The sequence below is a fragment of the Panicum virgatum genome, chromosome 5N (genome assembly GCF_016808335.1).
Source record: "Panicum virgatum strain AP13 chromosome 5N, P.virgatum_v5, whole genome shotgun sequence".
Classification (NCBI taxonomy): Eukaryota; Viridiplantae; Streptophyta; class Magnoliopsida; order Poales; family Poaceae; genus Panicum; species Panicum virgatum.
In genome coordinates this window covers 10929126-11055185 of record NC_053149.1, presented here as the reverse complement: position 1 = coordinate 11055185, position 126060 = coordinate 10929126, and the positions used below count along the sequence as shown (strand labels likewise).

Here is a 126060-nt window from a genome sequence, read left to right as displayed (position 1 = left end):
ACCCACCAATGCCACAAAAATTGCAGCAACCTTAAGTTTAGCTTTCCTTCCAGGTACAAAATATAGTGCAAAACCTCAGTCTTTCTCCAGTTATGAACAAACTTAGGCATCTGGATCGCTGCCAAAAGCCAAAAGCATCATCAACATCATATCCAAATAAATAAAAGAAAAGAAAAGGAAGCATCATCAGTAAAATGAGGTTTAGAATAAGTGACTTTTAAGCAAATGGATAGTAAACTTGCTAAACAGCGAAGGCACATGACAGTCTTTACTCAGAAATAAATATTTGAGCTCAAAATATTTACCACAAGTCCAAGCTAAACCGAGGTTAATGAAGATTGAAGAAGAAGTCTTGGCCTATGGTTTGAGATTAAAGATGGGAAACAATTGAGATTTTGGGAGGACACTTGGGTGGGCCAAAGGTCAATCAAAGAACAGTATCCATCAATTTACAACATAGCTCGCCAACCACATGCATCAGTAGCGAGTGTGTTAAGTTGAGAACCCCTAAACATTTTGTTTAGAAGGGCATTGGTGGATGAAAAACTCTAAGAATGGCTTGATCTGGTAGCTAAGATAACCAACATCAATTTAGTGGAAGGAAGTGTACACTTTAGATGGAATTTACATAAATACGGGGTCTTTACTATTAGATCTATGTACCTCCACAAGATAAACCAAAATGTTCCCTTTCGCCACAAATTGATTTGGAAACTAAAAATTCCTCTCAAGATAAAGATTTTCTTTTGGTTTCTTCAAAGAGGAGTTATCCTAACAAAAGATAATCTGTCGAGGAAGAATTGGAAGGGGAGTTTGAAGTGTTGCTTCTGTAATTGTAATGAATCAATTACACATCTCCTCTTTGATTGGTACCATGCAAAGGAGATTTGTAAGATAGTCTATTTAGTTACAGGGTTAACCCCGCCAAGATCGATTTTCCATATACTAGGAAATTGGCTATCAAATTTTAATAACAACGAGAGGCGTGCTATTTTTGTAGGGGCAGCTGCATTGTGTTGGGATATTTGGAGATGCCATAATGATATTATTTTTAGCAAAACCACGTATTCATCATTTATGCATGCTGTTTTCAGGGGGGCTACTAGTTGCGCTGAAAGGATTTTGATCACACGATGTCGTAGCCTAGAGGGGGGTGAATAGGCTTTTCTTCAAATTTAGCACTTAATCCTGCTGTCAGCTGCCTGGACCGGTCAGACCGGTCTATGCAGCCAGATAGGCCAAATAGCAGGAACAAGTCCCCTCTCGAGCTTGAACCTATACAAAACATGTAGGATGTCTTCTGCAGGTTATTTATATCAGTAAAACTATTTCCCTGCACACAAATGAAGCACACCCAAGTAGATCGAGCGGAAGCACAATTCAAACTCAAAGACTATAATGCAAGGTAAGTAAATCAAACCGAAATGAAGATGATGCAAATGAGACGCGGTGATTTGTTTTACCGAAGTCTGGATTCACCCCATACATCCACGTGTGAATCCTACTCTCCGTTGAGGAAGCTTATGGCGACCCGAAAGTCAAGCTATCTCCTCTCTCCACTATATGACCATGCGCCCTCATGGCACACAATCGCTGATGTAACAAACTTGCCGCTGCTCACCACAACCTTGGGAGCTAGCCGGCGAAGCCTAGCCATCTAGGAGCCGATGTTCCAAGAGTAACAAATGCTTCAAACGAGTTGGCCGACGCAACCGCAAGTGCTCAAAAGCTAGGGCTCAGTCTCTCTTGCTCAAATGACTCTCAAGGATTGGATTCACTCAACCCAACTCAAGGATTCAACTTGAATCAAACAACTCTCACAAAGAGAGGTTGGGGAGGACTCTCCAAGTGCTCACAAGGCTCTCAAATGTGTTCTGAATGTAATGGCATCAGCACCCACGAATGGGTGAAGTCATGGGGTATAAATACCCCTTTCTCAAAAACTAGCTGTTGCCCCTGTCAGTGTTAGACCGGTCACTTTTGAAAACTAGCCGTTGGAGGCTCTGCCAGCTCAGACCGGTCAAACCGGTCCCTCTATGGTTTTTGCATTTTTAGCTCTCTTAGGCTTATCTCCCTAGGGACTATTTTGAGCACTTTTGGTGTTGTCTAAACCCATTGATATTGCATAACCCTTGATAGTACGACATACCTATACTCAAGTGCATAAATGAAATATACAACAATCACAACTCTCACTTGAGCTTCGCATTATGATTAAGCCGACCTTTCTTCAATCAATTCCGTGAGGGCATCAACATCTTCATTCTTTGAGCATATCCGCTTTGAGATAGTGACTTTGAATCTTCAACTTGCATAGGAATGAAATCCATCTTGATTCACAAGTCACCTTCTTTACTTGAATAATGACACTCTTCAACATAGAGCTCTCCACGACTCTAGGATCTCCGGCCTATGACCCATATCGGTTTCTTTGCTCTCCCCAAGCCGTCGCTTGCGTAGCCTCTTGAAACACGCCTCTCGGTCCTCTACCTTTATCCTAGCCGTCCATCTTGAACTCATATTGATTTGTGTCATGCATGAAATCTTCTTTATCAATTCGAATTCTCAATTTAATCACATATGCAAGTTTTCTATTTTGAGACATCATATATGCATAAGCTCATGTCTCATTCACTTTTGCCTTCCTTGCTTTTTTTGTCAATCACTATTTATCACAAATGACAAGTTCTTCCATATTTGAGACTATGCATAAGCATATCACGTCTCATTCACAAAATCTTTACTTGTCATTTTGAATCTCATTATAAATCGAACAAGCCTTCACAAATATTAGAGCCTTTATATCAACCATGAATACCTTGCTCTATCCTTTCTTTTCTAGTTTTGCTTGTCACATATATATTATGCCAATGGGATAAATACACTTGCTTGCCATATATAAGCCATCTCATTTCATACAAATTTCTCAATTAAATTCCTGCTCATAATCTCATGCAAACAAGTTAGTCCTTTAATCGTGTTGTCAATCAATACTCCAAAACCCACTAGGGGCCTAGATGCTTTCAATCTCCCCCTTTTTGGTGATTGATGACAACCCGATTAAAGCTTACAAAAGATATTCAATAAATTTTTTGAATTCTCAGATTTAGTTGAAGCTCCCCCTCAATATGTGCACATGAATGGAATTCATCACAAATTGGCCTCACATGCCAAATTACACATATTGAGCACAAATTAGACTCCCCCTAAATCTCAGCATCCGTGGGGTGCAACAAGTGCGTGTGAACATCATAAATATACCCGTTATGCAATATGACATGTAATCCAAGCAGATAAGCAACTATGCAGTGCTGCTTCCACAGACCAGTCAGACCGGTCACAACCTGACAGCACGGCACAAGGATTAGACTGGTCAGACTGGTCCCTCTGACCGGTCAGACCGGTCAGAGACAGCCACACACAGCCAAAGGCTGAAACAAAAGCATCACACTATATAAAAATTTCATACTACCACAAATGTATCTTAAGCATTTAAATTAAGATAAAAACACCCAGTAGCACTCAATACAAATGTTCTCAAGTCCACAAGACCTTAATGTGATAGAGATGGATATATTTTACAAGATGAGACAAGGATAACACAAACACATCCAAACATCATTTCTTCTCTCAAAGCACGACAAAGTACGACTCATCACAAGAATATCCGTACATGATAAGATCTAGATGATACAAGATGATCTCAATCACCTCACATCTACTCTCATCAACACAGCACACAAGATCTCTAAGCTTTAATCTGAACTTCTCCCCCTTTGTCATCCATCAACAAAAAGCGCACAAGAGGAGAAGAGTGTGCTGCCATCTAAAGTCACTGTCCACTAGAAGAGAAGCCACTAGAACTACCGGGATAAGCAAATATCGAGTCACTCCAGTTGGCCATGGTCGCCTCAACAGAGTCAGGAGCTGGAGAAGGTGAGGGTATTGTCCCTGCATATCCCATACCCGATGAAGACAAAGTCCCTCCAAGCCCAAAGTGAAGTGGAGGTGCAGAAGCTAAAGGAAATGTCGCTGACGATCCTGGAATTGTCGATGAACTGACGTGAGTCCCAAACTGAGCTCCTGCACTGAACGGTGGAATTGTGACGGAACCGCCAAATTAAAACTCTAATTAAGCGTAATGGCCATCATTTGAACACATCGGGCACATTAGCTTAACGGCTTAATTTGGCGATCCTTTCTCAACCCAAGTCCCGATCGAAACAACACCGGTAGTCCCATGCAAAGGCGGGCGCAGATGGTACAAGCACGACAAATATTTGAAAATACAACAACACGACATAAATACTACATAACTTTTACAAACTAAACTCCAACTACAATAGTTTTACAAAGTTTACATAAATAGAATAATTTACAACTTGCAATAGGATAGCCAAGTTTAGACGAAAAAGATCCCACAACACCTCTAGTGTTCAGCCTTTAGACAACCGGTCAGACCGGTTCGACCAACCGGTCAGACCGGTCTGCATGAAGCTCCCCACGTAGCCACCGGTCAGACCGGTCTGTGTGCCTCTAGCCCACGCATGCGCAACCCCTCATCCTCCTAACCTACTGGTCTCAGTCCATCACTTCCCACCCCTCTGCATCTCTGCGGACAAATTTGACGCAGCAGGGGCAGAAATCGACGTCTGGGTGCCCTGAAATAAAATATGGCGGCAACAAACCCTGAGCAACTAATACTCAGCAAGACTTACCCGACCAGTGGGTATAACTTAGCCCACATATCTAGACACGCGAGGCTTTTGGCTGGTGGTTATTTTGCAGAAAAATGACTAAAGTAATTCCGTACTTTCAGTATTTAGCCTCAAATTATATATGAATTTAATTAACTCTAATCTAACATTTGCAGGCATCAACTATAGCAAACATGGTGGTGCAATCCAAATATCTCAATGTGTCCAAGATTATATATATATACATAAATAACTTACATTCTAACATTTTGCTACGATGCAGTAAAGAGATCAAGGCCCTCATAACCGCGAGACACGGCGAATCGATTCGATTTAACCTTGCAAGGTGGACCTAACCAACACGGCACGCTAAAGCCCCAGTCGGACCCCACGCACCGACCTTTCCCCTCCCCGCCTCGAACTACAGGACCGCCCCACCATCATATGGTCAGCCGAGCTCAATGTGAGACCACCAAAAGTAATATATGCATCCCCGTTTCTCCACGACTACTCGACCGCCCCAGGAGGTGAGATGGAGTCCTGTACTTTCGAAGAAAGGCAGTACTCGGCTTACCGGTTTCGACTACCTCCTACTTCCGGCAAGCGGTTAGTACAATTCAATCCCCGATCAGCACTGCCGACAACGACCGGTCCTTAATCGACATAGACGGGACTAAGACACCCAGGAACCCTGTCATGTTGCCATTCCTATGTATCCTCATCATTTCCCGTCCGGTCTCAATTCTCCATTTAGTCCATGTCAAATTCAACATCTCATGTACTGGAGTATAATTATATCTCATATCTCGCGAGTAACCGAAAATTACTCGACTTCTAAACATCATATATCTCGCGAGTGCAAAAGATCACTCGTCTTCTACCGGAAAACCATTAAGCATAGCATTTCTATCGTCCTATACATACTAGTAAAACTCAGGGAATCCTAGGGATCATGCAACTAGGGTTCCAAACCATTCCTAAACCTAATGCACAAGTAATAGTTACGTATATAGGTGTCATAATTTAAAATAATAGGATGTGCATCGGGGCTTGCCTTGAGTCTGCGGCTCAGTGCTAGGGTGAGATGGGCCTTGGGCCGACTCCCCACGATTCTCCTGTTGCAGGGCTTGTCCCTGCGGCTCCTGTGGATCCGCAACCACCTCGTACACAATTTCCTATGTCGCGGCTGCTACACGTATGCATATGCATATGACATGAGAGAATGCATGCATGATTTATAAAAATTACAAGTAACTAATAACCAAATCAATTTCTATCTATATTCACCAACTAACCCAAATGGAACCCTCTCAGCTCTGCTAGCACCGGTCAGACCGGTATACTAAACCGGTCAGACCAGTCTAGCTTGTGTGCGACTCGAGACCAAAAATCCGGAGTTTCCGGGCCTAAACCCGGAATGTCTAAACCACCACAAACCCGGAGTATCCGAACCAATGGCCGGACTGTCCGGACCCCTACCGGTCAGACCGGTCCTGCCCAGATCAAAACCTAGAATCCTTGGCGCGGCAAAAATCGCCCACAAGTCCTTAAACCCTTCTAGGCACTAGTTCAGGGGTACATTTAGACATTTTGGACCAGAGGAAATCACCTAAGATCATCTAGAAAAGGAGATCGACTCACACGAGCCTTCATACCTTGAGTGAGCTCCTCCTTGCATGAAGAACTCGAATCCCAGGCACCCCAGGGAGGGAATCGAGGGGAAGATGAGCCACCATGCGGATTTGATCCTTTCCCCGGCCTTGGAATCAAAGGAAAAGGAAGGATTGAAAAACCTAGAGCTTGAGAAGGGGAGAGCTCGGGGAGAGTGAGTGAGAGAGCTGGTGAGGTCGAGTGCACAGGTGAGGAAGAGAGAAAGAGAGTGATTTAAATGTTGTGGGGGCCCAAAACAGTTGAAACCAGTTCAACTGGTCAGACCGGTTGCTCCGACCGGTCAGACCGGTCCCGCCTAGGCTGACAGGAGTAGTTTTGAATTGTTGCTTTGTCGCATAAGTTTGAATCTAATGACCATGATTAAGTTAACTACAGAGGATTAACACCTGTAGTGTTACAATCCTACCCCCTAAAAGAAATCTCGTCCCGAGATTTACGATGGGAATTCAACTTTGAAAAGGAAATTTGGGGGTTAATATGGGGTACCTTGGTGAGTAGCCAAAAACTCCGGATACTTGGATTTAAGGAATTCTTCGGTCTCCCATGTGGCTTCTCGCTCGGAATGATTGCTCCATTGCACCTCATAGAAATTACTCGTTTGAGTCCGAGTAACCTCGAGTCTTGTGATCCACAATTTTCACCGGATGCTCTGGGTAGACAAGATCGGGCTCCAGTTGCAATTTCTCTATGTCAACCACCTTTTCTGAAACACGGAGACATTTCCGGAGCTGAGAAATATGGAATATATTACGAACCCCTGATAATTGGGCAGGAAGTTCCAGGCGATACACTACCGGCCCACATTGCTCAATGATAAGAAAAGGCCCAACGTAGCGAGGAGCAAGTTTTCCTTTTACGCCGAATCGCTGAACCCCTTTCATTGGAGAGACCCGCAGGTAACATAATCTCCCGCCTGAAACATGGACAGATCGACGTTTCTTATCCGCGTAACTCTTTTGTCGGGATTTCGTCAATCTTTAAATTTTCATGAATAACTCGGACTTGTTCTTCAGCTTCGCAAACAATATCGGGTCCGAAAAAAGTTCCTTTCTCCGGCTTCTGACCAGTTCGAATGGGGTCCTATACCTTCGCCCATATAATGCCTCAAAAGGAGCCATTCTGATGCTCTCCTGATAACTATTGTTATAAGCAAACTCGGCTAAGGGTAGACATTCATCCCATTTCTGGCTATATGTGAGCGCACACGCTCTGAGCATATCCTCCAGAATCTGATTTATTCTCTCGGTCTAGCCATCTGTCTGAGGATGATAGGGTGAACTGCGGATTAGTTGTGTACCAAGAGCGGTGTGTAAGTGTTCCCAGAACCGGGCAATGAATTGAGTATCCCGGTCCGAAATGATTGTCTTTGGAACCCCGTGGAGACTCACAATACGGTCCATATACAATTGGGCATATTGTTTTGTCGTATGTGTTGTCTTTACCTGCAGAAAATGTACCGACTTGGTGAGACGATCCACAATAACCCATATTGAATCATAACCCTTGGAAGTTTTGGGTAAGCTGACAATAAAATCCATACTAATATCCTTCCACTTCCAGGATGGAATACTCAAGAGTTGTAAAAGGCCGGATGATCTCAAATGGCTCGCTTTAACCCTCTGACAAGTGTCGCACTCCGACACATATCTGGCGATTTCCCGCTTCATCCTTGTCCACCAGAAGCGCTGCTTCAAATCTTGGTACATTTTATTACTGCCTGGGTGGATTGAATACCTCGAGAGATGAGCTTCATCAACAATTCGCTTCCGTAGCTCTAAATCTTTAGGTATGACCAGGCGATTATCAAACGACAAAACACCCTCACTATCCTGGTGAAAACATGCAGCCCTAGGGTCATTTTCCATATGCCTTTGTATGATCTTCTCCATGCCTGCATTATTTTTCTGTGCATCAACAATCTGATCTCGTAGCGTAGGTGTGAGGGTGATATTGGCAAATGTGCCTTCAGATACAATAGCTAGATTTAATTTCTCCATTTCCTGACATAAAGTTGCACACACCATTGTGGCTGAGATGCAACTGCAACTGGCTTTGCCGACTTAAGGCATCGGCTACAACATTAGCCTTGCCCGGGTGATAATGAATCTCCAGATCATAGTCCTTAATCAATTACAACCACCGTCTCTGGCGCAAGTTCAGCTCATTCTGAGTAAAGATATACTTGAGACTCTTGTGGTCTGAGTATATATGCACTGGATTGCCCAGAAGATAATGGCGCCAGATCTTTAATGCATGCACCACTGCTGCCAGTTCCAAATCATGGGTGGCATAATTTTTCTCATGCCGGCGAAGTGCTCGGCAGGCATAAGCAATCACCCGCTGATCTTGCATAAGGATGCAGCCGAGGCCCGTACCTAATGCATTACACACAAATGTCAAGGCCAGAGTAATACCTGGCTAAGCCAAAGGCAGTAATGAGAATGTGGCGAAGACTCGTACCTAATGCATCACAATAAACATCGAAGGGTCGAGTGATATCTGGCTGAGCCAGAACAAGGGGCCGACATTAAAAGCTTTCTCAACGTCTGGAAAGCCTGATCACATTTGTCGTCCCAAACAAATTTCATCCCCTTTCTTAAGCAATTCTGTCATGGGCCTAGCAATTTTGGAGAAGTCCGGTACAAACCGGCGATAATATCCTGCTAGCCCAAGAAAACTTTGAATTTCCGGAACTGTCTCAGGGGTCTTCCAATCTAGCACATCTCAGATTTTGCTGGGGTCGACAGAAATACCGTCCTCCGAGATTACATGACCTAGAAATTGCACCTTTTTGAGCCAAAATTCGCACTTGCTGAATTTGGCATATAACTTGTGCTCCCTGAGACACTGAAGGACAATACGAAGATGCTCTGCATGCTCTTCTTTGTTCTTGGAAAATATAAAAATGTCGACGATGAAAACCACGACAAACTTATCCAGCTCGGGCATAAATACTGAGTTCATGAGATACATGAAATGTGCTGAGGCATTTGTTAACCCGAAGGACATCACCAGATATTCATAAAGTCCATATCTGGTAGAAAAAGCCGTCTTAGGAATATCTTCTGCTCGGATTTTGATCTGATGATAACCCGAGCGGAGATCAATCTTAGAAAATACTTTGGCCCCGAATAGCTAATCAAACAAAATATCAATCCGGGGAAGTGGATATTTATTCTTGATTGTGACGGCATTCAAAAGTCTATAGTCCACACACAACCTGAGGCTTTGATCCTTCTTTTTAACAAAAAGTGCTGGACAGCCCCAGGGCGAAGTGCTAGGATGAATATACCCTTTGTCGAGCAACTCTTGCAATTGCTTCTTTAATTCCACCAGTTCATTGGGTGGCATCCGATAAGGTCTTCGGGAAATTGGTGCCGTTCCCGATTGCAATTCAATTGCAAATTCAACATTGCGATCCGGTGGCATCCCGGGTAAATCCTCCGGAAAAACATTCGGGTACTCACACACCACTGGTATGTCAGCCAAAGCCTTGCCCTCAGTGTGATTCACAGTGGAAGTGGTTGACTCAAGGTTCTTTAAAGATAAGGTCATAGACCCATGGTCAGATGGTTTTATGTACACAGAATGTGCATTAGTGTCTAAAATAACTCCTTGTTCCTTCATCCAGTTCAAGCCAAGTATAATATCCACTCTTTGAGTTGGGAGTACTATAAGATGTGCTATAAATCCTTTTCCTTATAACTGGAGAGGCACTCGCCTGACAATTTGGTTGGTAACTAATTGGCCCCCCGGGCGAATGAATATTGTATAGGATTTGGCATGTTTTCTATTCTCAATCCCAGCCTAATGGCACACTCCTTCCTAATGAATGTATGAGATGCCCCAGAGTCAAACAATATGGTGACGGGATGATCGTTTACAGAAAACGTACACGCCATCACTGGAGCTCCCTCCGGGATACCCTCAAGGGTGGTGTAATGCACTTGTCCCGGTTTGAAGTGAGCGACTTTGCCTTTCTGATTCTACTGACTGGACGGCTGTCCCTGCTTCGGCGGCATGGGGCAATTACGTGCGAAGTGTCCAAGCTGTCCGCAGTTGTAGCATGGGAACAAATTTGGGCGCACCCCCTGCTGCGGCACCCAAATCTTCTGCTTCGCTCTATGGAGGAACAGGAGGCCTGACTGTCCCCTGTGGCTGAGTGTACTGAGGGGACCTGTATCCCCACTGCTGCGGTGGCTGGTGCTGGAAGGGGGCACGCTGTGGGCCCGACTGCACCAAGCGAAACCTCTGGGGAGTGCTGCTCGAAGACCCCGCCGCCGGCCCCTTTGTCTTCTTCTCTGCCTTGTGAGCCAAGTGGGCATCCTCTTGAATGATAGCACCGTTGACCAGCTCACTGAAGGTGTCAAACTTGACCATAGCCAGGCGATCTTGGAGCTTACTGCTGAGCCCCTGCCTGAAGCAAGCCTGCTTCTTCTCTTCTGTGTCCACGTGGTAGCCCGCATACTGCGATAAATTATTGAAGGCCTGGGCATACTGTAGGACACTGTGGTTACCCTGTTTCAGGGCCAAGAACTCTGTGAGCTTCCTACGAATGACCCCTGTAGGGATATGATGTGCCCTGAAAGCTTCCTTGAACTGTGCCCAGGTGAACCGAGTGCCCTCGGGAAACATGGCCACGTGATTGTCCCACCAAGTGCATGCGGGACCCCTGAGCTGCTGGGCTACAAATCCGGCCTTGTCCCCATCATTGTACGGGTGCAGGGTGAACTTGGACTCTATGGTCCGGAGCCAGCTATCTGCTTCCAGTGGCTCATCGGCTTTGTGAAACAGTGGCCGCTGGGTGCTTAGAAACTGCTCATATCCAGGGACAGCTGGCTGGTGGTGATGCTCAGGCCGCTGCGCTCTGCCCTGCTCCACAATCTCCCGGAGGTGTGCCGTCTGTTCGTCTCGTCCGGTGAGCATGGCCGCAATGACCTGGGCCAAATCAGGAGGGTTCGGTGGGCCTGCCATTCTGCATTCAATCATGATTGGATTCGTTACATTTTTCTGATTACATAAAAATAATCATCACTGCAACTAATATCCGAATCATGGAAGAAAGCACCAGAAATAAATTATTTAGCCACAACTTAGGGGCTTCTGTCTGCGCACAACCGGTCAGACTGGAGCAGGAGACCGGTTAGACCGGTCTGCATGGCCTGCATGACACTGCACGAGGACCAACCGGTCAGACCGGTGTCAAAGACCGGTCAGACCGGTCACACCCAGAACTAAAATTCTCGGTGTTAGACCCGGGTGACAACCCTTGACTTAAATTCATAAACACAATTGAAAATATTGAATGCCATGATGCATGACTTACAACAGGAACTTTCGATTGCAAAGGAAATACAATATCATGATGCATGAGCGTCCTACGTTAATCTCTCAACCAAACTGAACATCTACTCACGATTGTAACAACACTATACAGGGCTATTACGAGTAATCCCACTCATATCGTTAAACAACTTTTATCCTCAGTCAGAAATTCATTTTTAATTTGTAATATCTATAAATTAGTCATGCTCGAACCACCCCCAGTGTGTTTCGGCTCTGATACCAAGCTGTGACGGAACCGCCAAATTAAAACTCTAATTAAGCGTAATGGCCTGTCATTTGAACACATCAGGGCGCATTAGCCTTAACGGCTTAATTTGGCGATCCTTTCTCAACCCAAGTCCCGATCGAAACAACACCGGTAGTCCCACGCGAAGGCGAGCGCAGATGGTACAAGCACGACAAATATTTGAAAATACAACAACACGACATAAAGACTACATAACTTTTACAAACTAAACTCCAACTACAATAGTTTTACAAAGTTTACATAAATAGAATAATTTACAACTTACAATAGGATAGCCAAGTTTAGACGAAAAAGATCCCACAACACCTCTAGTTTTCCGCCTTTAGACAACCGGTCAGACCGGTTCGACCAACCGGTCAGACCGGTTCGACCAACCGGTCAGACCGGTCTGCATGAAGCTCCCCACGTAGCCACCGGTTAGACCGGTCAGACCGGTCCCACAAAACAGACAGGGTGCGCATCTAGCCCACGCATGCGCAACGCCTCAGCCTCCTAACCTACTGGTCTCGGTCCATCACTTCCCACCTCTCTGCATCTCTGCGGATAAATTTGACGCAGCAGGGGCAGAAATCGACGTCTTGGTGCCCTGAAATAAAATATGGCGGCAACAAACCCTGAGCAACTAATACTTAGCAAGACTTACCCGACCAGTGGGTATAACTTAGCCCACATATCTAGACACGCGAGGCTTTTGGCTGGTGGTTATTTTGTAGAAAAACGACTAAAGTAATTCCTTACTTTCAGTATTTTAGCCTTAAATTATATATGAATTTAATTAACTCTAATCTAACATTAGCAGGCATCAACTATAGCAAACATGGTGGTGCAATCCAAATATCTCAATGTGTCCAAGATTATATATATATACATAAATAACTTACATTCTAACATTTTGCTACGATGCAGCAAAGAGATCAAGGCCCTAATAACCGCGAGACACGGCGAATCGATTCGATTAACCTTGCAAGGTGGACCTAACCAACACTGCACGCTAAAGCCCCGTCGGACCCCACGCACCGACCTTTCCCCTCCCCGCCTCGAACTACAGGACCGCCCCTACCATCATATGGTCAGCCGAGCTCAACGTGAGACCACCAAAAGTAATATATGTATCCCCAGTTTCTCCGCGACTACTCGACCACCCCAGGAGGTGAGATGGAGTCCTGTACTTTCGAAGCAAGGCAGTACTCGGCTTACCGGTTTCGACTACCTCCTACTTCCGGCAAGCGGTTAGTACAATTCAATCCCCGATCAGCACTGCCGACAACGACCGGTCCTTAATCGACACAGACGGGACTAAGACACCCAGGAACCCTGTCATGTTGCCATTCCTATGTATCCTCATCATTTCCCGTCCGGTCTCAATTCTCCATTTAGTCCATGTCAAATTCAACATCTCATGTACTGGAGTATAATTATATCTCATATCTCGCGAGTAACCGGAAATTACTCGACTTCTAAACATCCTATATCTCGCGAGTGCAAGAGATCACTCGTCTTCTACCGGAAAACCATTAAGCATAGCACTTCTATCGTCCTATACATACTAGTAAAACTCAGAGAATCCTAGGGATCATGCAACTAGGGTTCCAAACCATTCCTAAACCTAATGCACAAGTAATAGTTACGTATATAGGTGTCATAATTTAAAATAATAGGATGTGCACCGGGGCTTGCCTTGAGTCTACGGCTCAGTGCTAGGGTGAGATGGGCCTTGGGCCGACTCCCCACTATCCTTCTGCTGCAGGGCTTGTCCCTGCGGTTCCTGTGGCTCCGCAACCACCTCATACACAATTTCCTCCGCCACAGCTGCTACACATATGCATATGCATATGACATGAGAGAATGCATGCATGATTTATAAAAATTACAAGTAACCAATAACCAAATCAATTTCTATCTATTTTCACCAACTAACCCTAATGGAACCCTCTCAGCTCTGCTAGCACCGGTCAGACCGGTATACCAAACCGGTTAGACCGGTCTGGCCTTTGTGCGACTCGAGACCAAAAATCTGGAGTATCCGGACACCTACTCGGAGTATCCGGACTCCCAAGTCCGGAATTTCCGGGCCTAAACCCGGAATGTCTAAACCACCACAAACCCGGAGTATCCGAACCAATGGCCGGACTGTCCGGATCCCTACCGGTCAGACCGGTCCTGCCCAGATCAAAACCTAGAATCCTTGGCGCGGCAAAAATCACCCACAAGTCCTTAAACCCTTCTAGGCACTAGTTCAGGGGTACATTTAGACATTTTTGACCAAAGGAAATCACCTAAGATCATCTAGAAAATCACCTTGAGTGAGCTCCTCCTTGCATGAAGAACTCGAATCCCAGGCACCCCAGGGAGGGAATCGAGGGGAAGATGAGCAACCAATTTGATCCTTTCTCCGGCCTTGGAATCAAAGGAAAAGGAAGGATTGAAAAACCTAGAGCTTGAGAAGGGGAGAGCTCGGGGAGAGTGAGTGAGAGAGCTTGTGAGGTCGAGTGCACAGGTGAGGAAGAGAGAGAGTGTGTGTGTGTGATTTAAATGTCGTGGGGCCCAAAACGGTTGAAACCAGTTCAACCGGTCAGACCGGTTGCTCCGACCGATCAGACCGGTCCCGCCTAGGCTGACAGGAGTAGTTTTGATTTGTTGCTTTGTCGCGTAAGTTTGAATCTAATGACCATGATTAAGTTAACTACAGAGGATTAACACCTGTAGTGTTACAATCCTACCTCCTAAAAGAAATCTCGTCCCGAGATTTACGATGGGAATTCAACTTTGAAAAGGAAATTTGGGGGTTAATATGGGGCACCTTGGTGAGTAGCCAAAAACTCCGGATACTTGGATTTAAGGAATTCTTCGGTCTCCCATGTGGCTTCTCGCTCGGAATGATTGCTCCATTGCACCTTATAGAAATTACTCGTTTGAGTCCGAGTAACCCGAGTCTTGTGATCCACAATTTTCACCGGATGCTCTGGGTAGACAAGATCGGGCTCCAGTTGCAATTTCTCTATGTCAACCACCTTTTCTGAAACACGGAGACATTTCCGGAGCTGAGAAACATGGAATATATTATGAACCGCGGATAATTGGGCAGGAAGTTCCAGGCGATACACTACCGGCCCACATTGCTCAATGATAAGAAAAGGCCCAACATAGCGAGGTGCAAGTTTTCCTTTTACGCCGAATCGCTGAACCCCTTTCATTGGAGAGACCCGCAGGTAAACATAATCTCCCGCCTGAAACAGGACATATCGACGTTTCTTATCCGCGTAACACTTTTGTCGGGATTTCGCAATCTTTAAATTTTCAAGAATAACTCGGACTTGTTCTTCAGCTTCGCAAACAATATCGGGTCCGAAAAAGTTCCTTTCTCCGGCTTCTGACCTGTTCAATGGGGTCCTACACCTTCGCCCATATAATGCCTCAAAAGGAGCCATTCTGATGCTCTCCTGATAACTATTGTTATAAGCAAACTCGGCTAAGGGTAGACATTCATCCCATTTCTGGCTATAGGTGAGCGCACACGCTCTGAGCATATCCTCCAGAATCTGATTTATTCTCTCGGTCTAGCCATCTGTCTGAGGATGATAGGCTGAACTGCGGATCAGTTGTGTACCAAGAGCGGTGTGAAAGTGTTCCCAGAACCGGGCAATGAATTGAGTATCCTGGTCCGAAATGATTGTCTTTGGAACCCCGTGGAGACTCACAATACGGTCCATATACAATTGGGCATATTGTTTTGCCGTATGTGTTGTCTTTACCGGCAGAAAATGTGCCGACTTGGTGAGACGATCCACAATAACCCATATTGAATCATAACCCTTGGAAGTTTTGGGAAACGTTGCTGACGATCCTGGAACTGTCGACGAACTGACGTGAGTCCCAAACTGAGCTCCTGCACTGAACGGTGGAATCTGCCCCACAAAGCTGGAAGTGAACGACGGGGGCCCTGAGTAAGGTCCAGCAAACTGAGTACCCACAAACTGTCCTACAAACATCTGTGCCAACCTAAGTTTTGTTAAACCATTGAAAAAAATGCATATACGAACTTGGGATGCGAAGCCATGCTCATGGTGGTGATTTTGCAAGGATGGCTCAGATATCAAGAGTAAATAAGCATCACTTCCATTCTTTCGTTATACAATTTGCTACAGTACAAGAAAGACCATGTATCCATTTTATCAAAAAGGTCTACTAAAAATCACCGGGGAGGGACGGAACCCTACCTTGTTGACGAAGACCAGGATCCGAGGCCTGGATCTCTTGAAACCTTGTCTTGGGAGTGCTTTCCAGATGGGGTTGAACCTCTGTAGCTTGCACTCATCAATGGTGTTTGAGGACTTTGCTGACTTTGAGATGGCATTCCGCACAAACTTCTATGCTGCACGTGAGAGGGTTCTGGGGCTGGCATTGTCTCTCCTCATAGGGGATGGTAATGGTGGCTTCTGGAAAATTTTAGAACGCTCCTTTATCTTCCTTTCTGCATCCCTTGCAAGTAGTTGTGCCTTCACATTGCGAGCAGGAGGCAGTGGGATCTTGAAATGTGATGTCTCACTACCCCAGAACCACTTGGTGTTTCATCAGGATCCAACCTTAGTGGTGTTCCATCAATCTCAGCCCATGTCATGAATGGCGACTCATCCACACCAGGTGCATGTGATGGTGTCCTCACAAATTATACCCATTGTTGGCCTTTTTGTCTGACTCAAAGGTAAAATGGATTCGACGTCTTCCTTAGATCCTCCAGATCATACTTTTGGCCTTGTCAGGATCATGGTATGCCATCCCTCCTGGAGTGGAGCCTGTAACTGGTGCATACAGTAATGTGGCCTCTTCCTATTTGGGCCTTGCATCATCAGCCATGGATCTCCCATGTAACCTTATGCTTGGTTTGTCAATCTCCTTGGCCATCCCCTTGATACTCTCTACACGCTCCTCCTTTGTGAGCGGTGCCTCTCCACGGTTTGCCAGGTGGTACATGAGCAGGTTCTTCATTTTGAACTTGGCACCTTCCAGCATGCTTGGTGGCTGCCCCAATGTGCCATGCCCATCTGTTATCCTGTCGCGGTTCGTGTCCTCCAACAATGCAGTGTTCTTCGACTCGGCAGGCTCTAGGAGGTGGGGGTAGCGCTCGCGGCGGCAATGGATGACCTTCTCGAGGATGCGGGAGAAGGACTCGTTGTCCTCGCTGGTGAAGTGGCAGAAGAAATCGTCGAGGGAGAGCGCAGCAGTGATGTCCTCATCCTCCTTCTCCTCCTCCCCTCCTTGGGGGCACCCGCGCCGCCGGCAACAGAGCCGGCTGGTGTGGTGAAGAAGGAGGGGAGCGGAGTGCGGTGGTGGTGGCCGGCGTCGGGGTGGGGACAGGCCCCATCCCCTGGGGCTGGAGGCGGCGGCGGCAGTCGAGGATCTTGAGCCACGTGTCGCAGAGGATGAGCGGGTCGCGGGAACGCACCGCCTAGAGCCAGTCGAGGCGGTCCCGGAGGCACGAGAGGTCCGGGAAGAAGTCCCGCCAGATGATACGCTCGATTGCCACGATGTAGTTGTGCTCGTCGAGTACCTCTGGGCGGCGACGCTTCAAGGAAGCGGCGGCGGCGGCGGCGGCGGTGGCGGCTAGGGTGGAGGCCGAGGAGGTTGTCAGGAAGGGAGGCGTAGGGGACGGTGACGGCGAAAGGTTGTGGGGCGAGTGGAGCATTACGACATCGGTGGTGACTGCTATGGCATGGGGGCTAGGGGTAGGGATTTGGGTGGTCAGTTAATTGAGGATCGGAGAGGGGAAGGAGACGGGTTGTGTTTTGCTTGGGAGTTTTGGGAAATTCAGTGAGCTGTGACAGTAGTAGGGAAAAATCCAAACTGCACATCCATTTCTGCTTCCAGGCTTGTTCACAGTTTGCGAGAAAATTGCAATTTTGGGATTCGAAGTAACGCGCTTCGCAATTTTGCCATTTATAATATTGACATAGTAGAAATATGACTCCAAACATCAACACCTTGATTGTTCTGCCATTTAGTGTATTTTCCCTCTTTTCTATTTCATTTTTACCCGCTCATCATTTTTTTCCACCCCACGTCGGTTCGCTTGGCGCTAGGCGCTGAGGCAGGTGCCGCCGCAGTCTGGCTGGACGTCGCTGGCTGGGCGCTCCTATCACTGGGGCATACGCTAGGGCACCAGCTGGGGTGCGAGCCCGGAGCCCGTCTCGACGTCGAAGCACAAGTTTCAGCCAGAGGAGCAGGGGCTTCGATAAGAGGAGCTTCGAGTCCCTCTTCCAGAAACTGCCGATGAAGTGCAGGTGAGCTCCCTCTGACATGTGATGAACATGAAACGAAACGTTTCTGATCATGGATGCATTGGCTTCATAGCTTTGGATGATAGCTCTGATTGTGTCACAATTGCGAATCTCCGTAGTATGACGATGCGGCCGGCAGTTGGGAGATGCGTGAGTTCTCAATCCTAGGACGTAGACGCCGGTGTTCTTCGAATCCATCGATCACCGCGACGACAGCGCCTGTGGGGACAGCGCGTGCACGACGCTGGTTGTGGTGCTCTATGCTCACCGCAGCGCTCCATGCCAACCACCCGACGATGCCCACACGACCGGAGTTGGACGCGCTCATCCAGGTCAGCTCGTCGGAGTGGAGGAAGCTTTGCGATGACCAGGCCACCGCCGCCCTCGGGCAGGTCGGGCGCAGCCATGGCGACGGCGCCCTCAGCCGAGGCAGGCGCGGCCACGCCAGACGTGTAGCCAGGCTGCCGCCGCCCTCGGGCAGGCCGGGCGCAACCATGGCAGGCGCGTGTCAAGGGCGGGGCGAGGCAGCGCGCAACGGTGGTGGATGTTGGTATTTCGCAACGTCTACTACACATACAGGTTATCCAGCCTGATCTCGGTAACAGCACTAGAGATGTCTTGATATCTCTTAGAGTAGTTACCGGAAACAAAGCTATCATGAACCACGAATCATTCCGCAAACGGATGGAATTACAGGTGCAACATTTTACCCATAAAGTATTTTGGGTGTCATTTATATTTCCGTAGGGAAGATAGCGATTAATTTGTGTTGGTAGACGGAATAAACTAATTGCAATAGAATATTCAATTGCATAAACATGGGTAAGATAAATATTGATTGGCAGGTAGTATGACATACAAGTGAACTCAGCTCAGATAAAGATAAAAGGAGGCAGGGAGCTAGGTAGAAGTTAGTCAATCATGTCTCTAATGTGTACTTGTAGAATTTATACAATTTTACTAGCACTTTATGCTTCGCACATGGTTAGGCTCTATCTAGTTATTTCTAATACAAGGGAGAATTATGCTAATGGCAGAAATATATGACTGTCTAGCCATCAAAGCATTTTATAACCCTCTTACTCCCTAACAGAACATGGAGGATTACCTGCATGCTACCTCTTCGGAAAGGACGACATCCAGCAACACTTATTTAACTCAGATACCATGTCTACATTAATAAGCGATACTATAGTATTCCGCGCGCTGCCCACACCCTCCGAATGGACAGACATCATACTATGGCAAGCATACGAATACTGGAGCATGTAAAAGTTAACTTGAACTAGTTTTCTAACCATGCAAAACATATAGTAATAAATCAAACTAATCATAAACTTTATATCTAACACTGCAGGACATAAATCATGCAAATATAAAAAGTTGTAAGATAAGTTTATTACAAACGACCGAACATTACAAAGAAGAACTAGTAGCAAACCCATACCTATTCTCCGAAGCACATCCGAGGATCCGACAACTACTTCATCTAAGTTCCACTAGCATAGAACTACACAAGAGAGGAATTGAGCTTGAGCTTCAACTTGGAGATTTGTCTATATTCTTACCCCTGTCTCATATTTATAAAGGGTGCAAAGGGGGTGTCTTCAGCCGAGTTGCACCTGCCCGGGCATGTTGAACCGACTTAAGTAATGTGGAAGGAAGCTTCCTAGTGAAGGTTGGAGGTCGGTGGCACCATGGGCCAGTCGGCCGACCAGGCCGACAGCCCACTGGGCTCCACCGCCTCAAGGTTGCTCTGGTGGCCTCTCACGTGTCCTCTTGTCATTGTTCCACGTGTCTAGACTTTAGTTATGTCGGTTTGGTAGTGCATGTGGTTCCTTCGATCCATGTGAACTTGAATTCTACGTTTTGATTGGTCGATAATTTTTCTTCTTGGATCATAAGGTACTTTCAACCTACATTTTAGCTTTATTTCCAACATTGCATAATTTCTAAGAACATAGTAGACTTATACATTATTTTAAATATATTAATAAATATATTTAAAAACATTTAAATTCTCATAATTTTCTAATTAAATTGACTCTAGAAATAGGTCTCTCACAAGCATAAGAGAAGTGGGGGCGGTGGCCGGCGGTCGAATGATGGAAGGGTCGTCGCGATCGGAGAGGAGGAGAAAGATGCATCCTGTGCAGTCCAACCGACAAGCCCCATACAATACAAAGGGGCAAAAGGGTCTTTCACTTGCAAAATACATTAAAAAGAAAAAAGGAAAAAGGTGGAATTATACCAAATGGTAGAAAAATCATGATGTTGATATTTAAAGTTATATTTCTACAATGTTAATGTTACAAATGGCAAAATTGAGAAATACGTTGTTTAGGTTATGTTTAGTTCCCAAACTTTTTCTGCGCTACGGTAACTTCGATTATTTGACCACTAATTAGGAGTATTAAATATCGATAACCGACAAAATCTATTCCATAACCCCGGGTGTAATTCTCGTTTTCACTAGTCAATTTGATGTGATCACCCCTTTGGAACCTATTTCATAACCCCGAGTGAAATCACGAGACGAATCTAATGAATCTAACTATGCAATTATTAGACAATATCGTGCTACAGTAAACAACCTCTAATGATAAATTAATTAGACTTAATAGATTCGTCTCGTGATTTCCCGTCCATCCGTATATACTCCTAATTAGTGTCGTAAATATTCCCAAAAATTTTTGCTCAAATTTTTTTTGAACTAAATGCGCTCTTAGAGCAGGTACAACAATGAGCTTAAAGCCAAATTAGTCAGTATTTTTGCTGATGTGAAGGAGAGAAAGGAGAAAAGAGAAGAGAGTTTGGCTCTTGTTCTAGAGCCAAATTTGGCACGGAAGCATAGACATTTGTGAGCTCAAATAAAAATACATGTGAGGAAGATTAGGAAAGAGAAAGTAAGACATGACATTACATAATAATAAAAAAAGTTTTTAAAGACAAATATGAGACAATTATTGTATGACTTAGCTCTTATCACTTGACTTATAGCCAAGCACTTCTATGCTATTAACCATACTCTTAGAGTCCTAAAATTGCAATTTTTCTCGCAGTTTGCAGTGGATCGGGTCGGCATTTTGGGCATTAGAAATTCCCAACCTGGGCCCCTAATCCGGTCGGACGCAAGCAAACCGCCCCTTCACCCTCTCCACATCACCTCGCCGCCCATATCCATCCGAGAGCCCGTTTAATAGAGAGCAGCGAGGAGAGCGAGCGCACCAACGGGATCTGCCCCTGCCGCCTGCGCTAGGGTTTCCTCCTCCAAGCACCGCCTCGCATCCCTAGCCTCCCCCGCTCGCTGCGCCCCGGGATCCCGCGGCGGCCATGGCGGCTGAAGCGCCACCGTCGGCGGCGTCTGCCTCCTCCGTGTCGGCCCCGCGGCCGCCGGCCGCGTCCGGCTCCGGTGGCGGGGCGGCGGCGTCCCCGGAGTCGTACATCGGGAGCCTCATCAGCCTGACCTCCAAGAGCGAGATCAGGTACGAGGGCGTCCTCTACAACATCAACACCGAAGAGTCCAGCATCGGCCTGCGCAACGGTAATTGGTCTCCCCTCCTCGGACGCCCTCACTCCGCGACCCCGCTGCTGTCGCTATCCTCAGATGCGCCTGGTTTAGCCCTAGATTTGGTGCGCCCGGCTTGTCGAATCCAGGCCCCGTTTGCTAGTTCTGTGCTGGGGATTGAGGGGAATTCGAAGCTTCCGAATGCTATGTTCGCCCACCACACTAATCCCCGAGACTTGATTTGTTAGCACTTAGCAGTTACTATTCCATATGTATGTCGTCTCATGTCCGAATCATTTGAGCTTCAATTTTCAAACTGCTGTTTGACCACCTATGTTTGCCCACTTTACTAATCCCCGAAACTTGGTTTGTTAGCTGTTATTATTCCATCTGTTATGTCCTCTCATGTCCGAATCATTCGAGCCTCAATTTTCAAGCTGAGATGCGCGCCATAGGCCTTAGCTATTGCTTTACTTCAGGTGCTGCTGTTGTGATCTACACGTGTCCATTCCTTGTTTTGTAGTGCGGTCATTTGGGACTGAAGGCAGGAAGAAAGATGGAATGCAGATTCCTGCTAGCGACAAAGTTTATGAGTACATCCTCTTTCGGGGAAGTGATATCAAGGTATATTGGAAACACCAACGGGGCTCCTGATGTTACTTTCAGTTGTGAGAATTGCGTGTTTCATTATTGCCGCTACCATTTCTGGTGCACGGTTTTGTTTAACGCATACTTTGATGGTTACTTCACATTGTTGAAGCCTTGGCTCTACTTTAAGTACAAGATGTAGATTGGGTATATTGTGTTGTATCACACGTGTTGGCTCATGAGTGTGAAGGTCCAAGGGGCACAAAAGCACGGACAGAATTATTCCTTGCCACATTTAGCCAAATCCGCACGTGTTCGTCATGCTTCACAGTTGCACTCCTGTATTTGCTTCCTTTTTAGAGTGTATATATCATTAGAATGTAAGATTGCTGTTAAGTCGCTAAAGACATGTTAGAACTGTGTTTACCTACAGTAAGATTGCCCACAGGGTACTACACAGCCTAGTGTATGTTTTAGTCTTTAATATGCATACCCTAGCCTGTACAACGTGCCAAAACCATGGCCTAGAGCTACTGTGTGTTATGTCCTCTTTACTGCGTCTCCTGTAAGTTTTTCGTCTAACCTACCTGAACTTTGCTTGCTTGGGAAGACTCTGTAATTGTTCTTTATGTTTCATAGTGTCCAATTTAGTAGAATCAGCAGACTATCAGCTACGCAGTAGTCAGTTGTGTATATTTTAATTTGATATGTGTGCAATCCATAAATGCACATGTACCGTGTTCTCAATGTACTTATTTAAAAATTTTATTCTGAAGTTTCCTTATCTAAACTGTATGCCATCCATTGATTATTTGGCCTTATATCTTTTGATGCATGAATGCATTTATGTTACGCTTCCAATGCAAGCATTATAAATTCTATACTTTATCTTTTACATTGCCTGCTACCCATTTGATATATTTAGCATCGTAATTTATCTGGGTTCAAATAATTTTCTTATGTAGGATCTGCAAGTTAAGTCATCTCCACCACCACCACCGCCACCACAAGCAGCTTCCCTGCACAACGATCCTGCCATAATCCAGGTACCACTGTGCCAGTGTGAAATGGGAACTTGTTCTTTAACCCGTTAGGGCTGCTTAGCTAATGCAGTTATGTTCAGCAGTCACATTATTCCCAACCAGCATCAACTTCAAGTTTGCCTTCAGCTGGGGGTACAGTTGTACCAGACCTCAGCTCCCAGGCAGCTCAATATGGGCTTCAGAGGCCAAGTTTTCAGAGTATTCTTCCGCTGTATCAACCAGGGAACACTCCATGGGGATCTTCAGTGGCGCCTCAGGCAGGAAATGCTTCCACACTTTCAGTTCCCTCAATGTATTGGCAAGGATACTATGGGCATTCAAGTGGACTGCCACCTCATTTGCAGCCACCTCCTTTTCTTCAGCCCACACCAGGATTGTCGGTTCCTCAGAATCTCCAATATCCTTCTTTGCCATCTGGGCTGCAAAAGCTGTCGGAACTCCAACCCTCATTGATGCCACCTGTTACTAGTCAAGGTTCTTCATCAGGTATCCTGCCTGCTACAACAGCTCCTGCTTCTGCTACCTTATTAGCTCCAGAAAGTTCAAAGCCTCTTCTGCCGAACATGGGATCGTTGTTTGCTCCTCCTGTGACATCTCTTGGTGCCACTTTTCCTTTTCCAAGCCAGCCAACTTCCACGGCTGAAACTAGTGCAATGTCACAGAACTTAAATTCTTTGGGTAGCAGCAAGGCTGCTGTTCTTCCAGGCTCAACACTGGCATACCAAACTGTATCTCAGTCTGTTTCTTCGACTGTTGCCCCATCTAGCTCGTCCCAAGTGGAGATGCCTGTGCCTTTGTTAGCACCATCAGGTCAGCTATTGCAGAACACTGCATCCATGCTTTCATCCTCGCACTCCATGCAGACACCTTTACAGATGGGCAGCAAAGAATCAAAGCCAGTTGAGCCTAAGGCAAAAGTTGCAGAACCACTGCTACCTGACCCTTTGCTACCTGATCCACCATCACGTGCTCTGCCTGAAAATAAGGAGCCTATATTACCATTGCCGAAACAAACGCCTCAAAAGGTATGTATATTTCTATTCCTGTCTTTGTGCTTATGGAGGCAAACAGGTCTCCTTTTTTTAATAAAATATGGAGATCCATTTGAGTGTGTAATCTTATGCTGATGTTTTAGTACATTTTTTGTGTTTTATTTATCTGAGTTCACCATGACCTGATAAACCTATAAGCATAATCTTGCTCGTTTTAAATGTCTGAACTGAGAAAATTAGTATTTTAGCTCTTCTCTTCCTTTTTTCCTACCTTCTATTCTAATGAAAGCAAACTGCAATAATTTTAACCAATGATCATACTGTCAACTGCTATAATCCACTAGATAAGATGATGTGGCAATTTTCAAAAAAATTAGGCAAGGTTGCATGGATTATGATTATTGGTAATTCGGCATACATCTCACTACTAATCATGCTTCTTAATGCATGGTGATGAATTCCATTGCTGACCTGCGCATCTCGTCTTACATTAACTTGCTTTTAAAATACCGTGATGAAACTGACGCTGCATGTTTTCTTTCAAGGGATTTCTTGTTTATATCATGTATGTTTATATACTTATATATTTATTATTATCAGAAGTCTATGATACTATTGAATAGTGCCTCACTTTTTTTTCAGTACAACGGATCTGGTTCACACAACCACCACAACTTCAGGGGCCGTGGAAGGGGTAGAGGAAGTGCGGTATGTTGATATAATCCAAATCCTGTTTTGAATCAAACTTATTTCTAAAGGAAGCTATTGTTAATCCTGAATATTGTTTGACACATTTGTAATACTCACATTGTGGTGCCTGTGGCTTTCCATTCTCTATTTTCTACCCATCTAAATCGAGTCATTATATGTATATTCAGCTTATTGATGTTTTTTTTGCCATCTATGAGACTATGAAGCATGAAATTTGCTATTAGCACGAGTAATTTAGGTGTGCTGGACATGTACATCGTTCGATTTTCTTTCAACAAAACTTCCTGAATTAGTTTCCTAGCTTCACTTTATTGGTTGCTAGTGAGTCGCCTGCACATGTTGCAACGTACAATCCAAGTGCACATCAAAAATGTTTTTTCGGGTAAGCTATGGGGAAATTGCGTCGTTGGGAGTTGGGAACCCCTGAGTCATTATACATATGCCCCTATAGCAAGTTTTTAGGAGCAGTAGGAGGGGGTTTTGAAGGCATAATTTGTGCACCCCTTTGTTCTTGGCTGTTGTGTGATAAGTCATTGGCTGAAGTTGACGCTTCATTAAAGAGCGGTGTGTTCTCATGAATTATGATAACTCCAAGAACAAGCAATACAGACCTTTTGAGTGTACTTCCATATATTTATTTGCAAGGGCCTTGTGGACCATACCTTGATTTTTTTTAATACCTTGGAAAATGATTCTCTGATTGAAAAATGGTTTGTCAGATTTGTTCATGTTTGTATGGTCTTTCTTTGCAGTTTTCACAGTCTGTGACAGCATTTACTGAAGAATTTGATTTCACGGCCATGAATGAGAAGTTCAACAAAGACGAAGTCTGGGGTCATCTTGGTAAGAAATCCCAGTCAAGGGATAAGGATGGTGAGATGGGAGGTGATGTTTTTGATGAAGATTTGGAGGTTGTGGAAACAGAAAACCCAGAGTTGGCTGTCAAGGTTTGATGCTCTTTTAGAGTTGTGCAAGATATGCTGATGGTTTCTTCTTTGCTGCAGGGAACCTGACCTGTTTTGAACTTTATGCAGCCTGTTTATGTCAAGGACGACTTTTTCGATTCCCTCTCTAGTGGAACATTTGGACGTGGAGGAGGGCCAAATGGAAGGGGCAAGTTTTCAGAAAGGCGGAGAGTTGACACAGAGGTACAGTAACCACTTATACTCGACTTTCCACTGTTACTGCATTACTCATTGTCATTGCTGTGCAGACGTTTGGTGAGTTTCCAAGGCATCGGCAGCCCTATCGTGGTGGTGCCCGTGGTTACCGTGGTGGTGGCCGTTCCCGTGGTGGGTACTATGGTGGCAGAGGCTACGGGAACATTGGGCAGGGTGGCTATGGAAACATGGGCACAGGTGGCCCTGGAAATTCGTATCCTCACCGTGGTGGGGCGTATGGGAGAGATTGATTGTAGCAGATGTGCATCCAACCATACTTGCGGCTGGTGTAGTCTTTTACCATATGCATGATGCATCTCGTACTGTTCAACAAATAAATGGAACTTACCACCATGTCACTTGGGCGTGCCTTGTGCAGACAAGGCCTGTAGCTTCTGGTCATTAATGTGTTTTATACCGTGTTCTGTAGGAAGAGTTGCCAGTAGATGAGCAGCTGATGCTTGATAGGGTAAGCTTGTGGCCCTTGGTGTGCGTACCAAGCGCTTGAGATGTAGTTGTATAGGCCGATCTCAATCCAGGTATGCAAAGCTGGGCCTAGCTCCGTAACCTTTTTTTAATTTATTTCAGATTAGCTGTGTTGTCTGTTTTGTATTGGTGGTAGTGAAACCTTGAATTTCCCTGCTGTCAGAAGTCTTCAATTATATAATGAACTGAATTACCCCAGTTGTTGCAGTTAATCAATCTTTTTAGCTTGTGAAGTGCTGTGTGGTATTGGTTTTCAATGCAGTCGTTTCTTTGGGAGGGTTTAATGCCTAGCTGAATGTAACAGAGGTGGTGCATGAAATTTGTGGCCATAGGCCAGTTGTGGTTTCCGATTTTGTTGTAGGTTGGGCATCAGTTTGGTTGATTGCAGTGGTGTGATTAGGGGTGGTAATGGGCCATGGCCCTAATGATCTCTTCACAGCCCAATAAAGCCCTTAAAATTTTTAGTTCAAAAATATATATATTTAGAGCCCGGCCCTTTTAGGGCCCGATCCTTAGATTTTCTAGTTCAAAATGTTGGGCCCTTTACCACCCCTAGGTGTGATGAGTTGGTTCATCAATGGTGTAGGGTGTGCCAGCCCAGGTCGCCATGAATGGATTATGGATGCTATTTGCCTGCCTCCTGCCTGCCCTATTGGATAAGGCAGCTGGATCTGGATGAATGCCACAACAGGTTATAGCATTCTGCAAGCGGATGAGAGTGAGGGAGCTAAACACTCCATGAATCGTCCTCTGGCTTGGGCCGTCCCGTCGAAGCATATTGCACACGCTGGGGGTAGTGTATGCTTCTGCCTAATGTCGGCGCTTCCGGCCAACTTTTGCCGTCACCGAAAGGGAGATGGTTCACGTGCACCAGACACTGGACACGAGAAAGCAACCCAAATTGGTTTTTCCTAGATTTATAGATTTTGCTATAGTCTAGACAATTAACTCAAATTTGTTTGCTATAGACTAGTTATTTTTTAAACTACATTTAATGTTTTATGCATATGTTCAAAAATTTGATGTGACGAAATTTTTTTAAAAAAATTGGGAACTAAATTGGGCCAGAGGTAGGGATGGATCTAAACATCCGAATTCTTAGAACAAATTTGATATTTTAAAATAGATATGCTTAAAATTTTATGCTAATCTTTTTTTATATTATCAAACATATTATTACACATAAGAATAAAATTTTGTATAAATTTTTTTATGTATTATTTGCTCCCTACAATTAAAAAGGTGAAAAAAGATTCGTATCCGATCCGTATTCGAATTTTTATATCTATTATTTGAGAATATATATGATAAATTTGAGGTTTAGTTTTTATGAATCTTTACAAGATCAATGTTAAATACAAGGCTATGAATTTATATAGTAAATTCTATATCTTATTTGTCCATAATCGAAGAAAAATGACCAAAAATCTGAGATTCGAATAGACATCCGAATCCATCCTTAGCCAGAGGAATCTTCCCGCAGGACCCAGCTCGGCCGGGTTGGTTGACGACTTGACGCAGCTGACAGCAGTGTTGGTCGCGGTGAGCACGCGCACGTGCGGAGCAGGACAGCAGCAGCAGCAAAAATAACGAAACGAGCGCCCTATGGCAAAAAAAAAAAAAAACTGTGCGCGCCATGGCCATGGCCATGGCCCCTCTTGCTCTTGGTTCTGGCCTTGTCGCTCTCTCCGCCATGTAGCGCGAGCGCGACTATGCGCATGCTCCGTGGGATTCTGAAATTATACGATCAATCAAGCTGGGCCGTTTAAACTACTAACGTGCTTGAGGCCACGATTCTTCGCAGATGAATCAATCTGTCTTGCAAAAAATTGAACAGTTTTAGACTAAGCGTATAAAATGTAGCAAATCATGATTTAACATCTCTAGCAGATTACTCACCCCTCTCCTTAATATTTAAAATCTATCATTTTAGTAATAGGAGCTGTTTCAGTAGACTACTAATTTCATTGTTAATACTAAATATTTTTTTGTAATCGTCAAAACACACCTTCCTCTTAATTAAATATAGGAAGATTTCTTCCTTCACCCTATCATTTGACTAAACTGCTATTGCCCTTGCTACTAAAAATACAAAAAGTATTATTAGTAATAGAAAGAGAAAATATATAGGACACGAGAGATAGATAATATGTTGGAGATGCTCTTGTGATCTACTGTAACTGAATGCACGAATACGGTTAATAAAAGTGAAAAGGACGAAATAGGAGTCCAAGAGAGAATCTTGCCTGCAAAATTTAGACCGTGTTTAGTTCTTTTTGCAAAAAAAAATTTGCAAAAGAATCTTGCCAATTTAAAGTACTAAATGAAGTCTATTTATAAAACTTTTTACATAGATGGGTTGTAAATCGCGAGACGAATCTAATGATAATAATTAATTCATAATTAGCGGATTGTTACTGTAGCATCACTGTTGCAATCATGGATTAAGTAGGCTCATTAGATTCGTCTCGCGATTTACAGCCCATCCATGCAAAAAGTTTTGTAAATAGACTTCATTTAGTACTTCAAATTAGCAAGATTCTTTCGCAAAATTTTGCGTTTTTGCGTTTACGGGGTGTGAACTAAATAGGACCTTAGTAGTACTAACCTACTGTTCCATGGTTCCATTTGCAGGCCACGGTAATACGGCATCGCTGACAGCACCACTACACCAGAAAGTACCTTAACCTGTCGTAATCGTATAGGCACGCGACGATGCCAGCTGTGGCATGCATGATGCGCCACACGTCTAATGGCTGCACAGTGGTCTTCGGTTGTTTGTTCGGCAAGGTCTTCACAGCACAGCCCAACCTAAAACAGTGCCAAATTTTTTTTTCCAAATCTTATCTGACGAAAGCTAGCTATTTTTTTTGAAATATTGCAAGATAGCTATTGAGAAGCAGAAATGCGAGCATAGACTGTGCGTATTTATATTCATATGTTGTAGCGTGACATGAGCCACTCCAGCCACCACCATCTACGCACATTTCTTTCGAGCGATTCCACCTAATGGGCCAACTGCTACACTAGCCAAGTCTACTGAAGTTCATTTATAAATTTGTAATTACCTACTACTATTGAGACGAAATGAAACCCGACCCTGTCTGGTCACTCTCATCTGACGCCGCCACACCCAAGTAATGTGTCCTGACCATTTCTTCCTGACCTGGCTTCCTTCCTGAAGACTGCACCAAAAAGATCTTCCATTTGCTACCTTTTTTTCCTTTCTTGAGAGAGAGAGAGAGAGAGAGAGAGAGAGAGAGAGAGAGAGAGAGAGAGAGAGCAAGGTTTGCTGTTGATAACATGATTCCTAAACGGATGCTGTAATCCGCTGCTGGCCTCCCCCGCGTGACCCCCAAACACCCCCCGTTTGAGGTCACACGCGCCGGCGGGTTGTTCAGGCAGCGGCGAGCCAAGAAAAAGGGGGACCATACGCGACGCATGGCTACACCGGACACAACAGTGCCACACACACACACAAAAGCGAATAATCCAACAGGGTTTAGCTTGCGGACAAGAAGCAAATTATGAACACCCAAACAGTAACCGCCAAGCAACAATTTTTTAAATGCACGATGAGATGATGCTCTGCTTGCCATGACACGCTGGCATGAAGTGCTTGCACGCACGCACACGGCACGCATTCAGGCCGCCATACAATTTCAACTTCAGTTTCAGTTCAAGCATAGTAGTTAGGATTAGGAGCCGTATGATACCATCAGTATGTTAACCAGACATTGATAAAAAAAGTATGTTAATGTAACACCTCAGGTATTAATCACCCATAATTAAGACTAAGCCCAGCCATTAGTTTTGAGAAAAATCTAAACGATAAAACTCACTGATCAAATTTCTTTGCTCAGATCAGTCGGACCGGTCAGACCGGTCGGGGCGACCGGTCTGACCGGTTGAACCTGTTTTGTGGGTTTTGGGCCCACATCATTTAAACCACTCTTCTCTCTCTCAACAACTCACTCATCCTCACCACGCTCTTGCCACTCTTTCCCCGAGCTCTCTCCCTCTCATTCCCTACCCAAGCCCTAAGCTCCTCAATCCTCCCTCTCCCTTGATTTCGAGGCCATGGGAGCTTCGGATTTGTGTAGGTGATCATCTCCTCCACGTGCTCCTTCGTGGGGTGCTATGGATTCCAAGTTCTTCGTGGGGAAGAAGCCATTCAAGGTAATCAAGCTTGGGTGGATTGATCTCCCTTTCTAGGTGGTTCTAATTGATTTCCTTTGGTCAAACGTGTCCACATACATCCCTGAACTAAAGCCTAGAAGGAATTTAGATTTGTTGGGCTAGATAACTCGTTTAAGGTAATTCACCTAGGGTTGGGTGAATCCACCTTTTTGGAAGGTTTTAGTCGATTTTCTTGGGTCAAGATCATCTATATGCTTCTCTGAATTAGGGCCTAGAAGGGATTTGAAAGTTGTGGGCTAGTTTAGCCGCGACTTAGATTCTAGTTTGTGGTCTGGGTAGGACCGGTCTGACCGGTCGGAGGGACCGGTCTGACCGGTGTGGCCCTGGCTGAGAGGAGGTGATGAGTGGGTGTTGGTGCAAATAGTTGGAATTTAATTTGGGTATTGGTTATTTATAATTTTTATAAATCATGCATGCATTCTGATATCATATGCATATGCACACGTGTAGAAGCCGCCGCGGAGGAGGTGATATACGAGGTGGTTGCGGAGCCACCGGAGCCGCTAGAGCAGGCCCAGCAGGAGGACAGGCGTGAGAACCAGGCCCAAGGCCCAACTCACTCCAGTTCTGAGCAGCAGCCCGAAGTCAAGCCCCGGTGCACAACCTATTAATTTAAATTATGACACCTATATATGTATCTATTATTTGTGCATTAAGTTGTAGGAGTTGTTTGGAACCTTAGTTGGATGATCCTTAGGTTTTCTTGGGCCTCTTACTAGTATGAATAGGTCGCTAGCACTGCTATGCTTAATAGGGCTCGATAGAAGTCGAGTGATAATTCTGTCACTCGCGTGATATAGGTTGTCTCTATATTACATTATATGAGCTACTATATCCAAGATGGAAGGTATGGGATGGGAGACCGGATGGGGAAGGTGTAGCCCTATCTGTGTTGATTAAGGACCGTTCCGTTGTCGGCTGTGCTGATCGGGGATTGAGTTGTACTAGCCGCATGCCAGGTGTAGCAGGTAGTCGAAACCGGTAAGCCGAGTACTGCTTTGCTTCGAAAGTACAGGAACCCGCACCCAACTCCTGGGGCGAGTCGAGTAGTCGCGGAGAATTGGGGATGCATATGTTTACTTTTGGTGGTCTCACGTTGAGCTCGGCTGACCATATGTCGTTGGGCTGGTTCCTGTAGTTCAAGGCGGGGAGCCGAAAGGTTGGTGTGTGGGGTTCGACGGGGCTTTTGCGTGCCGTGTTGGTTAGGTCCACCTTGCAAGGTTAAATCGAATCGATTCGCCGTGTCTCGCGGTTATGAGAGCCTTGATCTCTTGGTCACATCGTAGAAAGGAAAATGAGTAGAATGAGAAGAGATGAAATGTGGGCTAATGATATCTAATTAATGTTTTGATCACCTTGATTGTTGTAGTTTTGCCAATCATAGATGATTAGTAATTCTATTGATAGAAATGGGAGCTAAAACCTGTTAAATAAGGACTCACTTACAGTGTTGTTCTGCAAATTAACCACCAGCCAAAAGTCTTGCATGTCTAAATACGTGGGCTAAGTTATACCCACTGGTCGGGTAAGTCTTGCTGAGTATTAGTTGCTCAGAGTTTGTTGCCACCATACTTTTATTTCAGGGCACCCCGATGTGGATTTTTGCCCCTGCTGCGTCAAATTTGTCCGCCGGGATGCAGAGGGGTGGAAAGTCATGGATCGAGACCCCTAGGTTAGAGAGTTGTTGGGTTGCACACTTAAGGGCAGAGTTGCAGCCCCTCAGATTTTGTTGGACCGGTCTGACCGGTTAGTGGACCGGTATTCGCAGGATTTTCTTGCAGCCGGTCTGACCGGTTGTGCATAGGCAGAAGTGTAGAAGGGAATGTAGACCTTTCTCTTATTATTCGAACTCGTATCTCTGGAGTTGTAAAACATGTAAGTTATGTATGTATTTGAACCAGCTTTGTAAAACTGTTGTATTTAAACTCGTGTTGTAAAGATTGTGGTTTTTCCTTTTTCCGTCTTGTCGTATAATTTCAAGTATTTGTCATGTTTGTACCATCTGCGCCCACCTTCGCGTGGGACTACCGGTGTTGTTTTGATCGGACCGTGGGTTGAGAAAGGATCGCCAAATTAAACCATTAAACTAATGCACCCGATGTGTTCAAATGACTGTCATTACATTTAATTTGGAGTTTTAATTTGACGGTTCCGTCACAGTTAACCAGACGGGAGTGGGTTCTAGCAACATCCTCCTCTGCTTTCTCCATCACCGCCTTTTGTCTTCCTCCTCCTTTGGTCCCCTTGCCATGCCCACCTCATCATCCTCTCTTAACTCTAGCTAGCGAGCTACCGGCCTACAGGCCACAGCTCCTCTGCTCTGCTCTAATACTCCATCAGCTACTCGCCTACAGCCACACTCGCCATTAGTGCGTAGTTGTTTGTGTACACGCTTAGTTCATCCCTGTCCTGACAGTTGCGGAGCAACGAGGCCAAGAAAAGGCTAGAGCTTTTTGGTTTCCATGGAGACGAAATGGGTGTTCAGCCAGCTGAATTAGCTGTTGCCATCATCATCATCAGCAGCAGCAGCAGCTAGGGAGTTCTTGGCGGCCGGCTTCGATCAAGAGTCTTGAAGAGGGGGAGGGGCGGCGCCGCGTGCATGGAGAGCCAGCGCGTGGTGGTGGTCGTGGAGGACGCGGCCGCCGCCCGCGCCGCGCTGCAGTGGGCCGTCGGCAACTTCATCCGCGGCGGCGACTCCATCACGCTGCTCCACGTCTGCCCGCCCGCGCGCTCGCGCCGGAAGCGCCGCAGGCTCCGGCTTGGCGGCTTCCAGCTCGCGCTCGCCTTCAAGGACCTCTGCAACGGCATCGCCGAGGTGCGTGGCGGCCGGCGGCCCAGCTGGGTGGGTTGTGTTGAGTTGGTTGGCCGGTCGGTCGGGGCTCCGCACCGAACGCAATCAATCCACCGGCGGGACGCTGCTGTTGCGGCGTCAATCCCGGTCGCTGTCTCGGCGGCGATGGCTGACGGTCGAGTCGACGCTGCGATTGCAGGCCAAGGTGGAGATCGTGGTGACGGAGGGGGAGCTCGGGGAGACGGTGGTGGCCACGGTCAACCAGCTCGGCGCCACCACGCTCGTCGTCGGCCTCCACGACAAGAGCTTCCTCTATAGGTGAGCACGCGATCGCCGAATTCGATCGAAGCAGCAGTTCGTTCTGCGAATTTGATTTCATTTCACACCTGCATGCTGAATTTCTGAACTCTGAACATGGAACTGCAAGTCTGCAACTGCTTTACTTCTACTGAACATTTCGCTTCTTCCGGCGCAGGGCGCCGAGCCCGTACACGAGAGTGAGGAGCCTGGGGTGCAGGGTCCTCGCCGTCCGGCAGCACGCCACGGCGCGGGACGGCTTCTTGAACGCCGACCTCACCCAGATCGAGACCATAAGCTTGCAGTATCTCTCTCAACTCTGAAACTCTGAACATTGCAAATGGGGTCGTTCCGAGTACAGTAGTTTGTTGGTTTAGCCTCAGGTCGTTCAGAATAGAAAACCGAGGGCGACAAAAAAAAACTCAATGGGTTAGTTCAGCGGCTCTACATCCTTGGATTCCTGGGCTCTGTCCTCTGTTCGAGATTAGGAAAGTTGGACATCGTGCGAGGTTTGAATTTTATAATCAGTTGTGCTTAGGCGCTTCCAAAACGCAAATGGAGTTAGCCCGCTCTGAAAACTCGAATGCGTTGACTCGAGCAGCATTCTTCAGAAAACCTGCATCCCGTGCTACCTTTCTTATCATGTGAACAATTCAGTTCAGTCATTCAGCCCGGCTGCCTCCCGACGATCCGAACCTCTTCAGCATCGTTACGCTAGTATAATACTGCAAATGCCACAGCCTTTTGTGCTGGAAAATTGTTCATCCATCGAATTCAAACAGAAAGAGAGTAGGATGATAATAAAGAATTAAAGATACATATAGTACTACTAGAGCAGTTCAGTTCAGATTTTCTGGCTGTCTGATTGCGGTGGACTCGGTCAATAACCTTGTTCCTGGAACAATCTTGCAGCGTACCACCACCAAAGATCCCGTTCCCGATGTTCACGCTCCCGCTTGGCGTGATATGGAGGAGATCGAAGCGGAGAAAGTGATGCTGCGAGGAGGACGGAGCTCTTCTTCTGTCGGGGGAACAGCACGGCAGGCTGATGCAGTCTTAGCTGAGCTGAGCCTGACGGGTAGATACACAAACACACATGCATGAACACCTGACACCAGCAGTCAGCAGATTGACATAACTGTAACGACAGATGATTTACCAAAGTTATAGGGCTCGTTTTGTCTCTGAAAAAAAAACAGGGGGAAAATCAGGGGATTCGTCCCGATGGTTGTGTCTATACATACGGCTTTTGTCTTCTCTGAACTTTTCGTTTCGCCTCCTGGGTACGTCAAGCAGACCCCCCCCCCCCCCCCCCCCCCCCAAACTAGCCCTCACAGGGGCTTCGTCGTTGACGTGGATCGTCAGTGGTGGAAGCGTATGCTATGTCGACATGGGTAGCAGATGGGCCTGTCTCGTGATAGTTGCTGCTGCTTTTCATCCATTACGTCGTGTTTTGATCTGCGTTGGGCTGTTGGCAACACACAACAATGTCAAAGCTCAAGACTCCCGACTTCCTTTTCATGTCGAAAAAAAACCTTCCTTTTCATGTCAATGTTGCTGATGTGTTTGGTTTAATTTTGTAGAGATGATGGAGAGTACACGCATGGGCTCTGCAGGTTTCCATAATTGTTTTTTTTCCGAGAAAGGAACTGAGGAAGTAAAGCTAGGTTAATTCACATGACACCGCCCAGCCCAGCCCAGTCCAGCCCACGAAACCCATGAGGGGAGCCGGCTGCTGCTGGCTCGCGTCGCGTCGCGGCCGCCCATCGAGCCGCTCCGCCCCGTCCGATTGAAATCCGAGCGAGTCGGACTCCGACCCAATCACCCAACTCGCCAAACCCTAGCTCGCTCGCTCGCTCGGTCAGCGCCGTCGCCGGCTCGCCCCCCACCTCCCCCCTCCTCGGCTCCGACCTCCCTCCCGTCTCTGATCTCTCCCATCGAGAGCGGCGGCTCGGCTCCCCCGGCCCGCACCCCTCGCCGGCGCCGCTGCCTCCCGCCCGAGTCTCCCCAAGTCCTCCGGATCGGCTCGCTCCTCGCCTACCTCTCCCAAATCAATCTCGTCAGGTACCCCGCGCCCCGTCCCTGTCACTCGCCTCCCCTTCGTCGTCGCGAGTCGCTAAGCACTGGAACGAGAAATAGCTGGAAACTTTTTGCGATTTTGCCAGTTGGATGATTGCGAGTGTGCAACAGCAAGATAAATCTTTTGATTCTTCTCAGTCGCATCAATCTTGCTGACCTCGTCAAACTGATGTCGAAAAAAAAATCTCTTTTTGTCAACCGAAAATTAGCAGTTTCACAGTTCGATTCATCGTGCTCAATTCAGATTCTGAAGGATCCATGCTACGCGAGTTGTTGGACATGTCTAGAGTTTCGTTCGAAACTTGGACGTTCTCGTCGAATCTGATCCGACCATGGCCGCCCTGTGCTGAGTGCTGACATGGCTTTCGCTTGACTCTCCTTCCAGCGGCAGGCCAGCATGGGGAGCTCGACCCTCACCGATATGACGCTCCTGCCCGGCGTCGAGACGATCGTGGCGGGGCTGGCCGCCGGCTCCTCCTCCCCGGGTCCGGATGGCAAGGTCAAGAAGAAGCCCATGAAGTCCCTCTACCTCAAGTTCTTCGACACGGCGCCCGACGGCAAGTCCCGCATCTGCAGGCTCTGCAGGAAGAGCTACTGCATGACCACTGCCACGGGTAAGCGTTGGTGTTACCACAAAGCCTTGAAGGCTTCCCCTAGATGCTTTGACCTGCCCGAATGCCTTGAAGGCTTCACCTAGATGCTTTGACCTGCCCTGTGACCCGTTATATGACTGATTCAGTGCTGTTTAAAGTGATTTCAACTCTTAGTTGGGTGAGTATAAGGGAGGTGTGGAGAACTGTATTGCAGGGCATTGATGGTTTCGGTATTTGTAGGGTTCACTTCTGGGCACTTGGAGTTGGAGCATTTCTCGGTTGGTTATTTCTAGGAAAACATATAGGCCAAACAAAACATTTATACTTTATATGTTTGAGCATCAAACACGATTCTTAAAGTTACTGGTTGCCGTAAATGGGTAATCTGTAGATTTGCGCACTTCTCCTTTCCCAGTATAACAGGACTCAATTTTTTGTAGATGATATGAGCAAACCTGAAGTCCATTTATTGGACAAAGTCAGTTCTACTTGTTGGACATACTCTAATATGCACTCATGGCTGTATACAGGGAATTTGGGAAAGCATCTTAATAACCGCCACCCTGGTTATCACCAACTTCCTGAAGGCCCCAGCTTCACTGCTCAGAGTACCGTACAGACTACCATGGTTACTAGAAGCAAGAAACCTCATGTTCCGGTGCGAGCTCGGGCCCAAGCACAGCCTCAAGTTCAAAGTCAATCTCAAATTCAAGATCAACCTCAAGCTAAAGTTCATTCTCAACCTAAGATGAAACCAGCTGTTGATATTGACCATGTCAACTGGTTACTTCTTAGGTGGCTTATTGGCTCCTCCCTTCCACCTTCCACCCTCGAAGATAATATGCTTATTGACAGTTGCAAGTACCTGAGCTCGTCTGTCAGGCTTTGGCCAAAAGAAAAGGTTCAAGAAATTACCCTAGAGGTGTTCAGAAGTATGAAGGAGGATGTCAAGGCATCTCTGCAACGTATCAGTTCCCGGCTCTCTGTTACTCTGGACTTTTGGACTTCGTATGAGAATATCGTATACATGTCCGTCAAGTGCCATTGGATTGATGAAAACTGGGTCTTGCAGAAAGTTCTACTTGATGTGTGTCGTATCCCATACCCATACACTGGCCCCAAGATTTTTCAAGTTCTAATGGATGTCTTAGTGTCATATAACATTGATTCAAGAGTCCTTGCTTGCACACAAAATAACAGCCAAAATTCAATAAACACTTGTCATGAGCATGAGCTTGGACGGGAGCTTGAGTTCCGTAAGCTGCCCTTTTGTTACATTCCTTGTGCTGCCAGTACACTGAAGGTTATTATTGAAGCAGGCCTGGAAAATGTCAAACCAATTTTGTCCAGGATCCGTGAGTTTATTCTTCAGACCAATTCAAACCAGGAAATGATGGAGGATTTTAAGAACTGGACTGAAGTTTATCAAGAAGGCTCATGGAAACTCCCCTTTGACCATTCAGCACATTGGAGCAGCTATTATAATATGCTTGATGTGGTAAAGAAGGTACTGCATAGTTCATTTCTGTACATTTTATCATGTTTGTGCTCTACAGCTTTAACTCTTTAAGTTCTGTATATCTGTTTTCCTTTAGGCACCTAATGCAATGGATAACACCATCAAGAAGGTTGAAGAGATCTTCGGACCAAGGGGTTGGGTTCTGAGTACCGAAGAGAAGTCACTGGTCAATTCGTTGCATTCGTACCTTGAGCCTTTTTTCAAAACTACTACCAATCTTTGTAATTGCAAATTACCAACTGTTGGGCTGGTCTTCTTCTTCATGGACCATGTCATTGAGTTGATCAAAATGTGCCGTGACAGCAGCCACCAAGAATGGCTCAAGACCATTGCCAGTGACATGTCCGAGACAGCTCGTAAGTTCAAATCTGAAGCTTACAGCATCTACACCTTCAAAGCTGCAATTCTTGACCCAAGGATTAAAGGAGAGCTCATCCCTGAAAGCTTGAACTCTGAGAGTAACTTAGATGATGCAAGGAACCATTTTGTCAGGGACTACAGCAACACCTTCCAAGCTGTTGGAAATGGTCATGGCACTCAGGAAACCACAGAGGAAGCTGGCGCATTCTCCTTTGCTGAAGAGATTATTCGTAAACGACGTCGGGTGAGCATGACCACTGCTGCTGATGAGCTCTCTCAGTATCTTGCGGAGCCCCCTGCACCAATTTCCACTGATGCCCTTGAATGGTGGAGGGGGCATTCCTCCCGCTACCCACGGCTCTCCTTGATGGCCCGAGATTATTTGGCGATTCAGGGGACCTCAATGGATCCTGAAGAATTGTTCACAAGTAAAGGGGACAACATCCACAAACAGCGGTACTGCCTTCCCCTTAGTAGTATGCAGGCTACAATGTGCATAAAGTCATGGATGCAAAGTGGGTATCACTTCAATTTTCAGTCAACCATCATAGATTTCGAGAGTTTGGTCAAATCTGGAACTGCTTCTGGTGATATTGATGATTATAGCCTTCTTCATAACTAAATGGTCGGTGGTTAAGAATGTTAGTATGTTTTTTGGGGTTTTTTCCCCGTTTTAGGTGATCTTGTAAATAGATCTTGTGAATGTCGACTTCTATGGTGGGCCTCTTGCAAAATCCCAGAGTTAGAACCTAGAACCATGCGAGCAGCTTGTGCTTGCATAATTATGAAAAATCAGAATCTTTGTATTCGTTGCAATTATGAACAGCCCTGTACCTGCATAACTGTATTTGTTTCTCGTGAAGATGCCATGCATTGGTACCAAATGGTAATTCTGCTTTCCTAATGTTATCAGGGGATTAATTTGTCTAATCTTGATGCTTTTGTTTGCTGTACTCCTGTAGTTCGAGGAACCTTTTGCTGCTGCAGTACCAATGTGATGCTTTTAGGAGTTCAGTTCGGTTCAGTTCTAAATATTATCGTGTTAGCACTCTGGTCGCTGAGAGTAGCTGTAGCAGTTTACACAATCGATGCACCAAAGGGTGATGATGAATCTGTTCCGTAAATTTCTTTTGAGTTATTTTGCAGATCATTTGCTACCTCAACGCTCCAATACTTTTCTACTGGAAAAGGTGGGCCTCTGAGTCAAAGGACTAAAGATATGGCATGTTCACAAGTATGTGCATTAAATTCATGTGATTTTCTGAATTGTTTTCAATTGTAATTTGCAGACAAAGGAGAAAGCAATTGGAACTTTGGGAGGCAAGTAGTAGTGCTCCTCACGTCCTTGTTTAGTTTAATCCAATTTTCAATGACATGGAACGCCATTAATTCGTAGCCCTTGTTGGTTTTAGTTTAAGAGTTGTGTTCAAGAATCACATGGGATTGGAAGTGAACATTGAAAGTGCAATACAATACAATACTAGATGGCGTGGAAGAATACTTGGATTTTATTCTGCTGGAATGATGTCTCAGAGAACAGAGCGCAATGCTCACGCAAGTGCACATGGCAACACCCCATGTTTGCTGATTCCTTTTGGTTTCACCATTATCACATTAGCCATACAACCCTCACAAGATCACAGAAATTGATTTTTTTGATAAATAAAAGACTTGCTATTCGCCCGAATAACACCAATTTCCAGAACTGATCTTTGAAGATCCACAGCCATGATGTTTCAAGTTTCATGTGTATCTCGATCCTGAATTGTTTGACTTCTAAAATATGTCCCAATTTCCCATTGTACTCTCATTGTCAACAATTAAAGTATAATGAAATTTCCCAATGATCTAGTTCTGATGGGACTTTGGTTTTGTAGGACTGTAGCTATAAACTTGTAGATCTTAGGACCACATTATAAAATTTTTCTTTATTTTTACAAAGAATAATACTGCCTATGTGCTTTAAACGCCGACCATTTGCTTGGCACAGCTAAGATCTATCACATTTCCTGGCCATTATCTCATTATTAGGGGTTATTGTAGCATCTCAACAGCATTGATTATCATTTTCCCTTTAATGAGGATGCGAATGACAGTCAGTTCCACATGTCAAGCATCTGATGATGGTATTATCATGCGGTGTGATGATGGTCAGCTATTTTCTTTTTTTTTCCCCTGAAAACACATCCCTGGAGTACCCCATTTAACATCCCGTTCTCAGATGGGAGCCTCTTCACTTTTCTCTCATGTTCCCCTGCTGAGACCTCCAGGAAAGATTTTTCTTCGTTCAACATTTAATTTTTTTTGGACCTGCTTCTACATGATGGAGAATAGACAAAATAGGGAAAAGCAGATTGAGCAAGTCACACTGCATTTTTACGTCCTTGTTTTTGACAAATTCTTACACTTAATAAGGTGTCAATTTGACCACATGAACTTCCAACCCATATCTTGTGGTGGGCTGGTGGCGCAATTTGATCAGCAAGTGGACTAACTCTTTGGAACAACATTGTGTCATCACTCAGGGTTATCACCGAGAATTCAGTTTCTGAATAGGAACTTGGGCTCATTGTACTGATAATATGTTCAATCAGTCCTCAAGAGCAAGGAAGCTGTTCTCCATCATTGAGCACCAGCGGCATCTCCGTCCTCTGGTCACTCGCAAATCGCCATCCCAGTTGCATTACAGAATTGTTTGACCTGGAGAAAACACCAGTTCTTGGACGATGATGACCCAAAATCATGTGCCACACTATCAATGTTTTGTCGCAGAAAACAACTAGTGGCAGAGTACAGGGTCTTGTAATCTATATATATGACGCCCCTCAATTAAGACATCTGACAGGCAGTCGTGGAGCCATGCTGTATTTTTACAAGCTCTCCATCAGTTCGTGCAGATCAGGTAGAGGTCGATTAATCTGGATCTCACTCCGTGCGGAAAGAATCCTTACTTGCAATGCCATCGTCCGTGCTTCTCTGACCGACCAAATGACAAAACAATGCTGCATTTCTTTTTTCCATCTACCTCAGAAGCTTCTCGTCTCATCCATTGGGATTTGGGCTTGATATTATGCTCCTGTCAAGAAGTTACTAGCTTACATTACTTGCACACGATCATGGCATTTAGATTAATTAGTTATTTTTTCGCATCTCCGATCCAGTGCCTCCGTTCTTCTAATGTCCAAATGTCCATCCTTCTTAACCTAAAAGCATGATTCAGCCGGAATAACTAGGATGGTGATTCATGTACGAAAGTTTTGAGATGACTGTTTGATGAACAAAGGGCATGTTTGATGGTGGCCACAACTAAACTAACCACATGATAAGTTGGTGATCTACCACAGTTTCTTATGCCAGTATATGGGTTCCTTGTACCATACTTGTAACTTGCCGCACTTTTTCAACTACGCGTCCCGCAAATTACAGACTCATTTACTTGTCAAACTTTTCCTATGGCGTGTGGTGAACAAAATGTTGGCTACACTTCAGCAAAATTTGGCAACCGAAACATATATCGACACCATCCAAGGAGGCCTACAGTTATTCACTACAAATCTATTTAAAATTTATCTCATGTATATCTTATCACGACATGGACGAATTTATCTCTTCACTACATCTTTCTCATCATCTATCAAACACCATCGTCTTCTATGGTTCTTGCTTGGATTGTGGTAATCAGATTGAACTTTCAGGTGCTAACAATTTGACCAGCAAAGAGCTGACAATTGCGTACTACATATCCTTGCTAGTTAAGTGCTGGAATTCAAAAAAAATGAAACTGTGATACTATCAAAGGAATTCCTTTGTAAGCATTAATGAGACAGGAAGAAATGATCTTGTAAAAAGAGTGTAAAGAAACAAGATCCGTATATGGCTGAACTCCAAAACGCTAGACTCCAGAGATATCTCAACCATTCCATTTTTCAGAGCTTGTTTGTGCTCTAGCTACTACTTTGCCTTGTTCTTCTTCGTCAGCGCGCGATACATGCGTAGATCTCCTAACATCCTCACGATCTTAGCCTTCTAGAAGAAACTAAAACATCTCCTAACATCTTCACCATCTTAGCCTTCTAGAAGAAACTAAAACACGAGTGCATGGCCTCATTTGTGAGGGTACTGCTGGGACGACAGGATGGCGTCCAAGGCGTCCTTCACTTGAGAGAGATCCGGTGCCTTCCCTCCTTGTGCAGGCCAGAACTCATCGGCAGCCAACACCTGCAGCATACATCATATATACATGTCTGAATCAGGATGATGACTGCTGAAACTGCACTTTTATCACATACAAGAAACAAAGATCAGACTAGAATTAGTTGAGTCGACACAACCCTATGGTATCATCATCAAGTACCTTTACTTGCAGCTGGAGGAACTTGACATAGGTGATTGCCTTCTCAAGCATGGTGACCAAATCCACCTGTACACGAGTCATTTACGTTACTACGTTAGTATATGGTTAACGACTACTAGAAACTTCGATCCACTTAGTTATCAAGGGAAGGCAAGGAAAATACACGAGAACTACTAGATCGAGTGAATGATCGTCGATGCATGTACCTTGGTGCCATTAGGCACGAGATCTTGCAGGACTTTGAGCTTCTCAGCAATCCTCTCTCTTCGAACCTACACATGCATATGCAGGACATGTAGCTTGTGTCAATCCAATCCGATCGTGATAGAAATCGATCCACGATTATGTGTCGTCTCCCAAGAACAATGACGATTCTCAAGAAGAAAAGGGCAGAGGAAATGTTATGGCACCTTTGCAGCTACGCTTTGAGGGTCCTTGGTAGGAGCAGGAGCAGCCTTGGCCTTGCTCTTCCTGCCGCCGCCGCACTGCTTCTTCGCCGCGGCAGCTGCTTGCACTTCACCATCCTGATTCACGTGCACGCACAACACCATCATGTTATAAGTAGCTTAAATCTTGAATTGTATGACCACTTTTGATGCGATCCTTAGTTCCTCACAACTAACCATGAATGAAATTCATCTTGATTGTTGGCGATGAATTAATAATTACTGTAGATAGTAAATTATTACCGGTCTTGCGCGCTTGTTCGTGGCCTTGGCCGGCGGCTGGTCGGAGCCCAGTCCCTGGATGTGCAGGCCACCGGCATCATCATCAGCCGAGCTGCCTGGGCTCACGAGCCCGAACCTGCAGGCGGATCCGTGCTGATGCGGCGGCGGATGCTCGACCATGCCCGCGGCGGCCACATCCATCCACAGCGCGCACCCATCATCGCCCAGGTGGTGGTGGTGCCCGCCGCTGCCGGCCTGCTCGAAGCTGAGCACCGACGAGCTGGAGCTGGAGCTGGCGCCCGAGCCGCCGTACCCGGCCCAGCTGCTGTAGTAGTCGCCGCCGGCCGAGGCGGCGCCGTGCTTGAAGCTGTCGTCGTCGAAGGCGAGCTGCAGCGAGAGCGCCGCCGCGGCAGAGCCGCCCTCGCCCTCGTCGCCGTCCACGACGACGCCGCCGTGGTAGCCGAAGAGCTCGAGGGACATGGAGGAAGGCTCGTCGCCGTACATCACCGGCCGGAGCTGCGGCTGCTGCATCGCACTCCGCTTGCTTGCCTGAGCCATCTAGTCGATCTATCACTCGACGAGACTGATTAACTAGCTAGCTAGCTTTGTGTCACTAGAAGGCGAGACTGGTACGCGATCGTGCCGTGCCTAGATGGACACAGCTACTAGGGTTTCTGTTCTTGGTAGCTAGCTAGCTATGCATGGAACGTGTAGGCCGGCCGGCAGCTACTTTTATAGAGAGGGTTTCTGACTCCCTCCCTTGTTAAATATATGGCATTATTGATTTTTTTTTCTTCGTTTGACTATTCGTCTTTTCTATAAATATTTATGCAAATAGTCAAATCTTCAAGTTGAATTCAAAAGACTCTTGATAATAGACGTAAAGATACTCATTTCACTTCATTTAACTAACTGACTAATTAAATAATATTGGTCAAAATTGAAAAAAAAATCAATAGTGTTATATAAAAAAGAACGGAGGGAGTAGCTGCCTGCTGGGCTCTGGAGCTTAAGGCAGCAGCAAGTTGGTGTAAAATACTCTTAACTAGAGACTAGAGAGGTGTCTTGTCTTGATGATATGATGAAGCTGGCACATGCACGGCGGAGTAAACACTGGTGTGTTAGCTTCTAGGAGGCCAGCCAGCCATGGATGGCAATGGCATGACGCATGCTGCTGGGCTTAGGGTTACAAACCTACAAATAATTATCTGCTTAGCTCAGCTGATTAAGGCAAGTAGTAGCAGTAATTAATTATTAGTGACGCGCAAAGCTTGAGAGCCGCCGCGGCATACGGGAGTCCACATGTTCCGGTGGAAGAGGCAATTGATCCACACATATCGATCGATCCGCTTCACGTGGCATTCAAGGCCACTTCGTGCTTGTGTGCATTTGCATTAAATCAAGGCAGCAGGAGGATCGAGCTCAGAGCGAGCTGGCTAAGCTAGGTGATGACTAGTTTCAAAACAAAAACAAAAAAAACTAGGTGACGACATGGTTTTTTTTAATAAAATTATGAAGCTACGCACGAAGTATTAACAGCAAACATTTTATATCCCCATTAGATAATGAGCCATGCATGTGCAGTACACGAAAAATATAGGGGATCATATTTTCATCAACATTTCTGTAAAACGGTAAAACCCTTCTTTTGGGGAAAAACGGAGGCGGGGACTCTCTCTCCCTCCAAAATTGTTCGGGAAAAGACTAACAACATTTCCCGACGGTTTCCTTCAAAGTGGCCGGTGATTCGGAGTTAATTTTGGTTTTAGTATAAGCATGGTTGTGTAATTGATTGGCTGCTAATATATTGTTGGTAATTTGGTACCCTCAAAGTAAAGCTCACCTGCTGTTCAAGAGAAAAAAAACCCAGAGTGCTAGAACTGACACTAAAAGAACTACTAATCTTGTTTCCAAACACATTGTGTGATCAATTCTAGTACCACTATTAATCTAAAAAAAAGTTTCCAAACAGCTCAAATTGCTACATAAAATTCGTTCAAAAAAGACAATTTTTGTTCGTTCAAAAAAAATTGCTACATAAAAGTGGGAATCTTCTTGCATCATCATCTTCTGCATCTTTACTTAGGACAAAATTACATACCTAAAATTTATTAGTACCAGTAGACTTGCATCCAGCTAAACAGGACTGGCTGTATGTACATTGGGCAGCTATACTACACATCGACCAAGTTAGTTAACCGTACGTACCTTAAACAATACAAGCTGTACTGCTACGTACAGGGAAGAAAACCCTTCATGAATATCTTACCAAGGCAGGCCTTCATGCATGGGCATCTTGTCAAGGCGGCAGAATGGCGGATCGGCATCCGTATCCGCTCCAGCTTCGTCGTGCCCCCACGTTTCGAGTTTCAATGGGTAAGCCATGGAGCATGCACGGTGCAAATGAACCGAGCTTGATTGCACTTCAAAGCTTCACATGGCCTCACCAGCAGCGCCCCCACGCTGCACCAAAAAACTATGTTCGGCGCAAGTGTCACACTTGCTGGGGAGGACGCTTAAACTATGTGCCCTCCGGCCGCTCCAGAGTCAGCCAGCTTCAGCCCTCAGCAGCCGTGATAAACCTGGACCCTGCAATCCCTTCAGAGAGGAGATCCATCAGACAAGCGGACGTGCGAACCAGTCGTGCCGCACGTAGGCGCCCCGCCCACCACACCAACCTACTCGACTCCGTGCATCTGCAATACAAAAATCTGAAAGCTCTGATGCAAAGTCTCATAAGTATAATGCACCAGCAGTATTATACGGCATGAAGGCAGTCTCTGAAGACCAGAGCTGACGTACTCGGCTGCTTGGAGTAAACAACAGCTAGTGCATGCCTGGACTATATATTCTGTGCTGATCAGATGCTTTGGGGATAATTGCCCAACAAATCGGATAGTCTTGGATATCATTAATTCTAAGCGTGGTTTTGTGCCTCGGTTGAGTTGGGTGCTCCGATATAATGGCTGTACAACTATGTGTTGCTGTGATACGAGCGGTTTGTGCTGACACCCAGCACGCGCAACCACCCACCGGTTTCAGCTTCTCAGGATCAGGTGGCTGCCACTGCGATACCACTCGACTGACGTTGAAATGAGCAACAGGTCAGGGCATAACAAATTTTGAGAGACCGCCAAGTCATTACTGCCTATCAGTTCTCACTACAATCTAGTAGTTACTGACTAACGCAGTCCAATTTCACTATAAACATGGAGATGTGTGGCAGGAGGACAACAGTATGACTATTATTAATTCACTTAAAATGCTTCCCAGATTAGAGACAGTGAATTACCTCTAGAACCATCACAACAAGCCTCTGAATCTGTACTGTTACGTGTTACCTTCTCATTACAACTATCATCTCTGCTTCAAGTTCCAGCCTGCGATATAAAACAAAAACTTAGGCCTATCAAGAAGAAGATACAGTAATCAGGTACTTAATCATTAAGACAGCATTAGGTCGACCTTGTCATATAACCCAGGTCATGATCTAGGGTATTCGATTGATTTTGTTTACTCAATTGTCACCACTCACCAGCAGCAGGATACAGCTCGTAGTATCCTAAAATAAACAGATACTGAAGTGCTACGGAATACCCTAAAGAAGTCGGCATGGTAATAGATGGATAAGTAATAAGGTATCAGCTAGCACTGCGTCCAGAGACCTCAAATGATCGCTTGTCGTCTAGCAAGCCAGTCTTGCGATAGTCGACATTTCAGATAATGATAACAATAAGGTGTAACCAAAGCAATAAAATGCAGTGATCAAGCTGCTCTGTGAAGCTTCTAATGTTTTTACCCGCAAAAATATTTATCTTCCATTACATCACCATGTTTTCTGCTCAACACGATAAATTGATATCTGCGCAGTGTCCCAGACTCCAAGCCTATGGATTTCTCAAAAGGCACCCTGTTATACCTCGAGTTATTGGTACTAGAAGAAAATTCACAAAGTCTACACATCAAGTTACGTTCTCCAGCAAGTCTTGTTTAACACATTCAGTTAACTGGAATGAAAAGAGGTATGTTGTATTATCTGACACACCATAGTTCACAGAACATGGCATCTATGAATTTGGAAATAAATTATACCTATTGCAAGCCAGTATCCTATAGCTTTAGACTTACTAGTAAATATGTAATAAGCTTAAGTAGTTAACTTACGTCCAAATAGCTAACTAGACTAGAAGCGCACTACCAAATAGCGACAGGTGGGCCTCAGCTCAAGTATGCAGGGGTTCATGATCCATTTGCTTATACAGCTTCAGGGTTATTAATAAGACAGCATATTGTGTCTAAGCATGCGCCAGCATAACAGCTTATATACATTGTCATGTGGGGCTTACAGTATGCCCAATGCAAGAAGCAGAAGGGCCCGGATCGTGCACGAGACCAGGAGAGAGGTTCAAACATATCAGCTAAGAGATAGATTTAGTGATTGGTTTGAGTTAGTTTGGTTTGAAATTTAGTTTGGTTTGGTTTGATAATTAGTTTGGTTTTGTGGCTGGGCCCTAGCAATATATAAGCAGATCGAGACCCCACCAAGTCTAGGAAGGCATTAGATTGATATTCATCCTGTTCCTTACGCCCAGCCTCCGCGGTGCGGTGCTGGTCAGGGCTCCTCTGCGCCGTCAAGGTCCAGGACTACGTCCAAATACTTCATTCAAATATAATCTTCACTGCAATCCTTCCACAAATCGCCCTGCCTGCGACACACATTTTATCAAGAGGTCCTATGAACCATCATATTCAAAGAAAGTTCATCATGCAACCGATTGCTGAAATATGGTTTCAACAAAGTTAACTGAGTTCAATCTAGCATCTGATGAAACTGTGGGGGGGATGATAGTGTTATCAGAGTTTACAGCCTTAACCTCTCTAAGTCTTTAATATCTTGCATATCAATGTTTGCATACACATGGTTAGAAACCATCGCCTATACCATTACTGAGCATATCTATTTTTGGTTGGCCAACCAGAAGAGTTCCAAGCAGGGCTTTGCATGCACAAACTATAAATCAATTCCTATTCCATTATTGTGCATCACTATCTTTAGTTGGCCAACCTAAGCAGTAGGAGTCTAGTGTTCTAAGCTGGCTATGGTCTAATTCAGGCAATGATGTGTGATGTGTCATGTCAATGTCATGGGCGTGGTTTATTAGGAAGGGAGGAGGTGGCAGGTGATTTTGACTATTCAGTAAGTTAAATCTCCTTCACAACTACAGATAAACAAATCAGACTCAGTTACAAACCCACATGAGGTTCACAATATAAGTTAGCACGAAGAAACTAAAATTAGCTAGCAAGATGCTATTTGCTATCTCAATTCTCAACTGAAGTTTTCAGATGAACAGGTCGATATAAGGAGCAATTATAAACAAGTAAACAACAACGAAAGATGAGGGATATTCATTGCATCTGAGCAGAAGGCCAACAAATTTTCACTGCAAATACATTTCTTAAGATTCAAGTACTAACCATCAGCTCAACTAAACTAAAACGCATATTAGTTATGTTGGAGACTATAACTGAATAACCAATACATGACACGATGTGGCTATAATAGGTGATCTGCACTTACAGCCTAGCGCTATAAGAGTAACTGGAAATAAAGAACAGCATAGTGGCAGGAGACCGCATATCAATCTTAAGAAAAGCAGGTGACTGTAGTATGTGGCTGGTAAGAAAATCAGCAGATATCACTTTAAGTTGTGCACATACTGCATACTCCAAACATCTTTTTCTGAAACGCAATTATGAAGCACCATCTAGTGAGTTCATCTGTCTGTCGAGCTCTTCATCAGCCTTCTTCAGCAAAACATCCCAGCCACTCCCCTCCCCCCAATCCAGCATATCATATGGCACTGCTGTCATCAATCCTGGCCTCACTGCACCCTGCTGCATGACCATTCTAAACTCCAGCTCATGCTCTCTTCCCTCCTCTTCAAGCTCCTCCCAAGTAAACAGCAGCGGCAAGGTATAACCACCCCATGGATTGAAATCTATCAGCTTGACTCGCCCATCAGTTGTCACATACACATCAAATGTATAATTGTTTGAACCAAACTGTGGCTCAATAACTTCCTCAAAGAAAACCTCAATCTTCGGTTGCACCTCAGAACTCCATCCAGGCAGTGATGGGTAGTAAGCTGATGCATCTCTCTGGGACACAGCAACCAGCTTCCGGTCCCGTACGAAGCATCTGAACTCTGACTCAGGACGGAGGCCTGGGTACCACTTGCGGAGGGCGAGATAGTATTGGAACCCATCGTCCACCCAAGCATCCCCATTACTTTCTTCTTCCTGGGCATCTTCCGCATCACAATCCACAGCATTTGTCTGGTCCTCCACATCACTTGGAGCTTCACCAGTGCTGCTGCTGCCGCCAATCACATTGACATTTGATGTAGCAGCTTCCTCGGCACTAGCACTAACTTTCCGGGCATTCCGTCGAGCACCCTCCGGGCGCACAAAATCCTCACACGATTGGCGCGCCGAGGCGAGGTCGTGGGCCACACAATCGGAGGCGCGGAGCAGCATGGCAACCTCGGCGAAGCACGTGCACCGGGTCGTGCCATCCGCGGACATGAAGGTGGCGTCCTTGGGCGCGCTCCAGTTGAGCTTGGGGAGCGCGGCGCCGCCGAGCTCCGCGATGGCGGCGTCGACGGCCGCCTCCAGCTCCGGGAACTCCGGCCGGTGCGGGTGGTCGGCGTCGGGGTCGTAGACGTCCTCGGTGCTGGATCCGAAGAAGAGCTCCGAGTTGAGGAGGGAGTCCGGGTCGGGGTGGTGGGCGTGGATGGGCGCGAAGGGCTGGCGGCCGGAGGTTATCGCGGGGAGGAGGAACGGGAGCGGCTCCTCGTCGGCGCCGGATCCGGCGTCGGGGTCGGGGTAGGCCTCTTGGCCGGCGAGGTAGCGGAGGAAGGCGGCGGGGAGCGGGATGATGACGGTGGGGATCGAGTGGCGGCGGAAGGCCGGGTACCACTCTTGGATCTGGCAGCGGAGCAGCTCCTCGAGAAGCATCTCCTCCGCCGATCCTCCGGGATTCGCCGCTTCTCTGGGGCCGCCGTGGGTGTGCTTTCCGAGGCTCCGCTCTCGTCGACGGCGGCGGTGGCTTCGACCTGGGTTAGACCCTCGCCGCCGTGCCGTACGCCGTGGTCGACTCTTTTTCGGGTCCTCTTTTCCCTCTCTAGCTGGGCCGGGCTAGGGTCTAATTTGGTCCCGGATGTTAACAGATTAGACTTCTTTCTTCAAATGGACCGTGGAAATTACCTGTCGAGCGGCCTAGGAGGGCCCAATAGTTATCAAGCGTCAGCCAGCCCAGCCGGTGAGAATTACTCTATCGGAAAAAGTCTAGTTTACCTCCTCCAATTTTCACGAAAATCTGATTTTCCTCCTCTAACTATAAAACTGGGTATATTTACTCCTTGAACTATCCAAACCAGTACAAATGTCCTCCCTGACAGGTTTTGACCCCGGTTTCATACTTAAAAAATCATATTAAATTATAAAAAAATCATAAAAGGGACAATCCAATTTTGTTGGACCCCATATAAGTAGATCTATACAGTGAACATATAATATAGTATACTTTAGTATAAAGTTTTTGCTGCAGCTTTAGATATATACTATTCTGTAATTAATTCATAGCTACAATTATGTGGTCCAATTATGTTAAAAATTTTATGGTGGGCTAATCATTACATGCTTAAACTATACTAAAAATTTCATGCCCATTGGATCATATATTCCTGAGTTATAGATTTATCTAAGTTTATCTAGACAAATCTAAGATAAATCTATACAAATCTATAACTCAGGATAAACCTAGATAAATCTATAACTCAGGAATATATGATCCAATGAGCATGAAATTTTAGTACAGCTCAAGCATGTAATAATTAGCTTATCACAAAAATTTTACCATAATTAGACCAAGAAACTGTAGTTATGAATTAATTACAGAATATTATATATCTAAAGCTACAACAAAAATTTTGTACTAAAGTATACCATATCATATATTCACTGCATAGATCTACTCATGTGGAGTCCAACAAAATTGAATTTTCTATTTTCTATTTTTTATGATTTAATATAATTTTTAAAGATTCAGCCAAAATAAACATAAAAGAAAAGGAGAAAAACCACTATGTAATGATTAGCCCACCATAACTCAGGCATGAATGATCTAATAAGTATGAAATTTTTAGTACAGCTCAAGCATATAATGATTAGCCTACCATAAAAATTTCACCATAATTTGATCACGAAAACTGTAGTTATAAATTATTTTAAAAAGTATATATCTAAAGCTGCAGCAAAAATTTTGTACTAAAGTATATCATATTATATATTCACTGTATAGATCTACTTATGTGGGGTTCAACAAAATTGAATTTTCTATTTTATAATTTTTTTATAATTTACTATGATTTTTTAAGGATGAAACCGAGGTCAAAACCTGTTAGGGAGGACATTTGAACCGGTTTGGATAGTTCAAGGAGTAAATATACCCGATTTTATAGTTAGAGGAGGAAAATCAGATTTTTCGTGAAAGTTGGGAGGTAAATTAGACTTTTTCTTACTCTATTCATCATCACTGTTTTCTGAAGGGTAGATTCATTCATTCAATGTGGACACAGGGCGCACGTACACAACCCAGCTGCGTCCAGATCATCACGGCACACGTGTCGCTGCGGGCCGGCTTCCCAGGCTGGTACGTGGCGGCTGCGCGCTGCGTCGTGCCAATAATCCAAGTCCCATGACACCAAGACGAAGCCCACCGAGGCACTCAAAAAAAAAAAAAGACGAAGCCCACCGTTCTGTGCCGTCCTCGCTCGCTCTGCTGCTGCTGCTGCTGCTGTACATGCTGATCAGGCCAGCCCCCGTATCGGTGTGGCGTCGTCACGCGGCGGATCGGAACAAGTTACAAGTAGTTGGCACTGCGACGGCAGCAGGTCCTCCTCTCCCGGCCCGCCGTCGAAGCAAGCGCGCACGCACTCGCACACACACACTGAGACAGTGAGGAGGAGGAGGGAGGCCGCCGCCGGCCGGCCGGAGCTCTAGATCATAGCAGACGACGACGATGGCCCGGTTCGTGGACCCGCTGGTGGTGGGGCGGGTGATCGGCGAGGTGGTGGACCTGTTCGTGCCCTCCATCAACATGACCGTCGCGTACGGGTCCAAGGACATCAGCAACGGCTGCCTCCTCAAGCCCTCCGCCGCCGCCGCGCCGCCGCTCGTCCGCATCTCCGGCCGCCGCAACGACCTCTACACGCTGGTATGTGTAGGTCCATGCATGCATGCATCGATCTGCTTGCTAGCAGCTTGTTGCCCATGCACGCGCCGCGACATCCGATAGATTCATCGTATATAGCATGTGTTGCACTACAGATCATGACGGACCCGGATGCGCCGAGCCCCAGCGACCCCACCATGAGGGAGTATCTCCACTGGTACATACCCTTTTCAGTTATTCCACGTCCTACTTTGCTTTTGTTCTTGCTACCCGAACTACTGCATGAGCTCTCCTTGAGACATATTTGGGGCATGTGCAGGATAGTGACTAATATACCAGGGGGAACAGATGCATCAAAAGGTGAGTTTTGTAATTATTCTTCGGTTATATGTCTAGATATACAGCAAAATCTATATATATATATATATATATATATATATATATATATATATATCTTGATTTGCTAAAACGACCTACAATTTGGAACGGAATGTAGTAGTATGTCTCTAATAATTTTGACATGTCTATGCTTGTTTTAACTTGCTGATCAGTGGGTTCTTTTCTATGTCACTTTGCTAGACTTTATATTCTTTCAGGGGCATGCTTAGCCTGTGCGAATGCGCAGGTTGACGACTAGTTGCATTATTAATTTCGTTAAGCGAGTGTTACCTAGCATGGACTATTTCATATGTTTTCGTCAATTTCTTTTACTCCACTTCGCATAGTTGGTTAATTCTTTTGTACCAACTTAATTCAGCCAATATGCTTGCTTGCAGTTGCTGTATTTGCTAATTGCTGACAGAAATTTGTTCCCTGCTTAATTGGTCTCTTTTTGCTTTCAAAGACTCTTTGTAAATTCCATTTAGGATTATTACCCACGACCACAAATCCACAATATGAGTTAACTAGTATTTTTCATAATGAAAATGATTTAAGTTATATGTTAGGAGTACTTAAAACTCAGTGTACATTTGACAGGATAATATAAAGAATGTTAATTTTAGATTTTTTTCTGTAATTATTTCACGAGTCGTGCCAACAAATTTATTAGCCCTTGCCATTTTTCTCGAGCAGCCAATAATTTTTGCAAGTATATTTCTTATGTTTGAGGATAGTATTAACAAGTTGCCAATAACATCCTAACGAATGTATTATGCACGTTATTGTTGGCCGTCTCTAGAGAGAAATTGTTGGGAAAAAGTTTGCTGAGTATTTGTACCCCAAAAAAGTCTGGGAAATGGGAAGAAACATTTGAACCATGCGTCAATCATTTGTCACACCAGAATATACTTTCCTAGGCTACGCATGCAATGCTAGTTCGATCAAAGAAGCCTAGCTAGGATGTGTGATCTTTCCTATGTCATGGCTCATGGGCGCCATGCACGCACGGATGTGTGATCTTTCCGTTTTTAGAAACGGAAAACTACAAAACCAACAGATATGTGTGACCTTTAATTTCTTGCACGCACTGATGGGCCGGGGTCATGTCGTCAGGGTATGTGCCCTGCGCCGGCAACTGCGCGGCACAAACTCTCACGCAGAGCCGCCGCCGTTCGCGCCGCGCGCGAGTTGGCAGCACACTGTGAGGCTGCCGCCGCGCCGCACGTGGCGCCGCGCCCCGCCAAGCGTTGGCCGGCGAGGCGGGACACGTGTGACGGCGACGGCGCGTGAGCGCGCGGTCTCCATGCTCGCAGTCGCAGCCATGCCGGCCGGCAGGCGGTTTAATCAGTTGCCGATCGACGACGACCGTGACGTGTGCGCGCGCGTGTGTGCTGCAGGGGAGGAGGAAGTGGACTACATGGGCCCGCGGCCGCCGGTGGGGATCCACCGCTACGTGCTGGTGCTGTTCGAGCAGAAGACGCGCGCGCGCGCGGAGGCGCCGGCGGAGCGCGCCAACTTCAACACGCGCGCCTTCGCGGCGGCGCACGAGCTCGGCCTCCCCACCGCCGTCGTCTACTTCAACGCCCAGAAGGAGCCCGCCAACCGCCGCCGCTAATCAACAGCTACCTCTGCCTCCCCTCCACGGCGCGCCAGCTGCTAGCTGCTGCGAGTGCGTGCGTGCGTGCGCCGGCCGCCGGCGGTTATATTATAATTACCGCCGCCGGTGAATGAATAAGTGCTTTACTATACTGTCCCGTTAAGTACCTTATTAATTACCGTATACTCGTATATTTTCTCTGCTGCTGTGTGTAAGTGTGTTCGTATACGTATGGCTGTCTGTGTACTTGTACGCTTGCTTGTATATGCAGCATGCGTCTTGCATGGACTGTGGCTTTTGGAGTTGATTTCGTCACTAGCTCGCTTCTGGGTAATAACAGCTGTTGGCTCTTTCACTACTACAATTATGGATTTTGTGAGCCACTTGAAAATGGCATCTGAGGCGTTCATACTGGGCGAACGCCTCTGTTAATGCCCATCATTAACAGAGGCAGTCATTTTTTTATTAACAGAGGCGGTTACAAAAAACGCCTCAGTAAATCGATTAACAGAGGCGGTCATGTGTAACGTGACCGTCTCAGTTAATCGGGATATTTTCAGAGGCGGTTATCCGTAACAGGTCCGCCTCAGTTAAACAACCCAGCCCGTTCAGGCCCGACTCGGCCCGATAGATAACTCGATATATATCCACACGCAGGGTTTTCACTAATCCCCTCCCTCTCCTCCCCTCCCTCTCTCCCACGCTCTGTAGCCCGCCGCGAGGATCCTCTGCAGCCGGCCCACCTCCCCCTCTCGTCCTCACCCTCCCTCTCCCTCCCAAGCGCCAGCGGCCGAGCAGATCAGGGCGGCGCGCCCCTCTACGTGCGGCGCCCCTCTCCTCCGCACCCTCCCTCTCCCTCCCAAGCGCCGGCGGCCGAGCAGATCAGGGCGGCGCGCCCCTCTCTGTACGCCGGCCGAGCAAATCCAGGACCCATGGCGCGGCAGAGCGGAGGCCGCGGCGGGGGCCCCGGCGGCGGCGGCAGCGCTCGGAGGCTGCTGCGAAGGGCGGCCACGGCAAACGGGTATAGAGAGAGAGATCATACAAAAGGAGGCGCGAGGAGGCTGCGGCCGGGGCGAGCGGACGCGCCGGCGGCGGCGGCGGCACCCGATGGGCTCGGCGGGCCCGATGGTTTTTTTTTGTTTTTTCTAACCTATTAACAGAGGCGTGCGGAAAAACGCCTCTGAAAATATGGCATTAACACTGACCCTAACTCAGAGGCGTTTGGGTCTGCATGCCTCTGAAAATAAAAAACGAACGCCTCTGAAAAGATTTTTTGTAGTAGTGTTTCCTCTTTAACTATATTCCATTCGTTTCAAATTATGGGATGTTTTAGCATTTTTTATACATATTTTTGCTATGCACCTAGAAATGTCAAAATGTAATATAATTTGAGTACTAGCGTCTAGCATGTTTATTTCAATCGTATATATAAACAACGGTTTTGTATAATCGAACAATAGAAAAGATATTTAGGTGTGGAGTGGAAAAATACCCCGTATGATATGGATAATAGCAGAAGTATAAATTGATGTTACACACGGAAATTTATTGTTTTCCTTTTTATCAAGGGAATGGCTAAGCAGGGGCGGAGCCAGCGTGGGGGCAGAGGGGCTCAAGCCCCCCTACCCCGAAGAACTTCATTGGAAGCAAAGAGGAAGAATAAGGAGAAGAGAAGGGAAAGGAGCAAGAAGAAGAGGGAGGAAGAGGAATGAGCCCCCCGGAAGAATAAGGAAAAGAGAAGGGAAAGGAGCAAGAAGAAGAGGGAGGAAGAGGAATGAGCCCCCCTACGTGATGCAGCTGGCTTCGCCACTGTGGCTAAGAGAAAAAAATAGAAGTTTGAGAAGAAATATTCGACCAATCATACTTGGGCAATCAGATCTTCAACACAGAAGTGTCATTATGTGTATTAGATTTTGTATTTTTGAGCGGATTAGATTGGTCAATCCTTGAAGCCCAGGCTCGGTGGGCGAGCGCAACAGGCAAACACGATGCAAATGGATCAACTTAGTTTCATTTTCTGCAGCAAACTTATCCTAACTACTAAACGCGCATAAAAATGAGTATATAGAGCTGCATCTTGATTTTTTTAAAAGTAACCTTTTCAATTTTAACTACAAACAGCAAAATAGAGGTTAATAATATAAAAATCATATTTATAGCTTTATCGTGAAACTAACTATTAATATGTCGCATTTTCTATTTGAAATTAGACATGTTGTTGGTCTAAGATAAAAAGTTTTACTTTAAAGAAAAAATAAAATTCTAGAGGTGTTAACCGAGCGAGGTCCTCTGGAGACGAGAATTAACTCCGCTTCGGATATTTACCATCAAGCCAATTTCTAGAGGTGTTAACTTGTAACGATGATTGGTTGCATCACATCTTGGCTAATATAGAAAAATCAAGTGGAATAAAAAAGGAGGGTTTGTTTTCATATGTTGTGTCTGGCACAAACAGAATGACCATAAACGGAAGTGTTTGGATCTGAGTGCTAATGAAGTGGGCTAACCCTTTAACCAAGATTTAATTATTTTAGCAGAAATATAGATACTAAATTACAAATATGTGCTAAAATTTAGCACTTAATTTTAGCCTGACCAAACAGTGTTAAATATATGACATTTATAGGGTGCGTGCAAATACTTCAGTGTCTGATTTAGTGTATTATTTCAAAAGGAATACGATCATGAGATATAGATCCTATTTGGATCTCTGAGCTATTTTTAACCCTTCCCAAATAGCCTAATATGAGATAAACAGAATGACTATTTCTGGACTATTTGCAAATAGCCCATCAAAAAAACTATCTCCTCCAAGAAATGCTATTTGGAGCTATTTGGATTGGGATCCACTAATTCTATCCCTCTCTTTTGCAAGAATGGCAGCTAAATGATTTGAAAAAATATTTTAAGAGCCAAATAGTTCTTGGATCCCATGGCTGCAGTCCAAACTATTGAAGGACTATTTTCTTAAATTAAAATTTAGCCATCAAAATAACCCTGGATCGACTACTTGACTGATCTCTGGCATCAACTTGATTCTGCTTGAAGAAAAGGCGAGACGCTTCATCAGATCGATACGGGTGGCCACTTCAACCAGACAACTCCGAAATCCTTGGAGGCACAGGTCCAGCACTCAAGCTAGGCGGCACGCACGCGGCTACAAGCACGGACGAGTTGATATGGCACCACTGGCGGAGCTCAGTGCATTTGAAAAGGAGGCCATGGCTCTCTTGATTTCTGAAAATTTACACTAAATGAACAAACAGTAAACCAGCTACTGTTTATTGATTTTCAAAATAAAGTATCATAGCTGGCACCCCCTGATTACTTGCTCAAGCGCCGCCACTGGTGGCAACACCTGATAAACACACCTGGCAAATCAAACTCCCAAGGCCCAGCTGCACGTGTCCATACGTACGCACGCGTCGTTGTTAATCTAAGCCTCCGCGGCGGCGTCCTTGACCGGTGGCTGCAGTGGGTTGCCGTCGGAGTCGTAGGCGACGTGGCCGGAGGACTCGAGCGGGCGGCACTTTCCGCCCATGATGATGGTCTTCTTCCACAGGGCCTCTTCCTCCCCCGCGGCCACGTCGTCGTCGTCGTTGCTCCTCCACCCGCCCGACGCCGGCGGCGAGCGCCGGTTCCACGAGACCATCTTGGCCACCGCGGCCGCCTTGACGCCGATGCCGCTGAGGCTGACGAGCAGCTGCGGCTTGCTCCTGCCGCCGCCGCTGTCCTGCTGCTCCTGCGGGGCCGGCGCCAGGGACGACCGCCGCTGCTTCCGTGGCCTGGCGTTCTTGCTGCCGGTGCAGAGGGACACGACGACCGCGGCCGCCGCGGCAACGACGACGGCGACGATGAGGAGGACGGAGGTCGCCGGCGCTCCGGCGTGGGCGAACGCGGCTGCGCGATCGGCCTGGGCTGGAGCAGAGTCCTCGGCATGGCGCCCGGCCGCTCCGCTCGTGCGCGCGCGCGAGCACCGAGCACGCACGAACACCACACACCAGCTCTGTTCTTGTGCCCGACTGAACTGTGTGGTTTTGGCCTGTGCGAGCGTGCAGTATTTGTTGGCCGCTTACAAGCATCCGAGATGAGGGTGGGAGCATGGCAACAACAGTGCGCTATCAGGTCATCAGTGCTGTGGTGCGGCTGCCTCGCCGTGCGAGACACTTCACGGCGACCGGCCGCGCCGGCCACGACGACAGGTCAGGTCGTCGCCGGAGACCAGGGCCGGCCAATTGCAGGCGCGGCCGGGTCAAGTCGGTCTGCGCCGCACGCGCACGGCGCCACGGCGCGCCCCAGTCCCACCGCCTGGTGCGGCCCAGTCACACCAACTCACCAAGGCAAGAGGGCTAGTAGACAAAGATGAAAGATACTAGCCACAGCCAGCAGGAAGGGTCGTTTAAACACACAAACCATGTCGCTTGACGAAGCATCGATGATGCTTCGTGCTTGTCCTCTCTCTCTCTATATATATTTTGGGCCATCATATAAGCATCAAACTTCTTCTAGGCCAACAAGCATAAGGGGCCGTTTAGTTCCCAAAAATTTTCACCCAAAATTTTTCACCTTCCCTTTGAACATATGTATGAAGCACTAAATGTAATTAAATAATAAAATTAATTACACAGTTAGGATGTACACGACGAGACGAATCTTTCGAGCATAATTAGTGCATGATTAGCCATAAGTGCTACAGTAACCCACATGTGCTAATGATGCGGTCGAAGGCCTCAAAAGATTCGTCTCGCGGTTTCCAAGTGAGTTCTGAAATTAGTTTTTTAATTAGTGTCCGAAAAAACCCTCCCGACATCTGGTCAAAGTGTCGATTTGACATCCAAAATTTTTTGTTTTTGGAACTAAACGGGCTCTAAGTGCATGTGTAAAAGCCTCTATTGGATATGGTGGGTGGGACAAGACAGACTATAGTGGTGTGAGTTGCATAAAACTTAAAATGACCAAGATAATAAAAAGATAAAAAAAGAAAAGATGATAATGAAATGTGCTTACTACTCTTCCTACTCCAAAAGATTATCAGATTAGGCTAGGTTGCGGATTTGTAAGTCTCGCGCGGCCCCCTTCGTATTCCGTTTGGGCCAAACAGATTTTAGGTTCAGTGGTCTAATGGGCTCTATCAGGTAGGCACTCGGAGACAAATTTTAAACGGGCCCGTACCAAATGAGTTCTCTACAGTATCCTCGCAGCGGCCCACTTCAAACTATTTACTGACAGAGACGTTAGTTTTCTATGGAGCCTCCCTTCCTTCCCAACTTTTCTGAAAGCCTTTCCTTAAAAAAACACTTTTCTGAAAGCCTTCATGCCTCAACTCTGATTCGTGGGTAAAACCTTGCGCCTTTCCTCTTTATTTTCAGAGCAATTTTCGCAGCAAAACTTCCTTGCACCATGGCCCATCTTTTCTTTGACGTGACGTCACAACATACACCCACCGCACTATCTAGCAACAGACATCTAGGAGGGCTCCGGGGAGCAGGGTTCACCAAATCGGTGGGAACCGGTCCGGTTTGACCGGTTATCGGTCAAACCGGTCCGGACCGGTTCTGGTTTCGGCCGGTACCCAACCGGCCAAAATTCAAAATTTAAATTTAAATTCAAAAAATAAAAAATTTTCAAAAAAATTCCTAAAAATACTTCAAATTGCGATGAATCTAATGGTATCAAATTTTCTCAAAAATTCGTTCATTTAGTATAGTTTGCGGGGATTTAAAGTTAAATCAAAAAAAAAAGAAAAAATAGGCCGGCCCATTAAGGCCCACCAGTCAAACCGGCCGGTAAACCAGTTGCATGGGAGCTTTTGAATTTGGATTTGAATTCAAACCGGTAAAACCGACCGGTAAAACCGGTTGCACGGGAGCTTTTGAATTTATTTGAATTTGGATTTGAATCCAACCGGTTTCCACCGGTTACCGGTCCGATAAACCGGAACCGGTGGCCGGCGGTTTGGGTTAACCGGTCGGGGAAAAAAACCTTGCTCCGGAGTACTCCGGCGCCAATACTGTAGCGCACTTTGTGGCTACTGTAGCACCCCGGAGTCGTAGCCGGCGGAGCTATGTTTTTGCAGCTTCACCAGCTCCACTCGTTTGTAGTTCACTTTGGATCTCGTTTTCCGTTCCAGTTTCTTGCTATAGTGACAAATAGTGCAACTACAGTACTGTTTCCCGTAGCATGGAGCTGGAGCCGACGAGGGCGGAGCCCTCAAAGGGGTCCCTACAATAGGGGGAGCTCTCCAGAAACGCATATTGTCGGTAACTCAGGACTAGGGTACCCCCTCTTGCCATGGCAAGACTCGTGTAGTTCTCCGTAACTGCGCCCTAAGGAGCTGAGCTGACGGATCCCTGGGTCCGGCTCCATCTCACTGGACCAACAGCCCCGGACCCGCCTCCCGGTCGGGACAGGTCCGGTGTCACCACGTGTCCTGGAGAAGAAAGCACTAAGGACCAAAACGGCCGGGGCCCCGGACCCCGTGTGGGGTCCGGGATCCCCATAGTAATCCGGATCCCTCACCGGGAGGAAACAGACACCCCGCCTGGGGGGGTCCGGAGCCGCCACGTGTCCGCAAGCACGTGCGCGGCTGCCAAGCTTCCTCTGTAAGACTTGCCCACCTACCGCATTTAATGCAGGTGGTTCAGAAGTGCTCTGCCATAGCAGAGCCCAAGGAGACTTTTGACAAGCTGTACTATTGGTCGCGTGTTACCAAGGTGCGCAGTACAGCCGCTAGCGCCACTTATGCCACGCGCGTCAGTCCGCTACGCCAGGTAGGCATGACAACTCGATGACAGAGTATCATAACGGCTACGCGGTAGACCCAACAGTCTACGCCGCAACCTACACTGTCTCAACGGGCGTCTCACCGATGGGAAAGGAGAAGACCCCCTCGGTCAGGAAGTCTACAAGACGGCGAAGCATATCCGGCAAGAGATTCTCCATCACTGTAGCACCATTAGTGCCTATTTAAGTATAGAATACCTCCTTGTTGGGCCCATCTGTCGGGGTCCAACACCCGTGTACGCGCCCTCCTTGCACTATAAAAGGGGGACGCCCGCTAGAGAATAACTCAAGCCCCGGCAGGGCAGAGGATAGACACATTCATACAAGTGCAATACACCACACAGTGGATGTAGGGTATTACGCTCCGGCGGCCCGAACCACTCTAAACTCGTGTATTCTTGCGTTCTTGCCCCCGAGCTAGATCGGCCTAATAGCTTGGCACTTCCCCGAGTACTCCCCCTCAGGGAATAGGCGGGTGCGTTCCGCCACCCGGCTGTGGGTATCCCCAAAAGCCCACGACACATATCTTCAACATCGAGTGTGGATTGGGGAAAGTCTGGTTCAGAAGTCTGCAGGGGATTCTACCAGCAAAAGGAAGACTATAAGCTGCACTGCACCAAAGATATGGATGGCGATTCAGTCAAAGAAAACCGCTGCGGCAGACAACAACGGGTGAGAGACGCTCGAGGCTTCAAACTCTTTTCACTGATCAAGACATGATCCGTGATTTGCGGTTTGTATTTCTAGGCCTGCCCCCATCACATAACAGCACCTTCTATATCTGACCTCGCTGGTACCATTGGAAAATTATTTAGGTGGAAACTCTCGTCCTCTCGGTGACCTTTTTTTAAGGTAAAACTGTAATGCTACAGTACGGAAGTTCGAAATTTTAGAAAAATCGGATGCTCCGACATATGATGCAGTATTTAAGCATCAATATTGCCACCATTGTTTCTACTTGTTTCATAATTGATGTTGCATGAAACATAATTTTAATGTTGGGGTAGGAATTTTCGATCCTAGAGTTGAAACGACACAATCATTTTTAACATATTATTTTTTATGTTACAAATTCCAATGTTGCACTAGTTAATTTTCAATGTTTTGTCGGAGCGTCCGTCCAGACGCTAGCAGCACCAAAATTAAAAGCAGAAGAATTGTCCGTTAGAGTTTCTGTTTCATTCGTTTTCTTGCTTGGCATGGCTACACCTGCATGTGTTCATGTTCATGCAGTGGCACACCATTCATGCTAAGAAAGAAAAGAAAAGAATACCATTGAAAAGCACTGCATAAATGGCCAAAAGGAAAATCACTAATTCATAAAAGGTACCAGCATATGCATTGTACTACCATTTTTTGGAAGAAAAAGCAGCATGCATGGCCGAAAAAGAAAACGAAAAGAAAAAATCGCTTGCCTGCAGGCAAAGATAAGGGACACCCCCACATCATACATGCCCCTGTCTATCCTGGATTGGAAGGATATGGTAGGGTAGGGTAGGGTAGGGTAGGGTAGGGTAGGATCACCAAATATGCTTGCTTGCTGCCACTTTCCAGTGGAAGAGGGAAAGACTGGAAGAGGTGGTTGCCCACTTGGCTTTCCCAAGCCCCAACCCAGTCCTGATGCCATTATTCAACCCAAGTACCTCTTGGATTTGGAGTGCTTGTCTCTCCCAGCCAGCCTTAAGTGCCCACAGGCCAGGCTGCATTGTGAAGCATGAACACCACACCATCCATCAGTTCGGTGCTGCTGCTGGTGGCCAGTCCCCATCATAGGCCTGCTTTCCCTTGTACCCTCTTGCAGATGCTCCAAAGCCCCTGAAATTTGCCTTGCATATATATCAGTGTGCCTGACATCACAACCAACCATTTTTCTCCCTACCGTTAACTGCAGGCTCATGCTCAGCTGCAGTAACCTGATTTCTTGATCCGTCCTTTTTCAGAGCCTTTTGCTTCAGCACCCTGGATCCATTCCTTCAGAAAAAAAAAGTATCCTGGATGCATGATTGGAATTTTAGAAAGAGGGACTCCACTTTGAGGCGACTGGAGCTGCAGATGAGGAGTCAAGCAAAAGGCAGCGCCTCTCTAATTGCCATGTCACCGACCGGCGTCTTCTTTACATGATCCAGCTCCAGAGCTGCTGAACAATGTTTTGACTAGTCACTCCCGTGCTTGTGAAGTGATCTAGGAAAAGAGGTCCCATGAAACACATCAGCTTTATACCTCTATTAATTCAAGGTGGGAAGATGATAGCTGCTTTTGTTTGCAGATCATTAAGTGAAGCTATGCCATACTTCTCTCTCCGAAAAAAAGAGACAAGCTTGATTGACGTTTGGTAGACTGTCCCATTGAGGTTTGATCACGCCTGAAAGGAAATTGTGGTTTGATCAGTTTGGGTTTAGCACCTCGATCAGCCGTTTGCATGCTAATGTTGTGAGAACCGCCCAATTTAATATTATTTTAAACGAACCGCCAGTCATTATCTTCCAGATGGGAGTTAACACGTGTTTGTCAGAGAGCGTGCCACGTGTTATCCCACATCTAGAGACACGAATAAACGACACGTCATTCGCCTAAAATAGTATCAAATCCGGTAGTCCAGGTATGTGTTTTAACATACGCCCAGAATCAGCATATACACATACCGTGTACAATCGAATACATCATCAAAGAACCACAAAGAGCAGTTTTACATTACCAGAGCTCGAAACTTAATATTACAAGTTCAACATAGGAAGGTTCAACTATTCACCATTACAAGCCTTGGGCTCACGGAAGCCATATTATTTAGAAACTTAAAGATTATTATAATTACATGCTCTCACGGAGTTCGATTACGATAAAACCTACTACGATGATGATGTCGTGCTCAAGGACACCATCCCAGCCTCAACGACCTGCTCCTCCCCCGTACCTGGTACGGCGGGGTAGAAGTGGCCGAACACCACTTCCGGTTCACCTGCAACTAGGGTTAGAACCACCCTGAGTACAAAGTTACTCGCAAGACTTACGCGATTAAATAAACAAGGATCATGCAAAGGCTCAAGTAAAAGCTTTAAGGTTAAGTAAGTATTGCATAAGCATGAGCTCTCTAAACTAACACCTAGCAAAATTAATTAATGTTGCCCGAACCCCATTAAATTTTAGTAGAACATATTAAGAATAACATAGTTATTCCCGAGTTACTAAAATTCATTCCCACATGTTCGTACTTCTACGAGGAGTTCATGGGATAAAGAGCGTGCTCATAACTGAGAGCGCGGTAATTCGAATTGATTCAAACCTTGCAAGGGAGTACTACTTTACCCACACGACGCGAGGACCATACGACTCACCCAACCGATCACGTCGGGCAAGGGGTACTCACGTCAACCGTTCCCAACAAGGCTCAACCGTTGAGGGTACGCCCAACTTGTGCGTGGAGACTTAGTTCCACCGGGGACATCTCTAAACTTTCCTACACATAGTTCCACCCGGGGACACACTGAGCCTCCCTACATAGCCCTTGGCCACGTATCTGGGACTGGGCCCCAATGATCAAGTCAAAGAAGGTAATTGGCTCATCCGTACCATTATATTGGATATGTGGTAGCACGGAAAGGTGCTCAAAACCGACGTCATCCACTCGGTCCTTAATCGATCCAAGCGGACTATGCCCATGCGATTTCATTCTCTAGGCCCTACCATTCCGCTCGAATCTCGATACTACCAAACTCTTACCACCAAGCCGAACCAGTGCAACAAGGATAACCGGTAAATGTGATACTACAAGACATTCCTTCCTAGCAAGCGATATAAGTATTCTAAGCAGAGCTAAATATCTAGTCAAGTTAAGTAATTAACTGACTAACAAGTGACAAGGACATGAGTAACAAATCAAGGAAGAACAATGCATGAAATTGGGTACAAGAATGCAATACATACATAATATACATATAACCCCAACATTACCCGGTGAGATAACTATCTAACTCAGATTAAATAGGTGCAAGGAATCATGCTTAGCTGCTTGCCTTGGTTAACTTCGGGCTCGACCACGAACTGGACTCCGGGTTCAGGCTCGACGGACTCGGCAGGCTCAATGGGTTCGTTCTCCGACGGTTCAGTCACTATAATGTATGAATGAAATGCATGCATTAGTGCGATGCTATGCTTATGCATAAAATAAACTGCATGAAATGATATGCGCGAAAAGATGTACATGAAACAACGTTTTGGATATGCAACTCTGACAAAACCGGAGGTTCCGTTTTGACAAAACCGGATGTTCCGGTTGCAAAACCGGATGTTCCGGTTTTAAGCACTTGTCAGGCCAAAACCGGAAGTTCCGGTTTCTAAAACCAGCAGTTCCGGTTTCAGCCGGACTTTGCCAAGGCGTGCGCGGCGCGGTGTGGATGCGGCCACGGCGCGCACGTCGCGCACAGCGACGGCACGGCGAGGCAGGGCTAGAGAGGGGCAGTGGGCGCGCGCACGGCGTGTCCCAGGCGGCGGCGAGTCTCACCGGCAGCGGCACGAGCGGAGGAGAGCAACGGCGGGGCGGCGCGATGACGAACGGCGGCGGCGGGCGGAGGCGCTCGCCGGCGGGCCTGCACGGCCAGAGCGAGGGCCGGATGAGGAGGGGAACGGGTCAAGGAGAGGGAGGAGATGCTCCCCAAGAGAGGAATTGGCACGGCACTCACCGGGGACGACGAATCGACGGCGCGGGCGGAGCTCGGACGGCGACGGCAATGGGGACGGGGAAGGAGCTAGGGTTTGGGTTTGAGGGGGAAGGGGCTGGTCGGACCTTAAGGCGAGGAGAGGAGTGAGGGGGCGGCACGGCAGCCGAGGATGGCCGGCGCGTGTCGCGAGGATGGCCGACGGCGGTGGCGACGTGCGGCGCGCCGCGATTCGTGCTCTGCCCACGAAGCAGAGTAAAACCGGAAGTTCCGGTTTTTGGAACCCGGAGGTTCCGGTTTTTGAAGTTTTCATCCCGAGATGTTACAAATGTCAAGTCAAATTTTCTTCGCCTGCAATGTAAACTATAGCCCAGTTCTGGATGTCAATTGTGATCGTTGCTGTCAGTTACCATCGTCCAAGCTCTGACCTCTCACCTGTAGGAAGATTGGCACCGTTGCAACGAGACGCGGCACCGACACTCAGTTACATCACAACCTCCGGAAATAATTAGAGATGAAACTAGACAATCACCATCAGCGGATCAGATTTTTTTTTGAACAATTAGGCAGGAGCACTGTCGAGGCATTTAGATGTTTACAGTTTAAACAAGTAGACAACTATTACAGAAATAACTAAAAAAACTCTTCTTCGACATTAGCAATAAAATTACTCCACGGCCGGCTGAACGCAGGCTACTCTTCTAAGTAGCACTTCCTCCATCAGCGGATCAGATTTAATTTCGTAATTACGAGCATACTCTGACAGAGAAATCATGAACTGCATCTCTGTACTGTAGGCTGTAGCAGGCAAGCAGCCCGGCATCGGAGGTTTCAGAGCTGCATCAGCGCCACTGAAGGCCCTCCGATCGGCATCAGACGGCCAACAGCTCCTCGAGGTCGAGGGCAGCCCCATCTGAAAACTATATTCTTGGCCAATTGGCACGCCGGATTAAAGACGTCTCTTCATCTACACTACACACTCGTACCACCTCTTCGTCACTGGCCAAAAAAGCTCCGACGAGCGAGGCGAGGATGCCGCCGTCCCTGCGGCCAGCAGCGCTGCTGGTCGCAGCCGTGTGGCTCGGGTCGGCCGCCTGCGCCGCGGACGACGGCGACATCACGACGCTCTTGCCGCCGGGGACCGCGTCGCCGTTCCCCTTCTGCCCGGTGCGGCCGGCCGGGGCCTCCACGGGGCCGTTCCCCTGGATGACGCCGCCGCCGCCGTCGGCGGCGATGTTCCCCCAGGATCCGGGGTTCCTCCCGTCGGTGGCGCGCCCTGTCGGCAGCAGCGCGGTGGCATGGCTGCCGCTGCTCGCCGCGGTCTCTGCTTTCTTGGTGTTTTTGCGGTGACTCGCCCACGGCCGCTGCCCTGGGTGTACACCAGTAGCTGTTCAGTTCAGATTCATGCCGCGCAGCCTGAATTTCTGGATATGATTCTAGGCCTTCGTTTCATGTAGCTCTGGACAGTCTAACAGAGAGGCCTTTTGCTCTTGTTTTTCCTTTTCCCCACCTGCAGTAGTTCTGTAGCTTCATTCATGTAATTCTGTTTCAGCAGATGCAGCTGGAATCAAATAAAATTCCTTCTTGTTGTAGGGTCTGAACTTTTAGTAGTGTTGCCGCGTACAATATCATCTTGTACCGAAGCTGTTGTTTCCCAATGAGGGAAGCTGGAAGCATGAAAGAATCAATGGGGCACCTACATAGCTTATAGATAATTCTCTTGTGGTAATTGGTAAACGTTGGACTTGCTAAGCGAATTCGATTGACCTTCTGGCTGTAAACCATTTCCGCAAAAATTATTTCTGTTCCTACTTCCGTACTAGGCTGCAAGCTGCATAAACTGAAATTAGGATGAACAACACTCGACTTAAAACGGGGGTGTCTATCCCTCATTTGGGTGAAATATCACATCTTCTCACTCGATTTTTTGTACCACTAGATTAAAATCCAACGGCTCTCCTTCATCTTCTACCTCCCTTCATCTTCTCCCCACCGCCGCCACACCACGCGCCGCCCAGCCCTGCCGCCAACCCCCGGGACGGGCGCGCTAAGGCTGCGCCGGACGGCCGCCACGCAAGCCCCTCCCGCAGCCGCCGCCACCTCCCGCAGTTGTCGCCCCCGCCCCGACCCCGCCCAACTGCCGTCCTCCGCCGCCCGGGCCGGCGGCGCCACCACCGCCGGGCTGGCCTGCCGCCGCCGGCCCTCCTTCTAAGGCCGGTGGTGAGCAGCGCCCCCCCAGCAACACGGAACCCTAACCCGGAACCCTAACCTCGCCGGAGTTGGAGAAAAAGGTGTAGATTTGGAAGAAAAAAATTCGAGTGAGAAGAGCCTCCAAATCACTCGAGTAAGATTTAGCTTTTCCAAGCACTCATTTTTAATCGAAAACAAAGATAATAAAATATCTATGTTTTTGTTGCCAGTTGTTCTTCTCTCCGCTTTACCGATAAATAAAGAAAACTATGATAGGCAGCACGCCGGCCCGTGAGATTGTTGTACGAGATTTGTGAGATTGTTGTTTGGCTTTCTAGGAGCATAGGTTTTATCATGGATTTTGGTCCTTTTGTGTTGTGTGTTTAGCCTCTTTTATGTAATATCAATTTGTATGAACTCGCTTGCTTCCTTCTTCTTATATGAATGAGCAGAGCTCCTGCCGTATTTTTTAAAAAAAGTTTTATCATGGATTTAGATATATATTATGTTTAGGTGCATAGTCAAATATATGTATTTAGAAAAGCCAAAACAACTACTAATATTTTAAAACGGAGGGATGAAATATATTACATAACAATTTGCTCCACTCCCGAGAGTGAATAGCCGGTGTTCATCTTATGATCTCTGTGAGACAGGCACTCAAAAAAAATTCATGACGAAAGGTAGAATGCTTATTCATTTTTTTTTTAAAAAACTAGAATGCTAATTCATTCCTACTATCTATCTACTCCAACGAGAGTGGGTTGGTACAGTGCCTGGTGTGACGTCGTATGGCTAGGCAGTGACCTATCCATTTCTAGCTCACCTCCCCAGTATAAGTACAAAACAGTAATGGCCACTCCGCCACTGACCCCGCAACGGTTGATGACCAGCTAGTCCTTCCCCTGAATTCGACAATGATGCAACGCCTACAAGTTATACTGAGAAGACACAAGTTATACTGAGTCGTAGAAAATAAAACCGGTTTCGCAGACCGACTTCACTATGATATCAAATGTAGTATCTCTTGATGGAGCATCTCTTGATGAAATGGGGCATCTCTTGCGACTACAATACATGTCCTGAAAAAATAAGTTTTATGGATCCATTAATTACTGGATCAGTTGCCAATTGTCAATCCGAGCGGCTGCCACGCGTGAACACCGGTGCTAAGGCGCAACGGCTCTCACAATTCCATCACCTTCACAAGTTGAATCAAAGAAGAAAACGAGACGGCAAATGAGTAGGCTCCAATGTTCTGAAGAGGGAAAAAAATCAAAAAGTATTTTGAATCACAGAACATCTCTAGTGTAATTTAATCTACGCACGGCAACCACAAACGAAGCGAGCGGAGCATCCAGCAATCCAAAACGCTCCGGCTCACGAACTGGTGGTGGTGACCCGCGGGGGGGTCCATCTGAATCAAACGGGTTCAAACAAATCGGCAAAGATAGAAATATTCCGCTCACTTTCAGAGAGGGAGACGGCACACAGCGCAGCGGCAATGGAGAGTTGGAGACGTTTAAATCACGTCACCTTCCCCGCGCGTAATAATTGCAGGCTTAGCTTGCGGACACATAGATACACTGATTAGGAGGGATCATTAGATTAGGAAGTAGTAGTAGCTTGCTGTCACAGGGACAAGTATGCTACCTGCTTAGGGAGTAGAAAAACACAGCCGCACAGGCATAAGCGCGCGCTTGGCAGTTGGCACCGAGAAAAGAGAGGAGGGGAAGGCGAGGACGACGACGACGACCTCCACCCCGAAAGCTAAAGCGGAGGCCGACCACTATAACCACCACCCGACCCCAATCATACTCGTCGAGAAGTAAAGAGGGCGCCGAACCGAGCTACTAGAAGGGAAGGGAAGAGGCGCCGCAGCATATACTCCACCACTCCACTGAAGAGGAAAGCAAGGCCGACCCCCCTCTGCAGCGCGCGATCGCGATCGGGCGGGCATGGCGCGGGCGTGCGAGGTGACGCTGGCGCTGGCGGTGCTGCTGCTCGCCGCCGGCGCGGCGGCGGCCGACGACGACGACAAGTGCGGGAACCCGTGCGGCAACCCCTGCGGCGTGCCGTGCATCTACACCAGCCCGCCGCCGCCGGTGTACTACCCGCCGCCGCCGGAGCACTACCCCCCGCCGCCGCCGCCGGAGTACTACCCGCCGCCGCCGACCCCGGAGTACTACCCGCCGCCGACCCCGGCGAAGCCGGGCTGCCCGCCGCCGCCGGAGGGGGGAGGCGGGTACGAGCCCACGCCCGACACGCCCGGCGGCGGCGGGTACAACCCCACGCCCGGCGGCGGCGGGTACAACCCGACGCCGTACCCGTACACCCCCGGCGGCGGCGGGTACAACCCGACACCGTCCTACAACACCCCGCCGGGGACGCTCTACCCGCAGGACCCAGGGTTCCGGCCCAACGGCGCGCCCGGCCGCGCCGCCGCGTGGCGCGCGGCGGTGGCCTTCGCGGCCTCGGCGGCGGCGGCCGGAGCCCTGCTGGCCTTGTGATCGCCGCCGGTCGACACATGGTGGCCAAGCGCATGGCGTTTTAATTCTGCAACGTGTTAATTAATAATAAGATTAGAGAGAAGGGTATAAATTGGGTAAGAAATTTTTTCCTCAGTAATTCTTGTTGTTCATGATGTTGCTACTGCTGCTTGTAATCGTTCTTGTCTTGTACCTACGTTGAATCCATCTGTTTATGATCGTAGCCTCATAGGAAACATGTTCATGAGGCTATGTAATACATATATACAAATCTCTGATCAATCTCGAATAGCATGTTCTTTCATGTCTCGGTTGCCTTTTGGTACCATATTCTTATCATGGTGGTGCAATCTGACCTCCAAAATTGTCTCTTTTTGTTTCTTAATTCTTTGTCTTTGCAATTTTCTTTTCATTTCTAGATGCAACCTTATGCAGCCTTTTTTTTTTTGCTCGAAAAGAAAGCCTTGCACATCCTTTTCCTCAAATGAAAAGGTAAGTTATGCAAATCCTATTCTTTTCTAGCAACCTTTTCTCCATTGAAAAAACTTTGTGATGTCTATATGTATATATATTGTGCAAAAGGAAGAAAAAAACTATGACATTTCTCAATTTGTATATTACATTTTGTTGCACTTCAGCTAAGATTAACACTAGGAATAAGCTTATCCGAAACCAGTCGGCAAGATAATAAATGTAGTACGTATACTGCTTAGAAAAGAAATGGTGGCCGTTGGATTGTATAAGCGCCCCACATCACCTTTTCTTTTCTTTGCCTTTTCTTTTTCTAACCGGTGTCCATAGTTTAAGAAGGCACCCTTGACTACATGTCAACTACTCAGCTCTTACTTTGGGTGCCTGGAATTCAGTAACTACAAAAGATTATCTTTTCTTCCTAAAACTTTAACATAGAATGTTATCTTTTTTCACACGAAGCACGTTGTTCATTAAGAGATCGAGGACATACTTAGAACTTCGTTCACATCCTTTTTGCAATATCTTTTCCCCTTCTAAGTTCCACTACCAACCACTGAATAGTTCAACATACCGACATTGTCTAAGTGGCTAGTCTGATTTCTCACCAAATTGCATTTGGGACGGGTTAGCCCAATGTCGCTACAAAAACCATGCACTTTCCTGTGGCCTGCATACGCATGATCTGCCGGTATACACACAACGCAGTTCGTGGCCGAAGCGAAGCGGAACGAGATGCCCATGTGAGCATCATGGCCGTGCCTCATGTCCCAGAACAAGTCAGCATGTGCCGCGGACGAACGTGTTGGTGCCTCACGGGATGATGGAGAGAGGCCGTACGTGTGTGTGTGTGTGTGTGTGTGTGTGGGACGGCGACGACGGCGTCGCACTCGACGGACCGATCGGTCGTTGCGGCGTTGCTGTCAGCGTCAGTGCGTTCCTGAACAGGGCGTGCACAGGGCTTTGATTTAATCCCCTGTTTGTTCGCATTAAGTTTTAGTACCTAATCCAGACTAGACTAGCAGTAGCTGGTGATGTGCGCGTACTGCATCATTGTGTATTTGTAAATTTGTGTCGAGTCACGAGTCAAGTCTCCTTGTAACTTCTTTCTCCATCTCGTATCATTACACAGCGTAACTGAACCTAATTAGCTATTTGGTAGAGCCGGAGAGGTGTGGGTAATTTTGAAGTGAATCAGATGCCGTTGTTAGTGAAATGCTTGTATTTTTTATGACAGTTTCTAGGACTCGTCTTCCCCCCACCCTATTTTAGTTCAGTAAATGAAACTCTTCGTGGTTTACCTTTTTGAAAACAAGTAGAGTGGCACATTCTCTTCGTGCATGTCAACCTTTTGTAAATTGTGCTGGCGTGTTTAGTTCGCGATTTTTTTATTTTGGTTACTGTAGCACTTTCGTTTTTATTTAGTAATTAGTGTCTAATCATAGACTAATTAGGCTCAAAAGATACATCTCATCATTTTCAGCTAAACTGTGCAATTAGTTATTTTTTTAAACTACATATAATACTTTATGCATATGTCCAAAAATTCGATGTGACGGAAAATCTTGAAAATTTTTGGAAACTAAACAAGGCTCGTGTTTAGTTACAAAATTCAAAATTCTAAAAAAAAATTCCGGCACCTGCATGGAGACTTAAATCTAGACGAAATAAAAAACGCATTGCGACTGCTGTCTGTAAATGGCGAGACGAATCTAATGAACCTAATTAGGCTGTAATCAGACGCTAAATTGCTACAGTAATGCTACAGTACCAGCCTCTAATGTCGGATTAATTAGGCTCATTAGATTTGCCTCGCGATTTACAGACGAGTTCTGTAATTATTTTTGTGATTAGTCTATATTTAGTACTTCAAATATAGAAAGATGTTTTTTAAAAAAATTTACGGAGCGCCACTAAACACGCTAAGACCGCCTTGTTGTTGCTGACTGGCCGACCTCCTTCCGAAGTCCCATCCATGGGAGAGGACATCTGGACACGGTCGCGGCGCGTGGCCCCTTTTGGGGCCTTCCGAACCACCGCGATGTAAAATTTAAAATTTCAAAACTATCACATCGAATAAAGATTTTACATACATGGAATATTAAATCTAGACGAAATAAAAATATTAATTTTATAGTTTGCTTGTAAATTACGAGACGAATCTAATGAGTTTAAATTAGATTATGATTAGACAATAAATTTCTACAGTATCATATGCTAATGCCAGGCTAATTAGTTTTAATAAATTCGTCTCGTAGTTTACAGATGAGATCTATAATTAATTCTGTGATTAGTTTATATTTAATACTTCAAATATGAAAAGATTCTATTTCAAAAAATTTACACCGTGCATCTAACGTGCATCTAAACGAAGGCCCAGTCCCAAAGATTCATGTCAGCCGTACTACGTGCCGCTAACGAACTGGCTGCGTACTCGGCTGATTCGCTGCACGCAGTCCTCCTCCCTGACGTGCAAGCGAGCGGTGAAAGAGTCCGTTACTGACGACGACTACGATGAGCAGAGCAGTGCTTGAGAATCCTGGTGCAGAAGCGGCCATAGTTTGCTGAAGCTAAGCATCTCCAAGAGCTTCTTCAAATCATACTAGTCAAAATTTTATTTATCTAATCATTTAGTTAGCTAGTTTGTTGGATCCAATTTTTTTTGGTATTTGTATTTTTTAGTTAGCCAAGATACCAAGATTGTTGGAGATGCTCGTCAAAGCAATAAGCTTTAAGCTGTATGCTAAATGGGCCAACCTAATCTTTGTAGACCATCACAGCGCCCGCACTACAGGTGTACAGCAGGTCTGAACTCTGAAGATCATGATGCGTCCATTACGCTACCGCTCCATGCCTCCATCTGCATTCTCCTCCTCCCTCCCAGGCTCCCACGACCGCCGATCAGGCCATCATCAGACTGCGGCGTACAGGGCGCCAAACAGAGGCGGCGTTCGCTAGCTTGCAGCATCCTGCCGGACCGATCGATGGCCAGTTCGCACACGACGGCGAGAACGAACCTGCAAGCCTGTGCAGGTCGTCGGTTTGGCGCAACCGGGAGCAGGGCGGCGTGGGCAGGGAGACTGATTGGATCGGATCGGTTGGATTCAGCGAGAGGGAAGGAAGAAGCTTCGCATTCTCCTGTGTTCTGACAACCCTGCCGGCCGCTAATCAATCAGGCCGTGTCGTGTTTAGTTCCAACGCAAATTTTTTTTATGGAATCTTACTAATTTGAAGTATTAAATAAAGTCTATTTATTAAAATTTTTGCACAAATGGTTGTAAATCGCGAGACGAATCTAATGATGCTAATTAATCTATAATTAGCGGATGGTTACTGTAGTATCGCTGTTGCAAATCATAGATTAAGTATGCTCATTAGATTCGTCTCGTGATTTACAGCCCATCCATGCAAAAGGTTTTATAAATAGATTTCATTTAGTACTCTATGTATGTGTTAAAATATTCGATGTGATGTTTTTTTTATTTATGGAGTTTATGGGTAAAGATGCCTCAATCAATCATCCGGCCCCCGTTCTTTTGTCATCTTTCAATGCAATTCCCAGGCCCACCTACCCAGGCCGGGGATACGATCTGGTCTGATCGTAGTAGTACGCGCTGGAAGGTAGCAGCAGGCCAGCAGCGGATTTGGAGCCTTGTTCTAACTTCTACCTGCATTCCGCGCGGGGCCGGCGGCCGGAGAAGCAGAGCGGACGCAGTCATCTGGGCGACAGATGTGCGGGCGCCCCGGCCGGCGGCCGGCGGCCAGCGGCGCCTTTCATGAGTGCCTGCTCGCCTGCGCCGCCGCTGTTAGGTACTACAATACAGCCTCCCTCCCTCATCACTGCGTGCACCGACCCACCTAACGATCAGTAAAGTAGTACGCATGGAACAAACAAGAAATCGGTTCGTTTTAAAAAAAATCTATTCGTTTCAAAAAAAACAAGAAATCGGTTCGCTCCCTCCCTGGCCAGGCCCGGCCCGCCGCGCCGGGGGAAGCGGCGTGGTCTCGTCGTGCCTTCCTCTCCCACCTTGCCTGCCTGGAGCAAGAAGCTGGTGAAAGCAAGCGCAGGGAGAGCGAGCCCGTGCCGCTCCGGAAGGGATCCGCGTGCCGCTACAGATGCTGCTGGCGCGCCCGGCGGCACAGATCCGGCGTGTGATGGAGACAGCAAACAGAGGTTCCCATCCCAACCCCATGCAGGCTTGGCTATTTTACAACCAGAATTCAAACGAAGTTTCAAATTCCAGTTAAAATCTGACCAAACCTTATATTAAAAACAAGTTGATAATTCTAAAAAGCGGTTTTCTATTACTTTTATTATTTTTTTGAGGGGTTGCTTTTATTTTTATTTAAAAACAACATCTTTGTTTAGGGCCAAGGGTGGGCTAGACGGGCCATTAAAGCAACATTAATCTACAAAGGCACTGAAACAGGACTCAGGTCTACTATTCTCAAAACAAAAGAAGTAGTAGGGCTGGTCAACAACAACAATACGGGCCCACATGCAGAGGCACAAGGCGCGCGCCCAGGCTGTCGCCATCCCCAACCGCCGGATATAACCAAACCCCGGCCTAGCTAATCACCGGTCCGTCCGGCCGCCCCGCTCGCCACCTCCCCCGCTTCGTCCGCTCCCCGCGCCTGCCTTAGCTAGCCACTGCGCGGCACGCCGCCGCACCACCCACCACCGCCCCGTCACTGCACGGACCACGATCCCCACTCTCTCCCGGCAGCCTCGGCCCTCGGCCTCGCGCCTCGCCGCGCCATGGCGACGGCCGCGCGCAGCGGCAGCAGGCTCGTCGCCGCCGCCGTCTCCTCCGCGCTGCTCCTGCTCCTCCTCCCGGCGCCGCGGCCCGCGGCCGCCGACGGCGCCACGTACCCGGCCGACTGCCCCTACCCGTGCCTCCCGCCGCCCGCGGCGCCCGCCGTGACCGCCAACTACCCGCCGCCGCCGTCCCCGCCGTCCTCGTACGCGTACCCGCCACCGGCGCCGTCGTCGCCGTCCTGGAGCTACCCGCCGCCGCCGGGGGGCTACATTCCCTACTACCAGCCTCCCGCGGGAGGGGGTGGCGGTGGCGGGGGTGGAGGAGGCGGGGGGTCCGTATACCCGGCGCCGCCGCCGCCCAACCCCATCCTGCCGTGGTACCCCTGGTACTACCGGACGCCGCCGCCGCCGTCGGCCGCGTCGTCGGTGAGGGGGCGCTCTGCCGTCGTCGCCGCGGCGGCACTCGCCGCCGCCGCCGGCCTGCTGATCATGGTTTAGCTTTAGCGGGACGACTTGACCCCCATTCTGCTTCATTCTCCTCCGATCCCCAGGTTCCTTCTTCTTTGTTAATTTATCATTCTGCAGGACTCAGAAATATATAAGATCGATGCAAACATTATATTAATTACTGTGTACAAGTATCAGCTGAAAATTTCTATAATATATAGCTACTTATTCCTTCTTGATTACCAATCGACTTTAATTTTATTTGGTAGTGGAGCAACTTTTGCTAGTTCTTGACGAGAAGAGAGCATCATATGCATGCATGCATGGCTATCTAGCATTCTATCTAGCTAGGGAATGCAAGAATCTGCTGCTTTTTTCTCAGTGCCTCTCCTTTCAGTTTTTATATGTGCGTAGCAGCACTAGTTCTTACTGCCACCTTTCTGTACGCGCAACCCGTTGCAAATGCGCTTTTATCTTCGTTTAAAGTGTTCGATACTCCATCGAAATGCGCTTTATACGCGCAGCTAATTAAAAGAGTACTTGCATGGCCGCGTTTGGTTTGGCGTGAAAAAAAATTCACAATTTTGACCACTAATTACAGGTACTAAATAAAACCAAATTACAAAACTATCTCCACAACCATGGCACTGTAGCAGCGCTGTAGCTAATGAGGTATTTGACAGTACAATTAGAGGATGATTAGAGCACGATTACTATAGCATTATTGTATCTAATCATGGACTAATTAGATTCATTAGGTTAGGCTCGCAATGCAAATTTACACTAATTTGTGAATTTTTTTTTGCAAATAGACTTCATTTAATGGGCCACGCATGCAAGATTCATTCGAAAAAAATTTCAACAAAAGTAAACCAAACACGGCCATGTATAGCTGGCGGCACCGTATGTATCTGCAGTACTAAGCTTGAACGGAGTCGTACACTGGCACACTGCACCTCGCATGAATAAATAATTCGGAGGCCAGCGTGTACCACGCTGAGAAATAAAATCCGCAATCACTAGGTTTACGGAGGAACATGGATACGATCTTATTAGTCGGACTGTATGAAAGTAAAAATCCAACCGTACCGCCAATCAACACTTACATGCATCATTGAGAGAGAGAGATGAAAATAAAAAATGGAATAAGGTTCAGAATTCCACGCGATCTGCTGCCATTTACAAGTACTCCTTCCTATACCTGGAAAATGCACTGTAGCGCTGGAAAATGTACTGTAGCACGTTTCATTTTTTGTAGTAAATATTGTCCTACCATAACCTAACTAGGCTCAAAAGATTCGTCTTGCAATGTACATCAAAACTATGCAATTAATTTTTTTATTTATCTACATTTAGTACTCCATGCATGTGTCATTTGCTATATTTAATGTTTCGATGTGACGGAGATGTAATGGAAAGTTTGGAAATTTTGTAGGAACTGAACACAGCAAGTTTTCTGCGCAATGTTGGTGATGGGATGGCCGCATGCAGGACAGGGACGGAAAGGTGGTTGCATGCAGCTGGAAACGCAAACCACGGGGCCGAGGAGACGCCAGCGGCGTTTCCCTGCTTGGCTCACTTGCCTTGCACTCCCGCCCTTGCCGCTCGCTCGTCTCGTCGTCATGGAAACCCGTTTTCGGGGGTAACAGACGCGTGCGTCCGCCCTCCGAGTCTTCGTGGTGACAGCTTGTGCGCATGTCATGGAAACCGTGGCGAGGCGGTAGAGAGGCGCATGGCGATGAGGCTGCAGGTCGACTGGGTACCCGGCCGGCGGGGGTATCGGTCATCGACGGAGTTGGTGGCGTCCTGCCGCGGCTGGGGTCAAGAAAACCGGTCGGTCGCTTGGCCTTGGCACGCCACGCACATGCAGTACGTGACTCACGTCGTTGTGCCTCCAATCATTGACGCCCTGCTTGCTTCACGGGCTAGTCTGTTAGTACTACGCGCGCGACGGGGGTTCTAGGTGGATACTAGCTAGTACGTGGTAGTTGCTTCCAACCTCTTGCTAGCTAGCTAGCTTCTCCCTGTACTGTGTTGATACCACGATGTGCATGTAGAAGAAATCTTTGGAGCTGGAGAGCGAGCAGGCTAAGATTTCCACGACGGCGAAATGCCCGAGAGTCAGAGGAAGCGTCGCATGGTCGACCTCACAAGGAATGGATCGTAGCAGGACTGCAGGAGCCGCCGCCGCCGCCGCTGGCTTTCTGCATGCGCTCATCCGCGCTGGACGGCATCGGATCGGACCAACAGGGCCATGAAAACGTGCCTGGATGATAGCTCTCGATATCCCGTCAGCACGCAGTGCCGTTGCCGCGAAGCTTCCCGCCGAACGGAACAGAGAAGACTCAGGGCAGAGCAACGCCGCCTCCAGTCCTCCACACGCACACACACAGGCCGGAGCAAAGAAAGGGTGACAGAGACAAGGAATAAAGCCTATTTTTTACAAAGAAAAAGAAAGGCTCTCGATCGCCTCATGTTAGGTAGGTGGCGCCAAAAGCCTCTCCCGCGGTATTTGCCATTTGCCAACACAGCAAAATCGGCGGGGGGTTTTATTTAAAAGGAATGATTAGATTGTTGGTGCCACGGCATGATTGGATTCCCTCGGCTCGGCCACACACACACACACAAGAAAGGCCTCCTTTCCTCATGCTATCTATCTATATGTATCGACAGGAGTGCTTACAAAAACTCACTTGTTCCAAGTGCTTCTCATGGTGACGATTATCATGTCAGCTAGCTACTCCCTCTGTTCCAATTATAAGTCATTCTAAAAATCTTGGAGAGTCAAACTATTTTAATGTTTGACCAAAATTATAGAAAGGAACACAAAGATTTATGACATTAAATATGTATACTATGAAAATATAACTAACAAAGAATCTAATAATACTTAATTGGTATTGTAAATGTTATTATCTTGTTGTATAAATTTGGTCAAATTTGAAATTTGAAAAAATTTGATTCTTCAAGATTTTTAGAATAACTTATAATTTGGAACGGAGGAAGTAGTTAGCTACTCCAAATAGCCATGATTAGCACACCGGCGAGCATCTTCGAGGCTTGGAAACTTCGTTACCGTCAAAAAGTCTTCGGGAGATCGTGTCATGTGCGCGCCTTCCGAGCCAGTGCTGACTGACTGGCGCGGCACATTCCACTCCTCGGCTGGATGCACAGGGAATGATGGATGGATGGGCGCGAGCACCGACACGTACGTCGCGCCAGATCCGAGGGGGGCGCACGATTCGTAGCTCTAGACTTAGACTCTGCGCACTTCGAGGTGGCCTCGGGAAAGCGCAGACGAACCTGCCGCCGAGTGCCCACCGCGAATGCCAGCGTTCGTCCTGCCTGGAATTGTGGCATGGACGAACACGAGTCCGATTCCGCTGGCCTGGACGCAGAGGCCAACGGTTTCCCGGGAGTCCGGGCATATCATCCATCCTCAATCGCATGGCAAACAAGGCCCGGAAAAGATTGGTAGCCCCGGCATGCACAAGCATTTGTGACGGAGAGCAGTAGCACACCGCACTGTCTTCAGTTCAGAGCCCGTTTAGTTACCAAAAAATTTCACCCAAAAATTTTCAACTCCCATTTAAACACATGTATGAAGCACTAAATGTAATTAAATAACAAAACTAATTACATAGTTTGGATGTACACGACGAGACGAATCTTTTGAGCCTAATTAGTGCATGATTAGCCATAAGTGCTACAGTACCCCACATGTGCTAATGATGCGGTCAAAGTCCTCAAAAGATTCGTCTCGCGGTTTCCAAGTGAGTCCTGCAATTAGTTTTTTAATTAGTATTCGAAAAGCTCTCTCGATATCTGGTCAAACATTGACGTGACACCCAAATTTTCTTTTGTTTGGGAACTAAACACCCCTTCAGTCATGGCTGGCGGCGGTATAGTGTACTGCACGCAGCACCTTTGCCTACTATGCCTTGCATCAGTTTTCTTCCCGACGCCTGCAGGTTAACGAGGCCAGCGTCGTGCCCCCCCCCCCCCTCACGTGAAGACTATGTATCGCCCGCGCTACAAATCCGGTTGCCATCACCTGAAGGGAATCGTGAGGATTGGCACCTGATTTCGGCCCATGAACAGAAGTCTGTTGGCCTATAAAAGAGCGACAACATATTTAGTAATATATTGATCGATACCAATCCATCCTACAACATTATAGAAAGACGTGCAGAAAGCAACCACTCGTGGAAGACATGCAGGTCTGTAACAACCACTCGTGGAAGTGGAAGACATGCAGGTCTGTAACAAAGTCTCGAAGTCTTTGGACGTGTTTATTTGTTCTTTCCTTTCTTTTATTTTCATTTTTCTTTCCTTTCTAATTCTTTGTGTCTATTTATTTATTCCTTGCTTATTATTTTCTTATTATTTATTTTTCTTGCGGCAACTAGACTAGTTGATTATTTTGCATTTTCTTGTCTTTTTTATGTTTTGTATTTTTATTTTTCCTTTTCTATTTTCTATTCTTTTTCTATTTTTTATAATCCTTTGATGTATATATCTATGTTTATTTCTGTTTGACTTTATTTATTTTAAATCTTATATGGATATTTATTCATCTGATGGAAACTTATTTTATCATATTCTAAACTAATTTGTTTGAATTTGTAAATTGATTAGTCAGTGTGGGAAATAAATTATTTACTTTATATACTAACACGTTTAGGTGAGCGACGTATAATTGCGTCCGAAAAAAATAGAAGACAGAATGGAATTCATGGTGCATACGCTTTGTAGATTAAATTATTTGCTCATAAAATTTTCTTTTACTACATAGCTGCATTTGTTCTTCACATAAAAATATTCTTTTATGTGTAACTAATGGGCACTGCTACGGTACTCCTATTACCTCCTAAGAGGTAAGAGGTTGATTAAATCTGGACCTTTAAATTTCAGAAGAAAGAAGCCAATTAATTAAATGCAAAAAAGATTTTACATGCTGTTTCAGTTAGCATGCATGCGGCCATGCACGCAGGGGGAATCTGGCATGGCGCTGACTGCTGAGGCCCTTTTTACTCGGAGATGATTCAATTTCAATCTACTACACGCATGCTACATTTAGTTGTTGTCACATTAGAATAGAAAAAAAGTGTACAAACGTGTCATATTTAATTAGATCTATTTTGCTAAAGGCTTGGAGAAAATCAGATAGACTGATTCCATCGTATATGTAACCCTTTTTAAAAGAAAAAATATGTCAAGTTACCAAAAATATTTCAACACACACATCTCATATCTAGTATAGATCTACTAGATATTTAAATCACACGCCATGTCACTCTTTTTTCTAGCAAATCCAATTTCACAAGATATGATTGGCACATGTCACGTGGCGAGATGGCAAAAATGTTGCATGCAATCTGCTATGGGTATGTGACCATGGTTTACCAAACCGTCGGTAACCGGACCGGTTTGACCGGTAACCGGCCAAACCGGTCCGGACCGGTACCGGTTTGGTCCGGTTTGAAACCGGCCAAAATTTAAAATTTGAATTTGAATTAATAAAAATGAAAAATTCTCAAAAAATTCCTAAAAATATTTCAAGGTACGACGAATCTAATGGTGTAAAATTTTCCCAAATATTTGATCATTTAGTATGGTTTGCGGAATTTAGAAGTTAAATCAAAAAAAAAAAGAAAAAAAACGACGGCCCATTAAGGCCCATCGCGCGGCACAGCGTATTTAACCTATCCCCAACCGTCCCGCAGCCTCACCACCCACTCGTCCGCTCCTCTCGCCCCCTAGGAACCCCTGTCCGCCGCCCGCACCCGCCGTCCGCCGCCCTGACCCGGCCAGCCGGCTCCTGAGAGCGGCTAACCGGCCCCCGCACCGGTAAGCCGGGCCGCCCCCAGATCAACTGGTTAGCCGCCCTTGGAGGCCGGTTTACCGGCCCGGCTAGGCGGTAAACCGCCACGAGCGGCGGTAAGCCGCCGGCAGGTGAGGTTTTTTTCCCTAGATGATTTTAGATGATTTTTTTTAGGATTTAGGTGTATGACTTAGGTATATTTAGAATGTAGGTAAGATTTAGGATTTAGGATGTTTTAGGATTTAGAATGTTTTAGGATTTAGGTGTATTTAGATGATTTTTGACACTATGACTTAGGAGTTAGAATATTAGATGATATATTTTTGTTGTCCATGTATGCAGATAGACAATGGCAAGCAGAGATGTTGTATGGGAACACGGGGAAAATCTTTATCCCGGATGGCGATGCAACTATTGTCGTACGCAGAAAGGAGGAGGTGGTGCGACTAGATTGAAACAACATTTGGCTGGGCGCGGGGCGGAGGTGGTCCATTGCAGGAATGTGCCACCTGATGTGCGGGACTTCTTTCAGCGTGAGTTGGATAGGGCAAAGAAGGCAACTGCTGACCGGGCTCGAGAGAGGTTGAGACGGGAGAAGGCTGCAGCGGAGGGAAACTATCCCGGTGATGAAGAAGATGAGGAAGCTCAGGTGCAGCGTGCCATGGATCTATCAAGAGCGGAAGCAGAGTTCCGACGGGGGGTGGAACAGAGAGGAGGTGCATATGAGCGTGGAGGAGGTAGTGGTTCGACGAGGGGGAATGTTATGCAGAGGATGTTTCGAAGGTCCACTTCGCAGAGGGAAAGTCCTGTGGTGGAGGACTATAACTTGGCAGCTGGTGGGAGAAGAGGAATGATGCAACCCAGGATTGATACAGGCTCCTGGACGCAGAAGGGTAAGAACGCAAAGGAAGCTATTGGTAAAGCTTGGTCAAAGTTTTTCCATATTGCAGGAGTTCCTGGAAGACAGGCTGACAGTCCATACTTTATCAGTGCGGTCAGGGAGACACAAAAGTGGGGTAAGTTTTCTTTCATTGCAATGATACCTATGAGCGTACATCCTTGTATCTCATGATTTTCATATGGTTTGCAGGTGAAGGTATCGCATCACCCACTGGACGGGATATTGATGGCAAGTACCTTGATCAGAACGAGCAAGACTTGAAGACGAGGTACGTAAAGTTTCAGAAAGACTGGCCCTTATTTGGCGTCACGTTGATGTGTGATTCATGGACTGGTCCGACGAGGATGAGTGTCATCAACTTTTTGATATATTGCAATGGGGTCATGTGGTTCCATAAGTCTATTGATGCGACCGGAAGAACTCAAGATGCTGCATATTTGTTCAAGGTAGTCCCTAAACATGTTTCATTCGCATGGTGTATGTTTTGACATGTTACTAAACAATCTGTCTTCCATTGCAGGAGATTCAAAAGGTGGTGGAAGAGATTGGACCGGAGAATATCGTGCATGTAGTCACCGACAACGGCTCGAATTACAAAAAAGCATGCAACGAACTACTAAGTGACGTGTATGACCACATAGTTTGGACACCGTGTCTAGCACACACCGTCAATTTGATGTTGAAGGATATAGCTCGAAGGCCTGAACATGGTGTTATCATCAAGCAGTGCAGGCGAATTTCAAATTGGTTACACAATCATGGTCAGTTGAATACAATGATGAGGAACGCAATCGGTGGTGAGTTGGTCAAGTGGAATGCCACTCGATTTGGAACCAACTACATGTTCCTAGAGAGCATCTATCGGAAACGTGATCGTTTCATGCAGTGGATGGCATCTACTGAGTTCCAACACAGCAAATGGGCGAATACCGAAGATGGTAGATTTACTCATGCAAGTTTTTCAAGTATGGAGTGGTGGGATGCATTGAAATATATCATCGACACGGTTCAACCAATATACAAGTTCCTTCGCTTCGCTGATCAGGACAAAAAGCCGAACATGTGCGAAGTCGTGATGGCCTACCAGACTATGAAACAGGAGCTGAAGTCTTTCTTTGGAACAAATGTTTCCACACTGAAAGAGTATGTTGAGGTGGTGGACGAGAGGTTGCGTGATGTGTTCATAGGCACGTATGTGGGTCCAGGTAAGCACACATCAGTCGTCTATTTTTAAACTCTATTGAAATAATGCTTATTTGAAGTGATTTATATTTTGCAGCTGCTGTCCTAAATCCGAGGTATGCATATACGATGGATCCAACTCAACAAATGTTTCGTGGACTTAAGGATACATTTCAGCGCATGACGGATCTCCAGAGCGCCGTCCAGGCATTGCAGGAGTTTGACGTGTTTCGGCAGAAAATTGGCGAGTATAGCAGTGATATGGCAATGCGGATGGCGATGGACACAAAGACATCCCCATGTAAGAGTTATTCCGTATGAAATTGTTATTTTCTCTATTCGAAAATATTGCTTACATACTCGGTTGCACATGCAGCGTCCTGGTGGATGATGTTCGGATCAAGTACTCCAAAACTGCAGTACCTTGCCATGAGGCTTGTTTCACAATGTTGTTCGTCCAGTTGATGCGAGCGGAACTGGAGTACTTTTGCCTTGCTGCATACAAAGGTTCGCAATCGGTTGTCGCACAAGAAACTTAATAAGCTTGTTTATGTCAACTACAATCTTCGTCTCCGACTTGAGGAGGTCTCCGGGCCACTGATGCGTGAAGAAGGTGATTTCATTGACCAGCTAGCCCATCTTTCTTTCTATGATGAGAAAAATCCGGTGCGGGAATGGATGGAATATGGTAGATCTAACCGGGCTCCAGTTCTGGACGAGGATGATGATGACGGCGACATCCCTCTCCCGTCCCATATTGTCAGAGATCAAATAAACGAGTCAGATCTACGTGAGGCTACGGGGAATGATTCCATCAGCGATTGGGCACGTACAAATATAGGTGACACTCACCTAGGGAAGAGAAAGTTGCAGAAAGGACCTAAGAAGGGTGACCCGAAGCGTCGAAAAGGCAAAGGAACAGCAAAACCAGTGAGCAGCGACACCGAGACTGATGATGGCAAAAGTGAGCGTAGTCCTCCATATCAGGAGTCCGAGGATAGCAGCTCGGCCGATGATGGTGATGATGGTGATGATGGTGACGGTGCTGGGCCTGATGCTGGTGGTGGTGGTGGTGGTAGTGGTGCTGATGCTGCTGCTGGTGGTAGTGGTCGTGCTCGTAGTGTTCGTTTCACAGGTATACATTGCACATACAAATAGACACATATTTCTGACTATTGACTACTAATTATGAAATATGGTTGATTGCAGGGGAGACTCAGTTCACACATGCTACTCAGGACACCGACCATGGAGCACCGCAATCGCAGAGGAGAACAGGTGGACCAACGGACTATGATAGTCCACAGCACTCTTCTTCCTCCTACAGCGATTCGAGGCACTCTTTTCACTATCCCATTCCTGACATCAGCATGCAGCCACCGACGAGATGGGTGTACGAATGGGAAGACCCCCATTTTTACACTATGTTAGTTCAGGAATGGCAGACAACATCGGCGTGGACGGGCCAAACTTGGCAACACTACAAGGCTGAGCTGCTTAGAGTGCGAGGTATCGCTTTGATGTCCAACGCCGAATACCAAACCGCGTCCCAAATGGGGGTCTTCCCATTTCTACGTTGAACTTTCGTTTCATGTGTCTAGGTGTATGACTCTGTATTTGTATGCACGCTTATTACTATTGTATTTGTATGTATGATTATAACTTGTTGCTTTGGTATGGTCATTTACATTAAAATGTGCATAGCTCATGCCGAAATTTTCTTTTATTTTACACCGGGATCTATTTTTGAAGCGCCGGAAAACGAACTGGTATACCGGTCCAACCGGCCTGTTTACCGGTATAACCGTCCGGTATACCGGTATAACCGACCGGTTTACCGGTTCGGGTTGCCCCTCCCACATCACCGGTATACCGGTCAAACCGGCCGGTAAACCGGACCGTCCGGCCGGTATACCGGTCAGTACCGTTTGAACGCCGAGATTTGAATTCAAACAAATTCAAACTTCCTTTTGTCCGGTTCCGACCGGTATCCGGCCTAACCGGACCGGTAAACCGGTACCGGAGCCCGGCGGTTAGGCCGGTCCGGTCGGGAATGGAAACCCTGTATGTGACACGCTTGGAGGGGACAAAAAAAATGTTTCTTGTCTCAATTTAATGGGTAAATAAAAATCTGGTTGGCAAATGTCATGTCATGGCAAAAAAAACATTACACCCAATTTGCTAGCAGTATGAGACGAGTGATGGGTGTGTAACGTGCATGTCATGGAGGGGACAAAAAAATATGTCTCAATTTAATGGCCGGCACATCATATGGCAAAAAAAAAACCGAAATCTTGTTGCCGAATGTCACGTCATGGCAAAAAAAAACGTTACACCCAATCTCCTACAACTATGTGACGAGTGCATGGAGGAGAATTCTCAACTAATCATGTATGCAAATTAGATCTAATCCTTAATTTTCGGATTTTAAATACAAATAAATATTAAAACTATTACCTCGTAAGAGGTAATAGTCTATAAGATCAACGGTCCACAGTCATTTCAGTGTACCATAGCAAATGCCGTAACTAATTTGTTCACAATGCTAAATTATTTGTTCGCTTTGTCTATTAAATTGTTCCGTGATGTTGATCCATTTGTTCATGATATGCATTTTCGGTTATTTATCCTATACAATCAAATGTTCGTGATGTCAAATATTTTGTTCGTAATACATTATTATTTGTTCGTTATGTTTTATTTTATGTTCGTAGAAAATAATCATTTGTTCGTGTTGTAAAAATATTTATTCACAATAGCCGAAATTAATTATTTAAAGGGCGTACCCAATGCCGTAGGCTTCCCGCACTGTGCGGGGTCTGGGGAAGGGTTGTTTTAAGCCCCAAGTCATACCCACACAAATGTGCAGAGGCTGGGGATCGAACCCGGGACCTTCCGGTTACAGACAGTAGGCGAAATTAATTATTTAGCATTAAAAAAATTATTTTTTAAAAATATCGTGGAAACATAGTCAAGTGTGGTCTTGTTTTGAAGATCTTGTTATAAAAAAGATAATAGTGCAATCGAAATTTAATTTTAATGCACTGTTTAGGAATTATAAATTTTTATAGTATGAACTACCTTGTATATAAACAATGTTTTCAATTTTGTCTTCACCTACATGCATGCATGAAGGCACTATGCAGAAAAACAGTCGAAGCAAATTACAGTGGGTCTAAAATTTATGGGTCCAATAGTAATAGTACGTGCGCTCTCTCAAATCGAGAGGAATTAGGGGCCGTTTAGTTCCGGAAGAAAAAAATTTTGGATGTCAAATCGAGGGTTTGACCAGATATCGGGAGGGTTTTTCGAACACTAATTAAAAAACTAATTTCAGAACTCACTTGGAAACCGCGAGACGAATTTTTTGAGGCATTTGACCGCATCATTAGCACATGTGGGTTACTACAGCACTTATGGCTAATTATGCACTAATTAGGCTCAAAAGATTCGTCTCGTCTTGTACATCCAAACTGTGTAATTAGTTTTATTATTTAATTACATTTAGTGCTTCATATATGTGTTCAAAGGAGAGTTGAAAATTTTTGAGTGAAAATTTTTGGGAACTAAACGGCCCATAATCCCGCTTCAGGTGACGGTTGGCGCTAACGTCGCCTGAAGTGACGCCTAACCGCGTCCCCCAGAGCAAGCACTCATCACGCGCACGATCGATCCAACTCATGCTTCAACGAAATGTACGATACCTGCAGGTCGAGGAGCAAAGAAACTTGCAACGGCAGCAAGGCCAACAAGTAGCAACAAAATCCTGATGCAGAACAGTGCTCCATGGCCAATGTAAGAACATCTCCAAGAGACTTTATAAAAACAGTTGAATAGATAAAAATAGATAAATTCTCTGAAAATCAGCATCTAACAGCTCCTCTATGCTACTCCATTCGCCATCCCAGGCCCCGCGCATGGCATCTTTGCCGAACGGGCCTTCGTCGCCATCTCGCCTCGCGCCCTAGCCTCGGAATCAGATCCTCTGCAGTAGACGGATGTTAACAGTAAAACGAGTCTAGTGCTACAGTATTTCCGAAGTAGCACTATAGCAAACAGTATCAAACAGTGCTCGTGGGTACTGTTCACTCCGGTACTGTTTCATTACTGTAGCTCACGATCTCATCCGTCCGCTCCAGATCGGACAGGTCTCGTTCATTCCACCTCTCTCTGCAGTATTTGAACGTTTCCCTTGCCTCTGATTCGTCCCTCCCTCGCCGCGCCGTCTCTCTTCCCCGCCTCTTCTTCCCATTCAGCGGCGGCGGTGGCCGTCGGCTTCGGCGCCGGCGGGGAGTCCGCGTCATGGCGGAGGCGGCGGCGTGGCTCCTCACCGGCGCGAGCTGCCCGTAGCGGCGGCAGCCGTCGGCTTCGATGCCGGCAAGGAGTGCGCGGCCATGGCGGAGGCGGCGTCGTGGCTCCTTCCCGGCGCGAGCTCCCGCAGCGATTCCCTGCCGCGGGCGAGCAGGAGGCGCATGCGAAGGTCCGCCGTACGAGCAAGGTCGCGAATCCTAGTGAAGATGCAAAGGAAGCTAGAGCGGCGGCGGCCGGTCGGGCTCGCACGGGACGGCGGCGGAGCAGCAGCACAAACGATGTGGAGCGGAGTCATGGAGGATGGGTGCAAGTTGGCGACTGACCGGCAAGCTCGCGGTCGCAGCGTGCGGGCACCTCCCCATGTTCCAGAAGCCGGCTATGGAGGAGAGGAGAAGAGCTTGGGGCCATCGTGGTTGGTGAGGTCAGGCCAAGGAGCTGTAAGCTTTGCTGTCGTGCGTGGAGGAGATTAAGCATTTTGGGGAAGAAAGCTTTGCTGCTTTGCTGCAAGCTTTGCGGCCGTCAGGGACAGCGAGCGAGACGATGTGCTTCAGCGCGGCGTTGAGGCGGCCGGCGGCGGCAGCGGTCACGGCGGCGCAGAGCGCCCGGCTGTAACATCCCGTCTCCGGACCGGTCTAACCGGTAGTCCAAACCGGTCTGCCCGGTTGGACGTCTTCTAACTCAACATTATTTTCTCACGGTGTTTATTTTTTTTCACTCAACTCTATTTCTTCCCCGTTGAGCCAGAGACGAGCAGAGCTCGTTCCACAGCCGCCCCTTCCTTCGATCTCCTCCCTCCGGTCGTCTTGCTTCGATCCCTTGCGCATAGAAGTTCCCCACCATCTCCTCCACCTTCCCCAACCTCCAGCTTAGCCTCTCCTCGGTCGAATCGGCGAGAATCGAAGCTCCAAGCCTCCATGGACGGTAGCTCCGCCCCTCACCGTCGATCCGCCTCTCCGGTCGTCCTCCGCCCAAACAAGTCTTTAAAATGGGTTCGTGGTGAGCTCCTCATCCTCCCCGACCCCTTCCTTCGTGGATTCCGACGCCGAGCCGCCCGGGACGCCGCCGGCCATGGCCCTGCGCCATTGCTCGGCTAGGACCGGTCTAACCGGTTGTATATACCGGTCTGACCGGTGTGTGCCCTTTTATTCATTTGACGAAACTTGCAGGTTGCCTAACAAATTAAGGAAAAATCCTAAAAATACAAAAGTAGTTTTGTTGGAATGCTTAGATCTAAATCTCCAGGGGAAAATATTAATTCTTGTGAAATGACATTTTTTGCCTCCGATAAAGTTTAGGTTGTGTTTTAGAGTTGTTTAATTATTTTTGGTAAATAGGTTAGTCCAAAAATTATGAAACTAGGGCAGTGGCTTGCTTTAGGAATGTGTAGTTCATTGCAAAAGTTACAGGTCTAGGAAACATCGTTTAATATGGTAATCAACATATCCGTGTACTAGTATGTTAGATATTGGCGTATACAATTAACACATTTTATCAGTGTAGTGTCATGCTAATTTTTTATTCATCATTAGAATGCACGGATACTCCAGAAAATTTGTACCCGGACAATCTGGGCTAAAACCCGGAGTCTCCGGACGTGTGGGTTTGTAGCTTCTTAATTGTTAAGTTCATCATGAGTAGGCTTAAATAAATAGTCTTAACTAGTTTCTTATATGAAAATTTAGTACTTAATTATGAATTGCTCCTAAACTAGCATATTCCCCAATTAATTAAGGTTATACTTTTAAATAATCTCTTAGAGTTGTCTAACTATTTTAGCCTCCTATGTATTACTTCTTTGAATTCACCCAGAGGTTGATTGAGTAAAGAAAGAGTCTAGTAGCTGTAGCTTGCAATATATATACTTAGGACATTGCTCGGTTAGGACCGGTCTGACCGGTCGAATGGACCGGTCTGACCGGTAGTGTGGCCAGGACAGGTAGGACCGGTCTGACCGGTCGGGGTTCAGACAGTCCGGCCATTTGTCCGGATATTCCGGGACTTTTTCCGGATACTCCGGGGTTAGTAGGTCCAGATACTCCGGGTATCTGTTCGGATACCCCGGATCTTTGGTCTCAAGTCTGAGCAGTGGTAAATGTAAAATTAGGTTTATTAGCTTTATTTCTCCATGCTAAATGTTTACTATGTACTTTTAGTTGTGCTAGATAAAGTGATTTTTGTAGTTTATAATGCATAGTTGGAGTTAGGAGAATGCTAAAAAATTAAAATCAGTTGGGTTAACTTTGTGTAGACTCATGTAAGATTTAATTAACCTCTGTCGATGTAGTGTTTATAGTTAGGCAATATCGACCTTGTGCTTGTATTGCTTTACTTTTTACTGTATTATTCATGCATTCATGCATATGCATCGTTGCACCTCATTTAGGTACGCTAGGGGCACACGTGTGGATGGGAAGCACGCGGTGTGGAGTTGACCCATAAGACGGTGTTTGGCGGATATCTCCAGAAGATGGAAGGACTACTGAAGCAACCGAAGACCCGGCCCAATGGTCGGAAGGGCCCAAGGCCGGAAATAATATTAGCACTGACTTAGTGTTACCCTCAGGCAAGCCCCGGTGCATGTCCTACTATTTTAAATTATGATTCACTATATATATGTTTTATCTATTACTTGTGCATTACGTATTAGGAATTGATTGGAACCCTAGCTGCATGATCCCTAGGTTTCCTTGAGTTTTTACTAGTATGTCTAGGTCGATAGCGGTGCCAGGCTAAATGAGTCCGGTAGAAGTCGGGTGACTTCGTGTCACTCGCGAGACACAGGAAACTTTAGAAGCCGAGTAATTGCCGGTTACTCGCGAGATACATTATTATCTTTATACTTCAGTATTTGTGAAATGGATTGAAATGGATATGGAGATGTGAGACCGGACGGAGATGATGTGTAGGTATGGCAGCAGGACAGGGTTCCTGGGTGCCTTAGCCCCGTCTGAGTCGATTAAGGACCGGTTGTTGTGGCAGTGCTGATCGGGGATTGAACTGTACTAACCACATGCCGGGAGTAGGAGGTAGTCGAAATCGGTAAGCCTAGTACTGCCTCGCTTCGAAAGTACAGAACTTCATCACCACCCCTTAGGGCGAGTCGAGTAGTCGCGGAGAATTGGGATGCATGTATTTACTTTTGGTGGTCTCACGTTGAGCTCGACTGACTATAATTAGGTGGGGCGGTTCTGTAGTTCGAGGCGGGGAGGGGAAGGGTTGGTGCGTGGGGTCCGACGGGGCTTTTGCGTGCCGTGTTGGTTAGGTCCACCTTGTAAGGTTAAATCGAATCGATTCGCCGTGTCTCGCGGTCATGAGGGCCTTGATCTCTTGGCTGCATCGTAGCAAAAATATAGAATGTGAGTTAGGTATATTTATATAAAATATTGAGCTCATTGAATTATTTTACTTGCATCACCATGATTGCTATAGTGGGTCTATGCAAATATTAGATGAGAGTTAATTTATATAGAACCTGAAGCTAAAATAATGAAAGTAAGGAATTACTTTAGTTGCTTTTTCTGCAAAATAAACCACCTGCCAAATGCCTTGCATGTCTAGATATGTGGCCTAAGTATACCCAATAGTCGGGTAAGTCTTGCTGAGTATTAGTTGCTCAGGGTTTGTTGTTTACCCTATTTCAGGTTTAGGAGCTAACTACGTGTCATATCGGTGGGCTCGATGTGGCGCCTTATCTTCACGTTTCGGTAGTTCTCGAATTATTTAATTTATTTTATTTATTCTCTATTAAACAAGCTCTGTAAGTTAGATTCTCTTCCGCTGCTATCTTTTCTTTTGCAAAGTTTAAATTTAAAGCTGTTTTGTAAAAGCTTTAATATTATTTACTATTTTTGTAATATTTTCGTATTGCTGGTACCTTCTGCGTTCGCCTTTGTGCGGGACTTCTGGTGTGTTTCGATCGGCCTGTGGGTTGGAAACAGCTTGTCAATTTACACTTAATTACCTAATGCGCCAGACGATGGCGGTTACACTTAATTAAGCGTTTTAACTTGACGGGTCTGTCACAGCATTGTAACAGAATAGGCTTGGGCTAGATGCCAGATGGGACGGGTTACTGTAGCAACACGCTACTGTAGCACGGCGGCTCTTTAGTCACATACTGAGAGTAGAAGTGAATCCAGCCCAACTTAAATACCAGGCCCTGGGTAGTTGAATAACTCCGGTTGCAACCTTTTGCGCGAAGCGAGGACGAAAGCGCAAGAGAGTTATTTAGCAGGTGTGATTTACTCAACGTGCAGAGTAGATCTTAGCCGTTACCCGGGTCGGGTCGTTACAGTGGTATCAGAGCCGACTCTCGCGGTTTCACGCCACATACGGGCATAAGTGCGCGGGCATGAGCACGGGCGCGTGGTCGCAGATGCCACCGCCATGTGGGCGGGCGCGTGTGGGCACAGATGCACGGGCATCGGGGATGCGCCGGCACTGGACGCACGGACGTGGCACAAGGACCGTTGGCACTGGACGCACGGACGTGGTACATGGGACCGTTAGCACTAGACGTATGGAACGTGGCCAAGAGAGGAGATTCTGGTGGTATTTAGATTGGTCTGGTACTCGACGGGGACGTGGAGTTATAGGGGGGGTGGTTGTAACATAACAGGCTTGGGCTAGATGCCAGATGGGCCGGGTTACGGTAGCAACACGCTACTGTAGCACAGCGGCTCTTTAGTCCCATACTGAGAGTAGAAGTAAATCCAGCCCAACTTAAATACCAGGCCCTGGGTAGTTGAATGACTCCGGTTGCAACCTTTTGCACGAAGCGAGGACGAAAACACAAGAAAGTTATTTAGCAGGTGTGATTTACTCAACGTGCAGAGTAGATCTTAACCGTTACCCGGGTCGAGTCGTTACACCGGCGGCAGCGGCGCAGTTGAGGAGGTGGATGAGGCAGAGGCCGCGCTGGCGCAGTTGAGGAGGTGGATGAGGCAGAGGCCGCGCTGGTCGGAGGGGAGGGGACGGAGAGTCAAGATTTGCATAGTCTGTTGTATTTCTCACTCTTTGAATACCTAAATGATTAGTTAAATGACTAATTAAATAGAATTTAGCTAAGATGATTTGAAGAAGCTTTTGGAGATGCTATAACGGGGCTTTCTCACCAACCAAATCGCCGCCCAAGCTGATTGAAACGAAAATGAAGACACTAGTATAAGCTTTTCAAAAAAAAAGAAGACACTAGTATATTATTACTGTACTATTCGTATAACACGAACAGAACTGCAGCATAGCCACAAAGGCAAAGCGCAAGCACCATATCTCATCCAAGAAAGAGGAACTTCTTCACACGCTCGGGATTGATACGGAAACTGCAAGGCTGTGGTGTGGCATCCCATTCGATTTCCAAGGATATGCCTTTTTTTTAACCTTTTTTCTAAGCTCGGCAAACCACAGTTGCCAGGAATGCAACGCAGGGTTGGTGCCACACTGCCACGGGCCGCCCAGAACAGGAAATTTCCCGAGTGGCATAGCAGAGCAGAGCAGCCAAAGATGAAGACTTCCTCAAAGGCGGCTATGCATGGTCTACTCTGTCATGTGAATCAGCAAAAGGTTGTCCCACTTACACTCCAAAATGAGAATTCGGAGTGCACAGCCGTGGGCACCCCAAAAAAAATGAATGTGATAATTTGAAACATTTACCACAAACAATTTGTTACAAGCACTGAAGCAAAATTTAAAGCTAACATGGAAGTTGTGAAAAAAAAACTAGTTGATTGATGGGTGAGAAAAGGCATCTCAACCTGTCGAATGCTTCCTGGAATGCAATTTGAAGCAGATACAAAGAAATAGATTAGACACCACACTAGACTGTAAATTCAACAAAGCGGAAACAATTTTCCAAGCCCATATACTCATATCTCACAAATTGCATGTTAATAAGTTATACAGTTACCTCGAGTCCTCGATGATGGGGAAGCAAGCAGATGAGCATTCGAAACCATAACAGTAGATGAAGATAATTATGAAGATAAAACGAACAGAAGACCATGTTATCAGGTTGATGCAAAAATGTAAACCAGTACTCTGAAACAACACACAACCAAATTTCTGAGGATTGTAATCTGTAACAAAGGTGATATTGATGACCAAAGATATCCATATGCGACTGAGTATTGAGGGCATTTCTTAAGCAAAAAGTCATGTACAAGCACTCAAGCAGATAACTATTGGGGTTAGGTATCCAGAATGTGTTTCATTTGTGCCCCAACAAACCTTGCCAAAATTTAGGTAGACAGAAAATCTAACACTTGTTTGCATAGTTACCAAACTTTTGCAAGCCTGTGGTTCCTAAGCCTGTTTGTCACATCCGAATCATTTCTTAGTTCTTACCAATCCATGGCAAAGGTGTTTAGGCCTGAGGATGACCAGATGTCCAGATCTTCGAGATGTAACAAGGAACAAAATAATGAGCATTTAAGATTGAGACCACAAAATCAGATAAAGATACTTAGCAACACTAAAATATCTTAATCAAATAAGCTTAATCACACAAGTTGCATTCATTAATGGGAGCAATTGTATTTAGCCAACACTATTAAGCAGCAAAACTTGTGCCACAGGACTTCAGAAAGAGCCACAGTGAGCCAACATGTTTAACATGACTACAGCTAATCATGCAATTCACAGCTCAATTCAGAATTTTTGATTCAGCCTCAGAGGAGATCAGTTCACAACTAAGGCCTCTCTCATTATACACTACTTATCCAAGAGGCTGGCTGCAACCAAACATCTTGATCTGGATGATTGGATCATAGATGTTAGATTCCATAGCAAGTAGCTAGGATATCAGATTTACCAGCGAAATCTGAAAAATGTCAGTTTCCATCTTTCAACCAAAACATTTACTGTTATAGTACTTCAATATTCAATACCGCAACACATAATAACTCATCACTGCAACGCAGCAAAACAGTCAAAATTTCCACACATCAGTTTCAGAACTACGAGGAAATAGATTCCAGAGCACAATCTGATTTGCTCACTTATCCTGCTGCAACCTACGCAGCAAGTCCAGAATTGGTCCAGATGACTCCGCTTCCACAGCTAGCTCCCTCACCATCACCTTGGCAGCCATCAACTCCTCTCGCACTTCACTGCTCAACACAAGGTGCGAGAAATGATTATCCAGCAACACTCCCAGTGCCCTGGCCACTGCTCCAAATGACGGAACGCTGTCACACTGCTCCAATCCGAGCATACCCACAGCCTCAGGGCATGCCTGTGCCTCTGGGAACCTCCGGTACTTGCCAATCCACTTGTTGAGGTACCTCATGAGCCTGACCACCTCCCCACCATCAAGCTCGGCCACAGCTGCTCCAAGCACCACGGAATCCACATTCCCCGACGCGAACAGGTAGTGCAGGCACACCTCCGGGGAGGAGAACCCGTCGTGCCCCATCATGAGAAGCAGCGCCGCCTGCCTTGCCGCAGCGTCGACCTGCTTCGTCTTCCCGGGGCCCTTCTCCCGGCATTTCTGGACCGCGAGCACCGCGGCATCCTTCCACCGGCCCTTGACGCGCATCATGGCGTCGTAGGCCTTATTGGTGCCCGGCGAGAGGAAGAAGCGGAGCGCGGCGAGGATCTCGGAGGAGCGGAGGTCGGCGGCCTGGCGGAGCACGGAGCAGACGAGGTCGGCGCGGTCGTTGTCAGACAGAGTGGAGATGAGGTCCGCCGGCGGGTGCGGGAGGCGGCCGGACTCCGCGAGCGCGAAGAGGACGTCGTACTCGCCGAGGCTCGCCGCCTTGGAGGCGACGAGGGAAGCGACGGCGGCGGGGAAGTAGGGGGCGAGGGCGCGGATGGCGGCGGGGAGGGCGGGCGGCGGCGGCGGGAGGGAGAGGGATTGGGCCAGGGCGGCGGCGAATGAGGCGAGCAGGGTGCGGAGGCGCGGGAGGGAGGAGCAGGAGGTGAGGGAGGACGCGAGGAAGGAGGCGGCCTTGGCAAGGGCCGGGTCGGCGGGGGCGAGCGACCAGGCGGAGGGCGGGATCGGGGTCGGGAGCGCTGAGGCGGTCGGCGGCGGCGGCGGCGGCGGCGCGGCGCCCGGTGTAAGCACGAGCGGGTGGGCGCCCGCGCCCGCGCCCGCGCCGGCGGCGGAGCTGGTGATGGCGGCGAGGAGGGTCATGGTGCCGGCGGCGAGGAGAGGGAGGGGTTAGGGTTTTGGGGGGAAGAACCGGAGAAGGGAAGAGGAGAATGGGCGTGAGGTGATTTGGAGAGGAAAGGGCAGGTTGACGTGACGGGCCGTGCGACTCGGATGGGCTTCAGAATTTTGCGGCTGCCGGGTTGGGCCGTTTCGCGCTTCTCACTTTTCTGCAGCAGCAATGTAGTTGGGCCGAGCTCTACTGCAATATATACTAGTTTCGCTGCCCCGTGTACGGGTGGGGCGGGGTTCGAAGGTTTTTTTGGCATGACATGCTCTGAGAAGATCCTTCTACCTCCGTGGGGGCGGTTTTAGACCATTCACAGTGGAAGGAGCAAATGAAAGAGCAAATGTACTGTTTGACACTGTAAATGCACTGTTTGGCACTGTAGACAGAGAAGGCGTGGGAAACGAGGAGGGAGCAAATTTGCTCTTGCTCCCTCCGCTGTGGTCAGCCTTACCCCGCAGGTAAGTTTTTTTTATCTCTACTACTAAAAAAAGCCCCTAACTCATCGTCCACAGGCGGGACCGTGGGCTCGCTCCCGCGGTGCGCCCCTCCCGTCCGCGCGAGCGCGACCCTGCCCGCCCAGCGCCCACACCCTGCCTCGCGACCTCCGCCGCCGCCGGCGCCCTCCGCCTCTTTCCGCCTCCGCACGCCGCCTCTACCTGCCCGCGCGCCCCTGCCTTTCGCGACCTCCTCCTCCTACTCCGCCCTCCAGCCCCATGCCGACCACACCCGCCGCCGCCACCCCTGCGCCGCCTCTCCCCGCTCCCGCTCCACGCTTCCCCCAGGCGCGGACCGCGGCTCTGCCGGGTCCAGATCCGGGCCGCAGCCCTCCCTCGTCGCCTCCCGCGGTGCCGGTCCGCACCCGCCCCTGCCACACCCGGCCTCTCAGCCGCGCCGCCGGCTGTGGGTGGGCTCGCACCCGCCATCGTCACACCCGGTCTCCGAGCGCTCCAACCACCCCCGCGCTTCATGCCTCTACGGCCTCCAAGATCTGCATGCCTCCGGCCTCCCCCTCGCTCGACCTCCGATCGCGTCCGGCCTCCCCCGCTGCCGTCGCCGCGGTGGGGGACGGCTGGTGGGTCCACGACGGCTTGACGCTGGTAACGGCGAGCGACGCCGCCTGACCAATCCTGAATATTTTTATGTACATCTGCTTTCAGTCTTCAATTAGATTCCTTGATATAATATAATCTGATCCATTTAGGTTTCCCCACTCAAGATCAGGGAGAGCCGGTTTTGGAACCTGAAAAGCCCTTTATAGAATTTTTGCATAAAATTACAGAGAAGATTGAGCTAAGCCTTTGACTGCTTGAGCCTTGCAATATGGCCTTGCACATAGATGTTTGTCCGGAGCTAAGCCTTTGGCTGATTGAGCCTTGCAATACGGCCTTGGACATAGCTCTTTGGCCTATTGTGTTTGCAGGACAAATCATATATTTAGTTCATGGCTTCCATTTCTTTGTGAAGAATTTTGGAAAGGACAAGAATAAAGAACTTGGCGAAGATAGTGGGAAATTGTTGAAACCACTAAGCATTGGTGAGCCAAATTTCCTTTTAGAATTTTCCTTTTACCATTGGTTTCATTTGGGAGCCTTTTTGTTTTCCGTAATCAGCTCGTTCATAGGAGTCAACATGCAGGAATGCTTTGTCTGCATTCTTTGAGGGTTTAGCACTGTCGGTAGTATTGTGCTTCTGAATGTAGTTGTCTGAATGGAGCCATGCCTATGGGTGCCTTTCACTGTTGATATGTGGTATTGCAGAATTTTTTTTTGAGGAATATACTACTACCATGGAAGGGCGGGCCTGGTGCAGCGGTAGAGCCTACCGTCTGTAACCGGAAGGTCCCGGGTTCGAGCCCCAGCCTCTGCACATTTGTGTGGGTAAGGCTTGGGGCTTAAAGACAACCCTTCCCCAGACCCCGCACAGTGCGGGAAGCCTATGGCACTGGGTACACTGATCTAAATATCTGATATAACTAATTTCTTGATTGCTTGTCATGTCATGGGTTATAATAAAACAGTAACCAACAATTGTTTACATTTGGTATAATGAAGGTTTGCCCATGGAAGTGCTCAACTATCTATAAAGTGAAATTGATGACCTGGTGTTGGCTGGATCCTCTCATTGCCCTCCATGCATCAGATTGATCCCATATCACATGATGAGGATATTATCGAGATGGAATTATTTCTTTTCGCGTTGTTTTGCTTGTTAGTTTTGCATCTGCTATATGATTACAACAAGACCTACATATGCGCAAATACTTCTGCTGTTGTGCTTGTCTATTACTTGATGTCAAGTTTTACTAATGGGATCCTCGCCATGTGTTGAAGAATAGTAGTCATAGATACTCTTACCTTTGTTATTTATTTATAAAGAATGGTGTTCTTTGTACAGAATTTTGAAAACGAGAAGCACCTAGCAGAGAATGGGAGATTGCTTCAATTACAGATTGCAGACTTCCATATGGAGTACAGGGAGGTGGTTCTTCAATTGCAAAAAGGAGAAGTGGCATCCTTTTGGATGGAAGCTGTGGCCTCTTCTCTCTGAAGTTTTAGATCGCCAAGATATTAGCTGTATTTTCAAGCTGATTAATATCAATAGCCAAGGGAATTGGTATGCACACTGCCTTGCTATATGCAGGCAAAGACTATTTTATCAGTTCTGTTATTTTCTCTTGCTCTTCATAGGATCACTAATCCAATTGTACAATTTTCACAGTTATGTTATTTTCTCTTGTTCTTCAGAGGATCACCAATCTAATTGTATTATTTTATCAGCTCTACTGAATGTAACTTGGGGTCAGTTTGACCTCATTGATGTATACTGTGCTGAATAAATGAAGTTGGTTAAGAAAAGTGCAGTTTCTTTTCTTAATTTGAAATATCTCTCATATGCTTCTTTTGCAGGTCAGGGAAGGCAAAGACCTAATTAGCTCAAACTTGTCTCCACTCAGGTTCACCCCCATATCAAAATTTGTCCAATAGCACATATACCATCGAACTGCAGAAGCATGCAAAATTTCAGGGTGGAGTGAAAAGTTGAATATTTTAAGTTGTTTATTTCTAAGCTGCAAGCTATAACTTAAGAGTTCTTTTTTTTAAAAAAAAAACTTCATAGAGGCTTTCTTCATTCCTTTAAAAATATTTTGTTAGACATGATTCTTTCTTTGCTTGTATATAATATCATATTATTGCTCTGGTGTGAGACTTTGCTTGTATAATAACCATATCATATTATTGCTATGTAGTGAGATCTTGTACGCATATCTTGTGTATGAATTTGATTTTTTATCACCCGTAGCAACGCATGGGTACATACCTAGTAAGAAAAAAAAAGGAGAAATGAAATGAAATGGGAAAGAAAGCGTGGCAAGTTCAGGCTGACGCAATGCTGAAGCGCACAGTCGCTCCATAACTGAACTCAAATTTAAAAGCTGAGAATAGTGTAGTAAATACAGCGGAGAGCTTTAGTTTGAGCTGCTGCGAACACATGTATTTCCCCAGTTTTAAAGTTTGTCTCGCCTCTGTTACGATTAGAACTGCTGCGACGCGACTGCCCCAATGGCGTGCGGCGTGAGCACCGGCACCCTCCTGCCGTTTTTGCGCGCCGCCGCTGCTCTCGCCCCGCCGCCGCCACAGAGGAAGGCGAGGATGGCGTCGGCGTTCCTGACGGCCCGGCTGCAGAGCGCGCCGAGCAGCATGCCGGCGAGGGGCGCGACGAGGTAGATCCAGACGGAGGTGTACCTGCCGAAGACGATGGCCGGGCCCAGGGTCCTGATCGGGTTCATCGACCCCCCGGAGACCGGCCCGATGACGAGGCCCAGGGTGCCGACGGCGGCGTCGATGGCCAGCCCACCTACCGTCTGGTTCTGCATTGTTCACCATCAGCAAAAAAATTTGGTGTACACGTTGTTCATGATGATCACGAGAAGAAACAGTAGTAGTGGGGTCGATACGAACAGAGCCTCTGGAACTGGAAGCGGTGGCGATGACGACCATGAGCACGGCGGAGGCGAGGAGCTCCATCAGGAACGGCAGTCGGGTGTGGCCGGCCATCGGGGCCGTCCCGTAGAAGTGCTCCTCCCGCGGCCGCATGACGCCGTTCACCGCCAGGCAGGCCAGCACGGAGCCGGCGAGCTGGACCGCCACGTAGAACGGCAGCTGCACGGCACGACGCCATGGTCGATGCAAGCGAGCTCACGCATCGGAAGAGAAGTAACGACTCAGGTGACCGTGGATTACATTGGCCCAGGGGAGGTAGCCGAAGGCGGCGAAGGTGGCGGTGACGGCGGGGTTGAAGTGCGCGGGGCCGAGCCACCAGAGCACGAACCCGACGGTGAGCGCCACGACGAGGCACACCATGGGGAACGACAGCGCGCCGTGCATCTCCTGCATCAGCGCCGCCACGGCCGACCAGAACACCAGCAGGAACGACGCCACCCCCTCCACCATCAGCTGCGCGTGCTCATCAAAAACCAGAGAACATGAGAGAGATTTTTCTGGTGCAAACTCTTAGATTACCTTGACACGGCCGCTCTTGCTAGTTCATCTGAGTTCTAGTCTCTTCGAGTAATTTACAGAGTAGATCACCTACTTTAATCTATCTAGAGAAAATGTATGTACCTCCCGTATGAAATGCCCGATGGCTAGGCCTCTGCTGACATGATCGGCAGCCGGCTCCTGGTCGTCACGAGGCTGCTCTAGATCCTCGCCGCTCACCTTCGAACTCCGGTCGTCGTCGCCATGGACGCCGGCGACGTCTTTCCCGACGTGATCCGCTGCCATTTCGCCACCGTTCTTTGCTCGATCGCGGCTGCCGTACAAGCAAATCTTCCCGAGGAAGTACAGATTTTGACCGTCGATATGTAGAGATAGGAATGGTTGGAGCAACCGCGGTAACTAACTGCTGCTGGTCAAAGCACACTCTTGGCATCCATAAAAAAAGCACACTCTTGGCGTGTCGGGACGGAGAGATAGGAAAGCCGGCAAGCTGCTGCTGCTGCTAGTGCTAACTCGCTGCTGCAACGGATTATGCCTGAATCAGCTTGAGGGTTTGTGATGAAACTGAACCAACAGGAGTGGCTATGAGCTCTGGTTCAGTCGCTTTGCGTGCTCCCCCGGATTCTTGGTCTGTCAGAACAGAAGCACGGTTAATTCGTTCAGGTTGGCTGCGAATCTGTTATGATCCGCCCTGATCACCTCGTCCTCCTCCTGGAGCTGTTGAGTGATCAGGCAGAGTAGTATGGGGCTCGATCTGATGACGATGGAATGCCATCAGCTGTACTGGAAAGATGAACAGCTCAAGACAATGAACAGCAGACAAGCTACTAGAACATGCTGTTGCTATAGGTACAGATAAAAAATGATACAATTTGTTGCTAGAGCAAAGAACTTTGTTTGGTTTCTTTAGTTGACAGGTCCGGCACTCTTCCTTGTGAAGCCGTCAGGGTGTCTGATTGCTGTCGGATGCCGGGGATATCCTCCACTGAAAAATTGCAGCGCAAGCTGCTGAATGAACTTCTTCAGAGAGCAGAAGCTCCCGCGCGCGAAAGCTCCCACGCCAACGTCCACCGGACCTCTCATCAGCCGGTGGATAAGGTTATCAAAGCTACGCACCTAGTACACCACATGATCAAGCTATGATGAAAAAGAGAAGGCATCGATCGATCTCCCTTTGCCACCGACGACGGAAAGAAAAAAAAAACAAGAAGAAAGCTGCGATGGTTGGCCGTGTATCTTTCGCGCGAGTTGTCAAGGTAGCCATGATCACTTCACCGTCTCAAAGATAAAATAGTGGTCGTGATCACGGCCTAAAAACTAAAAAGGGCCGGCCGGCCAATGAGACAAAAAGCTTTCCACACGAGGCGAAAACGAAATGTTATTATTGGCACGCCTTTGGGAATTGGAACTGCATCATATGAAACTATGAAAGTGTTGAAAGACAGAATTGAAAGGGATTTTGTCTAGCTGAAAAAGTTTCAGAATAGTATTCAGTAAGCTGAAAGACTGAAACAAGGTTATTATAGTGCAGCCTGGTCAATTCAAGAAATCATTCGTACATTGAGAGCGAGGTCTAACGGCCCAGAAGTTTCAGAATTGTTTACTGAAGAAGCAAAGCACAACCGAGTCTGAGAAATACGGGAGACCACCCAGAGGGGCCATGTCCGGTCAGAAATGAGGGGGATCAGAGTCAGAAACAAGGCGATCGATATGCTTGTCACGCAAAAAAGGAAGACATATCATCAGTAAACAGAAAAGTGTGGCGTGAGCCCAACAGAGAGATTACACTGGCTTTTCAAGACATGAAGAATGGGATCCTTTACTTTATATACAATCCATTCCCCAGAGGAAATGCCTTTCTTTTTTCATCTTTTCTTTTGATACATGCACAAAACCTTGGGAAGGGAAAATAGTGACGAGAAGAAACCTGTTGTCTTTTGTTTAGGGCAAGACACACAAGATTGGCTAACGAGACGGAAAAGGAGTTCTATGTCAAGAGCTTCGAGTATATAATAATGGCTTAGACCGGTCACTCGGTCCTATCAAGGCCTGGACCGGCATCACCAGCAATCTCATTATTTTGTGCTATCTTCTATTTCCATTGCACAAAAAGGTTGGTTGTCACCTCTCAAGCGAAGGAAGCCCGGCGCTGCAAATGCCTCAGGCTCTGCTCCATGCTGACCTTCACCATCTCAGCAAGCATCTTCTTTGCCTTGCCACCACGGTCTTCACCGTCTATTTGGGAGGCAATGTTGGTCACTATGTTCTCGAGCGTGTCTGGCTGCAGCCTTGATCTTGAATACGGGGGATTCCGCAGCAAGTCAAGTAGAACATGGGCTTTCATTCGAGACTTGGGTGTGCCGTGTACTGTGAGCTCAAGAAGACCAGGAATCGCCCCCTCATTTAGAATGAGGTCTCTGTATTTGCTGCGGTCACTCTCGCACATTGTTAGGAGCGCTCCAACAGCATGCTCTCTGCCTTGAAGGGAGCCTTCCTCAAGTACCTCCACAATGGTCAGCACTCCGCCTTCCTCGGATGTCAAGGCCACACGACATTGGTCAAATGCAAGCAATGACTCCAGAAGAGCACAGCATTTGTCGGCAGTTTTGGAGGACCTCTTGCCACCCTTCAGCAGCTCTATCAAAGGGGGAATCGGTTGGACAGCAAGGATGGCTTGAAGGTTGTCTGTGATTGTGGAGAGGTTGTACAGAGCCATCACAGCATCATTCTTGGCTTGTGGATTCCCTTCTTTAAGGACTTTCACAAGTAGAGGAATTGCTCCTGAAGCACTTATGATAGGCTTATTGGTGGATGAGGCGGAAAGTGTAAGAAGAGCAGCAGTTGCATACTCCTGCAAATTCAGATCACTTGATTGCAAATAACCAATCAGGGGCTCAAGTGCTCCAGCATCCACTATCTTGGTTTTATTCCTGCATACATGAAACCAACCTGAGTTTAGGAACCACTTGCATCATAAAAAATCCACAATAAAGTAAATATTCATGAATTGATTACTACACCACTCATCACATTTCATATAAGTTAGGGCAGCTACTGGATATTACATATGGATTTAAGGCTTCCCAACCACAAGGAAAGTGCAATAAATGGCATCAATGTATGAACATAGACCAGGATGCATACAATGCCACAATGCCAATATAATTTACTGAATTAGATCCTACTTCTTATGTCTAGTTCCATGCTCTGAAACGAGCAGCATAACTGCGAGATATGGGCACCTAGACTGTATGATGCCCATACACGTCAAGAGGGGAGGAACTTGAGGCCCTAAATATCCTTCCCATACCTTATCCTATCTGTCCTAGGCCAGAAAGCAGAATAACGTCTAAAAGGGATGTTCCATACTTCCATATACGATCCATTTAGACAAGGACTTGACACTCCCAACTATTGGAACAGTTGATTCCACTAGCACGAGTCAACAGAAGCCATCAGATTCTCGTTAAAGGATTACCTGATCACAACAGTGGTGCTCAATTTACCATTTCCCTATCCTCACTTTGCTTCTAGTAGAGGCTGTAGAGCGCAAGGTAATGGGACGCATACAAGGAAAAAAAAATCTGGTACATACCACCATACCAGTCTGACTTCACCTCTAGCCACTGGCCACAAGTTGGCACGAGGCCTAAAGAGGAACATGAGGTCAACATGTTTGGATATGTACCGAGACAATTAGGTCACGGCATGGGCACAAAATTTCTAAAGGAAGTACTGGATAACTGTATCCTGACCACACCAACAGCAGTTGAAAAGGTGGGCAAATATTAGGCAGCCCAAGAAACTTCACAAGTTATAAACGATTTTCCAGCTTCCTGTGATAGATTTTTCTCAGAAGCAGCCAACCAGGGCAGGGTGGTTGGCAGCCTCCGGTCAGCTTCAAAATCAGACCAACTGCCTGTTGCGACATCTAAACCGGCAGTTTTCTTAGCTTTTTCTAGTTGCCATCTTCCAAGAAATTTATACCACAGACTAGGAATCCCAGATTTGTTGAAGGGTCATAGGAATAAAATCTTTGTGCTACCAGCAGATACTAGACGATTGCTGAGCGTCTAAAAAAGCAACATGGCATCTTAGCTGCAAGACGATGACACCGGTTTGAAATCCGGTGCGAGGTTATCCTACCAGGTTTCTTAGAATATGCTTGCGAATAAATCCGCAATCACGAAGTCAGTAAGTTGCTGATAAAATTCAAGGACCCATCTCCAGTTTGTATGACATGGTAAGATCAATTGGATAACGTAGTACTACTACTAGCTCGGAACTACAACAGACAGTATATAGGATTGAACTCTATCAAAGGCCACAACTATGCAATCTATCAGGTAAACTGGAGCAAAACACAAGGGCGAATTTAATTGATTTTATATTTTTTAAAAAATCAATTGATGTTCCCCCTAGATGTTTTCTTTTTTTGACCGACAGGGGGTAAAAAACACCGGTTAGCTTACAAGCCGCCCGCGACTAGAAAAATTGGAAGAGGAACCTCGCAAAATCAGTTCAACAAGCGCCAATAGAATTAAATTGGCCTATGCGGGAACGAGACGACAGAGACTGCAACTTTTAGTACGATTCGGCGCGCCTATGCCAGAAAAATGAATCGATCGACGAGGGCTTCTTCCTTTCCGAATTCGGCGTAAAACGTGACATGCTTTCGAAAAATCCAATAAAGCGACTCCCCCCGAAAGCAGCAAGGTGTACCGAGAATTTATCGGAGGAAGCCCCGCCGTCACAAACTAGATTTCCTTCCTTCGATTTTGATTTGGAAAGAGAACAAAGAAAAAAAAAATAGAATCGCGCAGATGGCCCGCACGCACCTCTCGTCCCTGACGGCGAGGTTGAGCAGCGCGAGGAGCGCGGCCTCCCCGGCCCCGGGCGCGGCGGCGCGGAGCATGGCGACGAGCGGCTCGACCGCGGCGGCCAGCTTGCAGCGGTGCCTGGCGGAGGCCCTGGTGAGGCGGCGCACCTCGCGCGCCGCGTCCACCTCCCCGGCGCGCACCCGGTCGACGAGCGCCCGCAGCGCGGCCGCCTCGGACGGCCGCTCCGCCGCCGCGACGGGAGACGCCTCCCCGGACGAGCACGCCTCCGGCGACTCCATCTGCCTGCGCGGGGGTGTGGGTGGGGGCAGTCTGGGGGAGGGGCCGCCGGTCCGTCCCTGTCCCTTGCCGCGCGTCTCTCTCGGGGTGTGTGTTGGGGAGGTGTGAGCGCGAGCGAGAGAGAGACGGGGAGGGAGGTGGGGCAAGAGCGCTGCTTCTTATTGGGGTGGGACAGGGACTAGGGGAGGAGGGGAAGTAGTAACTGACGGCGACGGCCGTTATGTGGTGGTCCGCCCCCGTTCCGTTACGGCCCGTCGCCGTTGGGGCTCGTTAGACCGTCCACAGTGGAAGGAGGAAATGAAGGAGCAAATATACTGTTTGGCACTGTAAATGCACTGTTTGGCACTGTAGACAGAGAGGGTGTGAGAAACGAGGAGGGAGCAAATTTGCTTTTCTCCCTCCGCTGTGGTCAGCCTTACTGCTGCTGCGTGAATGCGTTGCTTGAGGCTGGGGCGGCCGCCGTGCACACCGGGAACTGCTGCGGCCACATGGTGCGCCTGCCCAGACCAGCTCCACAGCACCATGCGATCGGATCTTACGGTTGATGTTCTTCCAAAAAAATTAATTGTAATGGTGATTTTTTTCCCCGAACTTTGGATTGAGAAATTTTACTACAATCCCTGTCAAAAATGAATATGAATTCGATAAGCGGAAGGGAACCTGTCCTGAAGTAGGCCATCATCCACCGGAGTTTCCAGACGGGCGTCGATGGTGTGTGCGTTTGGTTTGGTATCATCATCCACCCAATTTTCTCTTCGGTTCTCGGATTGATCCCAATTCTCTTTCCGATTCTTGGGAGTAGGCCGGTAGCGGACCGAGTCGTCATGCCCGGAACACAAGGATAGCTAGGCTGCATCGTTATCATCAAGCGTGCCGTGCGTGCATGGTCAGGACGCACCCCGGCCGTGGTATCTTATCGAGAAACGGACTCGTGGTTAGAAACTCCGTCCGGATCAGGACGCACCCCGTCGGACTGGAATCTCCCGCGTCCGCACACGTACGGCGTCCGGTCGCCGGCGCCGGACCAATCGCGCGCGCGCGCGGCTGGTTGGTAACCCGTGGGAACCGAGAGCGGCAGAGGGCCACGCTCACACGGCCACACGGGCGGCGAGCGAGACACGTACGTGGGAGTCCTGCGGCCCACGGCAACCCCCGTCGGCGACCGGGCGGATATCGCTGCGCGTGACGGCGACGCTGGTACGTAATCAGGTAGCTGGAGATTTGAATCTAACCGACCGGGACGGCTTGATCGGAGCGCCGAGCGATCCCGATCCACCACCGTGCTCGCAGCGTGGTTCGGTTCGACCGGCCAAGCCGATGGGACGGTCTAGCCGACTGGTACAGGACACAGCTAGCTACAGCCTGTTCGGCTTGCTGTTTTGGATGGGCTGATTCTTGTAGCGGCTGTTTTTTTGAAAGGATAGGTACTGTAGCGGCTAGTTACTGTAGCAGCGGGTTACTATAGCACCTACATGTGCTATAGACTCGAGAACAAGCGGGAGCTACAGTAAATCAGCCGAGAAGATCAGTGCAGCCGAACAGGGCGCTAGCCAGTAGGCACTGCGTGTATGCGCATTGTGCAGCGTGCCGGCATGCGTGTGGGCACGCTGTCCAGCTAAGCCGCACGCGCGCTACGCCGCTACCTGTCGGTTGCCGCCTGGCGCTGGCGCCACAGATTCCCTGCCCGCTGCCGACTACTAAGGCCCCGTTTGGTTGCACGTTGTAAATTTTTTAAAAAGTCATCTTTCTATATTTGAAGTACTAAATATAGATTAATTACAAAAATAATTACAGAACTCTTCTGTAAATCGCGAGACGAATCAAATGAGCCTAATTAATCCGGCATTAGAGATTATTTACTGTAGCATTACTGTATCAATTTAGCATCTAATTACAGTCTAATTAGGTTCATTAGATTCGTCTCGCCATTTACAGGCAGCAGCCGCATTGCGTTTTTTATTTCGTCTAGATTTAAGTTTCCATGTAAGTGCCGGAATTTTTTTTTGGAATTTTGATTTTTGCATCTAAACACGGGCTAGGCGTGCACGTGCGGGCGTCGCGTCCGGAGCAGTACTGCGCCAGTGCTCCAGCTAGGCAGCAGCAGCCGCCAGCCGGTAGTGTCAACTGTCGATGAAGCCGGTAGTTCCAAAATTTCTCTCACTAAACTTCACTATTCATCTATTACATCAAATCTCTTGCCTCATACATGAAGTATTAAATGTAGGTAAATAAAAAAACTAATTGTATAGTTTTGATATACACGAGGAGACGAATCTTTTGAGCCTAATTAGGTCATGGTAGGACAATAATTATGACAAACAAACGAAAAATACTACAGTGTGCTACAGTGTCCGATGTAACTCTTTTTACCACTATTTACAGATCTAAACACAGCTAAGGAACCGACCAGGAAGCTTACAACACCAAACTGGCATGCATGCCTAGCTCAACCTCAACGGCACGGCATCGGCATCGACCGGATAATTCCAAATTTATAAGTTATTTTAAAAATTTTGAAGAGTCAAATCATCTCAATGTTTGATTAAAATTATAAAGAGAAATACAAAAATTTATGACATCAAATAGGTATAGTATAAAAATATAACTAACAAAAAAATCTAATTATACTTAATTGCTATCGTAAATATTATTATTTTGTTGTATAAATTTAGTCAAATTTGAAAATTTTGATTCTCCAAAATTTTTAGAATAATTTATAATTTGAAACGGAGGGAATAGCTGCATGCGCCAGCAAGTTTGAGGGGGTGGAGAGGAGAGGCAGAGCTCGCGAGCCGCGAGCGTGCGCGCACGCGGGCGCATGTGCTCCCCACACGCGATCAGGATCCGGTTGGTTGCTGCTGCCGCCACATGCCGATGCAGCCAGGTCGAGTAACTGCGCCGTTGGCCTTGCCTGCCGCACTGTTCGGTTGGGTGCTGCCATGCTCCGCATCTGGTACGATCTGATGGACGGTTGGTTATCAGATCATTTTTGAAAAAAAAGACACTTTTTTAAAGAAAAAGAAATCAATCGACAAAATGCGTCAGCGCAGGAGCCCGCGTCTGCTGGTACGATCTGATGGACGGGCCACCAACCTGTTCCTGTCCATATGTGATGCCACGTACGCCTACTGATACAGGTCATATTTAGTTCCCACCCCATAAATCCCATAAACACAAAAAAATCGTCACATCGAATGTTTCGACATATGCATGGAGTACTAAATGAAATCTATTTACAAAACTTTTTGCATAGACGAGCTGTAAATCGCGAGACGAATCTAATGAGCCTACTTAATCCATGATTTGCAACAGTGATGCTACAATAACCATATGCTAATTATTAATTAATCATGAATTAATTAGCACCATTAGATTCGTCTCGCGATTTATAACCCATCTGTGCAAAAAAATTTGTAAATAGACTTCATTTAGTACTTCAAATTAGTAAGATTCCAATGCAAAAAAAAAATTCTTAGAACTAAACAGGGCCATATTCTAGCATTATTTCCCCGTTAGTGAGTGCTTCCATTTTGTTTTGTTTGGAAGCAAAGTGCTTCTATTTTGCCTGCTGCTTTTTTGGCTCATTCGCCGCTGACCTCAGCGGGGCCGGTCCTAGGACCCATCCATCAGGATTTTCAGGAGAAGTCCCAGCCCAAATGTGATTATGCATGGGCATCGGTATTATAATTGTAAGGTTAGCTTAACCTTGCTGGTGACCTGGTGCAACTACTTGCACTACGTAGTTCAAGTATACTCACGCGGGGCTCATGGATATATGGAAAGCCTTTTCTTTTTTTTTCTTTTTGTGCATACTACTATATATATTCAACGGAGTTCAATGTACTGTTCAGAATTAGAATAAGAAGAAGAAGATCTTCAGAAGATGCAGCCATGCCGGTTTTGTACGGTTGTGGAATGAGACGCCACAACCACTAACTACATGCCTGCTCTTAATCACTCTCCTAAAACTAAAAGTACAGAAGCTCCAACAACCTAATCTAGCAAAAATTGTATTTACCACTATACAGTATAAAACGACGAGTAAATTAATAACAGCAGTAGTGCAGTACTAGGAAATCACCTTGAAAACCAAGCATAGCACCTCGGAACTGCAACAAAATCTCTCTCTAGTTTCTCTCTCTAACTGAGGGAGACTCCGGGAGCCCCCGCCCGGTCCCGGCGGCCACCACCTCCGCCGGCGGTTTCCTACCTGCCGGCGCCACCCGCCACCTCACCCCTCCTTCCTTCCCCTTCTCTGCTGTCGATGGGTGATTCCTCACCCCCTCGCCGCGAAGGGAAGTCGCTAGTCGAGGAGACCCCTCCGGATGGTAGGCGTCGACCCCTCAACCCCGCCGCTACCTCCTTCACCCCCTCCGGGTGCCGGGACCTCTAGGTCGCCGGAGGGTATTTGCTTCAGCATCCCCTCGTCGATCTCTGACGAGGACGGCGAGGTGCTTTGGTCGCCCCCGCGCTCCTTCGCTAAAGGCAAGGAGCCACTGGTCGTCGAGGACGAGCGTGCTTATCCTCGGGTGGTCCCTTCGCGGGGTTTCATGGCGGATGCTCGCCGGACTGCACCCCCTCCCGCGCGGCCCTTGCATCCCTCTCGTGCCACTCGGACGCCTGGGTCAGGCTCGCGCCCGGTTGACTCTCGGCTTCCCCCGGTCGACAAGGATGGTTTTCAACTGGTTGTACCCCGCCGTCATCTTCGTCGAGACCTGGGCACCTTTCGACGTGTGGCCCCGCCTCGTCGCCCGGTCCCGGCGGACCTCGTCGGCCGCTGCTTCAACTGTCTCGCCTTCGACCACATCGCCGCCCGTTGCCCCAATCCTTCGCGCTGCCTGCGCTGTGAGGAGGTGGGTCATTCTGCCCGGAACTGCAAGCGTGCTCGGGGGGACGCGCCGCCGGCTCGTGGTCGTGGTCAGCCGGTTCGTCGGCCTAAATGACAAAACCAGCTTTTGGACAGCCGATTGTGTATGTATGGCAAGATCTAAGCTACGAATGTGTTACTTAGATGATGCGAAGCTAAAAACATATCTAAGCCGGCTCTTGAGATAACAAAAGTGTCACTCCAAAACCTAAAGCCGATCTAGTATGTTTTTAGATGTGATAATAGCCAAAAAGCATAGGAAAACCTACAAATCTAGCCGATATCGATAATTGGTGAATAAATCTAGACGAGACGACAGCGATGCGCCCGGAAGTCAAAGCCTAGATGAACTCGATAACTTTTGAATAGATTTGAACGAAGCCACAGCGATGCGCCCGGTAGCTAAAGCTCAAATATACTCGGTAAAATGAAAACTCACCAGCAAATCAAGTCGCTCGAATGTGAGGCGTCCTTGATCAACATGAAAGAACTCGTCGAAAAAAGAAAAGAAAAGGCGAAGTCGCCGAAAAAGTGCAAAGGAATTGTAAAGTTTGTTGTATTGGATGTGTATCAAGTTTTTCCGGTCCCTTACAACTGATATATATAGCCTAGCGCTATCAAGTCCTAACCGATCACGGAAAACATTACTTGACTAAAAAGAAAAGATTTTCTAAAAGATAAACTACTTTAAATACTACAATTGAATCATCAAGATTCACATAGAGTCTGGATCCTCTTCTTCTTCCTAGACTTCATCGGCAACTCTTCACCGGCCGAGTACCAGAGCAGACTAATTAGCATCTTCACAAAATATTCTCCTGGTTCATCGGACGGACTCCCATCGGCCGATTCCAGAACGGACAAATCAGCATCTTCATTGTATATTCCTCTCGTCTATCGGACAGACTCCATCGGCCGATTCCAACACTGTGCATCTTTTGGTTTCTTCCAAATCGGCCACCTTCCCTTCACAAAAATCGCCTTCTTTGACACGTGTCAAAAAACGGTGTCAACAATGACACTATCATCATGCAAGACGATCAGATGGCCGACCAAGTTTTTCAGCATTTTTCAAATATCATCGGCACTCCGGGGGTTCAAAATTGCCACTTGAACCTTTCTGAGCTCGGTTTTCCCTCCGTTCAGTCTGCTTTGCTGGACACCTGTTTCACTGAAGAGGAGGTTTGGCAGGCTATTCTTGACATGCCGATTGACAAAGGGCCGGGTCCGGACGGCTTCACTTGGCTTTTCTATAGAATTGCTTGGCCAATCATCAAACCTGATATCATGCAGGCATTTCATGCTTTGTGGTCATTGGATGGTCGCAATCTCCATTTGCTTAACCAGGCTTTTATGATTCTGCTCAGAAAAAAATCTGATGCCGAGTGCATTGGTGACTACCGACCTATAAGTCTGATCCACAGCTTCGCGAAATTGTTCACCAAGGTCCTGGCGAGAAGGTTGGCGCCCCACAAGCAAATTCTGGTTAATATGAATAAAAGTGCTTTTATCAAAACGAGGCTGATCCATGAAAACTACAAGGCTGTCAATTCTACTGGAAAATATCTTCATCGCCAAAAGGTAGCTTGTGCACTCCTCAAATTAGACATTGCCAAAGCCTTTGACACCATCAATTGGCAATTTCTTTTGCGCCTGCTGGCGCATCTCGGCTTCTCTAGGTGTTGGATCAACTGGATTTACATGATCCTCTCTTCTGCTAGCACCAAGGTGATCCTGAATGGAACCCCGGGCAGAAGAGTTTGTCATGCGCGGGGCTTGCGTCAAGGTGACCCATTATCACAGTTGCTCTTCGTTCTTTTCATGGAGGCGTTGAATCACTTGATCTGGCTGGCTGACCTCAGGGGCTTTTTGCAACCTCTGCATGCCAATGTCAAGGAACGGGCCTTTTTTTATGCAGACGATGTGGTCCTGTTTTCCTTGCCCACCTAGCGGGATTTGACTGTCATCAAAACCATCCTGGGCATATTTGCCAATGCAACCGGACTACAAACCAACTTGTCCAAGTGTCAAATCTCCCCCGTCCGGTGTGATCTGCAAGCTACGGTTACACTGTTGACAAACTTCACAGCAAAGATCGATCCTTTTCCAATAACTTATCTTGGAATACCTTTGGGAATCAAGAAACTCAAGAAGACGGACATGCAACCACTGATTGATAAGGTCACCGAACGTCTACCATCTTGGAAAGCAAACTTGCTTAACAAAGCCGGGCGCTCTGTGCTCATCAAGTCCACTTTGTCTGCCATTCCGACACACACGGCTGTGGCTATCAAAATCTCTCCTTGGGCAATTCAGTGCATTGACAAGATTTGTAAGGGATTTTTGTGGTCTGGTGCACTTTCACCTAAGAATGGCCACTGTCTTCTTGCCTGGCCTCGTGTGTGCCAGCCTCCTGACCTTGGTGGCCTAGGGATCTTGGATCTGAATTGCTTTGGTTTTGCTCTCCGCTTGAAATGGCTGTGGTTGCGTCGTACTGACACTTCCAGACCTTGGCTACATCTATGTGATGACAGGGAGCCCATGGTCGATGCAATTTTTCGGGCTTCGATCTATCTGGAACTGGGTGATGGTGCCACCGCTCTGTTCTGGTCAGATAGTTGGTTGGAGGGGGTTTCGCTTCAGGATGTTGCTCCCAGTCTTTGTAGAGCTGTCTCGTCTCGTGTTCGCGCGCGGCGCACTGTGGCACAAGCCCTCGACGACAGGCAGTGGATCAAAGATATCACTGGTGCTCTGACTGTTCAGGTCCATGTGGAATACTTGCAAGTCTGGGATCGCATGCAACTCGTCCATCTAACGGCTTCCCCAGATCGGGTTTGTTGGAAATGGACTACCGATCGGATCTTCTCTACGGCTTCTGCTTATAGGTTCCTTTTCATTGGCCAGCACCCGATCAAAGGAGCCAAAATCTTGTGCGAAACTCGTGCTCCTCCCAAATGCAAGTTCTTCATTTGGTTGGTGCTCCATAATCGTTGTTGGACCGCTCATCGTCGCAAGAAACGCAACCTCCAGGATGAGGACTCCTGCATCCTTTGTGACGGGGAATAAACTAGGGGTCCCTAACAGGCCCAACTTATATGACGCAAAGCCCAGCAAACTTATTGGGTCAAGAACAGGATGGCCCATCAAGCCGCGCAGGGAACTGCCTTCGCTGCTAAGCGAAATGGTCTGGGAGCCCGACCTCCCGGACATGTGGCAGCTCCCCGACCTAGCGCCCCGGGTCAAGGCCAGGCTGGTGGCCTGAGACGGGCACTCCAAGGGCGCCGCACCCCCTGACAGGCGTGCCGGCCAAGACAGCCTCCGTGCAAGGCCCAAGGCACCGGTTCTCCTTATCTTGCGCCAAGGGCCAAGCCAGCAGGCCTCCCTGACAAGGGTACAGCGCCGCTCGTGCGGGCCCCTTGACACAATGGGAGGGGGCGTCCACAGATGCTGCCTCCCCTCGCCGTAATGATGGTCGCCTCTGCGCACCACTCCACGCAGCGATCGTGACCGGACGCCCCCGGCCAGGCCTCGATAAGACACCCCTCACCAAGGCACGCCGTTTGGTGACAGAGCTACGTAAGATAGCCCCGCAGGTAAGAAACCCAGGCTCCGGCGGACAAGACCGAAGGAGACCCCCGACCGACCGACCGAGTGGTCGCGCCGCCCCGACTGAGCCAGGATGGGACAAGCGCCACACTGCTCAAGGAGATCGCCAGGATCATTCCTTGCACCAGAAGATTGCCAGGATCAAGCTCATCCACTCCCGACCGACTGAGTGGGCCTTGACGACTGACAAGATCGATTTGCGCCCGACGGTGCAAAGGCACAATGCTAGATAACTGTAGATGGGGGCCGCACCTTGGACTATAAAAGGGAAGCCCCCCCCCCCACGTAGGAAAGGGTTGGACTCCCTCGGGATCGACACTACTAGACCAACTTGTAAGCTCTCCTCTGAACTTGGAGCACCTGGGCTCGAGAGCAATAGAGCAAGAACACCACCCCCTATACTGGACGTAGGGCATTTCAGGCCTGAACCAGTCTAAATCCTTGAGTCTTTGCGTGCTAGACCATATCCGATCAAGCGCACAACAATCAAGCAATCGAGTAGTTTTGTAGTCGCCCATTTCCCGCAGCGACAGTTTTGGCGCCGTCCGTGGGGAGCGCTTTGTGTGTTCACTGCTTCGGCGATCGGATGGTTTCGATAACTCCATTCGTAGCTCCGGCGGCCGGCGACGGAGAGACGATATGCTTCGGCTCGCTGGAGTTCCCCGCAATCCTCCGCAATGGATTGTGGGCGCCTCCACCGTTCTCGCCCTCCCAGACCTTCCAATTCGGAAGCTTGGAGTTCATCACCGACCAGCTCGGTGCACTGCGCCTCCACGAGGAGGAAGCCGCTCCGGCAGACACTGAGGAGCCAGCTCCTCCGCCCGAGCCTCGCTCCCTGAGGCGTCGACGATCAGTTCGCTGGCGCGTCAAGAAGCATAGGCCATCACAGCCAACCCGTGTGGTGCTCCGCCGCATCTCGCTCATGGTGGCCTCCAACCCCACCGTCGAGGACGTCAACTTGGTCCTCTTCTCTCTGGCCAACGTCTCTCGACAGCTCGTGGGCAGACCTCCGCTCGCCCCGCCTCGCTCGTTCTCAGATCAACTTCCATTCGGCCTCCGCAACGCAGCGAGCGTCTATGCTCGGGAGGCGCGCAAGGCCACCCAAGGATACCAGCCCGCGTCACGGTTCGTGGGCATGACTGAGGGTTACCCTGAATCCGTCCACGACCTTCTGTGCTACGAGGATCCCCTGAGCGATTCCTCCAACACGGGGGATAACCGCCTGGAAGGGACATCCATGCCGCCAAGCTTGTGCGCCATGGCCGACGTCGATCCGCCGACAGAGGTGACGCCGTCCGAGCAGACGCACACCCCAGCGGACCACCACGAGCACGCGCTCACCAACGCGCTGGCCCACGGCGACGACCTTTGCCAACGCAAGCAGGCGCCTCCGCCCGCAGAGCGGCTTCCATGGGCCCCATCCGGGTCAAAAGAGGTGAACCCCAAGAGTTCCGCGCGTCGACGTGCACGAGCGGTCAACCAAGACATCATCAACGACGCCTGCATGCAGCTCCCGTAGGAGTTTCGTGCATGTCAGAATATCGCGACAGCCGTAATCCTGCTGCAGACGATGCCAGAGCCACAAGATCCGGCCCAAAGAGACCTTCACCGCTAGGTGAGGAATCTGGTCGAACTTGCCGCTGTCCAGTAAGCGGAGAGCTCCTCATTCCACCGCCGGCAGGCTGCTGCCTCATGCCTAGTCGGTGGCGCAAGCCATGGTGGGCGGGAACCATCTCAAGAGCAGTGCACCCCGCCTCCACGGCAGCCTGACGCGGGCGGCGCACCAGCCCCAACTTGGCTGAACTTGGCCAGCCTCGCGCCACCACCACCGAGTGCCGTCCCGACCCTAGCAAGCCCAGCCAGGCACCGGCCTTCGTCTCAATCGATGAGACCAAGGCGGTCACGGTCGACGACACCGACCCAACCAAAACGGTGCAGATTGGCTCCTAGCTACCGACCAAATAGGAAAACGCGCTCGTCGACTTCCTCCACGCCAACAAGGACACTTTTGCCTGGAAGCCGTCCGACATGCCGGGCATCCCTAGGGAGGTTGCCGAGGACGAGCTCCGCATTTTGCTGGGATCCAAGCCCGTCCAGCAGCGACTGCGCCGCTTTGACGACGAGAGGCGCAGGGCCATAGGAGAGGAGATAGCTAAGCTATTAGCTGCCGGCTTCATTAAAGAAGTCTACCACTCCGACTGGCTATCTAACCCAGTCCTTGTAAGAAAGAAAACCGGTCAATGGAGGATGTGTGTTGACTACACCAGCCTGAATAAGGCTTGCCCCAAAGACCCTTTTCCTTTGCCTAGAATAGATCAGATAATCGACTCGACCTCCGGGTGCGAGATCTTATCCTTTCTAGACGCTTACTCGGCCTATCACCAGATAGCGATGGAATCCGGCCAGCTCGCGACATCCTTCATCACGCCATTCGGCTCATACTGCTATGTATCGATGCCTTTCGGCCTAAAAAATGCGGGTGCAACATACCAGCAATGCATGCAATCCTGCTTCTCCGACCATATCAACCCGCCGAACGATCCCGACCGGTCGGACCCGCCTCGGGCAACGGTCGCGGTCTACGTTGACGACATCATCGTCAAAACACCACGCGCGGGCGACCTGGTCACCACCCTAAGCGCCACATTCGAAAATCTCAAAAGATTCAACATCAAGTTGAATCTCGAGAAATGCACGTTCGGCGTGCCCAAGGGCAAACTACTCGGGTACATGGTGTCTGCGCGTGGCATCGAAGCCAACCGCAACAAAATCACGGCTATCACCAACATGGGACCCATCCGTGGCGTCAAGGGCGTCTAGAGGCTAACAGGATGCCTGGCGGCGCTCAGCCGATTCATCGCTCGGTTGGGAGAACGAGGCCTGCCCCTATACAAACTCCTCAAGAAATCCGACACCTTTGTCTGGACGGAGGAAGCCCAGGTGGCCCTCGACCGCCTCAAGGCTCTCTTGTCCTCTCCACCGGTGCTCGTGGCGCCATAGCCTTGCGAACCCCTTTTACTTTACTTAGTAGCTACCAACCACGTGGTCAGTGCCGCGCTGGTAGTTGAAAGGGAAGAGCAAGGACACGCCCTGAAGGTCCAACGACCCATGTATTTTGTCAGCGAGGTACTAACAGACACAAGTCACGGTACCCTCAGACACAAAAGCCTCTGTACGCCATCATCATGGCAGCCAAGAAGCTCCGACACTACTTCACCGAGCATGAGGTGTCGGTCGTCACCTCATTCCCACTCGGAGAAGTTCTCCGCAACCGCGACGCCGTGGGATGGATTTCTAAATGGGCAGTCGAGCTCATGGGCTATGACGTCAAGTTTGTGCCACACACGGCGATAAAATCCTAGGCCCTGGCCGATTTCATCGCCGAGTGGACGAAAGTCCAAGCCCCGACCCCAGAAATCTCTCAGGAGTTCTGGACCCTCTACTTCGACGGGTCGGTCATGGGACCTGGCGCGGGGGCCAGGGTCGTCTTGGTCTCCCCAGAAGTAAACAAATTCAAGTACGCGGTTTGCCTCCATTTTCCTGCATCCAACAACGTTGTAGAGTATGAGGCACTCATCAGCGGCCTCCGTATAGCCATCGACATCGGGGCAACCCCCCTGTACGTCTATGGCGACTCCAAGCGGGTAATCGACCAAGTCATGAAGAACTACAACTGCGAGAGCACCCTCATGGACACATACTGCCAGGAGGTCCGCAAGCTGGAAGGGAGATTTCGGGGTTTGGAGCTCCACCACATCCCGCGGAAGCAAAACCCTGACGCGGACACTCTCGCAAAAATGGCCGCTGAGCGCAAGCCGGCACCCAGCGGTGTTTTTGTTAACGACTTGAACGCGCCGTCGGCACATGAAAGACAGCCGGCCGCAGACAAAGCAAAAACAGAGGAAGTAGAGCATGCACAAAAAATAGAGCACGGTCCCTCTGACCCAGCCCCCGACCAAACACCCGGGGACCCAACCTGCCTCGCCACGGAGCAATCCGACCCAAGCCAGACAGATAACACAGACTGGAGAGCTAACCTATTGGTTTATCTCCTACATGAAGTCCTCCCCGAGGATCGCAACACAGCCCATCGCGTCGCTCGACGGGCCAAGACATTCGCTGAAATCGACGGCGAACTCTATAAGCACAGTCCCTCAGAGACTGGCATTCTCATGAAGTGCATCCCCATTGCCCAGGGCAAGGAGCTCCTTCTCGAGATACACACCAGGATCTGCGGACACCATGCTGCGCCACGCTCCCTGGTCAGAAAGGCGTTCCGACTGGGATTTTACTAGCCAACAGCCCTGTGCAACGCGGAAGAAATCGTCCGTGCATGCAAAGGATGCCAGTTCTATGCCAAACAAACCCACCTACCAGCCCAGGCGCTCCAGACCATCCCCATAACATGGCCATTCGCCGTATGGGGCCTAGACATGGTCGGGCCACTCAAAAAGGAACCAGGAGGGTTCACCCACCTACTTGTAACAATCGACAAGTTCACAAAATGGATAGAGGCAAACCTGATAACCACGATCGACTCCAAGGATGCCGTCAAGTTCTTCCTGGACATCGTCTACAGATTCGGGGTGCCCAACTCCATCATCACAGACAACGGGACAAATTTCACAGGTCATTACATCCAAGAGTTCGAGTTGGCATCGGTCGGACACCCGCGCACGAATGGGCAAGTAGAAAGAGCTAACGGTTTAATCCTCCAAGGGATCAAACCGCGCATTTTTACATGCTCAAAAAGTTCGCGGGTTGTTGGGTGGAAGAACTGCCGGCAGTGCTCTGGAGCTTACGAAACACACCCAACCGATCCACAGGGCTGACACCTTTCTTCTTAACATACGGCTCCGAAGCCGTGCTGCCCTCCGACCTGGACTACGGTGCGCTGAGAGTCAAAGCCTTTGACCCAGCAATGGCAGCCGAGGCCCAGAGGGACTCAATGGAAGTGTTGGAAGAAGCAAGGCTAGCTACGCTCCTCTGATCGGCTCACTACCAACAAACTCTACGCAGGTACCACGAGAGGTGCATATGGGAAAGGACGTTGCAGGTTGGAGATCTGGTGCTACGACGGGTCATGATGACGAAGGACAAGCACAAGCTCTCGCCGCCATGGGAAGGACCCTACAGCATTGCAGAGATGATACGTCTAGGCACCTACAAGCTAAAAGACTCAGACGGTAATACTCTAACTAATTCTTGGAACATAGAACAGTTACATCGCTTCTTCCCGTAAGCAGCACTAGCGGCTCAATCCAAGTGCCCCGACCCGGCCACTTCCGGCTCAGCGCACTTAGGGGCCCGAGACCTGTCGATTTTTTCTCCCCGTACAATACAGTGCACTCACTCGACGCCCCGACCTGGCCACTGACTGCCCAGAATCACTCGGGGGCCAGACAACTACCTTTTTTCCTTACATGCTCACAGCACAAACAAATTTTCTGGTATCCAGCACCCCGACCCGTATAAATTTTGGCTCGGAGCGCTCGGGGGCCAGACCATGGTCTTCAACCATGTTACTTTCTGTTGCTGCCCGCCTCTACGGCCCCTTGCCCTGAACACTTTCAGGCCAAGGCACTCGGGGGCCTCACTGGGATAAACCGTGCAGCGCGCACGCATCCTTCTTTTTTCCTCGTCACACAAAAATACGAAAACTTTCGCAACAAAGCGAACACATAATTGTTTTCGAAAAACTCGGGCGAGATGAAAAATGGAGCAAAGACGAAGTACAAACAGAAATTCAAATATAGTTAGGGGAGCCATGCACACGGTGGACGCCCCAGATGTTCTCCCAAGCCGTACGAACGGCTTCAGACACCCCACTTAGATACTTTTTCTTAATTAAACACAATAAAAAGAAGAAGTGGCCGCCGGCCGGCCCCGTGCTCCGTCGCTGTCCTGCCGAGACCCTATGGCCTGTCTAGTTCCGGGTCTGCACCGCGCTGTAGGAGGTCGTCGACGTCCATCTCCGCCGCAGTGACCCGTCCGAACCCGGCGAAGTCCCGCATGGCCAACCGACGGGACGACGCACTCGAGGTCTCCGGGAAGGCGGGGTCGATCCCCCTGAGGTGCGTCCCGGTGCGCAGACGGACGGCAGCCAGTGCAGCAGCAGCGCCGCGGTGGATCCCTAGCCTCACCGACGACCGGATGATCTCGGGAAAGGCTTGGAGCTGGTCCACCTGCATGGGCGCTCGCGGCTCCACCACACGGAAGACGACGAGCGCGCCTTCCTCCAGGGCCTCGCGCTGGTCTTCCACCTCGCCGAGGCGGCGTTGTAGGTCCGTCACCTCACGGCAGACAGGCTCCAACTCCTCCTCTAGCACTGCAGGTAAAACATATGAAGATGCAGGGAAAAACAGAGGAAAAAAGATGCGATCAAGAACGGAACTGACCAAAGACGCGGGCCTGCGTGTCCGCCGCAGCGTCACTCGCCGCGTGCACCTCCCACTCGGTAGCATCCCGAGCCACCACGACCGCCTGAAGGCTATCCCGCAGGTGCTCTATCTCGACTGTGGCGGCCGAGAAGCGACCGCGTGCCAGGTCGCACTCCCGCTGCAGCGCCATTATGTCCGGGTTGACTCCCCCGGAGTCAGACCCGGAGGAGGCAGCGGACACAGCAGGTGAACCTTGCGCAGGCGAGTCTGGCGCAGGCAAGCCCGGCGCTCCAGGAGCCGTGCCTGGCGGAGCCGCAACGATCGGCGGCAGCGGCGCGATGGAGGACGACGCTGAACCACTGGCGGCAACACCAGACGCCCCAGCGCCATCCCGCACCGGGGGCCCGCCGGACGAAGAGGACTCGGAGGCGTCAGGGCCGCCCGATGGCCCGACGCCGCCTTGCCCGGCGATCCTTGCTCCGGGACCCGACGACGCCACCCTACCACCACGCAGGTACCATCATGAACACAACAAAATACAATGCAGGGATAGAAGAACGAGGATAATGCCAGAAAGTACCTTCTCCAGAAGAACTTGCGGTGTGCCTGTGGCAGACCGCGTGGCTCGGCACAGGACTCCTCGTCGCGAGGACGCTTGTCACCGGCCATCGAGGAGGATCGACGACGACGACTGGTACTGTTAGAGTTCCTCCTTCTTTTCCCTCTCCTTGCGCCTTCGCCTTCCCCTCTTCTCTGTGTCTTTTCTCCAAGAAAATGGTAGGAAGCAATGTCGACGGAGACGAAGCGGCGGAAGGCAGGGGATTAAATAGATGAACACCATCATCATTCCGCAGCGGTTCCTGAGCGACGCAATGCTTCGAGACACGAGTCGCCATGAACGGACCTCTCCGCTGCAACCAGCGTGACGTATCGACTCTACGGGTGCGTACTCTATAGTTTCAATTAAATCCTCGTCGTCTATCTGTTTCCGATTGCAGGGAAGACGGTGGACCGTTTCGGTGCCTCAAAAGAATCGCAACCGCACGATTCGATCTCAAGGTTCGAAAGCCAGTCCGTTAAGGGCTCCACGCTTCCTTGACCCTAAGAGCCAGAGAAGAAAAACCGAGACGAGCACCAAGCGGCCCACGCCCGACCTGCCCCGGCAGCACTCGGGTCGTCTCAACCTTTCTTGTCCGATCCGGCCTCTAGCGTTCCACGGAATCCCCTCCTGGGGGGAGGCCAACTAGGCTCCCCGAGCTAGATGATGGCTCGGGCATCTGTCTGGGATGTGGGCTGTAGAGCAGTGGAGTGCTCCCATCTGGGGCTCCGTCGACCCGGTCGTCCGCGGCAGGGTCGGACTTCACTCGGATTGTCCTTAATTGGGTCTACCCACTATCGAGCTCACCGAACTCGCCGTTGTGGGCCATCTAGGTCAAGTGGCAGGGTTCACCTCCTCCGATCGCTATCGGTCGTAGTGGAGTCATTCATCGTTGAGGCACGGAAATGAAAGAAACAATGCAGAAAAATGAACAAACAAGAACGTCTTAGGGCCAACTTTGTTTCATTAATCTTGCTTTACAATAATCGGCTCCAAGCCACTACAACAAATGAAAGCTAGCTGTCCTCAACTCACAGACATAGCGGATACAATGGATCAAATCCATTTACTCCCACCAAGGGAGCAACAAAAGGGGGCTAAGGCAACGGCTGCTACCTGGCACGCTGGAGGACATGGCCAAAGAACGTTGCAAAACTTCTTGTAGCACCTCGCAAGCCTTCTTGCAGCACCGGCCACGCCAAGAAACCCCTGGTGGAGAAGGAGGCAGAGAATGCCGATGAGGGGAAGTCTTCGGAGCTGATGTTAGCCCAACACTCCCCGCCGGCACTTGCTCCTGGGTATCTTCCTCATATGCTAGAAGACGCGCCGTGACCTCCTTTCTGCTGGGCACGGCAGCTTCCAGGCGCACCTCTCTAAACCGCCCGCCTCCGGGCGGAGGCGCGGAGAAACATCGTGGTGGCAAGACCACCCTGCCTGGCGAGACAGGAACTCTTCACCGTCCCCCGCTGCCACGGCACATAGCATTGAGCTGTGCAGCCTTTCAACCATAAGTTGGAAGATGAGGCAGTGGATCCGCGGCTCTGCATCGATGACGCGTGAACTGCCCACCCGAGATCTCGGGGGAGCGGCAACCGCAAGAAGGACGCAGAGTAGAAGAGTAACCCCCGCGGCAGGGGAGTGCTAGACCACCACCAAGTCTCCAGGCTGGCACCAAGAGGAGTCCAAGGAGGTCACAAGAGGCCGGGAGCCCCCCTTCGCCTACTAGCAAGGGAGCGGAAAGACCAGTGGCCTAGCCTGCCTACTCCAGTAGTAGGCCCTCGGACTTTTCGGCGCCGTGCAGTGGTCGCCGGCATGGACTCGCCAATGAGTCCATGCCAGAGGAAGATCCCCCGCCATTCGCAAGCATTCTTCTAGCACCAGAAAAACAAACTATGCCCACTCTCATCAGGAGGACGGGTGTGGGGTGTGGGGAAGAGAACTGGCGAATGGAACTCCATGATCCGTATACTAGTGTGGAACCATGTATCCACAAACCCCCTATTTATAGGCCAGCAAAGGCACCGATGGCCCCAGCAGTCAGCAAGCTGGCCAGAACGGGGCACACCAAGAGCCCTTACCTATCCAAACCCCCTCTTAAAGACGCCGATGGAACGACACTAACGTGCTCGGCAACTACCGTGCCACTCAGGGCACGATCGCTGCACGACCCGCCAATGGGAGGCGGCCCCGAGCGTGGGAAAACGAGGTGCTCGCGGTACAATGATAAGACGCGACGACCAGCCTCGAGATTCCACGACCTGTCAGCCAGCCATCAAGACGGGCCTGACCCTGTCACACCTCGCCTGGCGCACGCCGAAAGCTGAAGGCGCGAGCAGTAGTATGGGTCGTCCCATTCAGGGGCCATCAAGACTGAGGCCAGCGGCTCCACGATTATTTCAAAATCATAGAACCGCTCGGGGGCCTCTGACGGGGGAATAAACTAGGGGTCCCTAACGGGCCCAACTTATATGACGCAAAGCCCAGCAAACTTATTGGGCCAAGAACAGGACGACCCAACAAGCCGCCCAGGGAACTACATTCGCTGCTAAGCGAACGGGTCTGGGAGCCCGACCTCCCGAACACGTGGCAGCCCCCCGACCTAGCGTCCCGGGTCAAGGCCAGGCTGGTGGCCTGAGACGTGCGCTCCAAGGGCGCCGCACCCCCTGACAGGCATGCCGGCCAAGACAGCCTCCGTGCAAGACCCAAGGCACCGGTTCTCCTTATCTTGCACCAAGGGCCAAGCCAACAGGCCTCCCTGACAAGGAGACAGCGCCCCTCGCGCAGGACCCTTGAAACAAATGGGAGGGGGCGTCCACAGACGCTGCCTCCCGGTCGCCTCTGCTCACCACTCCATTACGCCAGCGATCGTACAGGATGCCCCCGTCCAGGCCTCGGTAAGACACCCCTCACCAAGGCGTGCCATTTGGTGACAGAGCTACGTAAAATAGCCCCACAGGTAAGAAACACAGGCTCCGGCAGACAAGACCGAAGGAGACCCCCGACCGACCGACCGGGTGGTCGCGCCGCCCCAACTGAGCCAGGATGGGACAAGCGCCAGGAGGACACACCGCTCAAGGAGATCGCCAGGATCATTCCTTGCACCAGAAGATTGCCAGGATCAAGATCATCCACTCCCGACTGACTGAGTGGGCCCCGACGACTGACAAGATTGATTTACGCCCCGACGGTGCAAAGGCACAACGCTAGATAATTGTAGATGGGGGCCCCACCTTGGACTATAAAGGGAAGGCCCCCACATAGGAAAGGGTTGGACTCCCTTGGGTTCGACACTACTAGACCAGCTTGTAAGCTCCCCTCTGAACTTTGAGCACCCGGGCTCGAGAGCAATAGAGCAAGAACACCACCCCCATACTGGACGTAGGGCATTTCAGGTCCGAACCAGTCTAAATCCTCGAGTGTTTGCGTGCTAGACCATATTCGATCAAGCGCACAACAATCAAGCAATCGAGTAGTTTTGTAGTCGCCCATTTCCCGCAGCTGACACTTTGTGACCAATCGTCGAAAACCATAGATCATTTACTGGTCCGCTGTGTCGTCACTAGACAGTGCTGGTACTCGATCCTACACAAACTCGGTTGGTCTGCCCTCACACCTGCTGAGGACAGCGCAACCTTTGCTGACTGGTGGATTGCAGCCCACAAGCAGATCGCCAAAACGGATAGGAAATGCTTTGACTCTCTAGTGGTGCTCACTACTACAGAACTGGCCTTTGTTCCAGGCCATTGTCCCAGCAGCCTTTGGGCCTGCGACAATAGGTGGCTTTTCTCCCGGGTCCAACGGCTAGCCGGGCCGGGGGGGGACATGGGCCTTTTGTCCCGGTTGGTGTCTCCAACTGGGACAAAACTCCTTGGCCCCCTTATCCCCTTCCCTCTCCCCCCGCCCGAGCCATTCAGCTCACTTGTTCTTGCTCTTCTTGGCTCGGGAGAGAGGAGTTCTTACTCATTTCTTCACCACATTTGTGAAGATCTTTGATTCCCGGTCCATCCATCGGCGCTAAAGGTTTGGG

The 126060-nt window shown here is 48.1% G+C and overlaps 13 protein-coding genes, 1 long non-coding RNA gene and 1 pseudogene across 18 annotated transcripts; 8 read left to right on the top strand and 7 right to left on the bottom strand.

Moving 5' to 3' along the window:
- Positions 1 to 16153: 16153 nt before the first annotated feature.
- On the bottom strand, positions 16154 to 17728 carry LOC120674546 (annotated as a pseudogene).
- Positions 17729 to 21363: 3635 nt separating this feature from the next.
- Positions 21364 to 26936, top strand: LOC120672354 (protein decapping 5-like). Of its 2 annotated transcripts, none has more exons than XM_039952704.1 (8): positions 21364 to 21780; positions 22268 to 22368; positions 23298 to 23378; positions 23459 to 24400; positions 25010 to 25075; positions 25831 to 26025; positions 26113 to 26226; positions 26292 to 26936. In XM_039952704.1, exons 1-8 carry the CDS (start codon positions 21570 to 21572, stop codon positions 26487 to 26489), a joined length of 1908 nt encoding a protein of 635 aa, XP_039808638.1. In that variant the 5' UTR covers positions 21364 to 21569; the 3' UTR covers positions 26490 to 26936. The 2 variants fall into 2 exon arrangements, with proteins under 2 accessions (XP_039808638.1, XP_039808637.1); XM_039952703.1 differs by having other exon boundaries at positions 21399 to 21780; positions 23456 to 24400.
- A 6172-nt stretch (positions 26937 to 33108) lies between these two features.
- LOC120672795 lies at positions 33109 to 35275 on the top strand. The gene is made up of 4 exons (XM_039953383.1): positions 33109 to 33739; positions 33915 to 34033; positions 34191 to 34316; positions 34925 to 35275. Exons 1-4 carry the CDS (start codon positions 33524 to 33526, stop codon positions 35004 to 35006), a joined length of 543 nt encoding a protein of 180 aa, XP_039809317.1. The 5' UTR covers positions 33109 to 33523; the 3' UTR covers positions 35007 to 35275.
- Positions 35276 to 42446: 7171 nt separating this feature from the next.
- Positions 42447 to 44256, bottom strand: LOC120674545 (transcription factor RHD6-like). Its single transcript, XM_039955710.1, has 5 exons — positions 43607 to 44256; positions 43328 to 43441; positions 43124 to 43189; positions 42918 to 42983; positions 42447 to 42781 (listed from the first exon to the last, which is right to left on the bottom strand). Exons 1-5 carry the CDS (start codon positions 44141 to 44143, stop codon positions 42668 to 42670), a joined length of 897 nt encoding a protein of 298 aa, XP_039811644.1. The 5' UTR covers positions 44144 to 44256; the 3' UTR covers positions 42447 to 42667.
- Positions 44257 to 48967: 4711 nt separating this feature from the next.
- On the bottom strand, positions 48968 to 50792 carry LOC120674272 (cell division cycle protein 123 homolog). The gene has a single exon (XM_039955427.1). The coding sequence runs from the start codon at positions 50603 to 50605 to the stop codon at positions 49340 to 49342; it is 1266 nt and encodes a 421-aa protein (XP_039811361.1). The 5' UTR covers positions 50606 to 50792; the 3' UTR covers positions 48968 to 49339.
- Positions 50793 to 52556: 1764 nt separating this feature from the next.
- Positions 52557 to 54947, top strand: LOC120671898 (protein MOTHER of FT and TFL1 homolog 2-like). Its single transcript, XM_039952158.1, has 4 exons — positions 52557 to 52865; positions 52979 to 53040; positions 53143 to 53183; positions 54602 to 54947. Exons 1-4 carry the CDS (start codon positions 52671 to 52673, stop codon positions 54817 to 54819), a joined length of 516 nt encoding a protein of 171 aa, XP_039808092.1. The 5' UTR covers positions 52557 to 52670; the 3' UTR covers positions 54820 to 54947.
- Positions 54948 to 57439: 2492 nt separating this feature from the next.
- LOC120674544 lies at positions 57440 to 67059 on the bottom strand. The gene is made up of 2 exons (XM_039955709.1): positions 66987 to 67059; positions 57440 to 58872 (listed from the first exon to the last, which is right to left on the bottom strand). The coding sequence occupies exons 1-2, from the start codon at positions 67057 to 67059 to the stop codon at positions 58238 to 58240; spliced, it is 708 nt and encodes a 235-aa protein (XP_039811643.1). The 3' UTR covers positions 57440 to 58237.
- LOC120676708 lies at positions 67027 to 67843 on the top strand. The gene has a single exon (XM_039958036.1). It carries the CDS (start codon positions 67269 to 67271, stop codon positions 67584 to 67586), a length of 318 nt encoding a protein of 105 aa, XP_039813970.1. The 5' UTR covers positions 67027 to 67268; the 3' UTR covers positions 67587 to 67843.
- Positions 67844 to 70039: 2196 nt separating this feature from the next.
- On the top strand, positions 70040 to 71219 carry LOC120675964 (extensin-like). Its single transcript, XM_039957164.1, has 2 exons — positions 70040 to 70233; positions 70272 to 71219. The coding sequence occupies exon 2, from the start codon at positions 70385 to 70387 to the stop codon at positions 70934 to 70936; it is 552 nt and encodes a 183-aa protein (XP_039813098.1). The 5' UTR covers positions 70040 to 70233; positions 70272 to 70384; the 3' UTR covers positions 70937 to 71219.
- A 4763-nt stretch (positions 71220 to 75982) lies between these two features.
- LOC120675765 (leucine-rich repeat extensin-like protein 6) lies at positions 75983 to 76834 on the top strand. The gene has a single exon (XM_039956976.1). It carries the CDS (start codon positions 76146 to 76148, stop codon positions 76641 to 76643), a length of 498 nt encoding a protein of 165 aa, XP_039812910.1. The 5' UTR covers positions 75983 to 76145; the 3' UTR covers positions 76644 to 76834.
- An 8737-nt stretch (positions 76835 to 85571) lies between these two features.
- On the top strand, positions 85572 to 86200 carry LOC120676802. The gene is made up of 2 exons (XR_005675995.1): positions 85572 to 85634; positions 85709 to 86200. It is a non-coding gene; the product is annotated as an uncharacterized LOC120676802 (long non-coding RNA).
- A 9380-nt stretch (positions 86201 to 95580) lies between these two features.
- On the bottom strand, positions 95581 to 97012 carry LOC120672108. Its single transcript, XM_039952404.1, has one exon. It carries the CDS (start codon positions 96939 to 96941, stop codon positions 95802 to 95804), a length of 1140 nt encoding a protein of 379 aa, XP_039808338.1. The 5' UTR covers positions 96942 to 97012; the 3' UTR covers positions 95581 to 95801.
- A 458-nt stretch (positions 97013 to 97470) lies between these two features.
- Positions 97471 to 100192, top strand: LOC120672111 (vegetative cell wall protein gp1-like). 4 transcript variants are annotated; one of them, XR_005673956.1, is made up of 3 exons: positions 97483 to 98063; positions 98168 to 98500; positions 99361 to 99821. XR_005673956.1 is itself a non-coding variant. In XM_039952407.1 (2 exons), the coding sequence occupies exons 1-2, from the start codon at positions 97680 to 97682 to the stop codon at positions 99511 to 99513; spliced, it is 537 nt and encodes a 178-aa protein (XP_039808341.1). In that variant the 5' UTR covers positions 97471 to 97679; the 3' UTR covers positions 99514 to 99821. The 4 variants fall into 4 exon arrangements, 1 of the variants encoding a protein (XP_039808341.1); XR_005673957.1 differs by lacking the exon at positions 97483 to 98063 and adding an exon at positions 99873 to 100192 and having other exon boundaries at positions 98070 to 98500; positions 99361 to 99579; XM_039952407.1 differs by lacking the exon at positions 98168 to 98500 and having other exon boundaries at positions 97471 to 98063.
- Positions 100193 to 100346: 154 nt separating this feature from the next.
- LOC120672110 (aquaporin NIP4-1-like) lies at positions 100347 to 101574 on the bottom strand. Its single transcript, XM_039952406.1, has 3 exons — positions 101208 to 101574; positions 100926 to 101126; positions 100347 to 100834 (listed from the first exon to the last, which is right to left on the bottom strand). Exons 1-3 carry the CDS (start codon positions 101415 to 101417, stop codon positions 100499 to 100501), a joined length of 747 nt encoding a protein of 248 aa, XP_039808340.1. The 5' UTR covers positions 101418 to 101574; the 3' UTR covers positions 100347 to 100498.
- Positions 101575 to 103211: 1637 nt separating this feature from the next.
- Positions 103212 to 106707, bottom strand: LOC120672109 (U-box domain-containing protein 4-like). Its single transcript, XM_039952405.1, has 2 exons — positions 106304 to 106707; positions 103212 to 104395 (listed from the first exon to the last, which is right to left on the bottom strand). Exons 1-2 carry the CDS (start codon positions 106582 to 106584, stop codon positions 103594 to 103596), a joined length of 1083 nt encoding a protein of 360 aa, XP_039808339.1. The 5' UTR covers positions 106585 to 106707; the 3' UTR covers positions 103212 to 103593.
- Positions 106708 to 126060: the final 19353 nt, after the last annotated feature.

What these genes read in the sequence shown, in the direction of transcription:
- LOC120674545 (XM_039955710.1), bottom strand. Translation starts at nt 44,143, where the DNA reads ATGGCTCAGGCAAGCAAGCGGAGTGCGATGCAGCAGCCGCAGCTCCGG. An exon ending in CTCAAAGCGTAGCTGCAAAG is followed by an intron (nt 43,190 to 43,327) that starts GTGCCATAACAT and finishes ATGCATGTGTAG; the next exon opens with GTTCGAAGAGAGAGGATTGC. An exon ending in TCCTCCAGCTGCAAGTAAAG is followed by an intron (nt 42,782 to 42,917) that starts GTACTTGATGAT and finishes TGTATGCTGCAG; the next exon opens with GTGTTGGCTGCCGATGAGTT.
- LOC120672109 (XM_039952405.1), bottom strand. Translation starts at nt 106,584, where the DNA reads ATGGAGTCGCCGGAGGCGTGCTCGTCCGGGGAGGCGTCTCCCGTCGCG. An exon ending in CTCGCCGTCAGGGACGAGAG is followed by an intron (nt 104,396 to 106,303) that starts GTGCGTGCGGGC and finishes TCATGTATGCAG; the next exon opens with GAATAAAACCAAGATAGTGG.
- LOC120675964 (XM_039957164.1), top strand. Translation starts at nt 70,385, where the DNA reads ATGGCGCGGGCGTGCGAGGTGACGCTGGCGCTGGCGGTGCTGCTGCTC.
- LOC120674272 (XM_039955427.1), bottom strand. Translation starts at nt 50,605, where the DNA reads ATGCTTCTCGAGGAGCTGCTCCGCTGCCAGATCCAAGAGTGGTACCCG.
- LOC120672111 (XM_039952407.1), top strand. Translation starts at nt 97,680, where the DNA reads ATGCCGACCACACCCGCCGCCGCCACCCCTGCGCCGCCTCTCCCCGCT. An exon ending in TCCACGACGGCTTGACGCTG is followed by an intron (nt 98,064 to 99,360) that starts GTAACGGCGAGC and finishes TTCTTTGTACAG; the next exon opens with AATTTTGAAAACGAGAAGCA.
- LOC120674544 (XM_039955709.1), bottom strand. Translation starts at nt 67,059, where the DNA reads ATGCCGGGCTGCTTGCCTGCTACAGCCTACAGTACAGAGATGCAGTTC. An exon ending in TTCTCTGTCAGAGTATGCTC is followed by an intron (nt 58,873 to 66,986) that starts GTAATTACGAAA and finishes GATGCTTGTAAG; the next exon opens with CGGCCAACAAATACTGCACG.
- LOC120672354 (XM_039952703.1), top strand. Translation starts at nt 21,570, where the DNA reads ATGGCGGCTGAAGCGCCACCGTCGGCGGCGTCTGCCTCCTCCGTGTCG. An exon ending in GAAGGGGTAGAGGAAGTGCG is followed by an intron (nt 25,076 to 25,830) that starts GTATGTTGATAT and finishes CTTTCTTTGCAG; the next exon opens with TTTTCACAGTCTGTGACAGC. An exon ending in ACCCAGAGTTGGCTGTCAAG is followed by an intron (nt 26,026 to 26,112) that starts GTTTGATGCTCT and finishes AACTTTATGCAG; the next exon opens with CCTGTTTATGTCAAGGACGA.
- LOC120676708 (XM_039958036.1), top strand. Translation starts at nt 67,269, where the DNA reads ATGCCGCCGTCCCTGCGGCCAGCAGCGCTGCTGGTCGCAGCCGTGTGG.
- LOC120675765 (XM_039956976.1), top strand. Translation starts at nt 76,146, where the DNA reads ATGGCGACGGCCGCGCGCAGCGGCAGCAGGCTCGTCGCCGCCGCCGTC.
- LOC120672108 (XM_039952404.1), bottom strand. Translation starts at nt 96,941, where the DNA reads ATGACCCTCCTCGCCGCCATCACCAGCTCCGCCGCCGGCGCGGGCGCG.
- LOC120672110 (XM_039952406.1), bottom strand. Translation starts at nt 101,417, where the DNA reads ATGGTGGAGGGGGTGGCGTCGTTCCTGCTGGTGTTCTGGTCGGCCGTG. An exon ending in GCTACCTCCCCTGGGCCAAT is followed by an intron (nt 101,127 to 101,207) that starts GTAATCCACGGT and finishes CGTGCCGTGCAG; the next exon opens with CTGCCGTTCTACGTGGCGGT. An exon ending in CTTCCAGTTCCAGAGGCTCT is followed by an intron (nt 100,835 to 100,925) that starts GTTCGTATCGAC and finishes TGAACAATGCAG; the next exon opens with AACCAGACGGTAGGTGGGCT.
- LOC120672795 (XM_039953383.1), top strand. Translation starts at nt 33,524, where the DNA reads ATGGAGAGCCAGCGCGTGGTGGTGGTCGTGGAGGACGCGGCCGCCGCC. An exon ending in GACAAGAGCTTCCTCTATAG is followed by an intron (nt 34,034 to 34,190) that starts GTGAGCACGCGA and finishes CTTCCGGCGCAG; the next exon opens with GGCGCCGAGCCCGTACACGA. An exon ending in ATCGAGACCATAAGCTTGCA is followed by an intron (nt 34,317 to 34,924) that starts GTATCTCTCTCA and finishes ACAATCTTGCAG; the next exon opens with CGTACCACCACCAAAGATCC.
- LOC120671898 (XM_039952158.1), top strand. Translation starts at nt 52,671, where the DNA reads ATGGCCCGGTTCGTGGACCCGCTGGTGGTGGGGCGGGTGATCGGCGAG. An exon ending in ATGAGGGAGTATCTCCACTG is followed by an intron (nt 53,041 to 53,142) that starts GTACATACCCTT and finishes GGGCATGTGCAG; the next exon opens with GATAGTGACTAATATACCAG. An exon ending in GGGAACAGATGCATCAAAAG is followed by an intron (nt 53,184 to 54,601) that starts GTGAGTTTTGTA and finishes TGTGTGCTGCAG; the next exon opens with GGGAGGAGGAAGTGGACTAC.